Genomic DNA, 129,373 nt, shown 5'->3' with positions numbered 1-129,373 from the left:
GAGAGTCCAGCTGCCTGTAGTACTCCACAGGTTACTGGTAGCTCTCTGCTTCGGTTTGACCCGATACCTGTGATATGCTTTCTATTTTGAAGGTAGTTTGTAAACCACCTGTGAAGAGGCACGTCTATTCCAACACGCCTCAGCTTTTCTAACGAGGTTTGATGTGTGAGTGTTCAAATGCTTTAGTTAGATCAATAAAGACTACCACGGCAATTTTGTTTTTGTCTAAGGCGGTATTAATTACGTCTGTAAAGTCTTCCAAGAGAGAGAGAGATGTTGTTCCCTTATTTTTCTGAAAACCATATTGTGTTTTGGGGATAATATGAAAGGTCTCTGTGTATGCTGTGAGTTTCTTCAGTATGATCCGCTCCATAATTTGATTGATAATTGGTAATGCTGCTATGGGTCTGTAATTGCTGATTAAATTTCTTTTTTCATGTTTGTATATGGGTTTGATTATGGCGGTCTTGAGCATACTTGGTATCTGTCCTATTTTAAATATTTTATTTATTAGTTTTAGTAGGATAGGAGTTAAACTAGCTGCATGTTGCTTTATATCTTTAGGTCTTATACACGTACCATCAATTCCTGGGCCTTTATTTGGTTTGATGTATTGCTGAGAACATTTCTGTTCTACTTCTTTTATGGTTAGGAACCATAATGTCTGTTTTGATTGTGGTCCAAGTGGAGGGTCACGTTTTGTGATTGGGAGAATATTTCTGTTCAGTTCTTGGATGGAGTCTGCAAAGTATTGGTTAAAGTCATTTGCAAGTTGTTGGGTAGGTTTTGCGTCTTTCATTAAGCTGTGTTTTATGGTTTCGAAGGCGGTGGTGTTGGGAACACAATCTAGCATCTCATTGATCAGATGCCACGTTTGTTTCATGTTGTTTTGTGTAGAGGTTAGTTTGTGTCTGTAGTAGCTTCTTTTTGCATTTCTGATTTGCGTTGTAAGGCGATTCCTTGTTATATTATATTCAGTTTTTAAAGCTGTGTTATTTGGATATCGCTTTAATTCTTTCCATAAAGCGTCCTTTCTGTGTATTTCTAAGATTAAGTTTTGTGTTATCCAAAGATTTTGTGTTGTTTTTGAACGAATTCTGACTTTCTTTGTAGCTTTCTTATATATTTCCTCCAGTGTGAGTTTGATGTTGTTGTATGAGATATCTTCTGAATCTGATGCCAGGTGTTCGCAGTCTGTTTTTCTTATTTCGTGGTTGGCTATTTCTTCGTCTATAATTGTTTTCTGTCGCTTTTCTTCTGTGGGACATTGCGTGGATATTGTCTTGGCTGCAGGTTTAGAGCGGTGAAGTAATGGTCTGCTACTTTGCACTTTATGACTGATGCAGTGTAACTGTTTGGTGGTGCTCGGACGTTTGTATGATCTAGACAGGAGGCAGTGATAGTATTTCCGAATATTTCTTCTCTAGTACATGATGTTATTGTTGGTATTAGATTATACATGGATAGCGTGTGTGGGTATTGTACAGTGTTGTTCTGGTTTTCGTTTGCAATATTTATGTTTATGTCACCAATTATCATTAGGTATTCGGTTGAGCATATTTCTTGGCATGAAAGCCAGCAATTGAGTTCGTGCAAGAAGTTTATCATGTTTAGGTTTGGTGGCCTGTAAATAGCATTTAGTATTATGGGATGTGTCTATTGGTGGTATTAGTGATTTCGAGGCAAAGCGTTTCAGCATGCTCAAACTGATAGGCCGTTTCTTTCGCTATTAATTTTTGTTTGATAAATATTAATATTCCACCCCCTCTTTTTGTTTGGCAGCATGATCTGTGTTGTTGGAAGCCTGGAATTTGGAATGCAGTCGCTTTGTCATTAGTTATGGATACTTCTGTTAGAATCAATATATCAGTAATATCAGTTTATTGTTACAGCTAAGCCTGTAACAATAACCAATGTTTTCGGATGCTTCTGATGTTAATATGCAAGATTGAGAGACCTCTCGCTTGTACTGTGTGTTGTTTCCATGCATTAAGCGATTCGAAAGTACAATTACTGATGTATTCTGGTATAATTACGTCTATCTGATGGTTCACATTCATGTTTGTTGTTTGAGATCTTCTTATTGAACTAAGGTGGAGCCTTTTGTTTCACTCTGGCAACCTATCTATATCTTCCGAGCTTTTCATTTGTATAGACTTTGAAGTCTGTGACTTTCTCAAGAATATTTTGCCGTCTTTCATCCATAAAAATTGACACTTTCTTTCTGTTTTTTCTTTTTTTTTGCTTGGTTCAAAAGATTTTGATTGAAAGGTGTTAAATACTCAGATAGAAAGATTGGCGTATTATCTTGCGATGCTTTTAAATCCTTGAGTACTGGTTTTTTTCAGTCTGCTGGCTTTTATGATTGTCTCTTGTAGCCGTGCTTGTCAGACGGATTATTACTGGTACAGGTCGTGGCAAGCGTTGTTTTTTGTTCTTCCCGGGAATCTGATTTATGGTCTGAATATGATTATGCTGTAAGGGGATGTCAATTGCATGGCCTAACTTTAAAACTACGTCTCAAAAGATTTTCTGTGGATTCAGTTTCTGGAAGACCGTTTATGACAAGGTCTTCTTTATGTTGTTGTTGGTTTAAAACTTCGTATTGTAGTTTCAGGGAATTAAATTCTTGACGGAGTTCCGATGTGTATTTTATCAATTTGTGCTGCCTGTCAGTTAGTGCGTTAATGCTGGTTTTAATGTCTTTTACCGTTTGTAAGACTTCTTCGACTTTTGAATTATTATTAACAAACTCTTCATATTCGCTAAATTTTTGTTATTTGTTTATTCTGTTTATCAAATAGTTCTTGGACAAGATCTACAAGCTGGCTTTAATATTTTCTAAACCTTTTTATAGTAATAAATTTACGGAACTCAAATTAAAAGACTCACCGGTATTTTTTTGTCTGTTCAGATCATCGTCCGATTCTGCCTCCGGCGTAACCAGTTGCGTCGTTTCTTTGTTCTCTCTGCGGTATAGGAATTTCCATTCCTCTCGCTTGGCATTGGATTTGCATTGCCATGTTGCTTTTGAGGTTCCAGAACATGTAACGTGAAGATTCCTAAGGCATTTTGCAGGTTATATGACTTCCGTCGGACGATAATTCCTTCAGGCACTTGTTGCACTTCATGGCTCACCTTTCTTCCCTTGGACAACTGTAAAGATGGCGAAGTCCTTTGTTCTATGCTCGTTAGTTACCACGATGAACTCTGCTCAATTTTCAGCACACTCAAAATTTGGGTTTCACTTGGCCGATTTCGATGAATTATATATCACTGTCTTCAGCGTGACAAGAAGAGTTACTTTGTGACACTTTTAAATTAACAACAGGAGTTTGAACCACATTAAAGTATAAAATGGAATGCCAGGGCTCTACCTTGGAAACAAAAATCCATAGCACGAAGTGCTTTGGATTTTTGTTTCCAAGTTTTTGTTGTTTCTTTTAGGACTACACCCCTGGACATGGGCCAGCTATCTCTGAATGGCTGCCGATGGAGATCGAACTGCTCACTCAGTCTCAGCTAGATAGAGTTTAAAGGCCTCGCCTACTCCCCATAAGATAATAAAAGGGGATTAGCTTTTATTAGATTTATTTATTTATAGGGTTTAAGATCATAAGATGGCAGTAGTTAACTTTTATACTTTTTCCCCAATCGATGTAAAATCGTCGACCCATAGGTTGAGCTTTATCGACTAAGGATAGTGACAGAGTTCTCTCAGATATTTGAATAAAGCTTTGGAATGCAAATTTTGAATAAAATATATAGGAATACTGTATAGCCCTGGAATACTGTATAGCCCTGGAATACTCTATAGCCCTATGAAAATGGCATTTGCTTCCTGGCGCTAGCTGCCTGAAAAAGGACCATTATAGTTTCGATTCTAGTCACTGAACAGATCCTGAAGCCTTCTATGCAAAATGGAAGTAAACAGTGTTCTTGTAGCCAATGCAAAGTCAGATTGTCGCTGAATCGGGGAGGCACTCCTGTTTTGGTGAACAGATAATCGGAGATATCGATCATCCACTGCAGTTGCACCACATAGCCTTCCTTCACTATATCTCCGTGATGCTGTTTGTATCTATTGGAATTGGTTCCATAGTATGTAAACTGTGAAACAACGTAATGCAACCATTTGATTATCTCCACTGACTTTGGCCGGTCACTATTTATAGATTGACTCGACACCTGAATTCATCTGATAAATGATGCCTTGCAGCCATATCCAAGAATTTCGTTATCTTTTTCTCACTCGAAATATGAAATGGGAACCTCCAAAACGCCCACTTTTATTCCGTGACAGATTTGCATATACTGCTTACAGTACTACTCATTTGCATATAACCAGAATAAGATAACCAGACTTAGTATGATTTTTGCATAATGCACCTGACCCTCATGTTTTATCCCTTTTATCTCTTAGTTATCGAGATGTTTCTCTTATATCCTTAAGTTAGGGAAACCAGTGGATTTTCATGAATTGTCTGAACAGTAGGAGTTTCAGGGCGTTACGGCAGATGTCTGGTTGGCGTTTCCTGCCTTCTCCAATTTATGTTCATAAAAAGGTAATTATTTCGGGAAATATTGCATTTAAGAAATACATGTTTTTAAATTAAAAAAGTTTATTTCTCAATTTAGCCTATCGAAAGTATTAACTGATTCCGAGAAATTCATTGTTGAGGTGATGTCTTTTTTTTCTTTTTTTTTTTTTAAGAACACATAATAACAAGCGAATTTACTTTATCTTCTATAAGAATCGATCTTTTAGCATTTTTCAGTCGATTGGTAACTATAAAACGTCTTTCTTCTTTACTGTTTCTAATTTGTTTGCAAACGTATGATTCATAATTATTTTTAAATAGCAGACCTGAGAAAAAACCTTTTCCTCCCTGAGAAAAACGCGTAGGTTCGATTTTAGTGTTCTTTTTTTCGAGTCCTTTCTTCGAACAGTTCTCCAGTTAGCTAATGATATGCTCAGACAAATAGGGTTTTGTTTTTCTCCTGGAAATTTTTTAATCTTTTTATGGCCTTGATAGGACCACACCTTGATTATTTTGTGCAGATTTGGTCCCCCGGGATTCCAAGGGGATAAAGAAGCTGTGGAAAGGAGAAACAGGAGAAAGAGGGGTGATATGATAGAGATCTATAAACCTTTGAATGGATGTTATAGGATATCGTCAGATGAAATTTTTCGTTTTATATGGAAGGTGCGGAGAGAACACGGGATCATCCATGAAAGTTAAGTTTGTTCTCATTCAAGAAAGGGGTAAGAGCTAGGTTTTTCTCTCACAGAGCGGTGAGTGAGTGGAATAGTTTGCTTTTAGGAGTACGAGTGCATGTAGTGTGAATCGATTTAAGAGAAGGTATCGCAGCGGGTTTGGGTAATTTATAGCCTTCCTCGATGAGTCATTGACTCACTGTAAGTCTCAGATTATAATAATAATAATAATAATAATAATAATAATAATAATAATAATAATAATAATAATAATAATTGGGAAAATGAAAAATAAAAATTGGAAAACGAAACAGCAAAAATTTTCTGGGACTTTGGAATACAAACTGATCGGCATTTGGAACACAATAGATCTGACATCGCAGATATCGAACATCGACAGGTTTGGATTATTCATATAACAGCACCCAGTGATAGTAACATTAACAACAAAGAACTGGAAAAAATTACTAAATATCGAGATCTGTCAATCGAAGTTGGCTGGCTGTAGTTTAAACACACCAAAGTCATCCCAATAGTTATCGGTGCACTTGGTGCAACTTCAAAGAAGCTATCCAAATATTTACTGCAATTAAACAGCAACGAAGTCACCCCATATGACCTACAAAAAACAGCATTACTTGGAACAGTCCATAATTTATGACGCTACCTGACCGACTATTCTTAGATTCTTGGATAGAATCTGTTAATAATAATAATAATCTCGTAGTACAAAAAAATCGATCCTAAAAGTCACAGTGTTTTAGTCATTAGCTATGGAGACTTCTGTTAGAATCAATATATCAGTAATATCAGTGTAATTCCTCAGATAAGCCTGTAACAATAACCAATGTTTTCGGATGCTTCTGATGTTAATATGCAACATTGAGAGACCTCTCGTTTGTACTGTGTGTTGTTTCCATGCACCAAGCGATTGGAAAGTACAATTACTGATGTATTCTGGTGTAATTACATCTATCTGATGGTTCACATTCATTTTTGTTGTGTTGAGATCTTCGATAAGAAGATCTCAACATATACAACAGCTCAGAATATATACCTCTTTGGGTTTAGGGTAACGAGATGATGCTACATGTGTGCTATGATATCTCCCTGAAAAGCTTTGATTGATTGAGAGAATAAAAATGTTACAAGATTCTTTATCATTTTTTAAAGTTAGTGTGAATTTGGAGCCTTTTATGCTCTTTCCTTTATTAATTAAAAATTGTTGTGACTCCTATTATCATTCCAGATGCTACCGGTTTTAGGAGGTTATTTAGGTTAAGGCTAAAGGAACTACTTTATGAAGGTAACCCAGAGGATTGCTGCAATACTGAGAAGGATGCTGACCTGCAGAGATAAAAGAGTTATCGTTCCATTGTATAAGACCCTGATCAGACCACACTCAAACTGTTGTTCTTAAATTTGGACCCCAGCATTTGAAGGGGATAAATTAACTGTGGAAAGGCGGATAAAAAAGGTGGTTTTAGGACTGTACAATGTTAGTTATGAGGATCAGTTGAGGGAATGTGGACTGCAGAGTTTGATAGATAGAAGAAGGTACAATGTACAATGTTACACCGCCTACTCTCATGTTCCCTTTGGGAATAAAGTTAGTGTCTAGTTGAGGCGCTTATATTCTTTCCTTTATTATTATTATTATTATTTTCGACATCTCCATGGAATCCAGAGACTCATCGCAGAAGAACCAAGTCAACCATAATACACACAAATTGTACCATACCTCTCCTTGAATCCATTCACCATCAGGAAACTCACAACCAATTCTGGCAATCCAATCCACTACCTCACCACTCTCTCCAAGCAAAAAAAAAAAAAAAAGTTGGTCTGCACACCCCTACTAACCACACTCTTACACAAATTCGATGGAATGCAACAGTTCTCTATTTGTCATGTATTGATTGTACAATGTCCCCTCTTTTCCGTCTATCAATTAAACTTTGTAACCCACAAACCTTCCACATTATCCTCGTAGGAAGTATTTCACAGACCTGTCACCATCCTGATTATTTATCTATGAATCTTTTCGACCACCTCCTGGTTCGCAAGAAACCTAGGTGACCAAATCTGTGCACAGTGGTCAAGATGTGGCAGAATTATAGCCTTATAAAGAGGAATGATAATTTCCTTATCTTTACTTTTCAGTTTTTCAACATGCAAGTAATTCGTTGAGCTATTTTACCAACTTCTTCAATATGTCCACTGAACTTTAACTCTTTGTCCACCATTATCCACAAGTCACTAGTATCATCAATTTCCTGCAAACCAATACCATCTATATGATACACCATATGCAACCTTTACAACCCGAAGTTCATAATCTTATATTTTGCAACATTAAATTGACAGTCCTTTGACCACATTTTGATTATCCTTTTGACCACAACGCCAATTTATTTAAATCATTTTGCAGGATATCTACATCGCCTTTATCAACTATTGCTCTCCTCAGTTTTGCATCATCAGCAATCAAATGAATATTCCTTCTTAAATATTTCCCTGTCATTGATATACAAATTATAGAGTTGTGGCCCTAGTACCGAACCTTGAGGTACTCCACTAGTCACCATCATTCTCCTAGACATCACTCCACCATATACCACTCTGTGATGTTTGTCTGTCAGCCATCCCCCTATCCATCCTACTAGCCTCATATCCATTCCCATCCTCTCCAGTTATTGTAAGTTTTTTATGTGGTATTCTGTCAAATGCCTTGGTCAAGTCAAGAAGTATCATATCGTAGCCATTACTTTTATCCATTCTGCTGTCACTTTGTTATAAAATGTGAATAAGTTACTACGACAGGACCTACCCTATATACAAAATCATGCTGCTCACTGTGGTGTATCGCATCCCTATTCACCCACTGCTGTATTTTACCTTTTGCCCACTGTTGTATTTTACCTTTCACCAACTTCTCCAATACTTTAGCAATTACTCCGGTTTATATTAATTGGTCTGGAGTTTACTATCTCTGCCTTAGCCTTTGTGTCATGGTATTATCTTACCCTCTTTCCCCTCTCTTGCAACCCTGCCAGATATGACACTTAGATTGAACAACTTTGTACACGGGATGACATGCCATCCAGTTTCACTGCTGTGTGCACATTTATATTATTTAATATGCTGAACGCCTTCTGTTCATCTATCTCAATGTTGATGTGCATCTCTGTAACATCAGCAACTGTAAAATGGATGATGCATCTTTGCAAAATGATCACTCAGAAACTCAACTTTTTTTTTGGTTCAGTCACCTTCCCACCATGAGTATCGTTTAAAGTCTTTCTACCATAGTCGTTTCCCATCTTACTTGCTACATACAGCAAAAACTCTTTTGGTTTACTTTGGCCTGTTTCGGCTAATTCTATCTCATAATGTGATTTGGCCTTCCTCACGAGACTAGTCACCCTTCTCGCTTGACTTTGTACCACTCATGAGAATGCTGATCACTTATTACTCTATATTTCCTTTACGATGTTCTATTTTTATGCAGCTCTTGCTTTATATCCCAACTCATCCACTTAATTCCAACTTGGTTTATCCTCCTGACCTTGGGTTATGCATTTTTATCCTGCTACTCTCAAGCAATCTCTGACCACTTGTCACGCACTACTGACATTCCTTGTAGTTTCTCAAACTGTGACACTGTTCCAAGATTACTACTGAGTCTCTTATAACCACCAGCCTTATAGTTGAACATAAACCCCTTCTTGACAGAGAACTCCACATATTTGGCAACTTCTCAGAACACTACTTCATGGTCACTCTCCCCATTTGGATGTCATTATCCCCTTGGTTATGGATGCATATTCTAATGCTATTATCATATATAAAACCCTCATACCTTTTGTCCCTTCTATAACATGTTGTTTCGTGTAATTATCCGTTAGCAAATGTATAAATCCCACTTCCATCTTGCTATGCCCCCTTTCCTCTCTCCAATTGATATCTGCAAAGTTAAAGTCTCCCATACTAATTATTTGGCATACACTCATTGTGCTGATTGATGATATGTTGCATTTACATCTTTCTGTAGCCTCCCCGGTCTTTAACAGCACCCAGCAACATGATTTGTCCTATTCGCTTCTATTTCTCACTAGACAGCCTCAAATGAACCATCTTCCTCAGACCTAATATTCTCTTTAACTTCTAATGTTTTGGTTGTAATTCTGCAGCTAATATCAACAATACCCACCTCTTGCCCTGTCTCTTTTATCCTTCTTGAAAATAGAATATGCTTTGCATTCTCTCCCTGTAACTATATCGTTTTCCAGGTCTCAGTGGTGGCTATGATTTTTGGCCAAGTTGAGGCCAAGTTACAAATGCCCTAAACTCATCACCTTTATTTCCTGATTCTTCTTGCATTCGTGTACAGGCATAATATATCTTGTACAGGCGTCCCTTTGTAACATAGTTACCCTTGTGTAATGTTTTACCAACCCATTTTAAATGGAAACCTGTGAAATTGCGTTCGGCCTTGCATAATCATCACAGTACTCATGCTCATTTATCACAGGGGGGTCAGACCCATGCCAGGTTTTATTCTCCCTGATATCACTATTTTCCTTGGTTTTGTACTACCACACTATCACTAAAGAACACTTTCACCAAACATTTAACTCCAAAACCATTCAAATGCTCTCCGTCAGGCATACACAAGTCCTTTCGTCTATCAATCTACTCCATGCTTCAATAAACTGCTCACCATTCCTCCTGCACAATATCCCCATTGATTCATTCGTAATCATGGCCCTTCTTCTCAGTTCTGTCCTATTATACCTATTCAGGAGAATTTTCAATCTGTACTTTTTTGCTATTAATTTTCGCTTTCACTAACAACTCTTTCATATCTTCTCTCATTGCATATTTTTCACCTTTCAAATAATTTGCGCCAGCTATTACAGTCAGCTCGTTCGCTTCATTCGTCTGCATATTTACAGCATCACTGCCGTCCTTTATCTATGCACCAGGAAAACATACTTTGGTCACTTTCCCATTAAGTACCCCTATTATCATCGAATCCCCCATATAATACTATGTATTTTCTCCAAGTCTCTCGCACTTTTATGCCTTTTATATTTATTCTTTCTTTCATGCTCCGTCCTTCCTTACCACTTGCCAGTCGTTTCTCCAGTCGCTAGAACTAATGTTTTGTCCTGTTAAGGAGTCCACGTAGCCTCACCTTTTTCTATCTATCAAACTCTGCAGTCCGCATTCCCTCAACTGACCCTCATAACTAACATTGTACAGTCCTAAAACCATCTTTTTTTTATCAGCCTTTCCACAGTTAATTTATCCCCTTCAAATGCTGGGATCCAAATTTAAGAACAACAGCTTGAGTGTGGTCTGATCAGGGTCTTATACAATGGAACGATAACTCTTTTATCTTTGCAGGTCAGCATCCTTCTCAGTATTGCAGCAATCCTCTGGGTTACCTTCATCACCTTTGCAATATGCTCCCTGAATTTCAGTTTTCTATCAATCATCGCCCCTAGATCTCTTGTTTCTCCTACTTCCTCCAGTGCAGCTCCTCCAATCGAGATGAAGCCACCCATCGATGTATCCCAAACTTCAAGACTTTAGATTTTGCTGCATTAAACCGACATCCCCATTCATTTTCCATTCTGTCTAGTTTATTCAAATCCACTTGCAGGGCTACCACAGCTGCACTACTGCTAATAATCCTTCCCACTTTTACATCATTTGCAAACAACTGAGTATCTCCCTGCAATCCATTGATAATGTTGTTGATATAAAGGTTAAACAATACAGGTCCCAGTACTGAGCCCTATGGAACCCCATTTGTAACCTTCTGCCTCCTTGATATTTGCCCCCCCCCATACTAGGGATCCCAGACGTCCCGTAAAATACGTGATAGTCCCGTTTTTGGCTAATGCGTCCCGTTTCATTTTTCAGAATGAAACGGGACGCATTCTTTCTTCAAAAAAGTATTGCAAGGGTGAGTAAGACTGATTGATTAATAAGAATATTGTCAGGTGAGAAGAGCATTACTGCATTAACAATCTATTTTGTATCTATAATAGTAAGTAAAAACCACTTGAAGGCAACTTAAAGTGGCTTAATGAAAATATGCAGCCTAACAATTGGATTTACTATTGTTTACTTATACTTAGTATAGTGTGTGCATAGTAAACCTTACCACGCACATAATTGGAAAGTTAGAATCATTTTGTAAGACTGGCATATATGATGAACGCATACTAAACTTTCGCCCTCAGTCATAAGTGTCCCGTATTTTTTTTCAATGTATCAGGGATCCCTACCACATACACAACTCTATGATACCTATCAGACAGCCAACCCTGAATCCAGTTGACAAACCAGACATTTAAACCCATGTGCTGCAACTTAAATATCAGCTTATCTATTAATTATAAATTGTAATGACTCCTATCATAATTTCGTCATATGATAATGATCATATGGATGGACTTCTTTATTTAATATTTTATCGTTATATTATTATCATTTATCATGTTGCTATTTGATTCTGGTTTATCGACATTTGTTGTCGATTTTTGAAAAAATATCGTTACCACTGGAGGGTATTGCAGACGACAACAATAGCGCGTGCGTAGTGTTTGTGGTTGGCTGATGCAAGATGGTTGGTGTCTTGGATGTCATGTCAGTATGTGATTGTCAATATTGTACCATTCAAGTTTGTTATGAGTATTGAAGTAAGTAATCGTACCCTAGATTAGATATGTGTCTTGTGTTGACTTGTAATATTTTGAATTTTCTGAAGCACTGATTTTTCTAGGTTGTTTATTAATTGTGCTGTGTTTTTGAAAACATTTTCTGATGTTTTATTTAGATCTTATTGTGATTATAATAGCTTAATCGTAGCTATTTAAATATTTCTTTTTATAACATTTTTTGTATGCAATTAAAAACAGTATCGAAGTTACAGTTTTATATATATCGATATGTCTTTTTGAAAATTGAACATTCTGTTGAATAACTGCTTCATTTAAACCGATAAAAACATCGATAGATTAAACATTTCATCTGCAGGGATATATTAATAATCCCTTGTCAGTGAAACAGGTTTCGATTTAGCATGGATTAACTGTGTGGAGAATTTCGTCTCGATTTTACTGGCCTTAAAAACATGTATTTTATGTACTTATTGATTTATCACCCAATACGATATGCATTAAAGAGAAGATGATTTGTTTGGAAACTGATTTTTTACGAGTATATGTAGTTTGACAATTTTATAATAATATGGGATGCTATACTAGATAAAACCAGTAATAAATGAATTATAAAAACATTGTTCTTTTTTTTATAAAATCTTAGATATCAATATATATATATATATATATATATATATATATATATATATAGGTAAAGTAAAATTGGAATCAAATCGTATACAGTAAGAGAAAAATGTATTTATATACATTTTTCTCCTACTCTACTTAAGTTTCTTATCCTGAAAGGTCTAGTAAAAAAAAAAAAAGTTTGTTTTCAAATTATCCACATATTGAAGTCCAGAATTTGCTGATGGCATACATCATGCCATTGCATCAGTTCTTTTCCAGTTCAAAAGAACATGGTGTTGGGGAAGGCATACAATTAATCAAAAAATTCTTTTGATTGTACTATTGTTTTCTCAATCACAGTGCAATGTGCAAAACTGATCTTGTCAATCAAGCAGGAAACTACAGCACCATTTTACTGTGACATCTTTCCTTAATGCTAACTGTCACTGGCTTTAAAGGAAAAAAAAAATTGATGAGCACAGTTCCCAAAGTACAAGTGATGCTTTTAGCTTTTCATTTTCCATTTGGGTGCCTCAGTGCAAAACGAAGGCATCTTTTTGCGCCATTCCATAAAATCAACATTCTTGTGCTCTTTATTTGTCTCTCAAGGTCCTGACACAATATAGTGAGACAGCTCTAACAACCTAGTAGGAGGGTGCAGGTGACTGGTATGTAACTGAAGTAAACATGACAGTGAGGAGGATTATCGAAATATATCGGCACATGCTCTTGTCACTGATATAGACACGGTCTACATAACTTTGATATAACTATATAACTGATAAGTTTTGTTTATGCACTCTGCTAGAAGGCAAAGCTTGAAAACTTGAAGTCTGCTGAATTATCTCCTCCTCTATAATATGTGAATCAGCCCGTTCTTCACCCGTGACATCTAAATCTTTCACCCTCAGAGACTTAGCTGCTTTCAGCCTTATAGGAAGCTGGTCCTGTGAAATCTTCACCTCTTCGCTGTACATGAAGTTTACAGTTGTTTTGAGATCAGTGTATTTCATTTAATTAAGGATAACAGTAGAATGTTTTAAATCAAAGATGCTAAGAAATTATATTTCATTGTTTTTAATGTTACATATTTTCTTGAATTTAGGATGGCAAAATAGTTCTTGCCTAGGGACAACAAATACCCTGATAATGGTCCTGCTCACACTGGACAGCGAAATTCCTCTACCATCTAAATATTATTATCATCATTATTATGTGACACCTCCAGGGAGTCAAAAAGACTCATTGAGGGAGAGTGTGCCAACAGCATCGAACGATTGAACTCCTTCCAACTACTAACCGCACTCAAACTTGCTTAACTTTTTGCTGAGTCATTAGTAGCAGAGGCGCTACCAATTGACCGACATCACTTATGATGTTGTATATTGGTGCACAGATGTAAGAATTAGAGGAATATACACATGGCTTATGGCAAAATCAAATTAAAAATGAAGATTCAAGAATGTGTAAGCAGAGGTAAACCAAGATGGTCACTTAAACAGAATGGGAAATGAAAGATTGGCAGAACATGTGTTTGAAACAAAACTGATATGAAAAGAACTAGAAGAAGACCAGATACAGGGCTGTACTTACACTTTTCCCAAGGTGGATGAGGCCTGAAGAGCTAAAGTGTTCCAGGGCCCTTAAATTGGCCCTAATGTTTTGGGGCCACCAGCTAGATCCTTATGCACCTGTGCATAAGTACGTGGATGGTGAAACAGCCTTGCTCGGATGTAGATGAGTTGGTGTAGTTAAGAGTGCTTTGACAAATCGAAATGTATTGAAATGGAAATATTGATGAAATTAGAGACATGAAATAGACTAATTTGGAACATAGTTATTGAGCAGAAACTAGTAATGAAATATTGTATTCTTTGATTGTCATATCTGTTTTACTCCCATGATTTGGGGTATACATTAGGAAATGATCATGTTTATAACATTGTTTTTTGATGTTATGAAGTATCTGAAAATGGTGTTTATTATTATTTTCCATGCCTCCAAGGAGTCAGAAAGCTATTGCAAGAGGCCCTATATTATCATTTTGTTGTCAGTAGTTGGTATATGTTAAAAATCAGTTTCATCTGATGTGAAAAGGAGATAACAGTACCATCGCTTTATTCAGAACTATAAGTCCAGCTAGCTAAGTTAGATATTTTATGTTATATATATAGTTCTGTCAGTTACTGGGTCTTGTAAAATATTGTTTCTAAGTAATACTCATTTTTTCACAGACTTATATTGAATTTTAACTATGGTAATATAAATTGGAATGATTAAGTGTTATATAGTAATAAAGGAACTGAATTTCTAAAAATCTCGAGGGACAAATATCTTAGACGGTAAGTGATGGAGGGGATATAAAGAAACAAGCAGTTCACATTTGGTTAGTTATCATGATGAGATACCATTCTTGTCTGTGTCTACACCTATTCATTCACTAGTGAAGACTACACAGTGAGAGGGGCCATGTAGTCTTGACTTTTTATGAATAGGAATTCGGAAGTATCAAGGAGAAAGAAATGTATGTGAAATTATATGGTAGGTGATTATAAAATCAACCAACTTATTGTAATATGGATGTAAGAATTTGAAGGAAGTTTGGAATTCTCTGTCAGTGAATGAGTTTGATCCAGTAGAAACCTAAATTGAGCCACATGGGACATATTCTCGTGTACATTATTACATATAATTATAAAATGTTTTAACTCTGCAACTTGATGGAATTCTGATGATCATAACAGCATAATATGAAATTGGAAACAAAATATCAATTTACAGAAAGGCTACTCTCCTATACACACCATCAGTATGCTGGATACATTTTTACTATGATTGAAGATAAAACTAAACTTTGTTTTGAAAAGTTTGTGGGTAGGATAAACAAACGGAAACGTAAATACTGCAAACTACTGACCGCTTGTTATTAGTTAACAGGACTGTACTTATGCACAGGCGCACGAGGCTCTAGCTCGGACCCCCTCCCTCCCCCGAAAAATTAGGGCCAGTGTAAAGACCCCAAACAATGAGATTTAAAACTGAAGAATTAAAATTGAACATAAAAAATGATGATTTCTGTTAAATTTCCTATAGCACTAATATCTACTCAATACAATAAAATAAGCTGAAATTGGAAACGGATGTAGGCTGTAACGTTTTTGTCAAGTTATTTGAAACGTTTTGAAACTCAGGGGCTACCCTGAGTGTCAAGTCATCGGAATTCAAGGAGAACCGACCTACCAGTCCGGAACACGGGGGGTTGGGCGCCGTGGGGTGGGGAGCCTCCCTTTTGAACGCTCAAGCTACCCTGAGTTTCGAGTCTTCAAAATTCGAGTCATCAGAATTCAAGGAGAACCGGCCTACCAGTCCAGAACACCGGGGGGAGGCGTCAGGAGGTGGGGCCCCCTAGTATATATATATGTGTGTATATGTATATATATAATTCAGAAAAAGGATGTCGTCGATATCTAAATAGATCATATGCTCTCATCTTTTTTTTTTTTTTTTTTTTTTTTAAAAACAAAAATGCAAATACTATTGATTTTCATATTTTATATATTTTTTGTGTTCATGGCCTGTTTGTGATCATGCCGCAAACAGGTAACGTTCATTTTCCGTTCTTAAAAGAATGAAAAATTATTTACGAAACTCTTTGCATCAGAAAAAATGTCAAATTTATCACTATTATTTATTGAAAATGATGTGAATAATTTGAATTCTGATGATATTATTGATACATTTGCAAAAGAGAAGTCTAGGATTTCAAATAAATGTAATAAAAGTTTTTTGTATATATTGATTGTTTTTGTCTTTATTCATTTGGTGGGGAGGGGGACTCCGGAGCACTCTAGTGCCTCGGACTCCGCCCGCCTAGGGAACAGTGTAATACGGCCCTGTTAGTCAACCGTTTTATTATTATTTTTTAATTACTAAATAATATTAGAAAATATATATGAGATTTACTGTTATTAAACAATACTGCACCTTGCGGGAAAAAAAGTTTTTGACTTTCGAGTTTGGCGGAAATGTTGACGATGTGGAACGAAAGTTTTTAAGACATTAAAATGCTATTATGTGCTTGCTTATCATTGTGACTTGGTTTACTGATTAAAAACAAAAACAAAAAAAAACGGAATGACGTTGATCATGTTTTACCCCACTAACTCTATTTTCGAGCGCCGACAGGTGCCATTTACCGCACATGCTTGGTTGCTTAGGAGTAAAACCCGTAGTAGTGACTTTATTTACTTGTGTTCGGAAGCGAAGCAACATTTCATTGTGACGTCATTACATGCCTGAGGCATCAGCTGTGTTGCTATGGTTCTAGTTCGCTAAGTGAAATCGCTGGGTAGTAACAGGTTGAACTAGTTTATCTTGCTGTTTCCATTATTTGTTTATTTATATTTGCAAAAATATTCCACTTCAGCTGCAGTGGAATATGTTTGGACATAGTTTAATTTTATGAGGTTTCGTTAACAGCTAATTTTAAAGATAATTTCTTATATAGTCCATATTATCATGCCTACCCCATAAATTGTGACTATACTTGAAACTTATCACTAACGTTATGGATCACAGAAAATCCCTAACCTGTGCATTTTGATATTTAAAAGTTGATATTATCTGTTTTTAATTTCATTCATTTTTAATATATATACTCACACTTTAAGAAGACATCTGTTTTCTCCAAGGAGGGGAAAAAGTATACCTATAGATTTTGATTTTGTTTATATATATAAACATGTCTATTAGAAAACTATTTTTAATATAAAATGTAAATGACTCACAGTTGCAGTGTTGTACATTGTTTTAGAGTTAGATTTCACAACCATCAAGTTTAATTTATGAGGCTTGTAAGAATAGAATTTTAGGAAGAAAGGTATTAAAAATCTCTCATAATGTTGTAATCCATGATCTGTTCACGGTGATGTTTTGCAAACAGTCATAAAAAGCTGGATTTCATAATAAAATTATTTTATAGAGACTCCATTTATTATCACAATAGTTTGACCCTGAAGCTTTTTTTGGTGTATGTACTGTAGACATACTTTTTTTTCATTAACATGGTCCATTTGATATGGCAAATTTTAATAGGGATAGTTGTGATCCTAAATACTAAATTTTATTAAATTCTAATCAAGCCAGGGAGGAATTATTATTGTTACATATATTTGTTGAAAGTTGAAGTTTTGATTTTCAGTATTCTCCCCCCCCCCATCAGAAATTATCATTATATCTGCAACAGATTTGGTTTTTAGGATAGAATACATCAAAATTACATTGTGTTTGCAATAGGACTCTTTTCTATTTATGTACCTGGACATATAAGTTCATTTTGTGTAATTTGGTCATTACATATAGTCTGATATTGAACAAACGACAAATTTTAAAAGATCCCGAATACCAGATTTCATTAGACCTCTATCCAGCCAGTTTGAAATTGTTAATTCAAATAATTTTGCTAGTAAAAATTATCTTTTTGAAATCAAAATTGAACCACATTGGTATCTTTTGATCACTGTTATAATCATCATCAAATTCCTGACCCTTGGGGAGGGTGTACAGGATATGATAATACTACATGAAAAAGTTACATTATTACAAAATTCTTATCAACAATTTCCCTCCAAATTAATTTGTCTTACAGGACTCCAATATTATCAGCTCTTATATATCTATTTTCTGAAGCACTTCTTACCGTACAACCCATCTAGAGTTTGTTCTTCCTCTAGGTGTTTTTTCTTGCTGGCCAAAAAAAAAAAAAACTTGTTTTGCTAACCTTTCCTCTCCCATTCTGTTTAAGTGACCATATCACCCAAGATTAACTCTGTCACACATTCCAGAATGCTGTCTTCTGATGTACCTTCTAAATCTCCAATTTTTTGTGAGAATTATGTAATTTCAATAAAAGTCCATCTAATCCGTCTTAAAATAATTTGCATACAAATGGATAAATCCAGTATAACAGGTGTTTAAATATTTTAGGAAGCTAGGGCTATGTTTATAAACCTAAAAATAGCCTCACAAAGAAGAAAATATCACGGAGTTCATTATCTGAAGTTGATTAATATTCAAAACTGCTCATCTATAAAACTGAGTTTCAAAATAATTGTCTGTGAAAGAATTATGGATTTTTAAATAATTTCAGTTACTTGCTACATTACACTAAGTTGAAGCCTTCAGGTTTATTGTTATTGTATCAGCACTGCCATGGAATCTGAAGGCTCATAGCAGTAGACCCAAAATATTCACACAATATCTATCATACCGCTCCTTGAACTCTTTAACAGACATAATGCTTACAACTGACTTTAGCAACCCATTTCATTCATTCACCACTCTTCAAGTGAAAAATCTAGCTCTCACACCTCTATTAATAAATTGCACTTTTACTCAGTTTCCAGGGGTGAGCTCTTGTTCTGCCCCCTTTAGTAAGATGCTGAAACACTACCCCTGCATCAATCCCATAAAGTAACTTAATTGTTTCTATCATATCACCTCTTTTTCACTTATCAACCACTTTCTGCAACCCACAAACCCTCAATCTATCCTCATAGGGAGCATTTCACAGACCATTCACCATCTTGGTCACTTGCTTCTGAATCCTCTATAACACTTTTTCATCTTCAAGAAACCCAGAAGACTAGACCTCAGCACAGTAATCCATATGAGGATGTATCAAGGCCTTATAAAGAGGAATAACAACTTCGTTATCTCTACCTGTTAGTGTGTTCTTCAATATCCAAGAAATCTTATGAGCTACCTTAGCAACCTTAGCACTATGCCTTCTAAACTTCAACTCTCTGTCTTTTACCATTCCCAAATCCTTAACTTCATCTGTTTCTTTGAGTATACTGGTATGCATCAGTATGGTATGCAGTTTGTAATCAATTTATTCCAAAATGCATAACTTTGCATTTCTCCACATTAAACTGATAGCCATCAACATGCAAGCTCTCTACCCAATTTTGCTACATCTGCAAACTGGTATTTATTTCCTTTCAGATTATTTCCTATACTATTTATCTACAAATTAAAAAGTAGTGTGTAGCTCAGTAGAAGTGGCATTTGCACTCTATGGTGCTTGCCCACATGACGAAAGACTTTGGTTCGAATATAGTCTCTGACTAGAGGAACATTTTCTAAGCCTTTTCTCGACCGTTTCCCAAGTTAGTTGATCTCTGGAATGGGCAGGCGGATTTTTTTTTCTCCAGGAAACTCGGGTTTTTCATCCCATAAACTCAAGCAAATCGGCTGTCGAACCAACACTATTTTGAGACATTAAAAATATTGTGTTAGGGACTACGAGATGGCAGCATGTTTTAAAAAAAAAAAATCAGCTAATGCCTTCTTCACTGCATACCAATTAATTAGTGATAGCCTTGGGCCGGCTATCTCTGATTGACTACCCAGTGGAGATTGAACTGCTCACTCAGTCTCCAAAAATTATATAGAGCTAAAAATGGCCTTTCCTACTCCCTATGCAGGAAGAAAAAGGCATTAGCTGATTTTTTTTTTTTAAAACAGTAGTGATCATAGCACAGATCCTTGTGGCATACCATTAGTCACCTTTCTTCCCTGTGGATTCTGCTCCTGCATATAACCAGTCTCATCCATATTTTATCTGCTTCTGTACTTCACCACCATCAGCACTCATTTCATTTATTAATTGCTGATACTTGGTTCAGAAACCATCTATGACAACTTAACTATACACATGGAAAAGACCTGGAAAATCGCAAGGAATCCAATCATTTTTATTATGATTAATAATAATTTTCCTTATAAAAGAGTTAATCATTCTTTTGCCTTATTCATTTCTTCTTGTAGCTCAAAATTTCACACCTTTTTGCATTTTACAACGCCTGTTTTATCATTCATATCACCCATCATTATTAGAAACTCATCTGGTTTTATTTGTTTTAATGCTTCCTGTATCTTTTCAAATCACTTTTCAATTTCATCATCTAGATAATCTAAGACAGGGGCATGCATTTGCAGTATGAATAAATTGGTTTGTATTTTGGCTTAATTATAATAATTCTGTCTGAGAAGGTTCCTTCTCAGACAGAAACCTTTTAAAGATTTTGAAATGTAATTGTTCATTAATATTCCATCTATCATTTTCACTATAAACTAAAGTAGGTACCTGTCTTTATCTCTTCAGATCCTCTCCATCTAACCTCACCCGTTTTGAAGATGTTAATGTTCATTTCTTGTTTAATATCTTGAAAATGAGGAAAACTAGACTATGTCTAGTAATATGAAATGTTGGTATAAGAAGTTTCGTTTTCTTCGTCAAAGTTATCAGGGGTTTGGTTCTGAAAAGTTTATTCCAGTATCAGTATTCTTGCGACTTCTGCAGTTAATCCTAGCTTCTTTCCTGTAATTTGAAGCAGATAACATAGAGAGACTTTCTGATCTGTAACTCACTTTTCCTTTTACTGTATGATTTACTTGTCAGGATTCCAGATTGTTCCATATATTATGACTAATATCTTTTTGACTTCTTTAGGCCTAAGGAAATCCTCATCCCTAGCTACATTGCTTTTACTGTCATATTATTCTTCTGAGAAACTTATCGACCACTTCCCCTTGAGTAGTCTTTCCAGTTTTAGATTTAGCCACTTTTAGAGATCCTTATGAGCAGTCTCGACAAATGTGTTCACCCACTCGTATGTGATTAGATTTTGCCAGATGATGAGTAAACTATAGACCGGACAAAATAAAATATTTTTTAATGAATAAAAATAACTTTCTAGACAAAATCTTTTCAACTTTAATAATAAACAGATACCGTTCATCAGTTGATGAAACTCCTATTGACTTAGTGGGATATATCATTAAAAAAATGAACTTGTGCAAGTATATTTTTTGTGTGGTGAGTAGTATTTTGCATAATTTGTCAGGTCTCTGCTGAACTTCACCCCGCAGGACAATCCTGTACTTGCTTTTCCCATCTCAACAATGTGGATATACTAAATTGGTCATGGGGACCTTTCTGAATTCATTGCAACAAAGATATTCCAAATACAGACAAGCATAAAACCATGTAGTAAAATTGTTTATCTTAAAGCTTTTTACCACTTAATGTAATGTGTGCACGTATGCCTTCTAGTGAAAAAATTTGCATATCATTACATTATGTTGTAGGATAAATGCAGTAATCAACCTTTATTATTTGCAGCATTTTGATTTGCCAGTTAGCATTAAAAGTCATACATTTTTATGTAACTTATAGATGCTAAGGAAGATGGTAATCCTTGACCTACTGTCTTAAATAGTAATACTCTTTAAGTTTATCAAAAATATATATAAAAAAATACATGAAAAAATTATGTCATTGCAGTTTTCTTCTGTTATAGAATACTGACACTGTCAGGTGTAATAATAGTGATATCTTAGGCTGTTTAAAAATAAATCTTTCTTGCCATTGGCATTGAGCCAATGTTACAAGCTGCTCAGGTACTTGGTAGCCTTGAAATTTTAACTAAGTTAAGCACGTCTGCTTGTAACAGTTCTCTCACGTTAAAAAGAAAATTATACTAATATAAGATTAAGAAAGGCAAGTTAAATATAGTACATCTTTATCCAGGTATAATATATTTTACTCAATAAACTTTTGGATAAACTTTACAAATCATTTTTAACTCATGTCACTTGTGTTTTATGGACAGTATAAAAATGAAAGTAAAATATATCTGGATAAAATTTTGAAATTATTTTTAATTCATGTCACTTGTGTCCATAAGACACTAACGATAGCCATATTTCTGAAATAAAATAAAAATGATACTTACTGATATGGATTTGAAATCTTACTTCTAATTTTATATTTTTGTGCATGTTGTACACCCACCTCTTCTATATGTAGAAAAGCATTTCTCTGTTTTCTTCTTTGTTATGCAACACAACCATGATATATCTATATTTTGATAATAATAGCAGGTTCTACAGTACACAGGTAATATACATAATGTACATTACTTGTTATACAATCTTCTGAATTTGCTGCAATTTTTTTATAATCCTATCCATGAAAGGTTGGAAATTGATTTAATAATCATAGATGGGCTGAGGAACGGACAACCCCAAATAACTCTAGTAAGCAAGGTGGCAGTACGTGTCAGGTGACAAAATTCATCCATCACCTAAAGACTTATTCATTGGGATTCAACTCAAACCTGCTAGCTGCATAGTGGAGAGGCTGTCCACTCAGAGGGATGGGGGGAAAGGCCACTTAAGGTTCGTATTTAAGGTTCGTACTACATATCAGTTATCTTGTAATTAGTCCATATCAGGTGACTAGCAGAGATGAATGTATATCGAAAAATGCCAAAAGAATTTGTTAGGATGAAGAAAGAGAATGAGAGTATTAATTTGTGATGACAATAGAACATTTGAAGAAATGAAGTAATTCTTCAAGCAGTGATGAAACAATGAAAACAATGATATTAAATGCACTTTGGAAGAATTTGGACAAGAGCTGGTGCTGGCCTGGTTGGCCAAGTAGTTAATGTATCCACTCTCCAACCAACAGGCTATGGATTCAGATCCTGCCATGGGCATGAATGTTTGTGATTATCTGTGGAAGATAAATTTCATTGCCTGGTGTGAGATTACTACCTTACTGAAGTGGGTTGAAAAAGTTCCATGTTTGGTTTAACAGGGTTTATGAATTATGTAAAAACAAATAAATAAAAATACAAAAAAATATAAAATTGATAAAAACAGACAAAAAAATCCTTAGCTCCCTCATGGTAAACAGTACTAATGTACTGTAGATTTACAACCTTTTGTGAGCAGGAGCTACAAAAATGATGAGAGAAATGAAGTATGTAGAGGATGAAATTGGCCATTTGAAGAATCACTATTTGATTGATATGAGTGAGTGACACAGAGAGTATTGATATGAAAATGAAAAGGAGATGTCAGAGGACTTGCAAAGTAGCTTTGTATGGAAATTTGATTCTCAGAGGTATAGTGGATAAAAAGAGAAATAAAATGTTTTCCTGGCGATACAAGATAAAATTTATAGCTTGTGTGGAAGGAATGAAGTCATCAGATCATTCCCATCAAACACAAATGTGGAAAGTGAAAACAAAAAAGAATTGAAATGAATTTGAGAAAAATTTTGCAGCAGGTGAAGGATAATAGTGATGGTAAGTTGAAAAGGAGAGTAGTAGTGATGAGTGGTTATATTTCTTAAGAATTTTGGAAATCGGTTCTGAGATGCCAGATATGTATGGGATAGGGACTAGACGTATTGTTTCCTTGTTATTTGAACTAGGATTATAGGAATCAAAAAGACGTTGTGTGGTCCTTTCTGAGAAGCTGTTGGATTTCATATGTCATTTGATCATTTGATGGTTAAGAGTTCTTACTGTTATTGTTCAGTGTAGAACATATAGTGAGAGCACATCGCACTAAAGTATTGATAATTCCAGTCTTTGAGTGTGGTGAGCTGATTGATGTTGAATGTACTGCTGAGTAGAATATTTAAGAAGTATAATTTGTTATCTTTTTCTCTTTCCATAGTAAATTTATTTCATGGATGTAGAAGATTATTTATATTAGATAAAACGGTATGTAATGTGTCTTCATTATAGGGCCGGATAGCAAAAAACATTGTCTATATAGCGAACTCAACTGATAGCTGAGGGTATATGGATGAGAACAGGATGTCTTGTAAATGTTTTAAATAGAAGTTGCTGAGAGAGAGAACCAATTTCCAGAATTCTTAAGTAATACAATTTAGTGGCTACATTTATTCCTGTCAACAAATTATCATCATGGTTTCCATCTACTAAGATGGAAATTCTCCCATCTAGCTCTTCCTGGCATCTACCAAGTTCCATGTGACTGTCACTGTTCTTACTTCAGAAAACCTGGACATTCAGTGGAAAAGAGAATACAAGAATGCCAATCTTACATCAGCAATAGGAAATATGAGAAATCTTGCCTGACACAGCCTGGAAAAAGCACCAAAGCCTTACTTCACCATCTAAACTTAAATCAGAATAACTGCCTCTTACTAAGATATGGGAAAGTCTTATTCTAATCACTAATCATTGAAGGGTTTTTTTTTTTTTTAATATTCACTTATTTCATTGTGTTTTCATGTGAATTGAAGAAGTTCCATGTGACTGTCACTGTTCTTACTTCAGAAAACCTGGACATTCAGTGGAAAAGAGAATACAAGAATGCCAATCTTACATCAGCAATAGGAAATATGAGAAATCTTGCCTGACACAGCCTGGAAAAAGCACCAAAGCCTTACTTCACCATCTAAACTTAAATCAGAATAACTGCCTCTTACTAAGATATGGGAAAGTCTTATTCTAATCACTAATCATTGAAGGTTTTTTTTTTTTTTTAATATTCACTTATTTCATTGTGTTTTCATGTGAATTGAAGAAACCACATTTCACAAGTATCTCCTAAAGAACACTACCTTGGATTGTTTTCACATTATTGGAGAATGGCAAAGTCAGTGTTTTTAAGACATGGTTATATAGAATATCTCATTCTTGGATCATTTGATCGCTACAAGGTTTGTCAAGTGTAATGAAAATGAGTTGACTGTCATTAGCAAAAATAGGGTCTGAGATTAGTGAGAGTAGTTCATTGAGGAAAACTAAATGTGGGATTCTTTGTTGTTGTGGAAAAAATCATCTGAAGAGAGGAAACTATCCATGACATATAATGAACATCTAAGCAGGAAGCTGGCTACTGATTTGCAAAGAATGGAAATCAGACCATAAGATGATAGTTTGGTAAATAAGCCTTGATGCCAGGCATGATCAAAATTCCTTGAAATGACACTGCATTATTAAACAACTACATCTGGTAGTTGTTTAATATAGACAAATTTACTTTGATATGCAGATTTCACATGTTTACAATGTAATTTGATCATTATAAGCAGTGTTCTCTCTCTCCCCTCCCCCCCACACAATTTCCTGTGTTTTCTAGTGGGGCTTTGAACTGACAATCCTTGTCACCCTTCATCAGCATCATTTTGCATAACTTGCAATATCATATAAAATCAGCTGAATATAGGCTTTCAGAGTACTCATATTGTCTTATACGAGGGTGGTCTGAAAAGTTCTCGCCCTAACAATGAAAAAATTAATTTATAATTTCAAAATTATTTTTGTTTTTCAACATAATCTCCCTTAAGACTAATACATTTATTCCAGCACCATTATCCCATCCCTGTAGTGGTTCTCAGTAAGATCTGCAAAATACCCCTCTACAGCTGCAATCACCCCTTGATTCAAAGAAAAGTGCTGACCAGTGAGGAAGAGTTTTAGTTTTGGGCAGAGAGAGAAGTCAGAGGGAGCCAGATCTGGGAAATAGAGAGGATGTTACAACAATTCATAGTGCAGAATGATATAATCACGTAATCACAAGAAAGATATTTATTTAACCAAATATTTCGGTCTGGAAATAGCAGACCATCGTCGGTGGTATTACAAGAACAGTTTAAAAAATATACAAGCTAGAATACTAACAATAGATCGTTGAAATTAGAACATGCCGCGTGATGTTATATCACTAAGTATGAAACGAAATATTTTGAAGTAGAAACATGATTGAATTTGCTATTAAAAAAAAAAAAAAAAAAAAATTAATGAGTAATCTTGATTAGGCTTTCCCAGATTTTTGATATAGATATGCAGTCATTACGATTCAGGTTGGGATGATGGAGCAAGGCCTCCACGCTTTCCTTGAACAAACGTTCGAACCTGTAACGGGATCTATGTAAGAGGCGCGTCTTGGACCAAAGGATGCTGTGGTCAGTTTCAATCCCGTGTTGAGCCAAACCAGACTTTTCAGGTTTATTGTGAAGAATGGATGATTGATGTTCTTGGATTCTTTTTTCAAGAGAACGTCCAGTCTGTCCAAAGTAAGAGAGATCACAGTTGCAAGGAATTTGATAAACTCCAGGAAGAGATAAAGTTGAGCGTTTGTCTTTAGGAGAAGGAAAATGAGAAGACAATTTGTTAATAGGAGAATACGTAGCTGTTAAATCATATTTCTTCAAAATTCTTGCGATAGGCTCTGAAATACCGGAGATATAAGGAATAGGTACTCGACGTATTGAATCTTTGTTGTTTTGTGGAGGATTATAAGATGTAAGAAGACGTTGAATACTTTTTTCAGAAAAGCCATTGAGTTTCATGTGTTGCTGGATAGTAGAAAGTTCTTTCTGTAGATAATCAAAAGTAGAACAATTAGTTTTGGCTCTTTTGATGAGACATTTTATAATTCCTGTTTTATGACATGGATGATGGGCTGATTCTTTCAGAATATAACGACCTGTGAATGTTGGTTTCCTGTATACTGTAGTTGTAAGAATATTTGAAGATGATCGGATGAGGAGAACGTCTAAAAAAGATAACTGGTTGTTTTCTTCTAATTCCATAGTAAACTTTATGCGATGATGTAAGGAATTAATACTGTTTAAAAAGGAAGATAAAGTGTTTTTACTGTGAGGCCAAATAGCAAATATGTCATCTATATATCTTACCCAACAAGATGGTAGAGGGAAACTAGATGTGAAGAGGACTTTTTCTAAATGTTCTAAATAAAAGTTGGCTAAAGCTGGAGAAAGAGGACTTCCCATGGCTGTTCCTTCTACTTGGCTATAAAATTTGTTTTGACATATGAAATAACCAGAATGTATAACGAAATCGAATAGTTTTATAATATCTTGAGGAAAGATGTCAGCAAGTAGTTTTAAAGTTTCCTTAAGAGGTACATTGGTGTATAAAGATTCTATATCAAAACTAACCATAAGATCTGTAGGTTGTAATGAGACATCTTTTAATTTTTCTAAGAAATCTGAGGAGTTTTTTAAAAAAGAACTCGAGTTGCCAATGTAAGATTTCAGTAATTTAGCTAGATATTTGGCTATATAATGACTGCATATCTATATCAAAAATCTGGGAAAGCCTAATCAAGATTACTCATTAATTTTTTTTTTTTTTTTTTTTTTTTTTTTTTAATAGCAAATTCAATCATGTTTCTACTTCAAAATATTTCGTTTCATACTTAGTGATATAACATCACGCGGCATGTTCTAATTTCAACGATCTATTGTTAGTATTCTAGCTTGTATATTTTTTAAACTGTTCTTGTAATACCACCGACGATGGTCTGCTATTTCCAGACCGAAATATTTGGTTAAATAAATATCTTTCTTGTGATTACGTGATTATATCATTCAGTCTTATGTCGCAAGTATCCTTAAAACAACAAATTCATAGTGCAGATCCGTTAATTTTTCCATTGCCAAAACACCTTTGTGGGGCAGGTGCATTGTCCTGATGAAAGATGATTTTTTCTTCTGCAAACCGGGTCTTTTCTCATGAATTTTTTCATTTAGTCTGGTTAAAACATCGGAATAATATTCCCTGGTTATTGCTTTACCCTTTTCAAGATAATGAATAAACAAAATGCCTTTAGCATCCCAAAACACTGATGCCATGACCTTTTCTGCTGATGGAACCGACTTTGTCTTCTTTGGTGCTGAACAACCGGCTTCTGTCCACTGTTTGGATTCTGGTGTGTAATGATGAATCCAAGTCTCATCCATAGTAAATCGACACACAAAATCAGTTTTATTCTTGTTAAAACTCTCCAAGCGCTGTTTAGAGATTTTTCATTCTAGTGCAGTTTTGATCTGTTGTGAGCAAGTGCAGCACCCATCTTGTGCAAAGCTTTTTTATTTGTAATTCTTCATGCAAAATATATCCTACATGTTCTTTTGAAATGCCTATAGTCTCAGCAATTTCACGCACTTTGACTCGCCAATCATTCAATACCATATCGTGCACTTGATCAATGATTTCTAGTGTTGTTACAATTTTTGGATGTCCTTCATGTGGATCATCTTCAAGGCTGGTACAGCCACATTCAAACTCGGCAGCCCATTTCTTAATTGTCGAAAATGAAGGAGAAGAGTGCCCATAAACTTTTATGAACTTTGAATGAATTTCTTTTGGTGTTAAACTTTCTTTTACAAAGCCTTTTATAAACCATGCGATATCAATTTTATCCATTTCAAGGGATACAGACAACACTTTTGCTTCAGACAGCTGTATAAAACAAACTACTTGATAGAATGACTTGCAATTTCACATGGATGCTTATGATGGATGTACCAACTTTAAAAAAAAAAAAAAAATCTTGCTGATAGTGTTGCCATCTATCGCAACACTATGGTCGGGGGCTGAGAAATTTTCAGACCACCCTCCTCGTATGTTAGGAGGGATTTGATGAGAATGCAAGGTAAGGATTTGTACTGTCCTTTTGGCGGCCTGGTTGACCGAGTGGTTAGCGTATTTGCTCTCCAGCCAAAAGCTGCGGATTTGAATCCCATCATAGGCATGGATGTTTGTTTGTGAAAATATTAGTGGTTGTGGTTGGTGTAGATGATGAAGGTAGTTGCGTTTGGTGGAGTGGTGGAGATGGAGAGTTTTAGAGTAGGTACCCTCCCTCGATGAGTCTTTGGACTTCCTGGAAGTGTTATGTAATAATAATAACCGATTTCTTAAGTAACTTTCCCCATTACTGGTAATTTTAAATAGGCATGTAATAATCTAGAATTATCGTGTATATCTTCTGCCAACAACACCAGCTGCCTTTAACTACAGCACCAAGAGCATGGTCAAAACATTAGAGTACTTATTTGAAATGTTGTGTTTCTGTTTGATCATACATTGTGTGCCTTTGTATGACCATTTTTTTTTTAAATCTATCTTTAAAATTTCCCCAGTAACTGTAAGCAAAATATCGGTGATAAAATGTTTTCTTACATGTTGTGTTATGATAGGCCGTTTAACTTTCACAGTATTATGTATAAACAACATGTGAGCCTAAATACATGTATTAGGTGGACATTCAGTTGGTGATATGCAGAATGTATATTGCACAATTACAGTATAAATTTGTCTTAACAAAATTAGACTTTGGATTAATTAAAGTTTATATTAATGCATTTTTACTTATTTTATTTTTGAAAATTTTCTGTTATAGCTGAGATGGAATCTTTTGTTGGCCTCTTTGATCCTGACACCCAGGATGAGGGACTGTCATTATCATCATCGTCCCTCTCACCTCTTCCAGAATGTCTTCCACCAGAAGCTGCTGAAGGCAATGTGGAATACAAGTTAAAACTTGTTAATCCATCAAAAAGCCGATTTGAACATCTGGTTACTCAAATGAAATGGCGACTTCGTGAGGGTAAGAATTATAAGGATATTTTGAATTGAAATTGCTTAAATAAATATTTCTTGGTCATGAACCATTATTCGATTGTAACATAATTTGAACAGTAATGGTTAAGAATCATTATGGCGTTATCTTGCTAGAACACACCTGTCCTATTTGAGAAGGCAGTCCCATGAAAGGATATACCTCAAGAGAAGGATATGTCCACATTGTATAGATACTTTGTAGCATTCATAGTATGGCTATTAGTATCAAGATGTTTCCTAGAAATCTCTGGGCACCTTGATACTCATAGACTGTACTATGAATGCTACAAAGTACTTATTCCATTATCACTGATTGGGTACAACCTTTCATTGTGAACTGCCTTCACAGATGGTACAAGTGTGTTCTAGCAAGGTAATGGTGTTTGCTGGCATCTTTCGAGAATGGTTTGGTAAACATGACAGCAATTTCTAGGTATTACCATGGTTGCCAAATTTGATGGATTGAAATCTCATTGAACATCTCTGAGTTCATGTGGATTGAGAGATCTAGTATTTGAATTCTCTACTTTGAACTGCTAGCAGATCTGCCAGAAGCAATCCTGAAAACTTGGTAAAGATACCTCCTGCAGTGTTTAAAGTTTTTATAGAGTGTAATTTAATTTAAATAACCACCATTGCAGGGCTTTTCCTCGAACAGAATTTATAATTTTAAATATAATATCCAAAACATCTTTTGTGTTTAATCTTTTACTACCCAGTGTTTGTTGGTGAATAATACAGTGGTACGTTAAAAAATCTGGATATTGGTCATCGTTTTTACATAATTAAATGAAGCCTGATTTATTACCTATCATTGCAGGAGCACCATCAGCAGTAATAGACACAAGTTTAAAAAGCGGAAGTTTGTGTTGTTTCACAAATTCATCAAATGCCGAAAAATGTCTTCTCCCCTAGTCCTTCCCAATATTGGTATAATTTTCAAAAGCTCTTCTTTACTTGAATAATCTTGAAATACCATGCGAATAAATACCATTAACTGAGCAATATCAGTGTAGTCGTTTGATTCATCAAATTGTAATGAAAACGCAACACACTGTGAATGTCTGACATTAACCTGGCCTGGAAACTTTTCTCCGGCAATTGGAACTCTTCCTTTCACAAATTTGAAACCTTGTCTGTGGCCTAGAAGTAGTTTCTCTCTAATGAAGTCTCCAACCGAGAAGCTCCTTTCTGGAAGCGGGAAACTCCTCTCTCAAGCAACGTGGATCCGGGCAGTCTCTCTGACGGTGACTCTGGACCGGGCGGCCTCCTCTCTGACTGACAGGAGGGGTCCCGGTTCCATTATCTGGAACCGGGACCCCTCCTGCTTGCTTCGGTCCCTTTTTATTAGGCCTCCTTTGAGACCTCGCATGAAGTTTGGCAACCGCCAAAGAATCGGTATGAGTCTTTCATCTTAAGTTTTTCAAGTTCGGCACGTCTTTTGTTTTCCTCCGTTTTCTTTTGATTGTAAGTTGCCTGCCATCGGAAAGTTGTTTGAACTTTTTCTGACTGACTTCGGAGATGTTTACACTAAAGCCTGCATGCCTTTCTCTCTCATACAAGTTTCAGTAATAATCTTTCTAATGCCGCCATGTACAGCTTTGGCGACAAAAAACATTGCCTTTGTTTTTAACACTCTAACATATTCTTATTAAAGCAGTATATACAGTTAGCTTCAAAAGAGTTATTTACAAAAAACATCTAATACAAACTATTCCGAGACAAACAAAGTTTATTTTTTTACAATATTCACATGGAACTTAACCTAAGTAAAAAATCGATGTAATGTGCTTTGGATATTTAATATTTAAGCTACAATCGAGTTTGCTTATAATCGTATTCACTCGGCTCGCCGTTTGACTTCCACTGATCCAAATTAATGGATCAGTGGAAGTTCCATTTACCTGGACTTATCAGTGGTCCATTTACTTGGACTTATCAATGGATCAGTGATAAGTCCAGGTAAATGGACCTTTGATCCGTTTACCTGGACTTATAAGAAAATTACTGATTTGACAATTTTAACGAAAAATAAATAAACAATAGCAATACACTTCAAGCGAATTAAAAATAATACAAAATAATGATAAATAAAATATTATGTTTTCAGTTTTAATTAAATTGTAAGTAAGGAGGAATATACAAGAGATCTACCAAAAATCGCTCCGTGATCGACCAGTTGAACACCCCCACTATAGGTACTCCTACTTTTCCCTGATTGTTGTTACCTAGATATAACATTTTGTATTTAGTGTTCAATAATATATTTGCTCCTACTTTTTCCTGATTGTTGTTACCTGGATATAACATTTTGTATTTATTGCTCAGAAAGATCTGACCAATTTTTATTTTTTGTTTAAGTCATCCCTATTATGTTGATCTGGTATTTATCTAATTCCTCAGCTAGCTCAATTTCTTTGCCGTTCAGACTTCTTATGTTGATAGTACCAATCTTAAGCTCTGGTGAAGTTGAATTGTGTTTCGGAATTTGTTCCAGTTGCTGACTTTTTGCTGTTTGCCCTGGTTCCCTGGTGAAAACAATGGGGACCTTGTTTAACTGGGTGATGCCCCAGCCCAGCATGAAATTCTGTCATGTTGTACCATCATTTTATATTTTGGTTTAAGCCAGTAAGAATACAATCTGGTCGGCTAAATCCCAAATTGCCAGCCCATCCTCGTTCGTTCAGTATCCAGGTAGATACCTAACAGGGTGCACCACAAGAAGGTGAGGATTGGACATTAGGTCAGAAGCCTTGTTCAGTTCTGTGGAGGTCTCCTCTCAGTTATACAGCTTTGAACCTTAAGCTTAAGTATCCCTAGTTGGTTTCATTAGGATTACAAAGAGCAAGCAAAGAAGGTGACTCACTTAGTAACGGTGCATTATGAGCAGCAGTTGACAAATTATGCTAAAAGAAATCCTAGGGAGTTTTTTTGATATGTGGCCAGTAGAAGGAAGAATGATTATGAGAGGATGATGTTGGTCAGTGATAATGGGAGAATTAGTAGAGGTGTTAAATGAGGTTCATTGAAGTATTCCATCCTTGTGATCGTAACATAATGCAGAACTTGAGATCAGTGGGAATGGGGAGGAACCACTGATAGTGAGTAAGTAGGAGGTATATGAGAAATTGAGTAAACTTGACATCAACAATGCCATGGGACTTGATAGTATATCACTGCATGCCTTGAAGAAATGTTCCAGGGAGTTAACAACAGCTTTAATGTACATTTTTAACACTAGTCTTAGCCCAGGTCCCAAAGGAATGGAAAGATGGCAAAATTGTTCCACTTCATAAAGGAGGTGATAAGAATAAGGCTTCAAATTATATGCCAATCTGCTTGTCTGGAGTTGTGTTGGAGAAGCTAGTGAGGACAAGGATTCAGAACTGGGTTGACAGCAGTAGAATTCTATTTAATGGACAGCATGGGTTTGCTAAAGGAAGATTGTGTTTTAGCAATCTGCTTACTTATTATAACAAGGTGACCAATACATTGGACAAGGTGGATACATGTACAGTAATATATTTAGATTTTGCAAAGCCTTTCAATAGATTACTGTATGACAAACTAGTAGTTAAATTGGAACAGATGGGGTTGGATTGGAGATTTGCTGTCTGATAGGTATCAATAGGTTGTGTATGTGGGAGTGATATCCCAGAAGAGGAAAATCAATAGTGGTGTGCCTCAGGGGTCTGTTTTGCAGCCATTGTTTAATCTGTATGTAAATGACATTGGAGAGTGCTGAAATGGCGAAATGGTGATATACAGTTGTTTGCAGATGATGCAAAGTAATGGGGGAGAGTAATGAGAAGTAGAGCAGATGTTGTAACTTTGCAAGAGAACCTAAATAGACTGTCTCAATGGGCAAATGTGTGGGAATATCAGCTTAATGTTGTGAGGTGTAAGGTTTTAAAATTTGGGAAGCAAAGATGGGATGCAGAGTATAGGATTGTTGGGGATTTGGAAGAGGTGGAGAAGATGAAGGATTTGGCGATTGTTGTGGATAGAGACTTGAAATTTCATGGAAATTTTGCTAAAATTGTGAGGACAACACAGTAGATTATGGGAATGATGTGGAGAACACTCACATGTAGAAGTAAGTCTGTTTTGATTCCGTTGTACAAGAGCAGGCTGCATATGGATCACTGTGCACAGATTTGGTTGTTGGAGAGGATCCAGAGACAATTGACTAAGTTTCTGGTCTCTGGAATGTGGAATATGAGGACAGATTGAGATAATGCAAATTACAGAGCCTAGTGGATAGAAATAAGAGAGAAGATATGATCAAGATGTATAAGTTGATAAGGGGTAATTATCAGATTGGCATAGATGAGATTTTTCATAGAATATCTGGAGATGGGAGAATGAGAGGCCATCCCTGGAAGTATAAGGTGGGGGTGAGGAGTAGATTTTTTGTATGGAGAGTAGTGTGTGATTGGAATGCATTGCCTGAGAGTATGATGAGTGCAGGGACAGTGGATGCATTTAAGTCAAGGTACAATGAGCTGTGCATGTGAAAGTGGGACCTCCCATGATGAGTCTCTTGACTCCATGGATGTCTATTAATAATAACACTTACCTCATATTGGTAAAACTGGGCACACAATTCCAATCCATTAAAAAAAAAAAAAAAAAAAAAAGAACATAAACAACAGACAAAATTTACCAATTTTGGTAACTCAGGCCTCTGAGATCATGCTCCTAATACCCTACACTAAATTGATTGGAAAGGTACTTGTTGAGATTTTGATCAACCATCCTCATCCAATCAATAATGGTGGTCTAAAAATCCCAATATTGATGGCCCACATTCAGTCCACATAACTTCTTTTCAAGTTCACCAGCAAACCTTCGCTTTAGGACTAAGTAATTTAATTTTTTCATAATTAAGTTGTGGAAATTTTTCACATATGTATTAGAAACAGTCACCTTGTAAATCTAAAGCTTTAACATACTGCTTCATAAGACCTAGTTTGATATGTAGAGGTGGAAAAATGATTTTTTCTCTGTCGATTAAAGGTTGATTTATAACATTCTGTTCTCCAACATTTAAGGATATTCTAAGAGGCCAATGTTTCTGACTCCGTGTTGGTTTCTAGCTCGACTATCCCAGAAGCATAGAAAACACAGAAACTTTGTATATCCTCTTTGAAAGCCAAATAAAAAGTTCACCATTTTAAGATCCACACAGATGATCCAGTTATGGTCTGTATATTTTAATAACTTCAGAACCTTTTTAATGTCCTCATATGTTTCCTTTAAGTGGACTGAATAGCCAATAGGAAGAGTGTGTCTTCCTATTGGCTATTCAAGTGTGTCTTACTACACATTTCCATTGTGTAGTAAGACACACTTGAGACTTCTGCTTGAACTGTCGATAAATAAACGCCACTCATTTGGATGATATTGTACGACACTCATTTCAGTTAGTAAACCTGACACATTGTTACAGTAAACAAACTCACACTCGTGTTTAAAATATTGTACAAGATTACTTTCCCTGCTACGATAAAAAGCTATCTTCGTATCTTGCTCCAGTAAGTTTTTTCATTTAATCTTGAAGCTAACAATTCCGATGATTCCTTTGATAGGCTCAAATCTCTTACTAAGTCATTCAATTCCGCTTGAGTAAAATGTTGCGGTCCAGAACTTGAAATTAAATTTTCATTGTCTAAATCAACATCCGGGTCTTGCTCCTCAAGAACATCTGGCATATCCCGATCATGCTCGTTCTCAAGTAAAGGAAGTCCTTTATAAATTGGCACGGCTATTTGGAATGAGCAACTGGCCGAATTGCTGAGTCGACATTTGGATACATAATGTTTTTCTTATTCTTCTTATTATAACCAGAAGTCTGAACTAAACAAAAATAGCAATCATCTACGCGATTTTTCGGTTCACGCCAAATCATTGGAATGCCAAAAGCTAATTTTTGGCGTTTTCCCTTGCTCCACTGTCGTAAATTTTCTACACATGCCTTACTTTATTTGGAGCCCATGAATTGTCCTGATCTGCAAGTTTTACGTCAAAGTATGCAAAGTACACTTTCTTAACGAAATCAGTGATATTTGTCCTTTGACTGGGAACAGTAAAGCTGCTACAAATGTAGCAGAAGGAATCTACACTATTGACACATTTTCGAGTAGTAGACATGATGTATTTTCTTCACTGCCGACTAACATGCAATTAACAAGACAAAAAAAACCAGAGACTTTCTTGAAACGTTATAAGTGCTCATCATACTTTCACGATCAATTAACAATTGACTGATTTCAATCGTTCTTTGTCCGCTATGACGCATATAGCATTCATTTGTTTTAGGCAGTTGTCATCGCCTACTTTTCATCACCTAAATATATTAGGTCGGTTATCAGCCTCTCTCACATTCAAAGCGCCAGTACGTACCATTGCAGGTTCTTACGCATTTATTCGTTTACTAAAAAGCGAGAGCGGTGAGCGCTCCGATTCTGATCTGCACACCGCTTTGAATAATAGGCTATATCTTCGGGAATTTTTCGAATTTCTTGATAAAAAGTTAGGAACAGATTTTTAAAAGTACATACTTTCAGAAAATAATATTAAAAAATTTATTTTTTTGATCCTCTAAATAGTACTGCCTCCTTAAAACTATCAAAAACTTACAAATTAGCAAAAAGAAAATGCCACAGAGGAAAATCCTGACGTGATAGAGAAAAATGGGTTTGATATTTGAAATCAGCACACCCAAATTAGTAAAAAACAAGTGTCAGATCATAATCAGCAGAAAAAAAAATTTTTTTTGTTGGCCAGTGTTATCAGTTGGAAGATGTGGTGTTAAGTTGTGTAGAAAGACTAATCTGTCTTTTTCCTTAAAACAGAATCTTGGTTGTTCACAGTTGATGTGAAGGAGAAGTGTGTCTAGGCCATGAGGCCAATTGAGAATATATAACAACATATAGTCAGATAGAAAGCTTAAGTGGAAATATGGCAAGAGCCTGCTTTTCAGAACTCTCCATGTAAAAGTTGACATAGAAGGGAGATAAAAGGAGAGAATCCATTCCTATATCCTCTGTCTGTTTTGTATATTTTGTTTCTCCAAAAGAAGTAACTTGGGATAACAAAATAGGAGAGGTCTGTGGTGGCAGAGGAAAAATCATTTTTCAAAACTGTTGAGATGGTGTTATTCATGGGGGATTCATGGGGGTTAAAAAAAAAGTATTGTCAAAGCTAACCATAATATCAGAAACATTTAATATTAAATTTTTCGTAGAAGCTTTAAAATAGATGAAATTTGTAATATAAGAAGAGGTGCCAGTGAGGGGAGTAAGAGATTTTGCTGATTTTTGTAATTGGAGGTGAAATCAGTGGTATTTACTAAAACAAACACTGAAACAAAAGTGTTTTATTAACATCAGTCTTATATCTTCTATAAAATGCATGAAAAGTATGGTCTAGCACCTCATAAAGCTGATATTGACAGAATCTTCTAGTGAAAGAGGTTAATGAAGTGCTAAAACATAACCCAAACTTAAACCATAATGACTGCCTTTCTTCACCTAAAACTTGGGAAAGTCTTATTATTTTGAGTAAGAATATGTATTATGCACTACTCAGCAACCTCTTTAAACTCTATGAACAATTAATTTTGAATAGGCTACAACCCCTAATCGAACCCCATCTTATTGCTGAGCAGGCTGGCTTTAGACCAGGCAAATCTTGCACATCACAAATTCTCAACCTCACTCAATATATAGAAAATGGTTATGAGCAAAAACTAGCCACAGGAGTAGTCTTTGTAGACCTAACTGCAGCATATGATACCGTAAACCATCTCACACTCAGAAATAAAATATACAGAATAACTAGAGACTATCGCCTTGTCCTCCTGATCCAATCACTCTTGGAAAACAGACGCTTTTATGTGGACCTTGGGGGTAGGAAGAGCCGCTGGCCAACCAAAAAAATGGCCTCCCCCAGGGAAGTGTGTTATCACCATTACTTTTCAACATCTACATCAATGATCTCCTCATCCTTTCAGGAACTAGAAATTTTATCTATGCTGATGACCTTGCCATAGCTACTCAGTCAAAAAATTTCAAGTCCGTTGAACCTACTCGTTGCCTTAAATAGTCTAACCACATACTATACCAGCAATCAACTAAAACCAAACCCCCTTGAAAACTCAGACTGGCCTTTTCCACCTTAACAACAAGGAAGCCAACAGGAAGCCACAGATTTCTTGGGAAGGCTCTAATATAGAACATTCCTGGAAACCAATCTACCTCGGTGTGACTCTTGATCGCACCCTCTCATATAAAACCCACATAGAAAAAATAAAGGCAAAAGTGAATACAAGAAACAACATACTAAGAAAGCTCACTTCCTCCAAATGGGATGCAGACCCTACACACTGAGATCTTTTGCCTTGGCCCTTTGCTATTCTTCTGCTGAATATGCCTGCCCAGTATGGTCCAGATCCTGCCATGCTGAATAACTTGACCCAGCATTGAATGAAAGCTGCTGCTTAATTACAGGATGCCTGAAACCATCACCACTGAAAGACCTGTATACTTTGGCTGGTATTGCACCCCCTTCAATTCGAAGATCTGCATTCTCAGTTGATGAAAGAAGCAGACAAAAGAATGATGAACACCACTCACTGTTCGGCCAGACCTCAGTGCCCCAAAGACTAAGATCCCGACATAGCTTCCTGACAACTGTTGAACTACCTGAAAACCTCCCAGAGACAAGACTTCAACAATGGCTTGCACTATATCCTGAAAATAATACTGATATTCCAACAGCCGAACATCTTCCACGTGGTGCCCACTTGGACTGGAATACTTGGAAAAGCCTAAACACCGGACGACAGGACGCTGCAAACAAAACCTCATCAAATGGGGCTACCTCACTGGCCCAGACAATTGTGAGTGTGGGACAACCCAGTCCATGGAACACCTTCTTTCTTGTCCCTTTCTTCCATTGCCTTGTGCAAAAGAGGACCTTGTATCCTGCACAGAAAGAGCAGTTGATTGTGCAAGATACTGGAGAAACATCTGACCACGTTTATTGTATATAAGTTATGTATAGTTTCCTTTTTTTCATATTTAATTATTATTCCATGTATAATTCTCCTACCGAATCTAAGCTAATCTCATTGTAATGTATCCTAATTTGTTGTAAATCATGTTGTACCACTTACTTACTACTGTACTACTTGTGTTTGGATACGAAATAAAAAGAATATGTATTCACAGTAAAGAAATTCAGTTAAAAGTAAAAATTAGATGCAAATATCAGTGCAATAAAAAAAAATCAAAATCCTCTTGCACTTTAGTCTACCCAAAGCAAGTTGAAAGAATTCTTTTAACCATGTTTGGAAATCAACAGCTGCCAGTCTCTGCCATTCCTTGTCACTAGTAGATCAAGTTGTAAGACCCGTGACAAAGATTTCACTACTCTGGAAACTGTCTAAAAAATAATCTAGAAAGTTCTTCCAGTTGGCTAATAGAATAAAACTTACCATGCTCTTTTGCAAATTTATTCATGGAAATTACTTTGATGAATGCCTGTCAAGCTATGTGGAAATGGGATTTGCTTCCATAGTACAAGGCTGCTCAAAATTCAATTTTAGTTGCAGACTAGAGGAACTTTTTCTTGCCTTTCTTCATCTTAGTTGATTTTTGCATAGGCAGGTGTTTTGTTTCTCTTTTTTTTTTTTTTTTTTCTCTCTCTCTTTCTTTCCCCTTCCCCTAGAAACTGAGGCTGTTAATTCTCTCTCTCAAAAAAAAAAAAAATGAACACCAGAATTCACACTGTTAGAAACAGTTATATGAGTGTTAGGGTTTACAGCCATGAGATTGCAACAATTGTCTACCATTTTCTCTCTAAATTTATATAGAAATTTTAATATATATACACATATTAAAAAATATTTTACTATTAGGATCATATATATAGGATCCTAATAGTAAAATAAGTTTTTATTCATGGTACACATAAAAAGTACTATTCTCCATGTGCTTACATCATTGTTTCTGTATTTTAGTTGTCATTCATTAACACTAATGATTTATTAAAGTTAAACTGAAATCAATACATCTGTATATACATACATACATACAAGTTCTCAAGTAACAAACAATCATGGGGGGGGGGTTTGTCCTGAACACCCACTGCTCCTTCATGCCACTTAATGCCAGTTCATCTCATTCAGACCTACCTCTTCTCCTAACACCTTCTGAATCACGCAACATAATCTTGTTGACCAACCAAATGTCCAACATTCTGACAACATAGCTGAACCAACACCCTTTCCTTACATAAAATAGTGCTAAGAGGTGGCTGACCACTCTTTTAGTGTATCCCATCTTTATTAACAAAGTCAAACTATCTTACTTCCAAACTACTATTTAAACACCTCTCATCAAAAGCATTAAGTCTTCGATTATCACTCTTACATGATGGCCATGTCCCAGTTCCATAACACAGATTTTGAGTTTTGTTTTCATTGATATTCTGCTTTCCAAACTTCACATAATTTTTGAACACTCCTGAAGCCAGCCATCCCTTATCTTCTATCTACTTCATTCCCCTCTCCACCAGTATCAGTTATACCAGTGGTTCTCAAACTTTTTACCTCTAAGCCCCACCTGAACAAGAGAAAACACTGTCCCCCCCAGTTTTATTTATCAAAATAGAAGTTATACTAAGTTTGACGATTTATTCAGTTTATTTTGTGTTTTCTACATACTATTTAACAGTTTTTTGACACAAAATAATTAAAGTATCACAATATTAGGCCTGCAATAAAAATTAGTTTTAACTTGCAATTAACCAAAATATGTATTGAAAGGAAACAATATTTAACTAACAAGTATTTAATTTTTCTCTGTAAAAATAATCAAACATTTAAATGTCAATCTAATGTGATGGATGGGCCTGCTTTTGAGAACAAAGTTTATCAAAACATGGTGTAATATCAGAAATGGTCACTCTAAGTTCACAACTGTGCTCTAAGCAGCACAATTGCACTGAAACAAGTGCCAATGAGATGTCATTAAGTCGCTGATTTCAGCTGCACGTGTATAGTGCTGCCTGGAAGAGGATACGGCCACTGCTGAACTGTCAACACTGCTTCTGGCACACACGTTTTATAAGTGTGAGTGAAGAAAATAATTATTAGTTATTTTGAAATTCATTATAATTAAAACCTGTATCATCAAAAGTTTTTCTTTCTGTATTTTTATTTGTTGTTATTTTTAAAACTGATTTAGGGCAGATTTAATTTTTATCTGTAGGAAAGTATGCAGCACCCCCCTTTCAAGCTATTCATGCCCCCCCCCTGGGGGTAGCACCCCACAGTTTGAGAACCACTGCGTTATACAATTACCAAGATGATTGAAGTGGATATTTGCTCTACGGCACATCCTTTAAGAAAGAAAGAGGACTCATTTATTACTTGTTTTCATTATTTTTGTTTACTCAATATTATTAGTAATCAAACCGAGTTGATTCCCAGCATAATCCAGACCAGATCAGATATTCTGAGATTCTTACTCATATTTTACTCCAATCGTTATTTTAAGCCATTTGCTATATGCTCTATCAACTTTAACACAAGCTTTGCTGTTATCATATAAAGCAGTCATAATCAAAGTCTGAATCAAAAGTATTTTTGAAGTCAACGAAATGCATGATCAGTTTCTGAAATTCTAAACATGCTAAAATATCTAGTCTATGTAGCTTCTTCTCTTTCTGAATCCTCTTTGCTCATCTCTAAGTTGCTTGTTAACCAAGTTCTTTATCCTGTTGAGTATAATAATGTAGAGGACCTTACCTGGAATAGAGAATAAGCCGATTCCCCTGTGATTCTCTCTCTCTCTCTCACACACACACACACACACACACATTGTACAATCTCATTTCTTAAAAATGGGCACTATTATACTTCTAGTGAAGGCTCAGAGAATTTTACTACTTTGATAGAAAATGTTCAGAATCTCAGTCAGCCAAGTCACTATACTCTCCCTACCTCTGTTTACCATTTCTTCAGTAATCTCATCATATCCCTATTTATGAAGTTTTTAATTCATTAATTCATTTTAATATATACATATGTATATACATCTGTATTTATTTCACTTTAACTTTCATAAAGTCCATTCAGCTTACATAACTGGCATGGGATTGATATCAAATTGGTAAGTGGAACTAGTCTGTTCACCAAGGATAATTGGATCACAAGACTGAGTATTGTTTAAAAGATCAAAATGTTCTGCCCACCTTGCCATGATGGTATCTTGCCCTTCATTTGTGTTTTTATCTTTTAATGACTTACTCCATTTTCCTTCTTTCTACATATCTTATTAATAACTTTATATAGTCATTTCTCTAGCTGCATCCTTTGCTTTTTCTTCCATATTGTTAAACCAGGAGTTTTTATCTGTTGTTAAGTGTACTTTTACTTGTTTAATTTTCCCTATATCTTAGTCTATTCTGATGTTTCAGTTTCTTCCTACACTTTCTTCTTTCAGCAATTAATTGCATTGCCTCACTGCTCAAATAATTCTGTTTTAGCTTCTTTCTAATCCCTAAAACAGATTGACTGTTTCATGCATAGCCTTTCTAAAGCTATTTCGCATTGCAGTCTTGTAGGCTGACTCTTTCATAATGCCAGAGCCTCATCCTGGTATATTCTAGCAGTGTCAGCACTTCTCAGTGTTTCAGTGTTTAAAAGAGACAAGTAGGCCTTGAACATATTTTTGAAGCCTCAATTGCAGTATGTTCTTTACAAGATAGTAGTCAGATCCTGTTTCTCCACCAAGATTGAAGTTTTTCAAACAAACAAACAGAAGAACAATGACTGGGTTCTCTACCAAGGCAATGTGCCTGTCCACTCATCACTCATTGTTCGACATTTCCTGGCTTCCGTAAACACACCAGTCATTCCCTACCCCCATTTGTCTGACCTCACCCCTCTATATGTCCTAGTATTTTGCAGAGAACTTGCCCATTTACTATTGATTAGGACATAGTCATATTCTTGTGGATACCATCAGGTGAGACCCAATGTATAATATTTGTAAATATCCTTATGCTTGAAATATGAAGTGCTACGCAATTTGAATAGCACACATTAACCAGTGATAGTAATGGCCTTCTGCTACTATGTGCCAACAGCTGGCAAGCTGAGGCTGCATTCTTGCTTTTTGTGCACTTTTGTAACATCATGATTTAGTGGTTCAGCAATTTTCTTCTCCAACTGAAATGGGAGATTTTAAGAGTAAAGAATATGCATGCAATTCTTCTTCAGTCTCAAAAAAAAAAAAAATGCTGCAGAAACCCTGAATGAAGTTTGGTGGCCACTGCAGATGAAAAATGCACATAAAGTCAATGTTGATTGTTTTTATTTGACATCCAAGGCATTGTTCACGAGGAATTCCATCTCCAATTTAACTGTCAATGGCAAGTGTTACTGTGAGAGTTTTGAAGCAGCTAAGGGAGAGCATTCAGCTCAAACGTCCCGGCAAATGGAAGAACAATGACTGGGTTCTCTACCAAGGCAATGTGTCTGTCTGCTGATTTTGTTTAACTGCAGTTAATTAAAAGAAAACCCAACAGGCTGTGCTCAATCACTTCCCACCTCATGAACTGCTAAGAACCGTGTGTCTGTTTAATACGTATTAATGAAATTATTTTTATTCAAATATTTTACTTTAATTAAAGTCAATTATTTTAGTTTATCTGTGAGTCAGTAATTTTGCCTAATGTACTCCTTTTTTTTATACTCTTGAAGTGCAACTTCATTTAATTGGGCCAAATTATGCTATTCCCTATGTGGCCTAATTAACAAGAATCCACTGTACATAAATATCCCCTCCCCCAAATAAAACAAGTTAAAATTGTTACACTTAAAAAATACATTGCACACACATACATTTCTGTTTATTTATTTTATGACATAGAAGCGTTTTTTAAATTTCTTTAACACACAGTCCCCTTTATTTGTAAAAAAAAAAAAAAAAAAATCTTCCACCCATATGCTTTTCAGAAAGCAATTTTGACCTGTAGTTTTCTTAGCATATATTTTATTTTAGTAAAACTAAGATGTTCTTGCTCTTACAGTTTTTGGCATAATGATTAAACAATGAAAACAACATAATAACCAGAGTAATAATGGAAATTGGGAGGTGGTGGAGAGGATTCTGAGACAAGTGACCATGCTGATGATGGGTCTGTGGAATGCTCTCAATGAGGATGGATTGAAGGTGTGTGGATTGCAGATTTTAGTTGAACAGTGAATGAGAAGGGATGTGATAGAAATGTATAAGTTACTAAAGGATTCTATAAGATTGCCACAAAACAAATGTTTCAATGCATAAAAAGTAGGGGAGAACAAGGGATCACCCCTGGAGATTGTGTAAAAGTGTAGCAGACTAGGTTCTTTGCTTGGAGAATGGTGAATGAGTGGAATGGATTGCCAGAGGTAGTTGTGAGTGCCCCCAGTGGTGAATAATAAGTTTAAGTGGAGGTATGATAGGTATTTGTGAATAATGATTAGTGTGGGTCTCCTGCAATGAATCTTTTGCGATTCTCATATAATAATAATAAAAAACTTTAATACGGTATCAGGTATCTACCTGGATACTAAATGAATGAGAATTGACCAGCTGTTTGGGATTTAGCTGACCAAATTGTATTCTTGACTTAATCCTCAATGTAAAATTATGGTAACATGACAGAATTTCATGCCAGTTTAGGTTTTGCCTGGTTAAAGCCTCCCCCCCCCCCCCCCCGTTTTTTCTGTTAGGGAACCAGGACGAACAGCACAAAGTCAGCTACTAGAACACATCCCAACTTAGCATCAGCAGAGTTCAAGATTGGTGCTATCAACATAAGAAACATTAATGAAAAAGAAATGGAAACTAGCAGAGGAATTGAATAAGTACCAGATCAACATAATAGGCTGGACTGAAACAAAGAAGACAAAAATAGGTGAGATTGTTCTGAGTAACAAATACAAAATGTTATATTCAGGCAATAACAATCAGGGAAAAGAGGGAATAGCTATAAACACTAAATACAAGGATAATCTTCTTGAATGGCAGGCAGTATCAAGTAGAATGATGTGGGCAAATATCAGAATGGGGAACTGGACAGTGAGACTTATTTGTGCTTATGATTCTACAGAAGGTTCTACTAAGGAAAAAATGGAGGAATTTTTTGAGGCATTAGTGAAGGCAGCTGGCACAATGAAAGAGGAAAAGTTCGTCCTTGTTGGAAATCTAAATAGCAAAGTAGGAAATCATTACCAGGCATATAGAAATGTTTTGGGAAAATTTTTAGAAAAGGAAATAATAATAATGGCAAGCCTGCTGGAATTCTGTTCAGGACATACGAATGGGGGGGGGGGGGGGGAGTTCTGGTAAACACCTAGAACAAAACATTACAATTTGATGAAACATGGTGTTTAAAGGGTTTTAAGATATGTTCTTTCTTGTGGTTATATCAGTTGCTTTAATATCATTTTTGTTCTAGGTGTTTATCAGAACTTTCTAGACCCATCTCATAGATAAAATATTGTTAACACCTTGTTCAATCATAAAAATGTATATAAATTCACATGGAGAGAAGATGCAAGGAAAAGTCTCATTTACTATGTTATAGTTGATAACAGTGTTTTCCCACTGGTTCAGGACACAAGAGTATACAGAGGATTTGAAATAGGAAGTTATCACCATTTAGTGTTGAGCAGGACAAAATCGAACCATATTGAAAAGAAGAGTGTGTAAGAAAGTTTTACAATGAATGACGGTTTGAGGTGAACTGTAGACTAAATACATAAACATGAAATAATGAGAGTTTGAAAACAAGAACTAAACCTTGGACATTTAGTGGCAAATCCTGTAGAAAACATTGATTGATTCAGCCAGAGAGGCATGTGGTGAGGTCTATAAGGATAGAAAAATCAGAACTTCATGAATTGTAATTAAAGAAGTTAAAGAGGCAGTAAAGGAAAAGAAGAAAGCATTTTGAAGCTTCCTGGAAAGTAAATCAGCTTGTGTTCTTAGATAATGCAGAGAAAAATGTAAGAAAGCAAAGTACTATGTAAAACTAGCTAAACAAAAGTCATGGGAAGACTTTGATAATAACATAGAAAATGAATATCGGGAAGGTGGCAAAATATTCTGGAGGCTATTGAAAAAAAGCTTGGAAATGGAGGAAAGAATACTATAAAAGAAATCAGAGATGATAAACATGACATGAAAACTGAAAATAAAGATATTCTAGATGTCTAGAGTAATTACTTTGAATGACTACTGAATGAATAAGTAGCATCAGCACAGTGGTAGAAAACTCTCAACAGGAATACAGTCAGGTATACATATCCATACTTGAAGTAGAGAAAGTCATCAAAAACCTGAAATGTGGAAAGGCAGCTGGAGTAGATGAAATTCAACCAGAAATGGTCAAATATGGAGGTAACAAAGTTTTACAGTTGCCTCATTGCACAGTTCAGAAGGTTGGTCTGAAGGTTGAATTCTGGATATGGATTATGTATGGGTACTATGACAGCTCTGCTCCAATATTTCATATTGGAGCAGAGCTCTCATAATACCCATCTATGAAAAGGGAAATAGCACTGAATGTGAAAATTACAGAGATATTTCTCTACTTGAATGTTCCTGATAAGATTTATGCAAGTATACTTTAGAAATGACTAAGAAAAATTGTGGAAGTGAAGCCTGGCGAAGAACGAGCTGGATTCAGACCAAATAGAGGTTTTCAGGATTAGATTTTCACTTTAAAGACAAATTGTTGAGAAATCTTGGGAATATAACAAGGATTGGTATTTAAGTTTTTGTAGATCTGGAAATTTTAAGGATATTGACAGAAAAAAGTTAAAATACTTTGATCACTTCGAAAGGATGAAAAGAGGACTTCTCAGAACAGTAATAGAAGGTAAAGTTCATGGAAAAAGAGGAAGGGTAGACCATCAATGAGATGGATGGTGTATGTGTGAAATGACTGATCTTCAGAGAGTTGAAGCCTCCATAAAAGCTTACAACAGGACCACACTGCGAGGACTGGTGTGGCACATCGCCGAGCATCAGAGTGACCATACGGCATCAGTGGATGTCCATTGATCATATGATGATGAGATCTGGGCAAGGCATATAAGCAGGGTGCAAAGAGGAATATCGAGTGAGCTCTTAAGTCAGCAGTTATAATTGAAGTAAGTACAGGAAGATGGTTTGATATTAAATCAGGTGTGCAACTTCACATTATGAAGGAAAGTGGTATTAAATCTGATATCAAAAATTTAGGCACAATTTTTAATGAAGATAGTAAATTAGATGTGTAAACAGACAACAGAATTTGTAAACTAGTATGGTGTGAGCCGAATAAATTTATATGGAACAAGAAAGGAATTAGTCAAAACTCTAAATTAGCTGTACATGAGGTAGTGTTCAAACTAATTTTAACTTGTGGATCAGAGAGCTGGTTTAGAAATAAAATACTTGATCAAAGACTGGAAACCTCATAAGAGTTTGAAAAAGGTTAGTGTGGTGAACAGATGGCATCAATGGCAGTATCACATTAAAAATTAGGATATTAGTAAAGAACTTGCCATTGTTAGCAATCAAGAATATGTTGGTAGTAATCTCAGGTGGTTATGGTCACTTGAATAGAATGGAAGAGGAAAGATTAGCAAAACAAAACATCTATATATCTTCTTTGCCAGATTGGCAAAGAAGATATATAGATGGTTTGATACAGAAAGCTAAGATCTATTAATGTTGGGGTCTTGACAGATACTACTCTACTGATCTCAACCTCACTCCAAACAGCTTAAAAATCTTCACATGTACTACTGTTTTTCACTTTCACTCTTGAAGGACACAATTTCTCTGCTACTATTAACAATACTCCCCCTGCTCTCTTCATCTTTCTATGCTTTCAGAGAATTCTATATCTTACCATTTCAAGTCCTGACAACATATTTATCCTCAAACATTTCTATGGCTGCATTTGGGAACAGCCTTCCTTCATATATGATTCCGAAGGAACACAATGCACAGGCCGTCAAATTCAATGTGAATAACTTCCTCATTTCCCAATTCCCTTCACATACATTGTACTAATGTATTATAGGTTGACCAACGAACCTTTCCTGTATCGGCCGAACATAAAGAAATACAAAGTGCACTATATTACTTCATACCGAATGATTAGCATGACAAGACAACCTAATGTTGATTAGAAGTTAGTAATGGTGTAACTTTTTCTTGTAATACTATCATGATTATCCTGTACATCCCCTGAGGGTACCTATCAGGAATTTGATGATGAACTTCAGTGAAGAGCACAAATACTTCATACTAAAATTAACTGTATATTGTCAGCGTGTGGAATCAGCAAGAGATTCCAAGAACAGTAATACAAAGTAAATACAACAATCAGTTTATCAATTAAAAATGGTTGCACATGCCAGAGTAATTATATTTTAAAATAAATAATACATATTTTTGATATTTACAAAAGATGAGAATCTTCCAAACTTTTGACAGAGGGAGAGAATCATTTTGATTCATGTTAGGCTCATGTAAAAGGCTTCACAACTTTCTTTAAAATGATTTTTGTACTTAAAACTGCTTCTATGGAAATAGAGCTGAATTTAGTTTTTGTTGATACCATGATAATGTGCATGTTATGTTTACAGTATATTATATATAACCAATCTTTGAATTTTCTGATTTAAATGAACTTTTAACATCTCAATTGTAGGACAAGGAGAAGCCATTTATGAAATTGGTGTAGAGGATGGAGGAATGCTGGTCGGACTTAGTCCAGATGAGATGCATGCATCTCTGCACACATTATATTTGATGGCAGAGAAATTAGGGGCTACATTGACTGTATTAAGAGAAAGAACTGTACCAGGAGATCTTGGAGAGGAACCTAGAAAAGCAGCTGAGGTATTTGAGTTTTTTTTATTATGTTTATTTGTTTCTAGTTTTGAAACTGTGATAGTTTTTCCATTATAATGCCAAATTGCATATAATGCTTAATGTGCACAAAACCTCTTACTGCAATTGTGTTGAGCAGTGTGTTAGGGAGGGGAGGTAAGCTTTAAGCAGGTAGCTGTGGATGTTTACAATGATTCACCACATTAATTTGATTCATATGTATCTGTGTATGTTGTTTATACTTTGGATGAAAAATTAAGGCATATTTTAACATCTCTCTTATTTTTAAGGATATAGGTGATCCACCGAATGTTCGTTACTTGTATTCCATTCCTATAACTGTTTGTAACACTGAAGATGTACTATTAGTTTTAGTATGAAATATCTGTACCTTATTAATTAAAAGTTATTATTGTGGTCTTACGTGTTCTTTTAATAATTAACATCTCTCTCTCTCTCTTATAAGAAAAACATTTGTTTAATAGTTTGTTTGAGATGAAATGACATCATATATACTAGTTTTACATTTTATCAGTGTAACATCTTCATTATAAAAAACCTGGCATCATTTAATTTTTCAAAGTCACATTTTGCTTGTCCTGTTGATAATATCAAGCTTTATTTAAAATACCTTTAAATGTTCCATGTCATAAAATTGTAATATTCATACAAAAATTCTTAGAACTTACCTCTTAGTAATTTATGTGCACCAGAGAATCTAGTTAATTAAAGAATAAATTCATCCTGCCTTTCGGGGGGGGGGTATATATTTTGTAGTTTTTAATTATTTATTAGGTATTCTTTATCAGTTGATAGCAGTGACAATGCCTTTATGAGCATGAAATATATGTTCATCACAATGTGTCATTCATCTTTTAAACGATGTAAATGCAATTTGATATAATAGATTCTTACTGAAGTATGACTAAAAAAATTCAGTTTTGGTCCATATTTTGCTGGCCTTGGTTGGTCAAGTGGATGGCATATCCACTCTCAAATCTGCTGTATGAGCTTGAATTCCATTCCAAGCACAGAATATGTCATTAGGTTGTAGATAAATTTCATCATCTAGCATGAGAGACCACACCCTTTTTAGAGACTTAAAGTGGTTTGGGAATTCCATGTTTTGTCTCTAGATCTGGGTTTTCAGAGTCCGCTCATAGTACTCGTGTGTGGAAAGGCTTATGTGTTTGCTGTATATGTTAATTTATTTTTAACGGTATTGGTGAGAACACAGACTTATAAGAAAATAATTACTATTTATTAACTTATTTGTTGATATTTCACTGGTATTACATCCAGCATCTTTAGAGCACAAAAACAGTTTGTCACAATACACGAAACAACAATTTAGTATAACAATGGGACTAGTTTAAACAATTGCAATGGATAACACAAAAACTAAAGTCCTAATTAGGCAGCATCCATGTTGGGAGAAAAAAAAAAAGCAGAGAGAGAGAGAGAGAGAGAGAGAAAGCAGGTATTAATTAGGTCTTAAGATGACTGTCTCCCAAATTTTCAATTAATTTATACAGCCATACTTGTTGAGGAGGTTTGGAGTATATTTTAAGGCTTCTGTTATTCCATGAACAATCTCTCTGACTAACAATTTCTTTGTAGCACTTTTGTTTTTTTCCAATTGATCCTGCGTGCAGGGATATCTAAGGCATGGTCTGCTAGACCCGACTTGCTATAACTACAATGCCAGATGTATTTTTTATGTTCACTGAGGCAGATGTCCACAGTTCTTTCTATTTGTCCATAGTAAGCTCGATCGCAGGGTACTTCATGGATTCCTGGATGTGATAAAGAAGTTGAAACTGAAAAGCATCAAAATTGACCTAAGAACTAATGAAAATACAGCTTCAGCATCAGAGTTGTTTGGGTATTGCACTACTTTAAAGATGATGAACTGTTGCCCTTGAGCCTGCATGTTTGCTCTCTTCACTTCATGCCTGGTAAGGTAATTAAAAACATTTAATGTTTTTAATTCTATACCCTGTACTATAGCAGGTTGCATTCAAGATGCCAGCTAGGAGGAAGTCTGATATTAGAATGTGCTGGATTACAAATGCCAGATAGTTAAGTTTTTACTTTCAGTGAGATTTATAATTTCATTTGAGCCTGTGAAAAGCATGCTAAAAAAATTTTCTATTATCATTTTAGTCATTCTCAGTGGATAACATTTCTCTTTCTCTCTCTCTCTCTTTTTTTTTTTAAAGAAAAGAGGGGTAATACATTTTTATGATCGACAGAAAGTATTGTACATTTATGGTTTATTTTATTTTAGTAATTACTCTTATTTTCCTTTGAATAGGTGTTGGTACGAAAGGTTCCGGATGATCAACAGACCATTGAGCTACGAATGGCTGTTCTGGGCAACATGGATGTTGGAAAAAGTACACTTTTAGGAGTCTTAACACAAGGAGAACCTGATAATGGCAGGGGTAGCGCACGGCTTAATTTGTTTCGTCACCTTCATGAAATTCAGAGTGGTCGTACTTCTAGTATCAGTCGAGAAATTTTAGGTTTTGATTCCCATGGTATGCCTGTTACCTATAATACTTGTCGCACAGCTGAAGAAATTTGTGAAATGGCCTCAAAACTGATAACATTCATTGATTTAGCAGGACACCAAAAGTATCTGCGCACAACTGTATTTGGTCTTACTGGTAAGTGATAATTTCTTTGCAGAATTTTTTCCATTTTGAATAACTTTTGCTACTCCTGTTTTTGAGAGAAAGAAAGAAAATGTATATACAATGCGTGCATGCATAAAAACTACTAATAGCATAATTTTTTCAGAAAGTAATATAAGTATATATATATAATAAAATCTTAAACTTTCTCCACCCAAGTAATAAATTCCCGGACTCACCAAAATAACTTTAATCATCTGTTAAATTATAATGCAATTAAAAGGGTAACACTGGCATTTTTTTTTTTTTTTTTTTTTTTGCAATGGCCTGGATTTGAATTCTGTATAGGATGTGAGAAACATTTATGAAGAAAATCTCTTTCAGGTGATTTTCAGGTAATTAACATTCATTCTTCTTAGCTGCTGCAGATAACAGTTGTTAACTTGTAGTGCTGGTGATATCAGAGGAATTTGTATCAGTAGTTATTGTTTCTGCCAAGAGCATAGTTATAGAGCCAACTTTCACTATATCAAACCATTATAGTAAATTTGCTCTTTGTAACTAATACTGAGTCCATGCCATACCAACAGTATGATCTACTGTAATGAACTATTTCTTTGGTACCCTCTGTTTTTGCTATAATGAGCGTGGACTTTCAGGATGAGCAGTAACTCTTTACGTGTGATCTGTAACTCTTTAGACAGATCAGCTAGATCTGTCTAAAGAGTTACAGATCACACCCTCTGTTTTTTAAGAATGCCTACCTTTTTTCCCATAGTTTTTCAACAAAAAAAGACATCAGAAAAATTACTAAAGAACATGGGCACTAAAGTCTCCTGTTCCTGATCACATTCTTCATTTGTTCTCAAACATTGTGCTCCAGAGTTAACCACCTGTCCTGTGTCATCTCTACTGTCTATTATACATAACTGTTACTTATCTCAACATGTAGAAGCAATCACATATCCAGCCTATTCCAAAAAAGGAAGATAGAAGTCTATTGACCAATTGCCATCACTTCATTAATATCCAAAATAATGGAGAAAGTCATCAATAGCTAACTTCTCCACTACCCACAGACCCACCAATTAATCAGCAACCACTAGTATGTATTTCTTCTTTCTCATGTGCATAAATGATCTATTCTCATTCATCAGTAATCTTATTCATAGTTTTGTAGACAATAGTACTATCTATTCATCCTGCTCATTTGACAAACCAGGCAGTGCACAGGTATCCCAAGTATCAAGATCATATACAACTAGTGGCTCAAACATTGATCTGTGTACTATCATTCAACAGAATCAAAATGCTCTGGTCATGTGCAATGCCAGCAAAACACACTCTTGCCTCTTCTTTTGCAAAAGAAATCTTAGCTCACATTTCCTTACCCCTCATTAATTCACAAATCACCAGAAAAAATCAGATCTCTCTCTGCTTGGACTAACATTCCTCCTCTACTCTTTCCCCTGGTCCAAATACATTACATCAATAGCTTCCTTGGCATCTACAAAAACTAGGAATTATCTTTTGCTCAACATGCTATTAAATACTCTATGAATGCTTAACTATATAAAAATCCCAAATCTACCCATGCTTAGAATACTGCTTACATGATTGGGATGGAGCACCCTAAAACTTCTCTAAAAATTCTTGACATTGTCCAGAGGAAGGCAGTTTGACTCATAGACAATCCATCTCTTACAGATTCACTTCAACCTCTCTCTCTCATAGATGCAGTGTTTCAGCTCTGTGTCCATTCTACAGGTTCTTCAGTAATCATTGTTCCACTGAACTGGCAACCACCATTCCTCAATTTTCTGTTGCACCTGTTAATACAAGAGTAGCAGCTGTTACTCAGCACCCCTTTATCATGCAACTGCAAACACACTGAACCTCCTTTTCTTCTTCCTCTTTTATTCCATTTGCCTCTGTCCTTTGTTACAGCCTACTAAAAGAAATACTTCTTTCATTTCCAAACAACTACAACTTGCAACTCTTCAAAAAAAAATGTCAGTAGACTTCTGAGTCCTCACCTACACCCCAAACATGGCACTGATGTGCTTATAGGTCCTTTGACCTCATATGTATGTGATCAATATTAAAAATAAATAAATAAAATGAAGATTTATCAGTATCGTTTTGGAAAATTTCATTATTGTATTAAATTTTTGATACTAATTTTTGGCATATTGCTAATAGTAATAGTAAAAAAATTTAATTAAAAGAATGTTAGATCTGCACCACCTTAATTTAAAAATCAATGAGCATTAAAGGGGAGGGGATAATGCTCATTGATTCTAGAAAAATCCTGAATATGCTGATTACAGGCTATTCAGTTATATATTAGTTAGCATGCACATTTGAATAGCAATTAATATGCAGAAAAAAAGTCGCTGCATTTGGATCCAGAATATTGAAAGAGAAATACCATAAGTAATAGAAAAAAGAAATATACATTCTATTTCATAAAAAAAATTGTTGAGAATTTTTTCCTAAACAAAATATTGCTTTAAAAGTGATTAGATATATGCCTAACTGAATTTACAGGAAGTTATTATATTATTATTGGCCTTTTCCACTAGAATAAAATCCATCTAGGATGGCAATGACATGAACTTATAGCATACACTAAATTCATATTTAGCATTCAAAAACGATTAGACATGGTTAACTCAATTTACAAGAAGTTATTATACAGCACTCTCTCGATTAATGCATTTTCAATTAGTACATCATTTTTTTTCCTATACCCAAATGCAATTAATGCGCCTCGAAAATTCAGTTAGTGCATCTATATATATCTTAAAAAATAAACAGATTTTAAAAATTTTCTATCTATACATTTTTTATGGCTACTGTTTTAAAAAATCACTCATCAGGATGAAATAATTTAGTTACCAATTTAAAACATTTTACAAAGTTATTTTTTAATGTCATACTACACTATTTCCTAAGCTATGTTCCAAATTTACCTCCAAAATTTTTGTTGTCTGCTAATTACATAACATTTGGCTGATCATATCTCATGCCTCCTTTGCAGTTGTTTTCCTAATTTTTTATTTTAAAATATTTTTCCAACCTTTAATCATGAGTAAAAGAATAGTTAGCAAAAAAGTGGAAGTGTGAAAAAGATTCGAAAAGTAATCTCATTGGAAGAAAAACTTGATATAATAAAGAAAAATGAACAAGTCCAAAGCAGAGATAGGACAAGAACACAAAATGGGTGAATCAACTATAAGAACAATTTTATGCAAAGCTGCTCAAAATGATTGAATTAGAGAAACTTCTTTCTACATGGGTCGAAGATCGTAACCAATAACGGATCCTGCTATGCACTGACCTTATTAAATCAAAAGCATTGAGTCTCTTTGCAACCTTGAAAGAAAGGGCTATCAATGAGGGAAAAGAAGAATTCCATGCTGGATGGTTTGAGCATTTCAAAAAGAGAAATACAAGCTAAATACAAGCTATTTCTAAATACAAACTAAATACAAGCGAAGTTCAGCTAAGGAAGTGGCTGCAAATTATCCAGATTTTTTTGAAGAAAATTGTGGAAGAAGGGGCCGTTGTGACCAACAAATATTTAATATTGATGAAACCAGCCTTTTTTTGGAAGTGAATGCCTTCCAAGACTTTTCTGGCCAAATCAGAGAAATCTCAGTCTGGTTATAAAGTTGCAAAGTTGAATGAAATTACTGCTAGCAATATGCGAGCCCTTTGAAAGCACATTCTTCCACATTGTGCTAATGATTTTAGAGGCTTTTCAAATGAAATGGATATGTTGAGGAAATTGCCAACGTTGGTGTGAATTAGGTTTTGATGAGATTGACAATGATAACGTCCAAGAGTTAATTAAATCTCATTCTGAGGAATTGAGTGATTCAAACCTGCTAAATTTAGATGTACAGCAGAAGATCCTGTAGAATATGAAGAAAATTTAACCACTGACAGTCAGCCAAAAGAGATTTCACAGAAACAATTTGAAAATTTTCCATACAATCAAAATTTGTAAACAATGCTTAGAGGCTGACCCTGATGAAGAGAGAAGCAGTAAGATGCAGAAGAGTAGAAGTGGCAATAGGGCTATACCATCAGTTGTATGAAAAACAGAAACAGAATGCCTGCCAAACTACATTAATTCTATGTTAAGAAGAAGAATAATAAATTTATATTTTGAATATGCTTTATTGTCTTTCAGCTTCATGGTTTTCTTTAACTATGCCCTGAGACATACCTATAAAAAAATTAAGGGTTTAGCTAAGGAATGAATTGTATTTTTTCCCATAGGTTATTATATTTGATTGGTCATTTTCGATTAATACATCTGTTTTAAAGAACACATTAGGTGCATTAACTGAGGGATTGCTGTATTATTATTATTGATCTTCACCATTAGAATAAAGTTCATCTAGTATGGAAGGGACATGAACTTATAGCATATGCTAAATTCATATTTAGCATTCAAATTTTTTTCTTCTAGTTGTTCCAAGTAGAAGTTAGCAAGGATAGGAGAAATCGGGCCTATCGCAACACTTTTAGGTTGATAAAGCCTTACATTTCAGCAGAAATTTCCAGAATTCGTGATGAACTGTGATGATATTTTTGCTATTTGAAATTAATCACATCAATAACTTGAAATCTTCTTACAAAAATCAGTAACCTTTGTCACAAAATCAAATTCACTATGGAAACTGAATTAAAGGGAATTACATGGTTCCTTGTCATAATTTGTCTTTTGCACTCTCTTCAGGTTGATATTCATCACACTTGTGCTTGCCATCCCTCACAGAAGTATAGTATTAAGTGCCTTCTTTCAAGAGCTCGTGTCATCTGTTCTTCATCTGAACTACTTTAAAAAAAAATTCTACGATCAAAGAAACTGCTATCTTCAATGTTATATATATCAAAAACAGTAAAGAAGATTATATACTATATGCCATTTTTCTCTGACCTCTGAAGACATCTCTTGTATCTTAAAGAAGTTAAACATCTCTACCACATTTAAGTCTATTAATTCAATGAGGTCTATGATACCATCTGCTGCCCAGAGTGTATTCAGTCCCATGCAACTTCCAATTATTCTATTTTGGACCAATAGGCTGACCTCTTCCTATATGCATCTCTGAACATCAAACCCAAATTGCCTCTAAAATGCAACAAATCTCATCTAGCAGAACATGAGATTACTAGCCAAGTCACAGGATCCTTTGGAATGACACTAAATTAGTGCATAGATGTTCCCATAAATATAAATGTTTCTTTAAAAGAAAGTGCAGAAGTCATTCTACATTGCCCTGATCCCAACCCTTTTATGCCAAAACTATATACATATATTTTTAATACATTTATTCTCACTCACATGCCTTATTTGATCCTAATAGTATTGTTTTTTATCTGGCTTTCTCATAACTGCATAAAAGCAAAGATTTCATTCTCCATGCACCTTCATTGTTGTTTGATTTCAAACTGTAATACACTGAAGATGGTTCATGATGTGTGTACCAAAATATCTTTACTTTAATCAGTCTTAGTTAATTATATATTCCACTGTGATTTCATGTAATTCTGTGATAATGAATAATGCAGTTATCCTTTCATCAGCATAAAACATAACAAGAGTACTGACATATGGTCAGCAGTGCTAAGTTAAATAACCAGTATACATTAATATTTTATTAGCCATCCTTTAGCTATAACAACTAATTCACACCTATACAACCCAAAGGGTATTGCACATATTTTTAACTCTTAACAGTAGAAAATAAATTTTGTCTGTTGTTCTCATCTCTTTCTTCACCATATCTTTATCATGTCTTCTAGTAGGTTTAGCCAAGTACATTGAGCTTCTCCTATCTTTTCCTTTAGTGTTACACAGTGATCAGCATTCATTTTAGACAAACTATGGACTTTTCAACCTTGCTAGAAATAATAATTTTAATTTCCCAATGTTTTGCCCTTCATATTAAGGTCATCATCTGGAGTATACACGTATATATGCAGAGATAAGCTATTTACATTTTACATAGTATGCTAAAAAGACATTGATTTCATCAACGGTTATTCTACTGGCCTGACATCTAGTGAAAAAATAGATTAAATTGAATTAAAATAAATGAAATAAAATAACTACATCAAAGCTATATTCTATTTAAGACAGTATCAGGGAAAAATTTTTTCCTATAGATAGTTTTATTACAGCAAAAATGATGTCTCCTAATTTAACATGAGAATCTTTATATTAGATTTAAGATTATGGATTACTTATAGCCCTATTTATAAGTAATTCTTAGGGAGAAAGGTTATGTGTGTAGAATATGTGCCTTCCATATTCTTGGGATTTTTAGACTATCATTATTGTTAAGATATATGGCAAAATACCTCATCATCATCATGTATAGGATAGGATAGTGTATAAGATAGTACTACATGAAAAATTTACATCATTACTAACTTTCTATCTACAATTTTCCTCCAAATCAGTCTGTTACTTGCCAAGACTAAAATATTATCAGATCTTATATTTCTGTTGTCTAAGGCACTTTGTACAGTATTAATCCACCTATATCTTGGTCTTCCTCTGGATCGTTTTCCTGCCAACCTGGCAGAGAATACTTGTTTTGCTAATCTTTCTTCACCCATTCTGTTTAGGTGACCATACCACCTGAGATTAGCTCTGCTAATGTATTCCTGGATGCTGACAATGTCAAGTTCTTTCCTAATTTCCTCATTTTTAATATGATATTGCCATTGATGCCATCTGTTCACGCCTCTAATCTTTCTCAGGACTCTCATATCTGCAGTCTCTAGTCTTTGGTCAAGTGTTTTACTTCTGACCCAGCTCTCAGATCCATAAGTTAAAATCGGTTTGAACACTGTCTTGTATATAGCTAATTTAGTGTTCCGACTAATTTCTCTCTTATTCCATTGACTTCCTAACATACCAGCTTTGTTGATTCTGTTGTCTATTTCCATATTTAATTTACCATCTTCACTAAAAATCATGCCGAAGTAGCTGAAATGTTTTACTTGTTCCACAGGTTCTCCGTTCACAATGCAGTTGACATTTTCAACGATTCTGCCGCTTTTCATTGTTTTTGTCTTTTTATTGCTGACCTTCATACCATATCTATCACAACAGTTATTCAATTTAGTCAGGGATTCATGCAGACTTGTAGCAGATTTATTTAGGAGTATAACATCGTCGGCATAAAGCAAAGAGCTGATATTAACATCTCCAATTTTGATAACATGTTTAATTCCACTTTCCTTCATAATGTGATCCATATAGATAATGAATAACAGAGGGGATAATGTAAATACTTGTCTCACACCAGATTTAACATTAAACCATCTTCTTGTACTTCCTTCAATTCTAACTGCTGACTTACAATTCAAATAAAGACTAAGTATTGCTTGATATAATGCCCCATTGACACCATATAACTGTAGCATTTTCAATAGCTTCTCTTTTGGTACCTTATCATATGCCTTTTCCAGATTGACAAAACTTAAGTATAGATCTTTGTTATATTCCCATGCTTTCTCAACTATTTGTCGTAAAGTGAAGATCTGATCCTGACAGCCTCTATTTGGCCTGAATCCAGCTTGTTCTTCACCAAGCTTTTCTTCCACAATTCTTTTCAACCGTTTCAGGCCTTTGATGGCTTTTTCTACTTCAAGTATGGATATGTATTCCTGACTGTATACCTGTTGAGTGTTTTTTACCACTGTGCTATCACGGCTTCTTTTATTTAGAAATTTTTCAGAGTAATTACTCCATACTTCAAGGATATCTTTTTCTCCTGTTTTCATGTCACCTTTATCATCTCTAACTCCTTTTACGACCTCCAGAATATTTTGCCACCTTCTTGATATTTATTTTCTATGTTTTTGTCAAAGTCCTCCCATGACTTTTGTTTAGCTAGTTTTACAAAGTTTTTTAACTTTCTTACATTTGTCTCTGTATTCTCTAAGAGCACGAGCTGACTTATTTGCCAGGAACTTTTGATATGCCTTCTTCTTTTCCTTCACTGCCTCTTTAACTTCTTGTGTCCACCAGGGAGTTCTGATTTTTCTATCCTTGCAGACAACCTCACCACATGCCTCTCTGGCTGAATCGATGATGTTTTCTTCAAGACTTGCCACTGAATTTTCAAGGTTTGGTTGCTGTTCTCAAACTCTTTCATTTTTTTCTTCGATAATTTTTGTGTATTTTAGTCTGCAGTTCACATCTGAGAGTTGCTCAACTTTTATTCGCTTTAAAACTTTCTTACATGTTATTCTTTTCAATATGAAATTCAATTTTATCCTGCTCAAGACTAAATAGTGATCACTTCCAATTTCAAATCCTCTGTACACTCTGGTGTCCTGCACCAGGGAGAAAACATCACTATCAACAATAACATAGTCAATGAGACTTTTTCTTATTCCTTGCCTCTTCTCTCCATGTGAATTTGTGCACATTTTTATGTTGGAACATTGTGTTAATAATAACCAGTCCATGTCCTGAGCCGAAATCCAACTGATATTTGCCATTATTATTAGCTTATTAGCTTTGCTCTTTTCTTCAAATTTTCCCAAAATATTTTTCTATGTCTCACAATCATTTCCCACTCTGCTATTTAGATCCCCAACAAGGACCAACTTTTCCTTTTTCATTGTGTCAGTTGCTTTCTCTAAAGCATGAAAAAATTCTTACACCCTACCTTAGTAGAACCTTCTGTGGGATCATAGGCACATATAAGTCTCATTGTCCAGTTTCCTGTTCTCATATTTGCCCACATCACTCTACTTGAGACTGACTGCCATTCAAGAAGATTAGCCTCGTATTTTGTGTTGAATACTATGGCTACTCCTCCTTTTCCTTGATTGTCATTTCCTGAATATAACATTTTGTATTTATTGCTCAGAAAGATCTCACCAGTTTTGGTCTTTTTTGTTTCAGTCACCCCTATTATGTCGATCTGGTACTTATCTAATTCCTCAGCTAGCTCCATTTCTTTGCCATTCAGGCTTCTTATGTTGATGCTACCAATCTTTAACTCTGGTGATATTGATTTGGGGTGTGTTTTCAGATTTGTTCCAGTAGCTGACTTTTCGCTGTTCGCCCTGGTTCCCTGGCGAAAAGAACGGGGGCCTTTTTTAACCGGGTGACACCCCAGCTGGCATGAAATTTTGTCATGTTGTACCATCATTTTTTATTTTGGTTTAAGCCAATAGGAATACAATTTGGTTGGCTAAATCCCAAATTGGCAGCCCATCCTCTTTCATTCAGTATCCAGGTAGATACCCAACAGGGTGCACCACGAGAAGGTGAGGATTGGACATTAGGTCAGAAGCCCTGGTCGGTTCTCATTCTTTTAAAGACTATGTGAAGGTCTCCTCTCAGTTATATAGCTTTGACTCATAAGCACCCCTTTCTACCTACAAATAGAAAGCACAGCCATGGACTCCCCCCCCCCCCCATTGCTAACTTTTACATGGAATATTTTGAACAGTGTGCTCTAGATTCCTCTCCTTTAAAACCCAAAGTCTGGCTTAAACGATGTTTTCACTATCTGGCCCCATGGGTCGCCAGACATTAGACACGTTCCTGAGCCACCTAAACAAACAACACAAATGCATACAATTCACATTTGAGATTGAAAAACAGAACACACTTCTGTTTCTAGATATACTTGTCACATGTCTTCCTTCTTGCAATCCTTCCTTCACTGTTTACCTGAAACCTATACATGCACACAAACTCCTACCACTACCCAACACAAAAAGTATGTGTCATTAACACACTAAAAAACAGGGCTTTGAAGATTTGCTCCAATGAACAAGCACTTAAAGATGAATTAAAAGTTATCAGCAATACCTTCCTAAAAAATGGTTATAGCTAAAATACTAACAACAAAATTCTTCACAAGACCTCACTTAAAAACAAAAATAAACTAGACTACAATAAAACTGTAACCATTTTATACATTGAAGGGATATCAGATAAAATAAACAGAATACTACAGAAATACAACCTTAAAGCCACTTTTAAACCTCCTGCAAAATTAAAAAACTTACTCAACTCATCCAAGAATCCACTTCCTCTGCTGGCCCACCCTGTAGTATACTATATTCGCTGCAATAATCTGCTCTATATAGAAGAAACAGGATGGACAATTCCTATCAGAAAAGGAACATAAATGGCAGATTAAATTTAATAACTATGGTGAAGAATTGTCTGATCATGCCCTGAATACTTTACATAGAAATTGACTGGAAAGGCACCTGTTGTTTACATCACACCAAAATGGTATGAACATAAGTTTAAGGAGGCCTGTGAAATTCTTGTAAACCACCCTAATCTTAACAATAATGATGGTCTAAATTGACAAGAATTCCAAGAATATGGAAAGTACATATTCTACCCACATAACCTTTCTAACTAAGAGTTCATTATAAATACGACTATAGGTAATCAGGATCTTAAATCTAATATACCAATTCTCATGTTAAATTAGGACATCATTTTTGCTGTAATAAAACTATCTATAAGAAAAAATTTTCCCCTGATGCTGTCTTAAATAAAATATAGCTTTGATGTAGTTATTTTATTTTAATTCAATTTAATCTAATTTTTTAATAAATGTCAGGCCAGTAGAATAACCGTTGATCAAATCAATGTCTCTTTAGCATGCTGTGTGAAATGTAATATAGCTTGTCTCTGTATATATATATATATGTGTGTGTGTATACTCCAGATGATGACCTTAATATGAAGGTCAAAACATTGGGAAATTAAAATTATTTCTAACACAGTTGTAGAGTCCATAATTTGTCTAAAATGAAAGCTTTTCCCATCTATTTTATATATGCTCTGAACCATTTTATAAACTTCAATTGAATCTCCTTGCTATTATTTGAATGTTCTTATTAACATATGACATGTTTGTCTGTTGTCAGAGTACTTCATGACCAGTAGTAGTTGCGTGGAATGCTAAACCTGATTTGTTCCCTTCTTTTTTTTGCATGAGAGATCCGCATGTTCAACCATGCAGATCTCTCCTGACCTTTCCGTCTGGCCTACGTAACAGATACCACAAGAAAGTGAATCTGATAAACTCCTAGTTTTTTCATGGGATGATGCAGAGGTTGTGGGATCTAGGAATCTTGATATTTTTTGCAAAGGAAGAAAAGCCACTTTTATGTTGTACTTGTGGAGCAATGTAGCCAATTTGTCCTTGATGTATGGCAGCATGATTGCATTCTTGAAATCTTGTTTTGATAAGGGAGTTGCAGGAGCTGTGTTAAGGATTTTTTTGATTGTTTTGGGTTCGAAACCATTAAGTGTGAGGTTCTGTGTCAGGTAGTGTAATTCTTCATTTTGCTTCATCTGTGTGCTAGATATATTGTATGCTCTGTCTCTCAAGGTTTTAATTATGCCTATTTTTTTGCTATGGATGGTGGTGTGAGGCAGCATTAAGAAATCTTCCTGTTGTGGTCGGTTTTCCATATATGGAAAATGATAACCTTTTTTCTTCTTCGTTTACTTCTATAAAGATTTCAAGGAAATGTAATTTTTTATGTTCTAGTTCTATAGTGAATTTTATATTTGGATGCAAATTGTTTAGATACTCTTTAAAAACAGTCAATTCAACTACTATTCCCATTCCTGGCAACAGACAAACGTGTCATATGTTGATAAGAAGTGTTTCACAAGAAAATTTAAAGAAGCTGCAAAAATGCTTAGAATCCCTACACAATGCAATAAAAATCAAGGCTTGATTTTACAACGTCTAGTCTGTCTTTATCAAAAATTTAACTGCCTCGAACCTTGGATGTAACACGCGTGAGCCACAGAACGTGACAACAACTAGCATTGTTCCAACAAGCATACAGTAACAAACGTATCATTTTGTATTCAGGTTCTCAATTAACGAACAGTTATGAAGTTAAAAAAGACATCTAATTGACTATTTAATTCGGTTGTTGTGTTCAACTTTTATACACCATTACCCCTGATGATGTAAGTCTTACGAAGAATGAAACTTGTTGGGTTTTTACTCTCTTATTTTTTATTGTTTAATAAACATGTGGTCTCAATACCGAAAACTATCTCCAGAACTGCTTACCCACAGAAACCTTCACTTACATATGTATATAATGTGTCTGGAAACTCAAACTAGTTCTATGAGACCAAAGAACTAGTTTGAGATTGGCTTTATTGATTGCTTGGTTTGCAGTGTTCTGTGTAGAAATTGGTTAAAGGGGAGCAGAGCCTATGGGCTGTTCCATCTAGTTTGTAAATCATTACTTTCCACAGGAAATAACAGAATGTACTGTAAATTTGAATAATTCAAATGTCTTTCAGAAGGGAGATATAACTTTAAAAAATCAAGGGTCTCAGTTAATGGTACATCGGTGAATAATGATGTAATATTGTAACTAATCATTATGTCTGAACTTTTGAAAATATGGTCTCTTAATATGCTTTTTAGGTAAACTAAAAAAGATGAAAGAATTACCTGTGTGTGTGTGTGTGGGGGGGTTTGATTTAGCCAAATATTTATCAAGTTTTTATGTAGGACTGTTTATACTATCCACAGTTTGGCATGGGAGCGTATCTGGTTTATGAATTTTTGGTGCTCCATATATTCTGGGTGGCTTTACATGAAAAGCTTTGAGTTTGTTCACTGTTTCTTTAGGCCAGGAAGTGACTTTCTTCAATAATTTATGAACATTATTCTTTTGTGAGATAGTAGGGTCATAGTCTGCTTTGGTTATCACAATATTATTATTATTGTATAGCTCTTTTAAAGCACTGATTTCTTTTTTGTGTCATTGCTTTTGCAATGCTTGGATTTCATTAAGATGTTAGCTGGTTAAAGGGGTAGAAGAGCTCTACATCTAAATGTTATTGACTATAACTGGAAGTAGGTTGTATATTCTATGTTCAATGGACACCATTATTTCCACTTTTGGAACTTGCCCATGTGTAACAGTAAAGTAATTACCTTGATTTAATGCTGGCAGTCCCTTACAGCCTACCTCAGTTATAGCCAACAACATTCGTTTAGATATAGCTAACATCTTAATGAAATCCAAATCTCCCAAAGCAATATGTCACAAAAAGAAATCAGAAAATAAACTAACGATGAACTACTAACACATAATCCTTTCTGCCTGTCCTATCCAGAATTAGACCTCTTATGTTGATATAAATATTTTTCAGTCACTCAAGGAATCACTCCCTGAAGTTTGGCAACTTCCTACTGGAATACTTATACATAAGCCATTTCACATAAATGAGGGTCTGTATAAAATGGTAGATTAAATTGTGTATTGTAGACCAAAATTGAATTTGATCGATAAATTTAGAGTGGATCACATACCAGCTTTGATAAGGATTTGTCAAGTATTTATTTAAAAAGATAAAATATGGTGTGCACGTGCACATACATGGATATGCTTTAAGCAGCTGTTTTACTCAGTTTTCTGATTTAATATTTGACCTAAACAGTTCTTTTCGTTTATTATATACTTGTAATTTTTTATTTTATTTTATTATTATTTTTTTTTTAGGCCATTCTCCTCATTTTGCAATGCTAGTCGTTAGTGCAGTATGTGGTGTAGCAGGCACAACTAAAGAGCATCTTGGTCTTGCAATGGCTTTGGATGTGCCTTTTGTTGTTATAGTGAATAAAGTGGATTTGGCCAGTCCAGCATGTCTTCAGCGTACTCTACTGCAATTGCAAAGCTTACTGAAAGGACCAGGCTGTAAAAAGGTACTTCAGTTATTTTTTTTTAAAAATTGTTTAAGATAATATTATAAATTTTATACACAGATCTTTTTCATATATTTTATTATTTTCCAAAATACAGTTGACTCTTGCTGTAGAATAGATTCAGCCAATACTTCACAAGCATACAGTGCAATATTATATGAAAGTTATGAAAGTAAAGCATAATGAAAATTTGCAGTACTTTGTTTGCTTTTAGTCCATTTAAGATGGCAGTTTGTCTAAATGTCCAGGTGTACAGTATGTATTATAAATATGTTTGAAGGCGGTGATGGCTCTTATTATTGAAGCATGTATGTGTGTGTCACTGTAGTATTAGTGGAGTAGGATGTTCATTTGTCGAATTCTCTTTAAGTATTATTTATGTTTTAGTGTTTCTTATTAAACTGAATTATTGTACAGACAAGTTAGTACAATTGTTTAGGTCTTGATGTACTTTGGAAAGTAGAATGTCATGTGTGGATGATATATTCACTTTGTATTGTCCATTTGCAAATTGTCATTTATGTATGTGTTGAGAATGGCAGGTGATGATATTACATCTTTGAGGGCCTACTTATTGTATTCATGTATGCTATCTGTGACTTGCCTATTTTTCTTTACTTGGGTTGTCTGGCAGATACAGTCAACTCTCACTGTTGTAAACACCGTTATATCATGCTGCCTGCTCTAACAAATTACTTAAAATAATAGTTTTGTAAAAAAAAAGTAAAAACAGTTGCATAGGCACATAGCAATACTATGGTAAAGGAAATTCACTAAGCAAACTATCCATGATAATAAACAATTCCTATTGTCATTGGAAGTTTGTTGTAGAGAAGTTGACTGTAATTCTAAACCAAAGTAGGTATGCAGTATTCTTCTTATTCCAATAGATTATAATTTGTGCAGTATTGTTTCTTGATCAAGTGTTTTGAAAGCTTTGGTTAAATCAAGAGGAATAAGGATAGTAAATGTGTTTTATCGAAAGCTTTGTATATTCTCAGTAGTGTCTTCTAGTGGCATGGTTGTGTTTTTTATATCATTGTGTACACCAGGTGTTTTCAAGAATTTTTCTTCCTTTATGTTTTTATTTGTGATACTGTTTCTTTTGCCATATTTAGATCAGTGTAAATGGTGTTGAAAGTCTCATACATTTCAAAAGTATAAGACTTCATCATCATCATCAATTTCCTGGTATGTACCCTCAAGGATGTTTAGGCAACTATGACAGTGCTACATGATTAAGTTGACATTATTATTAACCTCCTATCCACAGTTTTCCTCCAAATTAGTCTCTTACTTCGAACCACTCCAATATTGTCGTATCTAACATTTTGTGCTTCTTAGACACTTCTGAATGCATCTGTCTACCTAAACCTTAGCCTTCCTCTCAGTCTCGTTCCTGCGGTCTTGGCATCAAACACCTGTTTTGCTAATCTTTCCTAACCCATTCTGTTTAATTGGCCAATACTATATTAGATTAGCTCTGCTTACACATTCCTGAATGCTAATAATGTTAAGTTCCTTTCTAATATCTTCATTTCTAATATGATTCTGCCATTGATGCCATCTGTTCACTCTCCTAATTTTTCTCGGAACCCTCATATCTATATCTAGTCATTGATCAAGTGTTTTCTTTGTAACCCAACTCTGAGATCTATAACTTAAAATTGGTTTGAGCACTGTCTTGTATACTGCTAGTTTGGTGTTCTGACTAATTTCTTTCTTATTCAATATACATTTATTCAACTGGTTACCCACCATACCAGCTTTGCTCATTTTGTTTATTTACAGATTTAACTTGGCATCTTTACTAAAAACTGCCTAAATAGCTGAAATATTTTACTTGTTCTATAGGCTTTACATTCAAAATGCAGTTGAAGTATTCAATGTTTCTGTCTATTTTCATAATTTTGGTCTTTCTACTGCTGGTTTTCATGCCAAATTCAATACAGCTGTTATTCAATTTAGTTAGAGAGTCCTGGAGACTTGCACTAGATGTTTTTCAGAGTACAGCATCATCTGTATAAAGCAAAGAGCTAAGTTTGACATATCCAATTCTAATATTAGCCCCAATGCCATTTTCTTTCATAATGTGATCCATATGAATGAAGACTAAGGGTGGAGATAATATTCATCGTTGTCTTCTGATTTTACATAAAACATCTTCCTTTATTTCCTTGAATTCTAACTGCTGACTTACAACTTAAATTTAGACTATATATTGTTCTATATAATATTCCATTTATCCCATATAATTGTAATGTTTTGAAAAGCTTGTCTTTGGGTATCTTGTTATATACCTTTTCTAGATCTACAGTATATAGATCTAGCATAGATTTGGCAAGAATCTAAATCTTAAGTATAGATTCTTGCCAAATTCCCATGATTTTTCAACTGTATGTCATAAAGTGAAAATCTGATCTTAACAACCTCTATTTGGCCCTGAACCCCAGCTTGTTCTTCCAAGTTTCTCTTCCACAATCTTTTTAAACCTCTTTTGAAGTATGATTATGAGTACAAGACTTAATTATTCAAAATGTGTTATAAAAGATTTGTAAATTTGATTTTATCTCTTCCTCCACTAGTCTTTCATTTTAGTTTTGTGAACGTTTTTCAGTTCTGTTTTGAACATGGGTGGGAAATATATAGTTTGCTGTTAACTTTAGTGTTCAGTTTTATGTTGTGAATCATGAAAATTATCTTTTTTGAGTAGTGTGATGTTTATGAAGGTCCACTAGTGTTTTGTTAGTTTATCTCCACTGGCGATTCAAGTGTTGCAGGGATGTTTACCTTTCGCTTTAGTAATTTATCAAGAGTTGACCATATTTTTGTCACATAACACTGTATTCTTCAGATTTCTGAAGATGATTATTATCATTATTATTATTATTAACATGTGACCTCCATGGAGTCAAAGCTCATTGTGGGAGGTACACACTATCACATAAAATTGATTCAACTGTGCCTCAAACTGAACTGATTCAATGTGTCTCTATTCACAACACATTCAGGCAATGTATTATACTCACTAACTATCCTCCATGTAAAGAGCGTAATCCTCGCTCCTCTGCTCACACCTTCCTTATACAGTTTTCAGTGATGGCTTCTTGTTTTGCCCCCCCCCCCACCTTTCATTCTATAAAAAATCTCTTCCATGTCAATCTGATAAAAATCCCTGACTTATATGTCTCAATCATATTCTCCCTCCTCCTCCTATTCACAAGGCTTTGCAATTTATATTCTCTCAGTCTATCCTCATACTCCACATTCCTAAGACCACTGACCACCTTTGTGAATCTTCTCTGGATCCTTTCTGAGATATTCTTGTCATCATGAAAACCTGGTGACCAAATTTGTGCACAATAATCCATATGAGGCCTGATCAAGGCTTTATGCAGTGGCATCATAATCTCTTTATTTCTGCATGTCAGGGTTCTCTGCATCATTGCCATTATCTGATGTGATGTCTTCACAACTTGTGCACTGTGGTCTCTGAATTTCGGATCCTTGTTCACCACTACTCTCAGATCTCTCATCTCCTCTACCTCCTTCCTCACTAAGTGTATACTTTACATCCCATCATTGCTTACCAAGTTTCAAAACATTACACTTTGCAGCATTGAACTGACAATTCTGCTTACCTTCTCATTCATGCAGTCTATTCAAGTCCTCCTGTAAGGCCATAACATCTGCTTGACCCTGCATTGCTCTCCCCAATTTTGCTTCATCTGGAAACAGCTTCGTATCGTTAGTTTAACTGATCCCAATATCATTAATATGCAAATTGAACAACAATGTTCACAAAATCTACCCCTGCAGCACATCACTAGTGACCTTCCTCTTTTGGGATACTGCACTTCCATATACAACTTTCTGATTCCTATCTAACAGCCAGTCACTGATCCAACTCAGATGTCTGTTATCTAATCCCATCCGTTTCAGTTTAGTTAACAGCTTGTCATGTGGCAGTCTATCAAAAGCTTTTGCAAAATCTGAGTATACCACTTGTAAGTATACATGTAAGTATACCATTTGTATGTGCGTCTCCCTCGTTAAAGACATTTGTCATTGTGTTATAGTACATAAGTAAGTTAGTAAAACATGATCTCTCCCTTTATCAAGTCCATGCTGATAATCACAGAGAATATTGTCAACCCATTTCTGTATCCTACTTTTCACTAATCTCTCTAGTACCGTCACCACAACTCCACAGCCTTATTACCATTTTTATGCAGTGGAACAATTTTACCTTCTTTCCACTCCCTTAAAACCTGTACTATTGTAAGACTTATTAAACAGGCATGCCCATGCTACTTCCAATTCCCTGGAACATTCCCTTAACACATGTGGTGATATGCCATCAAATCCTATTGCCTTATTGACATCATGGTTATTTATTTCCTCAAATACCTCCTGTTCACTCTGAATTAAGCCATCCTCTCCTATGTCCTTTGCACTTAAGTTTCTCATGATTTGACCTTGATGAGGATGAAACACCTTATAAATTGATCACGGAATACTTCAACAAAGTGTTTTGCAGCAGTTACCATTTTATCATTTTCATTTATTGACATCATTTTACCATGATCATTCTTCTTTCTATTTGCCATATATCTAAGCTCTCTAGGGTTTTTCTTCACCTTATTTTGCCAATTTCTGCTCATGCTGCATTTTTATTGTCCTTACTAAGTGAGTCACTGTCCTGGCTTGTTCTATATTCTCTTCATGTAACTGATTATTACCATTATTCATGTTGTACTGCCTGCAAAGCGCCTTCTTCCAGATTTCATGCATAAGTCCCTCATTCAGACATTTTACATCGATCTTATTCAGCCTTTTGACCTTCAGAATATGTTCAGACATTGATGCTGTTATGTATTTCTTTGTCGGTTCCCAAGCAGCATTTATTTCCTTACTACTCAACTCCTCATTTTATGATCTATAGCTCCAAGGTATCTCTTAAGCTTGTCATAATCACCAGCCTTGTACTTCCATATATATCATTACCTCATGGAAGTCTGCATATGGCTAGCCACAACCCAGGTGATCACTTCATGATCATTCTCACCAACTGGAGGAAAGTGCAGAACCCCACTCATAATTACATCCTCTGAAATGATCAGATTTCAACCTCTCAATCTTTATGTTCCCTCCTTTACATGCTGCCTGAGATAGTTGTCTCTCAAGAAATTCATTTTCGTAATTCCCAAATGCTATCTCTCGATTCCAATCTATACTGCCATAATTAAAATTGTTCATAATAATCACTCTTCCTTTGTTCACTAACCCAAGTTGTTTATACATTTCTTTATCACCATCTTTCACATTCCCTGGCCTATAACAACATCCAACTAAATATATTTTCCTGTCAACCTCCATCTCGCATCACACTGCCTCAAAACCATTGTCACTATTTCCCCTTTTCATGTCTATCTTATGTGGACATAATTCCCATGCTATCATCAGCAGCACTCCCCCCCTCTCTTCTTGACATTTTTATCCTCACAAAAAACACTGTACTTTCTATTTTTAACCCTGCTATTCCCATTAGTATCATCTTCATTCAACCATGCTTTACTTATTCCAACAATTTTGGGTTGAATAAACTCAATCAATAAACAATTTTATTTCACTTATTTTTGATATTCCTGGCATTTGTAAATAAATACACCACACCTACCCTTTCCCAATCACTTTTAGCACCTCTTATCACATATATCCACTCAGTCCCAACTTCCCCACTCACATCCCAATCTATTCCATTTCTATGCTGATCATCCCCATATATTCATTCACTACTTCTTCCAACATCCACTCTCAATATGCCATGTCTCCCTGTCCACTCAGCCTTCCCCACCCATTTCCCTGTTCCTCTTGCATTCCCATTCTCTTTTCATCTCTCACACTACTACTGTTTCCATTGTCAGGCACTTCTCTTCAATACCACTCTCCTGATCTTTCACTTCATCCCTTACTTCTGATCTCTTTGCTTGCATTACACACATTCCACTTCTATCTAACAGTAGTTTCTTCAGTGCACTCATACCATGTGCACTGAACATGTACATGTACATAAGCAACATGAAAAATTGCTATAATGGATTATGTGAGGACAACTGGATGTACTGGCCTGTAAAAGTGGGTTGCCACCTTAAAGTGACATCGGAGCAGATAGCATGAGTTCTTTATAGATTTAAAACTCGTTTTGAAAACTCTCTTCCCTTTCTACCTATCCAAAAGGACAAATTATGTCTTGTATCCTTATCTGGTGTTTATCGAGTGCCTTGCTCTTGTCAGCTACTTTATTTTGGACAAATGCACAAATCTGCTGAGATAAGAATTTGATAACATAAAGTTATATTAAATACTGAGAAACAGGTTTTATATTGCATGCTACTCATAGAGTTTGCTGGAAGCAAACTAAGATACTTCAAGTGAGTTCAAAATTTGATCATCTCATCTTGAAATCATTTACAACTGCATTTCACTATCCTGATCTGAATTATTCAGACCATATATCCAAAGTGTGAGAAGTGATCACCATCAATTGTCACCGAAAGTTAAAAATTTTTTTTATAACACACATAATGACACATAATTCTTGTATTATTGTTCGTTAATATAAATTGTTATAGCAAATGATAAGATCATTATGACTGCAATGGTTCATTTCATTTCTTATGAGAAGAAAACACATTATTAGAGTACTTTCTTGTCATAAGAATTCAAATGAAAAGCTGGTCCATTAAAAAACATCTAATTATTATGTTTGTACCAATGATAACTTGTTGCAGAATCATGCATTATTGCTAATGCAGAGATATGTATAGCTATTACATGGTGCAAAACTTATAAAACTCTTAACTGGGTTAGAAATAAGAATATGTGATATTTGTGTCAAGATTAATTGTGTATAGGAGATTCTATTGCTCCATCTGCTGGCTTGGTTGGCCAAGTGGTTAGCATATCTTCTCACCAACCAACAGGCTGTTGATTTGAATCCCACGGTGACCTGGATGTTTGTGATTATTTTTAGGTTAAAAATGAATTTTTAACATTAAAACAAATCTGAAAACAAACCCCAACTCAACATCACCAGAGTTAAAGATCGGTACTATCAATGTAAGAAGCCTGAATGGCAAAGAAATGGAGCTAGCTGAGGAATTAGATAAGTACCAGATCGACATAATAGGGGTGACTGAAACAAAAAAGACCAAAACTGGTGAGATCTTTCTGAGCAATAAATACAAAATGTTATATTCAGGAAATGACAATCAAGGAAAAGGAGGAGTAGCCATAGTATTCAACACAAAATACGAGGCTAATCTTCTTGAATGGCAGTCAGTCTCAAGTAGAGTAATGTGGGCAAATATGAGAATGGGGAACTAGACAATGAGACTTATTTGTGCCTATGGTCCCACAGAAGGTTCTACTAAGGTAGAAGTGGAGGAATTTTTTGAGGCTTTAGAAAAAGCAACTGACACAATGAAAAAGGAAAAGTTGGTCCTTGTTGGGGATCTAAATAGCTGAGTAGGAAATGATTGTGAGACATACAAAAATATTTTGGGAAAATTTGGAGAAAAGAGCAAAACTAATAATAATGGGAAATATCTGTTGGATTTCTGCTCAGGACATGGACTGGTTATTACTAACACCATGTTCCAACATAAAAATGCGCACAAATTCACATGGAGAGAAGAGGCAAGGAATAAGAAAAAGTCTCATTGACTATGTTATTGTTGATAGTGATGTTTTCTCCCTGGTGCAGGACACCAGAGTATACAGAGGATTTGAAATTGGAAGTGATCACTATTTAGTCTTGAGCAGGATAAAATTGAATTTCATATTGAAAAGAATGACATGTAAGAAAGTTTTCAAGCGAATAAAAGTTGAGCAACTCTCAGATGTGAACTGTAGACTAAAATACACAAAGATTATTGAAGAAAAAATGAAACAATTTGAGAACAGGAATCAAACCTTGGAGATTCAGTGGCAAACTCTGAAGAAAACATTGATTGATTCTGCTAGAGAGGCATGTGGTGAAGTTGTTTGCAAGGATAAAAAAATCAGAACTCCCTGGTGGACACAGGAAGTTAAAGAGGCAGTGAAGGAAAAGAAGAAAGCATATCAAAAGTTCCTGTCAAATAAGTCAGCTTGCTCTTAGAGAATATAGAGACAAATGCAAGAATGCTAAACACTGTAAAACTAGCTAAACAAAAGTCATGGGAGGACTTTGGCAAGAATATAGAAAATAAATATCAAGAAGGTGGCAATATATTCTGGAGATTGTTGAAGAAGCTTAGGAATGGAGGAAAGAGTCCTGTAAAAGGAGTTAGAGATGGTAAAGGCGGCATGAAAATGGAAGAAAAAGATATCCTTGAAGTATCGAGTAATTACTTTGAAAAACTGCTAAATGGAAACAAGCAGTGATGACAGCACAGTGGTAAAAAACACTGACCAGGCATGCAGGCAGGAATACGTATCCATACTTGAAGTAGAAAAAGCCATCAAAGGCTTGAAATGTGGAAAGGCAGGAGTAGATGATATTTGACCAGAAATGCTGAAGTATGGTGGTATAAGAGTCTTACAGTGGCTGCACTGCATAGTTCAGAAAGCCTGGACAGAGGGACGGATTCCCAATGATTGGAGTAGAGCTCTCATAGTACCAATATATAAAAAGGGAAATAAAACTGAATGTGAAAATTACAGAGGTATTTCCCTACTGAGTGTTCCTGGCAAGATCTATGCAAGTATACTTGAGAAATGGTTGAGAAGAATTGTGGAAGAAAAGCTTGGTGAAGAACAAGCTGGATTCAGGCCAAATAGAGGCTGTGAGAATCAAATCTTCATTATGACAAATAGTCAAGAAAGCATAGGAATATAACAAAGATCTGTATTTAAGTTTTATCAATTTGGAAAAGGCATATGACAAGGTCAATTTGGAAAAGGCATATGACAAGCGCTGCAGTTATATGGTGTCAATGGGGCATTATATCAAGCAATACTTAGTCTTTATTTGAGTTGTAAGTCAGCAGTTAGAATTGAAGGAAGTACAGGAAGATGGTTTAATGTTAAATCTGGTGTGAGACAAGGATGTACGTTATCCCCCTCTGTTATTCATTATCTATATGAAGGAAAGTGGTATTAAACATGATATTAAAATTGGAAATGTTAATGTCAGCTTTATGCGGATGATGTTATACTTCTAAATAAATCCGCTACAAGTCTGCAAGATTCTCTGACTAAATTGAATAGCTGTTGTAATAGATATGGTATGAAGGTCAGCAATGAAAAAACAAAGACAATGAAAATAGGCAGAATCATTGAAAATGTCAACTGTGTTGTGAATGGAGAATGGAACAAGTAAAACATTTCAGCTACTTAGGCACGATTTTTACTGAAATCGTGCCTAATGGTAAATTAAATATAGAAATAGACAACAGAATCAGCAAAGCTGGTATGGTGGGAAGTCAATTGAATTAATTCTTATGGAATAAGAGAGAAATTGGTCGGAACAATAAATTAGCTGTATACAAGACAGTGTTCAAACCAGTTTTAACTTATGAATCTGAGAGCTGGGTCAGAAGTAAAACACTTGACCAAAGACTAGAGACCACAGTTATGAGAGTCCTGAGAAAGATTAGCGGCATGAACAGATGGCATCAATGGCAATATCATATTAAAAACAAGGATATTAGGAAAGAACTTGACATTGTCAGCATCCAGGAATGCGTTAGCAGAGCTAATCTCAGGTGGTATGGTCACTTAAACAGAATGGGCGAGGAAAGATTAGCAAAACAAGTGTTCTCTGCCAGGTTGGCAGCAAAATGACCCAGAGGAAGACCAAGATATAGGTGGATTGATGCGGTACAAAATTCCTTAGATGATAGAAATATAAGATCTGATAATGTTGGAGTCTTGACAAGTAACAGACTGATTTGGGGGAAAATTGTAGATAGGAAGTTAGTAATGATGTAAATTTTTCATGTAGTACTATCATATCCTGTACACCCCTTGAGGGTACATGGCAGGAATTTGATGATGATGATAAAAATGAATTTAATCACCAGGTGTGAGACTACCACTCCACTTGCTGAAGGCTTGAAGTGGCTTAAAAATGTTCTGTGTTTACTCTCTAGAGCAGAGTTTCTGCACTGTAAAAAAAAAAAAAAAAAAAAAAAAAAAAAAAAAATATATATATATATATATATATATATATATATATATATAAAATCCAGGTTGCGTAAGGATCAAAGCTAACTGATATCACCATTCTTTTTGTTAGGGAACCAGAGCAAATAGTGAAAGTCAGTTACTGGAACAAACTGTGTCATCTGAATTGAAGATGCACACAATATCAACTTAAGGAGTATTAATAATGTTACTGAGACAAAAAAGATTAAAACAGGTAAAATCTTGGTAAATAATAAATACGGGATGTTAATTTCAGGCAGTAGTGATCAGGGAAAGGGAGGCATAGAAATAGCATTCAACATTAAACCCGAAGATAAACTTCTTGATATTGACAATCACTTATTCAAGCAGAATTATATAGACTCAAAGATTGGAATCAGAGAGTTTCGTGCCAAATATAGTAAACTATAAAAGTATCGGTGGTTACTAGCGTGAGCTAATGCAAGTAGTCCTAGTACGTAGTACAATCTCAGGCAACTCGTTGCAAAGGTGGGGAAAGTTCTGAACGCTAATCTTGGTATTTTCCATAATGTAAAAACACATTTCCTAGGAAATGTATGCTGTTATTACATTATGGTGGGAGGTTACTACCCATAACAGCATACATTTCCTAGGAAATGTGTTTTTACATTATGGAAAATACCAAGATTAGCGATCAGAACTTTCCCCACCTTTGCAACGAGTTGCCTGAGATTGTACTACGTACTAGGGCTACTTGCATTAGCTCACGCTAGTAACCGCCGATACTTTTATAGTTTACTATATTCGGCATGAAACTCTCTGATTCCAATCTTTGAGTTTCTTATTCAGTTTTAAAACAATGTGGGATTTAATATTCCCTTAATTTGAATAATGTTTATATTGCCGAAATGAAGCCTATTGGCTCTTTGTATTTAAGTTATATAGACTGATTTTAGAATGAGGAATTGGACAACAATGAAACATTTATGCTAATGTCCAACAGAAATTCTACTAAGGAAGAAGTGAAAGAATTTTGTTTGAATCATTAGGAAGGCAGCTGACATAAATAAAATGGAAAAGCTGGTTCTCGTTGGAGATTTAAAGAAAGTAGGAAATGAATCCTAGGCATATAGAAATATTTTCAGAAAAATTTGAAAAAAGGCAAAAATTAATAATAATAGTAAGTGCCTGCTGGATTTTTGTTCAAGACATGAACAATCAGCATAAATATATCCACAAATTCACATGAAGAGAAGACACAAGAAAAAAAAAAAAAGGTCTTATTGACTACATGAACATTGATACTGATATCTTCACACTGGTTCAAGATACAAAGAGTATACAGGGAATTTGAAATTAGCATGATCATCACTTTGTTTTAAACAAATTCAAGATTAATATCATATTGAAAAGAAAAATATGTAAGAAAGTTTTAAAAATGATTAAAATTTGACAGCCTTTACATGTGAACTATACATTCAACTATACAAATATTATACAAGAAATAATGAAATAGTTTGAGAACAAGAACCAAACCTTGGAGATTTAGTGTCAAACTCTGAAGAAAACATTCAGTGAATCAGCAGGAATGCACATGGTTGAAGGATAGAAAAATCAGAAACTCCCTCTCCCCATGGTGGATCAACTTAAAGAGGCAATCCTGATAAAGAAGAAGAAAGCACATAAAAAATTCCTAGAAAGTAATTTGTCAGATGCCTAAAAGAATACTGAACAAAATGCAAGAGAACTTACATAAAGTAGTTAAACAAAAGTCACAGAAAGATTTTGTTAAGAATATAGTAGGTAACTATTAAGAAGTAATAGTTACCTACTATTACTCCAGATATTTGTATCCAAAGTAATTACTCCAGATATCTGGAGTAATTACTTTGAAACAAGTAGTGGTGGCAGAACAGTGGCAGGTCATTTCAACTATGGATTTAGGGATGAGCTCAATTTTCAAAGTTCATTCCACATGACACAGGTGGAAACAATCCTATAATTGAATGTTTATACTGTCTGATTTGTGACAGTCAGTGAAAAGAAGCATCATATGATTAATTTTGAAACCAAACAACAGCCGTAATAGTAAACATCCTCATTGCAGTAACCATTGAAAGTATACCAGCTGCAGCACAGCAAAACCGAAGTGATTTAGTTGCTTCTCTAGTGGAAGTTTTCCCAACAGCAGCAGAATAAAAAATTCTCACAAATGAGGATATTAGGTAAGTGGAACTGAACACCATCTCACTATCACTGTATACTTAGCCCAATGTATTGCAGTTACTGACCAAGCAAACTGTCCCAATGAAATCATCTGACTCATACAAGTTTCTGTGTGATTTTTTTTTGTTTTCCAATTTTGGAGAACCTTGAAAAAAAAAAAAAAAAAAAAAAAAAAAAAAAAAAAAAAAAAAAAGATTTAATGATTTTAATATAGTTAAATGGGATGTGTGTGTGTGGGGGGGGGGGGCTTTTAACATTGCAGAAAGTTGCATTTGAATAGCAACATGCACACTTGTTTCAGCATTCCTGGCACTGCTGGAACAAGTGCATACATCAGAGAGGGAGGCTCTGTAAAATAGCTTAACCCAAGACAAGTAAGTGTGACATTTTGGTTTCTTACCTATGATGCTTTTTGATAATATTTCATATATCTTTATTCTACTTTAATGAAAATAATTAAATATATTTATTAGATTAGTTACATACATTTCTAGGTTCCTCTGGAAGTACTGAGTGAGGATGATGCAATTACTGCAGCAAGCACTCTAATGTCAGACAGTATTGCACCTATTTTTTGCATATCTTGTGTAACTGCTCAGGGGTTAGATCTGCTTTATACCTTCTTGAATGTATTACCACCAGGAATTAGTCACAAGGAAAGAGAAAAACTTGTCCAGCTTCCAGCAGAATTCCAGGTAAACTCTCTTAAGAAATCCTATGTAAAATTTATATACATATTGATTTTTAATATGAATTCCTAGGTAGTAGATGACTTTCATTGTCCAACGAAACATTGTCATCCTACTTTTTGGAAGTGTATGAAGTTGATTTGCCATGTTTCATCTCCAGAGTAGGATCTCCAGTTTCTGTTCCCCTTCCTCCCACACACAATATAGTGTGGATATATAGTTGAGCATGCGTTGCTGGACATGCTCAACACACTGGAATTAATAACTAGGGAGCAACAGCCTCCTCCTCCATTTGAGGGTACAGCAGCAAAGTAAACATCCAATGAAAAGAGGGTTTCCAAAAAAAAAAAAAAAACTGTACATGAAAAAGATGAAACTTATAAAAGGATTTTTTTTACCTACATTTATAAGCTAAATATGTTATTTCTGTGTGTTGTAGATTGTTTCCATTCTCACACTTTCCTTATCTCTCTGAAAAAGAGTGTAAACATCTTTGTAATTTAGCATATGTCAAAGGTTGGTATAGTTGGATGCATGGATGATATCTCTTCTATAGTGTAAGTAGATGTCAGTCAGGGTTAAAGTCTGTTTTTGATCATCTTCAATTCTCTGCTGAGATCGAGAATGGTACCTTCTAATTGGGTATTTAAAAGGGTTTTTTCCCCATAGGGAGAAAAAAAAAGAAAGAAAGAAAAAACCTGCCATTGCAAAAGATTAACTTAAGAACCAGCTGAAAAAGGCATAGAAAAGATTCTTTTAGTCAGCGACTAGAATCAAATCTATAACAGCTAGGTAACCAAGATGATATATGTAATTATGCATATAAGGATAGATTGATGGAATGTGGTTTTCAAAGTTTAAGTAATATACAGAAGAGAAGAGGGAGATGTGATAGAAACATAAGAGTTGGTAAGAGACTCTTGCAGTATAGATACGAGTGAGAATTTACAACTCATGGCAGATGAAGAACTTGGAATAATCTCTGGAAGCTGAGTTAGGTTGTAGTTAGGAAGCATGGCATGTGTGGTGTGGACTGGTAGTGGATATTGTAAATATCTCTTTGATGAATGTGTTAAAGAAAGTTATGATTTAATACTCTTCTTTCCCTAACATTATTCACGATGATTCATTATGAATAATGATGAATCATCATTCATGAAAATATAAGTTAACTATAATTGGATCTTGTTTACTGGATGATTGGAGGGGATATTTATGCATAAACAATTATATCTTAACTGAAGATCTATATGTTACTGCACATGAAGAATTCCTTTCTAAACTGTCACAAATAATGTTCCATTTACTGTACAAGTGTTCTTCTTTAACAGAAACTGTCAGGTCAGGCAGATCATATCTCTCCATTTCTTTCTATCCTCCCAAATTCTTCCTTCATGAAAACTGTAGCAATTCTACTTTCTTTTTTCTGGGTCTCTTATCTGGTCTCTCCACCATTCCCGTGGTTTTCCTCTTGCTCTCAAATTTTATATCAGACATTCTTTTTGGTATTCTTTCTAAATTCATTCTCATTAGATGTCCAAACCACTTCAAATGAGAGTTCATAAGCATTTCTTCAACAAATTTATGTCTTCTTTTTTTCATTGTACAATTACAAATAAGAAATTATGATTCAGTACTGATTTTAATGAATAAATCCATTTTGAGAGATTAAACATTATTATTATTATTATTGCACCTCCATGGAGTCAGTAGACTCATCGTGGGAGGTTCAGTCAACTGACAACATATTTATCATACCAAATCTTAAATCTTTAACACTCTTGCATTAAACAACACATTCTGGTAATGTGTTCCATTCACTGATAATTGTCCATGCAAAAAATCTACTCCTCACACCTCTTCACCACACTTTTACATAACTTCCAGGGATGGCCTCTGGTTTTTCCCCTCTCGCCTTCTACTCTTTTTATAATCTCCTCTGGATTAATCTGATAAAATCCTCTCACAAACTTAAATGTCTCTATCATATCACCTCTTTTCCTCCTATCCACTAAACTCTGCATTCCATATTTTTTTAACCTCTCTTCATAGCCAGCAGTCCAGAGTACTCACTTGCCTCTGGACCCTCTCCAATGTCTCCACATCACACTAAACACCAGGTGACTAGATTTCAGCACAGTAGTGCAAGTGTGGTCTGACCAGTGCTTTATTCAGTGGCACAACCACTTCCTTATCCCTACATGTTAGAGTACTTCTTACAATAGCAGCAACACTACAATGTGCAGCCTTTGAAACTCTAGACCTTTATGCTCCTCTAAACTTCAGTCTATGTCAACCATCACTCCTAAATCTCTAATCTCCTGCAGTACAGCACCGTCGATATAGTACACAGCCTTATATTTCTGCACTCCAAAATGCAACACTTCACTTATTGATATTAAAGCTACATCCCCATTCCTTTGTCCAAGTCAAAAGTCTGTTCGGATCTTCCTGAAGTGAATTGACATCAGCAGTGCTACTTATAATTCTTCCAAACTAATCAGCAAATAACTGAAGATCCCAGCCAATCCACATGATACTTCATTTACAAACAAGTTAAATAGCGGGGGGGGGGGGGGGCAAGAATAGAATCCTGGGCACTTCACTGGTCATCCTTCTTTTTTGAGAACTGCTCCATCATACACAACTTGCTGGTATCATTCAGAGAGCTAATCTTCAATTCATCTAAACCAATCTATTCCCATCCTCTGCAGCTTGTACACCAACTTATCATGTGATAATCTATCAAACGCTTTTGCAAAGTCCAAGGATATCACTATTTGATTCTCCTTTATCTAACACAGACCCATTACTTTATCATAAAATGCAAGTAAATTGCTAAAACAGGATGTACCCTTTACAAATCTATGCTGACCATCATAAAGAATGCTATGTCCATCAATCCAATCCTGTATTTTATTCCTGTGCAATCTCTCCAATACCTTTATAGATTGTATTTTTTAGAATTTTTGCCAACTTTACAGGCATTTCCTAGATATATGGGATGGTGGTGGATTTGCTGTGGTCTATGTTTCAGAGGTAGGAGGGTATATGTAGGTTTGGGATGTTAATCTTTTCTTGATTTGGTGAGGAATGATTGTAGCCATTGGCCAAGAAGGTATTGTATGTAGTTAAGTTCAGTAATGAGGACATTATGATCAAAACAAATCATGTGTACCCTGTGGACCAAGTTTATTATGACATACTATTGTATGGCATTATAAATCTGTGTAAACAGGGATTGCCAGCATACTGAGAAAGCACTTAACTAAGTGCTTGGCTAATATTAGTAGCTTGGTAAATCATTACAATGGTATGTACACATTGCGGACACAATGTGTACATACCATTGTGTCCACAATTGGACACAATGATATGTTTTGTTTTGTGGATTTACGGCAGCCCATATATTGGGGGTGGGGCACAAAATTGCATGGTATCTTGTTAATTTTTGCAAATCAGGTAATGACATTTTTGAGGAGCTTGTGAAGAGTTTGTTCTTTATGCTAATAGGATCATAGTGTAAAAGGCAGTAGGTGGATTGATCCTTAAGCAGGGTGCTCAGTTGTGTGTGTATAATCATGTTGAAATTACTATATGAAAGGACCACAGTTGAATTACCTTTATCTGATTTCATAATTGTTATTATTATTCCAAGATCCATATGGAGTCAAAGACTCATTGCAGGAATCTCATTATTCTTTAATTATTCATCATGTATAGTAATATTTCAATTTTCTTACCAAAGAGGTTACTTTTTTAGCATTTTTTGGTTGTGTTAGAACATTGACATCAAGCCCAATATTGTTAGCAATATGAATGGGAGGTTGTAGTTCCTTCACTCAATCTGGATCATAAATTCAGTTTATAGGTATAATTATGAGTCAATTTCATAGTTAAGCTGTTACTGAGAGTGGCTGCCAAGGTTTTCAGTTGCCAAGTTTTGGAAAAAGCTTTTTTCTTATACCAGATTGACATGTTTGTGGATGTTCTAGCTCGTTATTTTTTGTAACTACTTGACTGCTTAAGCATTAGAAGCATATAATAGGATCATCCAGAAGTCAGCATTCTGAACACTAGACCGTTCATTTATTTACTGGTATTATTATTATTATTGTTGTTGTTATTTATTTATTATACTTTATTTTTTGTTAAACAATTAGAATTTTCCTTTTAGTTAATTGCACAAAGAAGACATATTAACATATTCATTCCAGGTTGGGAGGAAACTTCTTGGAATGTTGACCTTCCAACAAGACACGGGTGAGTTTTATTATTCATCCTGTTTGCATATCAGTAGACATGCTAAAAATTGTGATAGGTTCTTCGACTGAAACTAAAACTGCATAGATGTGGTTGTGGAGGAGGAGGTTTGTTTCAGGATATATCAGAAACCAATAATTATGGAGAATCCTATATTTGGTTGGCATATTTAAATTACTAAAATGTGTAATCACATGAATCAACATTAATGAGATGTGAACCATGTGAGTGACTGGCATATATAAAATTGAGAAAGAGCAGGTGTGGACAGAAATACTTTAATTAGAGACAAATAATTATTAATAATTTACAGTTGCACGTGTGTACAATAAGTTAGTTGGGTGTGGCAAACTACATGTCAACCTATGTTCTCTAGACATGCATGTTTGCATTTATGATGGACATAATTAAAAAACTTGACAGTTTAAGAGCTCTGCTTTGCCAAATATAAATAACTATAATATGTTGGTAACTATAAATAAGTTACCAATGTATTATATAAATATAATACATTGGTAACTTACTAGGCTATAAGGGAGGGGCTTATTCATTGAACTAATAATCAGTCAGATGATTCATTTAGCCATAGCATGAATATGTGTGCATTAATGGAGTGCTAGATAAACAAATCTTTTACAGATTTTTGTGCTTGTTATGAGTATTTTTTCTTTAAAAATAAAGAAAGTTCTTCTACGTAAAGAAGAATTTTCTTTACGTAGAAGATTAATATTATTATTATTACGGGCAACTCCAAGGAGTTGATAGTATATAAATATATACAAAAAATAATTTCCATTTCCATGTAGACATTTTATTTTAAAAACTCAGAATTATTACATTATATTATGCATTGTAAATGATGTCATGCCTATGCCAATATTTTTTTGAAGAACATCAGATGCAGTCTTTTTCTTATAAAACATAGGATTCATTTTTATATGCAGGAATATAGATTTTTTGCTTCACTTATTTTTTCAGAAGACAGGAATGAAAATGTCTCTGCATAGTGAAAAACATTTCCTCCCCAACATCATACTGCAGATGCAAGGAAAACAATTGACTTTATTGTATCCCCAAATACAGTAGAGACAATTAGTCTGTGTACTATATTTAGCAACAATTACTGTAATTAAAGACAACTGGAATGTGAAAATGCATAATAAAAAGCACCTCTCTTCCCACTAACACTATACTGCATACAATAAATTTAGTTTAATCCTTTATCCAAGTGTAAGCAAACAAAGCTTGCACCTGAAAATATCTTCAGGACTGAGGTAAGGTAGTGCAACTCCGAGCAAAGGTGGACCAAGCTCTCATCACTCCTTATCTCAGTATCTCCCATAATGCAAAGCACATCTCCTTGCAGACATGTATAATGCTATGCATTAAGGGAAGGGCCAGACTGGTTTCGACCTTTATTCAGGTCTCGTCAGTGGGAGGCAACTCCTATAGGTAAATACACTGGTTCTCAAACTGGGTGCCATGGCACCCTAGGGTGCCGCAAGTATGCCACAATGGTGCCACGAAATTTTGAATCGTTTATTTGAAAAAAAAAAGCAAAATATTCAATTGCCACAAATAACTAAATCAGAAACAAAAAAATTATATATTTTGATTTTAATGGATGAAGAGTATATAAAATTATCATTTTTTGTATCACTCTTATATTATATCCTGGGATTTCATTAGATCACCGCGTGTCGTAGTGACTAAATATGTGACGGCACATATACTAGGGTTAGTTTTCCTGCTGTCTGTTTTAGTATTTCTCTGTTCAGTGTGACAAGTAATATACATGATCATTTCCCCTAAACAAAAATCACGAGTCTTTTGTCATCAGTGATATTAAAGTCGTTAAATTCAGTGAGTAGAGGTTTTTCTTATTGTTATATATTCCGACTATAACGAGAGATATCGTAAACAAATGTTTTTCCTTTTTCCATCCGGAAAAAAAATTATTTACTTGAAATAAATTTTAAAATAAAATACTAAAGTTACATATGCCCTTCAAAATCATGAATAATTTTTTCCTTAAAAAAAAGAAGTGAAGATTCTGACGATCAAGAAATGTCTACTTGTAGCAAAGCTAATGAACCAATTCGCACTAATAAATTATCAAAAACTGATACTTGCATTAATGAAGATTTGACTATTTTTAACGTTCAGCAACAAAAAAGCACTAATGAAACAACAGAAACAGAATAAGTTCATGTTAAAAGGGAACAATGAACAAGAATGTAAAAACTCGTTTATATCAAGAGAGCTATCTAAAAATGTGATTTACGTGGTGTGGTGATAAATTAATTCCCAGACCTAAGTGTATTTTATGTGGTTTGGTTCTATCAAATGAGGCGGTTCCTAGCAAATTATTGCGACATTTCTCCACAAAACATATCAACTTGTCGAATAAAAATCCTGAATATTTCAAAGAGTTAATAAGATTACAAGAAAAACAAAGTAAAAGTTTTGTAAGAAAGTTTACAATTTCCGACCGAGTTCAAGAAGTGAGTTATTTAGTCACTGAAATAATTGCGAAGGAAATGAAGCCTCATACTATCGGCGAAACCTTGATTCGTCCGGCCTGTTCAGCAATTGTGAGAACAATTTTTGGTACTGAGGCCGAAGAAGAAATAAAGAAGATTCCATTATCAAATGATACTATGAGTAGACGTATTAATGATCTGTCAGTCGATATTGAAAAGTTAGTTATAACCAAAATAATCAAATCAAAATTTTTCAGTTTGCAGTCAGATGAGTCAACTGATATCGGTGATAAAGCACACTTACATGTTTTTACTCGATTCATTGAAAATGATAAAATTATCGAAGAATTTCTATGCTACAAGGAATTCGAAAAAACTACGACGGGAAAAGATGTTTTTGATATAATTAACACATATTTTAATACAAATGGTCTATCTTAGAAAACTTGTGTGGGTATATGTACAGATGGTTTGCACCTTCTATGGTTGGAATTACAAAAGGGATTATTTCCTTTGGAAAAGAAAATGAGAACATTATAACGACTCATTGCTTCATTCATCATGAATCATTGGTGGCAAAGACAATAGGCTTGGAATTAAAAAGTGTATTAGAAGAAGTCATTCAGATGGTTAATTATATCAAGGCCAGACCATTAAAATCTAGAATATTTGCAGGACGTGAAGAGATGCAATCTCATTACAAGAATCTTCTTCTTCATACCAAAGTAAGATGGCTTTCAAAAGGTTCCGTATTAGATCATTTTTTTGAACTTAAAGAAGAAATATTAATGTTTTTCCAAAATGAAGACAAACCAGAATTCTATGAATTATTACAAGATGATTTTTGGTGTTCCAAACTAGCCTATTTAACAGACATATTCGATCATCTGAACAAGCTGAACTCCAACATGCAAGGAAGAAATGAGAATATTTTGACATCTACAAATAAAATTAAAGCTTTTAAAGATAAAATAAAAATGTAGAAGTTAAAATTAAGCACCAACAATGTAAAAATGTTCCTTAAAGTTGCCTCCAGAAAATGTAAGAACACTGATCTGTAAAAGCTTATTTACAGTCATTTAACATCGTTAGAAGAAAAAATTGACCATTATTTTCCAGACATTTCAGTCAATTTATAGATTGGATTCGAAATCCATTTGTAGAGTCAACATCAGCAATGAGTGAGTTAAGTCTTATAGAAGCCGAAGAATTAATTGATATAAGTAATGATCGTACATTGAGATTGAAGCATTCAGAAATGTGTCTGAATTCATTTTGGATAACAACTATGAAGGAGTACACCAATATAGGATTCAAAGCACTTAACATCTTATTGCAATTTTCTACATCTTATTTGTGTGAACTGGGTTTTTCTGCACTCATAAATATTAAAACAAAGAAGAGAGAAAGAAAGGCCCTTGAAAATGAGATGAGAATATGTCTCAAAAACAAGGCCTAATATCAAAGAAATATGCAAACAACACCTGGCACATATTTCACATTAAGTTCATATTTTATTATCTGAACCTTTATAATAGCTTTTGTTTTGTATGTTTTTTGGGTTGTTTGAAAATAAACCAATTTAGTTTAAATAAAATCTATTTTCTTTTAAACACTCTTTCCTTCATATCTTTAGTATCTGTAATATCAATTTATTTATGGGTTATATATGCAAGTCTTTCAGAATCAATTAATCGGCACTTTACTCTCTATAAAAAGCAAATAATACTAGGGGTGCCGTGAAATTTATTTATTGATTTTAGTGTGCTGCCAGACAAAAAAGTTTGAGAACCACTGGGTAAATATGACCTCTCCTATTGCTTCTGCCTTAGTATCTCCATGTTTGGGTCTGCCTCCTATTGACGAGACCTCAATAAAGGTTGAAACCGGTCTGGATAGTGACCCTTCCCTTAATGCATAGCTGTATACATCTCCACAAGGAGATGTGCTTTGCATTATGGGAGATACTGAGACAAGGAGTGATGAGAGAGCTTGGTCCACCTTTGCTCGGAGTTGCCTGGCATTGTAGTACCTTACCTCAGTCCTGAAGATATTTTCAGGTGCAAACTTTGTTTGCTTACACTTGGATAAAGGATTAAACTAAATTTATTATACTGCATACAGGCAATCAAAACAAAATTTTATTGTATCATCAAACACATTAACTAAATATATTGTCCAAACAGCTTATTTCCAATTTTCAGTTGAAAATAATAATAACAAAAGACATGGTCACACTTGTTCATAATGCATTTCATTAGGTGCAGAAACCAACCGATGTATGTTAAGCAAATTTTCAAAAGCAACTAAAGATTTATATATATATATATACATAGCTTGAAATCAGAATTTCATTTGAGAATTTCTTTATCATTAAGACAGTTCACAAATACTAATTTGCAAACCAAATAAAATAATATACAATCAAGCAAGTTCCCACTCGTAGCAAAACATGCAGTACACTACCTATTGTGAATGTGTTAATCAATACACAACATAAAAATAAATTAATAAAGAACATATCCTTCAGCCACAAGGTCTGAATTTAAGTCACTATTCCCCCCCCCCCCCCCGGCTGCTGCCACCACCACCGGTTTCCACCCATTCATTTTTTAACTTATTACCTTTAATATTCCTTATAATATGCAAATTAAAGATTTCACCTGACAATTATGCATACACATATTTAATTCAATAGAGTTTATTGAAAATCAACTTCCTTCATTTCTTGGAGCAGAGAACAAATTTGATTGAACAGTTTAAGAAGAAGAGCTGTAGACATAGGTTTCTGTGGTTAAGCAGTTTTGTAGGTAGTTTCGGTATTGAGACCACATATTAATATAAAGAGTTTATTAAAAATAGACAATTAAAAAAACCGACAAGTTTCTCAATACCGAAAACTACCTACAGTTTAAGAAGAGATTCTACTTGCCTCTTTTAATTTATACTATTCCAAATTTTAGAAATATAATCCTTATATGCAGAATCACTTAAAGGTCAGACCTAGATAAGTGGAAGGATACCCCCACCTTAAGGAATATGGAGAGCCAGTTGGGGTTTCTGACCTAATGTCCAATCCTCACTATGTAGTGCATCTCATTAGTTTGTATCTACTGAAAAAACCAGAATGGAATGCCAATTTGAGACAAATTATATTATGTATTGGCTTAAACACAACGAAATGTCAGATGAGGTGCCATCTCGTTAAACAACAAGATTCCAACTGTTCATCAGGATACCAGGGCAAACAGTGAAATGTCAGCTGCTGGAACAAACTCAGAAGATAGGCATCAACATAAGAAATATCAATGGAAAAGAAATCAAACTGGCTGAAGAACTGGAAGTACCATATGGATATGTCCATGTTGTACTTACACCGGTTATTACTGGTGTAACTGAGATGAAGACTAAAACAAGTGAGGTCCAGCTAAATAATAAATATAGAATGTTATTTTCAAGGGTAGGTAATATTTGACGAAAAATGCTCAAGTATGGAGGTATGAAAGTCTTACAGGGGCTGCACTGCATAGTTCAGAAGGCCTGGACAGGGGGATGAATTCGATGATTGAAGTAGAGCTCTCATAGTACCATATATAAAAAGGGAAATAAAACTGAATGTGAGAATTACAGAGGTATTTTCCTATTGAGTGTTCCTGGTAAGATTTATGTAAGTATATTTGAGAAACAGTTGAGAAGGATTGTGGAAGGGAAGTTTAGTAAAGAACAATGCTGGATTCAGACCATATAGAGGCTGTCAGAATCAGATTTTTACTTTATGACAAATAGTTGAGAAATAATTGTGGGAATATAACAAAGATATGTATTTAAGTTTTGTAGACCTGCAAAAGGCAAATGACAAGGTGCCAAAAGAAAAGCTATTCAAAGTACTACAGTTATGGCATCAATGGAACATTATATCAAGCAATACTTAGTCTTTATTTTAGTTGTAAGTCAGCAGTTAGAACTGAAGGAAGTACAGGAAGATGGTTTTATGTTAAATCTCTTGTCAGATAAGGATGTGCATTATTTCCTGTTATTTATTATCTATATAGATCACATTTTGAAGGAAAGTGGTATTAAACCTGATATCAAAATTGGAGATGTTAATCTCAGCTCTTTACTTTATGCAGATGATGTTATACTTTTAAATAAATCCAGTACAAGTCTGCAAGATTCCCTGACCAAATTGAATAACTGTTGTAATAGAACAAGTAAAAAAAAAAAAAATTCAGCTGCTTGGACATGATTTTTATTAAAAAATATAAATTAAATATGGAAATAGACAACAGAATCAACAAAGCTAGTATGGTAGGAAGTCAACTGAATAAATTTGTATGGAATAAGAGAGAAATTAGTCAAAATACTAAATTAGCTATACATAAGACAGTGTTCACACCAAGAGCTGGGTTAGAAAAAAAGTGCTTGACCAAAGACTCGAGACCACAGATATGAAAGTCCTAAGAAAGATTAAAGGCATGAAGATTGCATCAGTGGCAACATCATATTAAAATCAGGGATATTAGGAAAAAACTTAACATTGTTAGCATCCAGGGATGTGTTAGCAGAGCTAATCTCAGAAAGATTAGCAAAACAAATGTTCTCTGCCATGTTGGCAGAAAAAAGATCCAGAGGAAGACCAAGATATAGGTGGATTGATATAATAAAAAGTGTCTTAGAAGATAGAGATATAAGACCTGATAATGTTGGAATCTTGATAGGTAAGAGATTGATTTGGAGGAAAATTGTAGATAGGAAGTTAGTAATGATAAGTTTTTCATGTAGTACTATCATATCCTGTAGACCCCTTGAGGATGCATATCAGCAATTTGATGATGATGTTATTTTCAAGCAATAGCGATCAGTGAAAGGAAGGCATAGAAATTGTATTCACCACTAAACACAAAGATAAAAACTTGATATTGGCAGATAATTATTGAGCCGAGTTATTCCCTGAAGAAGAAAATAATGACTTTTACAAAAAGCTTCAAAGAATGGATAAAATTAAAAAAAAAATATATATATATATATATATATAGCATAATATAATTTTAACTGGAGATATGAATTCCAGAATAGAAATGGAAAAAAATTAGTAATAATATTAAACAAATGTGGAGAATCAACAATAAATAAAAATTGGAAAGTGAAAGGTAATATACACATAAATATACATAGTGGTGTGCATCAGCACGAAAATCAGTAATAGATTACTTTATAGTAAATGAAAAAGTGGGAAACCTCTTCCTAGATGTTAATATTTAGAGCAGATTAGAAATAGATATGGATCATTATTTAGTGCAGAACAAAATTAAGGTTTCTACAAAATTCAGTACAAAAAAATAAATTAGAGAAACAAAATTTATTACTAAATGATTTAAGTATAAGAAATTTATACCAACAGAGGATTAATGACTAGAAAAAATACAAGAAATTGAAGGTATTGGGAGAGAAAGGAATAATATGAAAGAAATGATTACATTGGCAGCATATGAAAGCCTAGGGACACATAAAAAATTACATATATGAGACACTGGAATAAAAAAAAGAAATTCGAAATTAAAAAGCTAGCCTTTTAAAAATGGTTAAGTAGTAAAATACAAGAAAACAAAATTGAATACATAAAAAATAGCAAGCAATAGCTAAAAGAGAAACCAGAAAGAGAGACAGAGAAAGCTAGGAAAAATTTGTATCATACCTAGAAAACAATATATACAAAATAAGACCCAGTGCCTATAAAATACTAAATAATGTGAATGGCAATATGAAAGAAACTGCAAATATAAATTGCAAAGTAGATTTAAAAGAATTGTTAGCTTGCTTTCCAGATCTTTGGATAAATAATACTAACATAATAAAATTATACTAAAAACTTGCAACATGATTTAGATGATATAATAACAATGAAAGAATTAAAGGGCCTAAGTAAAATAAATGATAAATTAGCAGGAGAAGATGGGATGAACTCCAAACCGTATAAATTTTTTGGAAAAAAAAATTTCATCAGAGATTATTAAAATTTTTAAGTAAAATATATAAATGCAGACAAATATCAATAGAATGGCATACAGGTCAAATCAGGAATACAGGTATAGTAATACTTATATTTAAAAAAGTGAATAAAAGAAAATCTAATTATAGAGGTATTAATTATTGAATACATGGTACAAAATATATAGTAGACATGTATCATGCAAAAATGTTATTAGAATGCCAAAATGGATCTTCAGTGGATGCAGCTTTTTGTTTAAAACTACTTATAGAGAAAAGAAGAGAATTTAATTTAGAAACTCACCTTGTTTGATATATTAAAAAGAATAAATAAACTAAATATTTTATTACAGGCAATATTGATTACATACAAAGATAATGAAAAAATCTCTGAAAAACAACCTATAAACCCAGGTGTAAGAGATTGATGTCCTCTGTCTCCAACACTTTTTAATATTTATGTTAATAAAATACTAATGCAGTGGAACATTTTAAATAACCTAGGTATAGAAATTTCCAAGAATAATAAAATAAATGTTATTATTTACAGATGTTAGTAATTTCAGGTATGGAAGACAATTTACGAAACAGCAATATATAATAAATTAAATGCTATAGTAGAACCGTTTGGAATGAAAGTATCTATAGATAAAACTAATTGGCATTTTGTGCACGGACTCTAGTTAGAAGTAAAATAGCTATTAATAATAAAATAATAGAACAGATAAATACTTTTAATTATCTTAGATCTGAAATATCATATGAAAGAGAAAAAATATCAAATTAAAAACTTCAAAAATTTTGCAAGTAATTGGCCTGATCTGAATATTGTACAAAAAAGAAACACATTTAAAAATATACAATACTTTAACAGTATGCAGAAAATTTACAAAATTGTTTACGAAAACAGTTTACCAAAAGGCATTTCATCAAATAAACAATTCATCAAACAACAATTAATCAAAAAAACAATTCATTCAATTCAATCAATTCATTAAACTACAAATCATCAAATGAACACTTCATTGAATAATAATTATAACGCATAAGGCATCTGTTTATCAGAAATAACTTCAGTTTTTATCAGATTAACTGCGATGCTGTTGAAGCTTACCTATCAGCAGATTTAAGTATAAGAAAAAGTGAGGAGTTCAACTTGTTTTGTCTATACACAAATATGAGACACATTCAAAACAAAGTAGTTAAGTTTGTTCCTTTGGTGAATACATTGTGGCCTAAAATTGTTAGCATTAGTGAAACTTGGCTCTCAGAACAGAAGGAGTAACTGAAATCAAGGATATAGTATTTTTAGGATGACAGAAGAGATAGGAGAGAAGGGGGAAGTGCTACTAATGATATCAAATGATGAATGGTAATAACATATCATGTATCCACGAGTTTGAGGCTATATCTGGTATGAAGTGGAGATAAACAGGAAGAAGTATATAGTGGGATGTTACTATAGACGTAGCAGTTTTGCTGGAGATGAAGAATTGCATTGCAAAATACCCTGATGGTATTTTAAACAAGTAATTATTATGTATGAATTAATAATTATTAATTGGGTAGCAGAGAAATCTCATAATAAGAACTAAAAAGAATTTACTGAGCTGTTGTAAGACAACTTTCTCAAGCAGTATGTGAAAGAAGGAACTCAAGGTCAAAGAGTGTTAGATTTGATCATAGCATCAGAACGTGTCTCAGTTGGTGACAGTGATCCAAGCAGTCAACTATATGGATGTCCCAGTCAATCAGTCAGGTTTACTTCATTTGACTCCACATCCTAAATCGAGCCTTGGCCTCCTGGATTCATTGCCTTTATGCTTGTCTGTCCAAAACTTTCCTTCTCCAGTTTTGACATTGTAATCTGATGTTACTATCTTGACTAATAGTGTCTATCTATCTTGTTCTAGGTTTTCCTTTCGGTCTTTTAACAAAAATTTTACTATTTATTGTCTTTTTAAGAATACTGTCATTTTCCATAAAAACATGCATGCAAAAAACATGTCCTGCCCACTGCAACTTTTTGAACTTGATTATGCTAGATATTGTGGATTATATCTGATCATCCAGAGATTATTGTCATTCACTCGTTCAAATATTTTCTAAGGATTTTCCTTTGAAAAGCTGAAATCAAATTCTCAACTTCCAGGTTTCACATCCATAGGTAGCAATTGGGTGAATTATTGATTTATGTAATCATTACTTTAGTCTTCTAATGAATATCTTTTGAACCCAGTACACATGAGAAAGAATAGAAAGCCTGATTACCTCGTTTTATTCAATTCTGCACTTCGATCATCTCATTTGGTTCCCTAGTGATCATTACTCCTAAATATTTAAATCATTTCACGTTTTCTGTTTCAAGGTTCCCAATTTTTGTACTTCAATCAGTTAATTAATCTGCCTGGTATTAATCATCATTTTGTTTTTTTGTTGATTAATTTTTAGCCTTGTGTGCTGATTTTTCTAGTTCCAAGTACATTTCTTTTGCTTTCTGTTTGGTTTCTTAACATGATGTTAATGTCATCTACATATGCTACAATCTGAAATATGCTCTCCATCTGTTTTTTACTTTTCTTTATTTGTAAACATGTTTCCTTGTCTATCTCTGCATATATTTATCCAGGCTTATATCCTCCTTTAGTTTGCTTAATTGTATTATAAGCTGTCTAAGATTGCCCTTGTTCTTTCTTCGACACATTTTATCTACTTCTCAGTTCTTTATATTTTCCTTCTTTAATTCTATTTGGTCTTGACAGTAAACTCTTTGTATACTTTATTTCTTTTTATTACTCTTTGTATACTTTATTTCTTTTTATTACTCCTTGAGCACATTCTTCATTAAACCAGTCTTTTTTCTTTTGTTTATTTTCCTATCTCAGAGTTTCTTCTGCGGTATTCAGAATCCATTGTTTAATGTGTGTTCCAGTTTCTTTCTGTATCCTATTCTATATCTATTTAGAGGCTATATCTTGGCCTCTATTTTTTCCTTAATTTTGTTCTGGAAGTTGGTTGTAACTTCAATTTCTTTAAGTTTCTGTAATGCAGATTTTTTGCTGAACTACATATCTGGAAATTATGATAAACTCAGAAGACTACTATCTTTGGTTCCATGGTAGTTACCGAATGGAAAGGCATGGGAAGCTTTGAAAAGATGTTTAACTGATGTGGTATCTGAATGCATCCCTAGGCTTCAAAGAACAACTAGGATGGGAATGAAATGGATGAGCAGTATTAATAAGGAAGAGATCCATAAGAAGATGTGGAAGGAATATCCTGAGAATAAGAATGAGAGGAGTTATGAAATATATAAAGTGTAGGCTAGAAAAGTTATGAGTATTGTATGGAAAGCTAAGTTGAAGTATAAAAAGAAATGGCTGTGCAGGCTAAAGGCAACCTGAAAGAATTTTTATCATTATGTGCTGCAAGTAAAAGAAAGAAATGTGGAAGAATAACTTTATTGAATGCAGACAGTACCTTGTATCAGAAGCAGATGCAATAATTCAAATAATGAGGGCTCACTTTGCCAAGATCTACAACTTGGTGGATGTAACATAGTGCACAGTGTTACCATTACATTAGATGAAAAGATAGAGGTGCACATGAGAAGGAGATCTAGAGCTGTTGCATAACTTGGATAAGAATTTAGCAGTAGGGACAGATGGGATATCAGCATGTATGCTAAAGGAATGTTCAGCTGAACTGGCTAGCCCCTTGATGTGCTTGTATAATTTCAGTCTTATCTCTGGAAAAATCTCACAACGGAAAGAAGCATGACAGTCCCATTGCATAAGAGTGGTGCAAAGACTGATGTGCTTAATTATCAAGCTATCAGCATATCTGGAGTGATTGTAAAGATTTTAAAGAAGCTAGTAAGAGGTCGTATACAGAAATGGACACACAAACATGCTACTTGGCAAGGAACAAGAGTGTACTAAAAGGTATCTGAGCAATTTGCTCATATTTTATAATAAAGTTACGAAGAGTTGGATGAAGGGAATACACTATGATATTGTTTGACATTGCTAAGGTATTTGAATCTGTCAGATTTAAAACAACGCCTGATAGGAGGTCTTTAATTGTTTGCTGCTGATGATGATGATCCAAAAATAGGCAGGTAAATCAGAGATGCTACTGAATACACAGCATTTAGGATGATTTTAATAGGCTGGAAATGTAGTTACACATTAATATGCATGTATACTTTGTATTTTACATAATATGAGAAAAAATTATGTAAAAAATAATATTTACTCGACACCAAACACTGAACTTATTCTGTTCACTTACTTTAGGCCTCATACTGTTATTTTTAAAGAAATGCATCCATGAGAGGTTGGTCACCCTAGTACCATGGATAGGTAACATTTTCTGCTTTCATTGCTCAGACTGTAGTTCATGGTACATTAACAAAATTTTTTGTCTAGAGATAAGTCACAATCTACACAATGAAGTAGCATGTAGACTTATAGAATAATATTATAAAATAAAACAAAATAATTATTACATGTCTCAATGATCATCTTGGGTAATGTTAGATATTGTTACTGAATACTTTTAAACAATATTTCACAAGAAAATTACTCCGATGAATTATTAAAGGAATTCAATGAAAAATTATCGGTGATTTTTTTTTTTTTTAATTCTTTTGCAACGAATTGTCATATGATGAATTGGTCTTTGATTAATTCTTTATTTAATGAAAAGATTTTTCAATGAGTTGCTGTTCATTAAATTGTGGTTTGATGACTATTTTCAATGAATTTTCATGAAACTGCATTAGCAGTACCTACATTCTTATGTGGCATCAGAATCTGAACAATAAATCAGCAAAATAAACAAATAATAAATACAAGTGAAATGTGATTCATGAGCATAACTGCAAAATACACATTATTAGACAAGAAAAGAAATGAAGATATTTTAAAAGAACTAAAAAAATAAAATCTTGATAGTGATGTTTTCTTCTAGTGCAGGACACTAGAGTGTACAGAGGATTTGAAATTGGAAGTGATCATCATTTAGTCTTGAGAAGGATAAAATTGAATTTCATATTTTAAAGAAGAACATGTAAGAAAGTTTTAAAGCAAATAAAAGTTGAGCAACTCTCAGATGTGAACTGTAGACTAAAATACACAAAGATTATTGAAGAAAAAATGAAACAATTTGAGAACAGGAATCAAACCTTGGAGATTCCAACATTATCAGGTCTTATATCTCTATCTTCTAAGACACTTTTTATTATATCAATCCACCTATATCTTGGTCTTCCTCTGGGTCGTTTTCCTGCCAACCTGGCAGAGAACACTTGTTTTGCTAATCTTTCCTCTCCCATTCTATTTAAGTGACCATACCATCTGAGATTAGCTCTGCTAACGCATTCCTGGATGCTGACAATGTCAAGTTCTTTCCTAATATCCTCATTTTTAATATGATATTGCCATTGATGCCATCTGTTCACGCCTCTAATCTTTCTCAGGACTCTCATATCTGCGGTCTCTAGTCTTTGGTCAAGTGTTTTACTTCTGACCCAGCTCTCAGATCCATAAGTTAAAATTGGTTTGAACACAGTCTTGTATACAGCTAATTTAGTTTTCCGACTAATTTCTTTCTTATTCCATATGAATTTATTCAATTGACTTCCCACGATACCAGCTTTGCTGATTCTGTTGTCTATTTCTATATTTAGTTTACCATCTTCAGTAAAAATTGTGCCTAAGTAGCTGAAATGTTTTACTTGTTCCACCGGTTCTCCATTCACAACACAGTTGACATTTTCAATGATTCTGCCTATTTTCATTGTCTTTGTCTTTTTATTGCTGACCTTCATACCATATCTATTACAACAGCTATTCAATTTAGTCAGAGAATCTTGCAGACTTGTAGCTGATTTATTTAGAAGTATAACATCATCCGCATAAAGCAAAGAGCTGACATTAACATCTCCAATTTTGATATCAGGTTTAATACCACATTCCTTCATAATGTGATCCATATAGATAATGAATAACAGAGGGGATAATGTACATCCTTGTCTCACACCAGATTTAACATTAAACCATCTTCTTGTACTTCCTTCAATTCTAACTGCTGACTCACAACTCAAATAAAGACTAAGTATTGCTTGATATAATGCCCCATTGACACCATATAACTGCAGCGTATTGAATAGCTTCTCTCTTGGCACCTTGTCATATGCCTTTTCCAAATCGACAAAACTTAAATACAGATCTTTGTTATATTCCCATGCTTTCTCGACTATTTGTCGTAAAGTGAAGATCTGATCCTGACAGCCTCTATTTGGCCTGAATCCAGCTTGTTCTTCACCAAGCTTTTCTTCCACAATTCTTCTCAACCGTTTCTCAAGTATACTTGCATAGATCTTGCCAGGAACACTCAGTAGGGAAATACCTCTGTAATTCTCACATTCAGTTTTATTTCCCTTTTTATATATGGGTACTATGAGAGCTCTACTCCAATCATCGGGAATTCGTCCCTCTGTCCAGGCTTTCTGAACTATGCAGTGCAGCCACTGTAAGACTCTTATACCACCATACTTCAGCATTTCTGGTCGAATGTCATCTACTCCTGCTGCCTTTCCACATTTCAAGCCTTTGATGGCTTTTTCTACTTCAAGTATGGATATGTATTCCTGACTGCATGCCTGGTCAGTGTTTTTTTATCACTGTGCTGTCATCGCTGCTTGTTTCATTTAGCAGTTTTTCAAAGTAATTACTCCATACTTCAAGGATATCTTTTTCTCCTGTTTTCATGTCACCTTTATTATCTCTAACTCCTTTTACAGCACTCTTTCCTCCATTCCTAAGTTTCTTCAACAACCTCCAGAATATTTTGCTACCTTCTAGATATTTATTTTCTGTATTCTTGCCAAAGTCCTCCCATGACTTTTGTTTAGCTAGTTTTACACACTGTTTAGCTTTCTTACATTTGTCTCTGTATTCTGTAAGAGTAAAAGCTGACTTATTTGCCAGGAACTTTTGATATGCTTTCTTCTTTTCCTTCACTGCCTCTTTAACTTCCTGTGTCCACCAGGGAGTTCTGATTTTTTTATCCTTGCACACAACCTCACCACATGCCTCTCTGGCAGAATCAATCAATGTTTCCTTCAGAGTTTGCCACTGAATCTCCAAGGCTTGATTCCTGTTCTCAAACTCTTTCATTTTCTTTTCAATAATATTTCTGTATTTTAGTCTACAGTTCACATCTGAGAGCTGCTCAACTTTTATTCGCTTTAAAACTTTCTTACATGTTATTCTTTTCAATATGAAATTCAATTTTATCCTGCTCAAGACTAAATAGTGATCACTTCCAATTTCAAATCCTCTGTACACTCTGGTGTCCTGCACCAGGGAGAAAACATCACTATCAACAATAACATAGTCAATGAGACTTTTCTTATTCCTAGCCTCTTCTCTCCATGTGAATTTGTGCACATTTTTATGTTGGAACATGGTGTTAGTAATAACCAGTCCATGTCCTGAGCAGAAATCCAACAGATATTTGCCATTATTATTAGCTTTGCTCTTTTCTCCAAATTTTCCCAAAATATTTTTGTATGTCTCACAATCATTTCCTACTCTACTATTTAGATCCCCAACAAGGACCAACTTTTCCTTTTTCATTGTGTCAGTTGCTTTTTCTAAAGCCTCAAAAAATTCCTCCACTTCTACCTTAGTAGAACCTTCTGTGGGACCATAGGCACAAATCAAAACTGACAATTATATCAGTGTGTTGGAGTGTGAGGTTTTTTTTTTATATTGGCTTTAAACTAGGCTAAGTTTTTTTTATATGTGAAGATGTGTTGCCAGTGTATTCTGTGAGCACTTTGGCTAATTTGTATGTGGGTGAATCAGTGCCATCCACAATGGGACATAATTTAAGACAGATAGTTGAGAAATCATAGAAATATAAGAAGAAAGATTTTTATTTGTGGAATAAACAAAAGAAAATCTTTTTTTTTTTTTTTTTTAAAAAAAATTCCAATGGATGATGTAAATAGACATTATACAGAGCAGGATATAGCTTCTGTTTAAGTTGTAAGTTAGCTATGGAATTGAAGGAAGTACTGGAAGGAAAAAACACTAAAGAGACAAACTGGCCAGAGAACACATACAATTGGCAGATATAGTAAACTGTAAAGATAGAGTTAATTGCTCTATCCTTGGAAAAATCATATGCTGAAATTTTATTAATATTAATATTATAAATTTTAATATAGTCACTATCACAGCCACCACCATCATCATCATGATGAACTTGATCACTGTAACAAACTATTGAACAAGCTCATTCAGAGTTCTGAATGAAATTTTTCAGTTTTCTTTGCTATAGTAAAGGAAATTTACTATAGCAAACCTTCCCATATAACACTTCTTTTGGTCCCTATAAGTTTGTTATTAGTGGAAATTGATTATACATTATAATAGATATTTATGTATGTGAGCCTCCATTGTCCAGTCATTATTTATAGTGTTCTTAGGTTGGTAAAGACCCAGGTTTGAATCCCATCCAAGATACAAACAGAACTTTTATGAGGACTTTGCAAGTGAAGGTGAGTAGACTATTCTCATATGGAGATGTCAAATTTTTCCTCATGGAAATGTTTTTTTTTTCCCCAAAAAAGACATGAATCAGCCAGAGAATACATGCAAATAACAAACATAGTAGACTAGCAGATTAAATTAAGCATTTTATAGAATGTTTGATCTTATCAGCATAGTCTGTTTTGAAGTTTCATAATTAAGATCAATCAGATTTCTATGAAGTTAAGTTACTTGACTGTGGTAAACCATTGAACTTAAATTTGAGGAAAATATGAGATTGATCTGAAATATGTACAGTTGGTGCAGGTATGGTGACCTTCAGACACCTGCATTATAATGACTACTTCAATGTATTAAAAAAAAAAAATATAGTAAGTCACCTTTCCATATGTCAAGAGTGTTTGCAGTCTTAGCTTCTTTTATACATCTAAAGCAATGTTCACCAGTAAGAATAGAAAACACTGGAGTGTCTGATACCTTTGTTTACTATAAATAAAACCTAACAGAATGAAACATAAATACAAGAATCATGCTTGAAATTTTGGACTTATTCTTTGTGCATCAGCACAAGTAACACTAGTGTCATGAAAATAATATATGAAATATTTTGAAAATGTTTGTGACATTTTATGTTTTATCATATATAGTTACAAAAACATCTATTACTATATACCAGGAGTGCCAACTATGTGTTGTTTTGGAGCCAAAATAATTCTGTTAAGACTTAAGAAGAGCCACAACCTTTGACCGATGTGATTGTTTGGGAGTAAGTAAGTGTGCACATGGCGAGGTTGTAACAAGCTTGTAAGAACTGCTTTGACTAATTACATACATAATTTTAAGAAACTTACTAAGAAAAATGGATACAAGGAAGGCCTCTACTAGCAAATAAATAAATAACTAAAATTATTGTGTTTCGACTTTAAAATTATTCTAATTGTTCAAAGTAAATTTCATTTAATGTTTTCAAATTAAACTTTTTTATTGCAGTAATTTTTATTAACCCTGTTTCTCTCCTCTCTGTTTTTTTTCCCCCTCTTTTTTGTTGTCCCTTCTCTTTTTATTTTTTCCTAGAAGATCGTGAAGAGCCACGTTGTGGCCACCTCTGCTATATGCATTTGGTTTTTATTAAATTTTGTAAAACTTAAAAAATTCCCATTTTTTTGTTGTATCTTTATCGAAGAACTTTTTTGCAAATTCACCAACTAGACAAATAAAGGCAATAGATATTCTGATGCATTATTATTATTATGTGACATCTCCAGGGAGTCCAGAGACTCATCGAGGGAAAGTGTACCGACATCATGGAACGAAGAACCTTTCCAACTACTAACCATTCTCAAACTTGCTTAACTTTTTTTGTGAGCCATTAGTAGCAGAGGCTCTACCAATCGACCAACCTTTGTTAGCGTTATGTCTGGATGTGCAGTATGTTTAATAACATTATAACTCGGGAAGCTGCATACATTATATATATTAAAACATTTCATTGTATATAAGATTAGCAGATTTGTCACTGATTATCAATTGTGTAGTGGTGGTGGGGATCCACAGGATCTCAACCACCTTCTTTAAAAGAATAATATGCAACTGTTTGGCAAAAGAACAATATATAAAAAAAAAAATTGTCATTGTATATATATTAAATTTTTGTTACTAGTCAGTAGTATATTGAGAGATACAATCTGTCAAAAAAAAAGAAGTCCTGACCTGAAAAAAAGTTCTCATAGGCACACTGCTATTCTAATAGCAGTGTGCCTAGGACTGTTATAACAAACAATTATAACAAACTGTTATAATTGTTATAACAAACAATTCCCATAGCCTTTGCAATTTCTCTGCAGCATGAGTTGACTGTAAAAATAAATAAATTTAAGCTTGTCCTTTTTTCTAAATGAACTCCATGAGAAAAATCATGCATACTCTGGATGAGCCGAGGCATAATGAAGCATGGAAGCATAACACAACTTATCTTATGGCTTGTGTATTTTTCTGTTAGGGTTGAAAGAATTACTGAAAATTTAAGGTCATTTTATCGTTTCACTAACAGATAGCAAAACAGAAATAATAATACAACTTAAGCTTAACTTTTGTGTATCCCTTCAGTGATATGCTTATGTGCCTATCTAATAGGAAGAAAATGATTTATCATTTTCACTTATACTCTGTTATCTGGCAAATTATTAATTTTGTCTCCACTGACCACTGAAACTGTCAGTCATATTTCTTGATTGTGAGCTGCAGGTGCATGTGCTCAGTGGCCAATTTTTTTGGAAAAAAATGTTTTCAGAGAGGCAAAACTTGCTATTTCCTTGTTTGAAAAAAAAAAAAAAGCCTAATGCATTTCTTATTCTTCCATCCAGACAGGGTCTCTTTTCTAGTCTGATACATGGCAAGTCACTTGCATAAATAGTGACTGATTAAGGCCATTTAAATAAGAATAGGTATGAAACAAACATGCTATTTTAGTTAGCATGTTTTATATAAAAGTAACAAGAATTTTTTCCACAAGAGACTTTTGTCTTTTACTCTTGAAAAACAAACCATCTCTCTAGTGAACATATGCAGTTAACAATATATTCACAAAAACACAAGGTAAAAGTATTATTTATTAAACATACTGCCATATATTTCAGTCTGAACAGCCATTCATTAGTAGCTTAAAAACAGTTTTTACAAGATAGAATTCAAATAATTGATTTATTTGAAATAGAATAAGCCACATTATGCTAAATCGCCAATAGCGTTATGCTTTCACTGAAGAAAAGATTAATCATAAAAGTGTAAAATAAATTGCATACATACATACTAAACGCATCTTCAGACGTGGTATCTAGTTGGTTTCTTAAGACCTTATTATGTCTTTATAAAATATTATTAGTAATCTTAAATTAGTAAAAAAAAAAAAAACACTTTAATCATGTGTTATTTTAATCAAACTTTCCGATATCTTTGATAAGGATAGGCAGTCATTCTGATTCATTAAAGTTTTTTTTTTTTTTTTACTAATTAAGGCCAATAGTGATTTTATAAAAACACACGGTCTTAAGAAACCAACTAGATATCACATCTATCTGATGATCTGTTGAGTATGATATTATATATATATCTATCTATCTATATCTATATATATATCTATCTATATCTATATATATATATATATATATATATATATATATATCTTAATTCTCATGGAAAGGCTTAGACTTTGGTTATGCATTTTTTACTAAATAATTTAAGGAAATTACATCGTCAGCTAGGATGTACATTAAAATAAATTTTAATATACTTCAATATTTCGGCAACGTCACGTTGCCATTTTCAAGAAACTTAAGAACAAGACACGTGCATGCAGGCACAATAAACAGTAAGTGAGGAAGAAGTAGGAAGCTATTATTTCTCCTAAAGTCCTGATGTAGGTTTCCCAAATTTGAGGCAGTCTCATGCAGCCAAATTTGTTGAGGTTCGGATTGTTTCTTAGGGCTGAAGCTGATTCTGCGAAAAGCCTTTCATATTTGTATTTACTATGGTGTATTATCGTGGCTGTCTTCCACTGTATTCTATAGCAGGTATCCAGCGCATGGTAAGCAAGACCAGAGTGGCTGTATTGGTGAAACCGGATATAGTCCTTGTGTTCTGAAATTCTGATACTTGCTGTCCTGCCTATTTGGCCAAAGTAGGACAGCTTACAGCTGCAAGGGACCTGGTATACACCAGGTAGGTCTAGGAGGGGGGGAGGAGGAGGAGGAGGAGGAGGTTGGTCTTTAGTAGAGCAGATAAGGGATGCCAATTTTTTATATGGTCTGTAACAAGAAGTTAAGTCATGTTTTTTTAGGATTTTTGTAATTTTTTCCGAGGTGCCTTGGATATAGGGTATGGTGATGGATTTAGAGTAATCCTTGTTCTGAGGGGGGGAGGGGGTTGTGGTTTACTGGTTTCAATATTTTTTGGATTTTTTTTTTGGGAGGGGGGGTAGCCATTGGCTGAGAAAGTGTTAAGAATGTGATGTGGTTTAGTTCTGTGGTTAGGGCATTGTCATTTGAACAGATAAGTTTAGCCCTGTTGTGTAGTGTCTTAATGACTCCATATTGTTGCGAGGAGGGGTGGTGGGATTGTTGGTGAATGTATCTGCCTGTATGGGTGGGTTTTCTATAGACTGAGAAAACCAAGGTTCCATCAGGCTGGCGGTGACTACTGTGTCTAAGAAAGGAAGGCAGTTGTTTTTTTTCTTTTCCAGGGTGAATTCGATTCTGGGGTGTTGGTTGTTTAAGTGTGTTAGGAAGGAGAGGAGTGCATCGGAGCCATGTGGCCAAATAGTGAACACATCATCAACATAGCAAAGCCAAATGGTTGATTTTTGTGGGGCAGAGTTTAAGGCTTTCTCTTCAAATCTCCATATAAAAGTTGGCCAAGGATGGAGAGAGTGGAGAACCCATGGCTGTCCCCTCTATTTGTTTGTAGAATTTTCCTTGCCAAACAAACTAGCCTGAGTTCATTGTGAACTGAAATAGGGCTGTGATATCGGGAGGAAATTTAGCTTAGATTAGCTCTAAGGATTCTTTGAGTGGGACATTTGTGAATAAGGAGGAGACATCAAAACTGATCATTATGTCAGTGTGTTTGAGTGTAAGGTTTTCTATGCTGGCTTTTTTCTAAGCTGTCCTACTTTGGCCAAACAGGCCGGACAGCAAATATTAGAATTTCAGAACACAAGGACTACATCCAGTTTCACCAATACAGCCACTCTGGTCTTGCTGACCATGCACTGGATACCTGCCATAGAATACGGTGGAAGAAAGCCACGATAATACACCGTAGTAAATACAAATATGAAAGACTTTTCATGGAATCAGCTTCAGCCCTAAGAAACAATCCAAACTTCAACAAATTTGGCTGCATGATATATGCATGAGACTGCCTCAAATTTGGGAAACCTACATCAGAAGACCTTCAGCCCAATCGCCCAAGAATACCAACATTGCCCGCTAGAGGGCACCATCAGGACTTTAGGAGAAATAATAGCTTCCTACTTCTTCCTGACTTACTGTTTGTTGTGCCTGCATGCACGTGTCTTGTTCTTAAGTTTCTTGAAAATGGCTATGTGACGTTGCCGAAATATTGAAGTACATTAAAATTTATTTTAATGTATATCCTAGTTGATGTTGTAATTTCCTTAAATTATTTAGTAAAAAATATGTATATACATGCAATTTATTTTACACTTTTATGATTAACCATTTCTTCAGTGAAAGCATAACACTATTTGCTATTTAACATCATTCGGCTCGTTCTATTTCAAAGAAATCAATTGTTTGCCTACCTTGTAAAAACTGTTTTTTAAGCCATTGACAATAATCTGTTAATTTCAGACTGAAATATATGGCAGTATATTTAATAAGTAATAGTTTTATCTTTTGTTTTCGTATATATTGTATGGAACTATGGCACAAGTTTCTCTTAAAACTAGAATATGCAGTTAACATAACTCACTCACTTTGCCTTTATTGTAATTCAAACCAACCAGCCAACAACCAGTTCCATTCCTGCCACCCACCACTAAACAAGCAGACCTACTAGAGAACACATACAATTGGCAAATTAAGATAGATTAAAAATTTCTAATGAAAATTAGATTTAGGAAATCTAGGGTACTTGACTGCTGTGGGAAAGTTGCCTAATATGCAAATGAAGATGATTATATATATATATATATATATATATACACACACACACACACACACACACACACACACACACAAAGGAGGATTCATTGTTTTATATGGGTTAAAACAATGACAGTTCCCTTTTTCTTTCTTTCTTTTTTTTTTTTTTTTTTTTTTGATATGGAAGATATATATACTTAGATTAAGTTATTGTTTGAATTTCACATGCTGTATACTTATTTTGTTTATTTTATATTTTTGAATATACAGGTTGATGAAGTATTTCATGTATCAGATGTTGGAGTAGTAGTTGGAGGTCTTTTAACACGAGGTGTTATTCAGGAAGGTGATCAGCTTTTGATAGGCCCAACTGACAATGGAACTTTCTATCCCGTTAGAGTAACATCATTGCATCGTCACAAAGTTGCATGTCGAGTAGTACGTGCATGCGAGAGTGCCACTTTGGCATTAGCTGGAGCTGACTGTGCACCACTCCGGCGGGGTATGGTATTGGTAACACCAGATTTTAAGCCACCAGTCTGTATGTATTTTCAGGCCCGCATTCATGTGCTTTTTCATTCTACTATGATCTGCCCTGGTTTTCAAGCTACAGTTCATATTGGTAATGTGAGGCAGACAGCAACAGTTATTGGAATTATGGGCAAGGAAGGAGTTGGGACAAATGAAACAGCATCAGTAATGTTCAAGTTTATGAAACATCCTGAATGTGTCCATCCTGGCTCAAGACTATTGTTTCGTGAAGGACAAACAAAGGGAATAGGACAAGTAATTCAGATCTTTTTAGTAGAAGACGGGCGTCCACTTCGGCAAACAAGAGGACAGTAAAGGAGCACAGATGCAATGTACTTATATGAAGCTGTTCAGCTGTGATGTTTGCAAAATTAAACATTTATCCACTTAATTTAGTTTTTGGCACTGAAAATTCTTTATTGTACAGTTTAATTTTATGAAATATGCCTTTTACATAAACTGTTTACATCTTTGTTGTATCAAAAAATTTTATACTGTTCAGTCACTTAATTAGCCTCTTGGCAGCTGTGTTAACTGTGAGTGGTTTTTTCCTGCTCACTTAATTTTATTCTTTACAAGAATTATGTACATAATAGGTTTGTGCCTGTTGTCATGTGTGAAGGCATGTTGCACTGTGTAAAGTTATTGTAAGTAAATCATTTGTATAGTAGTTTTTGACTGTACAGTTCTAAGTTAATAAAATTTTATTTGTGATATATATTATTTTTTTAATTTTACAAAATGTCTTAATTATATCTTTCTGCCATTGTAGACATGTTTAATAGTTATTTGCACATACTTGAAAAAAAAAAGAAGTAAAACATGGAAGGAAAAACACTGTGTACAGCGGAAATTATCATGGATCTATACATTGAGTAATGCTAAAAATATTTAATTCAGTATTACACATACCAAATAAACACACACACACGCTGCAATAAAAAATAATAAAAACATGTGTTTAATGTGGAAGTTGCTAACTTGAAAGACCTATTATTTCTCAACAGATTCTGTTCGCAAAGGTAATTTGTTCATCTGTAATAGATCTAGCAAGTTTCTCCAGTGGTTTGGATTAGTGTAGTATATTAAATGAAATTGTTGTTTTCATTCATATTTTATCCTGTTGTAAGCAAATTAAAGTTTGCGTGTGAAATATCTTCACAACTAGCTTAATGAGAGCAATTGACTTCAATCCAAGTTTCTCTCTAGATATACTGTAATGCAGGATTATATAAGTTAATTCTTATATAATCCTGCATATATACTTGGTTGGCCAAGTGGATAACTTTGCTGTTCTCTCTAGACTGTGGATTTAAAATCCTACTGTGGTATAGATTATGCATAAAAAGTTTTATATGGAAGGTGATTTTTGTTATGTATTTGGATAAAACTGCTCCACCCTGCTTTTTGGAGTCCTGAAGTAGCTTGAAAAGTACTGTGTTTATTCTCTAGAAAATAAAAATCCAAAAATTGACTCCCTCTCTCTCACACACACACTACTAAATGCATGATAGATTTAAAACCTTTTGTGGGTAGGATTCACATTAACAAAAAAAAACAGGGGAAAAAATACTTATATCTCTTATCGTCATCAAATTCCTGATATGTATCTAACACAAACCTGGTAGCTAAATCAAATTGTTTAGCTACCAGAATTACAGATAATTCTCCTCACATTTGAATATTATCCTGAACTTTTCTGATCCAGTTCTCTTCTATATAATTAGTTTACTTGTCTCGTACCCTGAAAGGATGTACAGGCATTATCATAGTACTGCTTTGTGCTCCATTTATTTTCAAACTACTATTACATGTTTTGATAGTGAAAACAGAAAAAAGCAGTTACTTCATGATTGAGAATTTAATTTTTTTATTACTGTTTAATTCAGGATAAATGTTCCAAAAACCAAACAAAAACCTTTCTGTGAAACAATCCTCATGTGATGCAGTTTTTTGATTATATATTTGAATTTAGCACCTTGAAATATATTAGAATGACCTAAATTAATTTTGGTCACAAAAGTAAGTTTCCATTTGTTGTCTGGTGTAACCATTTTTATCTTTTTGTTAATTATCTATAAAGCTTGATTTTCTGAATGCCCATGCAGAAGGAAAACCATTCTCTGCAGAGAATGGCTTCCCTTTTGGAAATCCAGAAATTTGTGTCAGAAGAACACAATTAACAGCCGTAATACACTGTTTTTTTGCTTTGCTGTCAGCTCACACAAAAAGTTTTTTTTGAGCCATCTTTTTTTGAGGATCCAGAGGCGAGTGACTAAGATTATAGTGGGGCTATGGAATGAACCATATGAGAACAGGTTGAAGATTTGTGGGTTGCAGAAATTAGTTGATAGGCTGAAAAGGGGAGATATGATTGAGACATTTTCTAAAGAGTTTCTATAGGATTAATTCAGAGGATATTTTTGAGATCAGGACTGGTGGTGGGAGAACTAGGGGACACTTATGGAAGCTGGGCAAGAGTGTGGTTAGCAGGGATGTTAGAGCTGGGTTCTTTACTTTTCGAGTGGTAAATGAGTGGAATAAGCTGCCAGAGTGTTGTGGGTGCTATGACGGTGAGCGAGTTCAAGGCAAGGTATGATAGATACTGTGAGAATGTCGTATAGTTGTGTCAACATGATGTTTAGGGCCTCCCTCGATGAGTCTAAGGACTCCCTGGAGTCGCCTGTAATAATATATATATATATATATATATATATATATATATATATATATATATATATATATAAATAAAAAGTTATAAATTATCGTTGACCTGCTTGCTTTTTAAAAGTTCATATTGAAAATATAAGAAAAATCTTATGAACTTGCATACAGTACATATATTGGAAATACTGTTATTCTATTACACAGATCCACTCCCCCATATGTATGTATATATGTAAACATAAATTACTTATAAATGATCATTGTTTCAAAGATAATTACCAGTAATATGTCTAGTTTTTTTTTTTTTATTATTAATATTATTACATGACACCTCCATGGAATCCCAGGATTTTCAGTTCCGTATTTTAAAGTACGGATTTAGACAATGCAGAATTTCTAAAATTAATAACAGTATTTTATCAAAATCGCTAATTCATATAAAGCAGTACAACCAATAATGAAGAACACGGGAAGTCTTTTTCTTTACGAATTCACGAAAAATGAATGCTTATGAACGTTATACAGCCACTTCTATTTACTGATAAATGAGGGGATCTGTGTAATGGAATAACAGTATTCTTATATTTCAATATGAACTTTTAAAAAGCAAGCAGGTCAATGATAATTTATAACTTATTTATGTTTACATATATATATATATATATATATAGAGAGAGAGAGAGAGATACACATATATATATATATATATATACATACAATTTGGAGCAGAACAACCTTCCATTTCGCCATAAAGTCGAAAAAATCAAGAGCTCGAACGATTGCGACTGTGGGCAACCCTACTAGATCCAAAATAATGGCAAGTAAGCGTACCTTCTATTTAGAGCAGTGGTCGATATCGACCCCTGGGGGTCGATAGAAAAATATAAGACATCATTGTACGGATAATATTTAATTCGATTAACTTGGATTATCTCCATCCTGAATGACAACGCAATTAAGAGTGAATCGTGGGAACAGTGACATGAATAGGACCTATAAGATGGAGCAAGGTCCTGAAAATAGTTACGGAGGCCAATCAAGTAGGCTAAAATGACGTATTTACCAATGAACGGATGGGTGGTTTCCACCTGGCTGGCGTGGCGGTAGCGAGATTGCAACACGTGCGCGGTTGCTTATTTACTTATACTTACACGTATTCGATCCCAGTCTCATTTTTGCGCATCGACATACAAGTGAGTGTTAATGTTCTAAAATTCATCAACATACATATTACGTAATAGTAAAATAAAGGGAGTCGATAAAAAGTCAAGAAGCTCTTGAAGGGATCAAAAAAGTTTGGCGATCCCTGATTTAGAGCCTTTAGACAACGTGAAGGGAGTTGAAATGGCTATGCGCTCGCATGAAATCACAGTGCTGCAGCTAGGACCTGGAAGCTCCTACAACCAAGCAAGCCAAGGTAGCTTTGACTAGACGAGCAAGCATCGACCTTCGATACACAACGCAAAGCTCATATTGCCGCGCAAGCTTAAGACGTCTTCTGTCTACAAAAATAAGAGGCTAAATGGAATGCTTATAAATGCATGCATTTATTAACAAATAAATATTACTTCTTTCTCAATTAATGAGCTTGCGCAGCAAGCATGGAGAATTCGCCCCTGTTTCAGGATCTGGTTTTCCCCACAGATTGTCTTTGGACCACAGTTATGCTTCTTAGACAAGCGATGTGGGTTATTTTTCCATTGATTAAACATCCGAGATATCTCACTTTTTGAGAAACCAGTCAGCTCTGCTGTTTTTAAAATCTTGGCTCCAGCTAGATGTGTACCACAATAAACCCGTTATCAAACTCCGAAAGTGCTACCTTTGTTTTTCCTATTTTGATCAACACTTAACGATTACTGACCAACAGCATTCTTAAATAGTTGCCTAGAACACGTGGTGACGCACGTGACCAAGTATTTTGCATATGCTCTGCGTAAGTGACGTTTACATATATATCTGCATAAAGGTTTCTAATTCAGTGGCCCGTATGTGTACAGTTTCAGTAGGAACAACTAATATTTAGTATTAAGACTGAAAGAATATTGTCTGCTCCCTTTCTCTAGAGCAGTGGTTCTTAACTGGTGTTCCCCGAGAAGTTCTGGAATTTGTCAGCACAAATTAATTTAACGATGGTTTAGTTAATGTTTAATTAATTATTAATCAATAATTATCCATTATTGATTAATAATAAAAAATCAGCTAAATTACCAATTAATTATTAATTTATACATTACAAAATAACCAAGGTGTTCCGTCAAATTTTCAGGATTTGCGAAGTGTTCCGTAGTCGAAAAAAGTTTGAGAAACACTGCTCTAGAGCAGGATTTCTCAAACTTTTTTCGACTACGGAACACTTCGCAAATCCTGAAAATTTGACGGAACACCTTGGTTGTTTTGTAATGTATTAATTAATAATTAATTGATAATTTAGCTAATTTTATTGTTAATTAATAACTGATAATTATTAAGTATTGATAATTATTAATTAATTAAACATCGATTAAATCATCATTAAATTAATTTGTGCTGATTTTCATTGATATATCCCATTCTGATCACCAAAAATTTATATTATTATTATAAGTACTTACGAGTGAATGCAGACTTTTTCTCCTGTGTGCTGGTTTTGTAGGGTAGGTAAATATAAATAAAATAAATGAGTAAACCTAAGCGTTAATAAAAAACAATCATTTATTGTCAAATGTTAATTAGTAAAAACAAAACACGTAAAAATAGTAAAACACGTATATTGCAAATTAAGTTCTTAATGACTCCGATGTTTTTGGGTCTTTGAATTACAAATTCTTTTGAAAATAGGTACAATATTAGAAAGTTGAATTCTCATATTTGGTGTAGCGTCGAGTCTGTTCTTCCTGGACTTTGATTTGGTTGCAGCATAATATGAAAATCGTGCCTCGCATAAATATGTCGTAAAAGGAAGTAAAACAAGAATAGCTAGTTTTGACAAGCTGGGGTACTCTTCTGTTAAATTTGTCCAGAAATCAATTATTGGCAGTTCCTTGTATTTTTGTTTTAAATCAGAGTCACTAATTAAGTCAATTAGATTTTCATAATCACTTGCACTGAAGCCTGCTGCCTTAGCTGGCACTGTAAATGGATTCAGAACCCAGGAATTGTCCTCACTGGATTTTGGAAAATATTGCAAAAGGGTTGATTGCAAGTCATGCAAGTGTTCTAAAATTACGTTAGATACTTCTTCATTTACTTTTGAATTTATTTCAGTCAAAAATTCATGCAAGGTGGGAAAACAATCAAAATTATTCTGTTCAACTGTAGAAATCCAGAATTGCAACTTCCTATCAAAAGATGCAATTTTATCTCTTGTATTAAAAATTGTAATATTTTTTCTTTGTGATGATAAGTTAATTTCATTGCACTTTGTAAAAATATTTGCCAGATACGCAAGAATCATCAACCGTGAAGAATTTCCCAATAATTCATAAAATTTTGTCCTAAATTATATGACATCAAGAAGACCATTAACTCACTACGAAGTTCAAAAAGCCTCAATAATGCTTTTCCTCTGGATAGCCATCTCACTTCAGTATGTAATAAAAGTGCGTTATGTGCACTACCCATATCATCGCACAAAATTTTAAATAATCTGGATTGAAGTGGTCGAGATTTTACATAGTAGATCATTTTTACGGCTTCATCCAAAATAGTTTTTAAATGTGTAGGAATTCTTTTTTGTTACTAGTGCTTGTCTATGCAAAACACAATGACTTTTGGTGGCTCTTGTAGCTACTTGCAGGATACGTGTTACAACTCTCTTCATCTTTCCTACCATTGCTTGAGCACCATCTGTACACATATCAATACACTTCTCCCAACCGATTTCCTGTTTTGTAATATAATTATTAATACAGTTGAATATATCTTCTCCAGTAGTTTTTCTTGTAGATATTGGCACATGAATAAATCTTCTTCAATACTTTTATCAAATATGAAACGAACAAACACTAGTAATACAGCGAGTCCTGTGAAATCTGTAGATTCATCCATTTGCAATGAATATTCACTGCAAAGTCTAAGTCGATGAATTAGCTCTTTTTTTATGTCAGCAGAAAGATCTTTGATGCTGCTTGAAACAGTATCATTTGATAATTGTACTGCATCTATTTTTTTAGCAACCTGCTCGTTTAACATGCATGATACAATGTCTTTCACACAAGGCTTAATGAGCGTCTCACCAATTGTATGAGCTTCACCATGAAGTGCAATGCGGTAACTCATGCGAAAAGACTCTGTTGCATTTTCAGTTGTAGCAATTGTAGCTATTTGAAGTTTAGATTTTTCTAGCGAGTCACGTTTTCTCTTAAAAAAATGTATATATTTTCCTTTGTAATCAGTGTGTTTCGTTTCGAAGTGCCTAGGAAGTTTAGCTGGAGCCAAAGAAATGTTTACTAGTATTTTATTACATAAAACATCAGGAGCATGTGTATTGTCAATACACGTAAATCCACAATTTAAATAACTTTCATGGTACTTCCGTTTTGGTCTGTTCTTAGATGACTCTTGTTCTTTAATATTAGCTTTTGAAGAAACCGCCGTTTGCAATTCCATATCTTCTCCAATCATCATACGAGTAGATGTATCAGCAGAAGTACTTGCTCCTCCTTGTGTTAAAGTTCCTGTCTTTAAACAAGAATCCATGGGTATTTTTTCAATAATATTCAAATTCCAATATTTGTCAGAGTTATAATAAAAACAAATAGAATTGTGTTGTAAAAGTAACTTTAGTATGAAAAACAATAAGATTATAAATAAGAAATGTCGAATAATATAAAAGTAAATGAATTATGCAAAATAGTAAAAAAAGACTGCAACATACAAAAGTAAATATGAATTGTAACAATACTTGTAAGAAAAGTACTAAACCGTATCAAATAATGTAAAAGCAATTGTAATAAGAATGATTTGATAAAATGTTCACTAACAAAAATTAAACAGTTCAAAATATATCAGATATTAATTATAAAATTAGTTAAAAGAGTAAGAAGAATTATTTTTATAAAAGCCGCCTTGCCTACTCCCTATATACGGGAATAAAAAGGCGTTAGCTGATTTTTTTTTTTCCGAGGGCCCGGTCCCAACAAATTTACTCGTAAATACCTTTCCAAAATTTTTTAAAATTCATACATTAACATAAGTATTAATAATTAATTATGGCATAATCATAAAGAGTATTAGTACCCTTATGTATAGGGTGTGGCATGCTGACAAATATAAATTACATTTAAATTAGTTATTAATCACTGGACTAATGAAATCTTGTAGCATGTCGTAGTTTCTTCAGGCAAACATCATTAAATTAATTTGTGCTGATTTTCATTGACATATCCCATTCTGATCACCAAATATATTTATAATATTATAAGTGCTTACGAGTGAATGCAGACTTTTTCTCCTGTGTGCTGGTAGTTTTCCACTCCTTTTGTACATCCTGGAGATCTTTGTAGGGTTGAGGTAGATGACTCACTATCTGTTCCCTCACAAACACCTTCAATAAGAGATTTCTTAATACCAAATTAAACAAAGTGCCTTGTCTCTTATTCATATTAGAATTTAAATCCGTATCCCTATTACTTTTAAAAAAATCACGGCACTCCGGTTTCAGAACAAGCACTTACACACTGCAATACGAACTTGCGAAGAAAGTATTCAGTATTAATAGATTTGAGTCTTCAATTTCAGTGGAAAATTTTTCTTTATACTTCCTTGCTGATTGGTCACTGACATTTGCAACAACACAGATGTTATTTCGTTCAGTTTTGAGAACACGTCGCCCATTGTTGTAATCGGCTTGCAGGCAATTTTTATGATCGGTCATAAACGGCGGTATTCTCTTTCCCGATTGTTGAAAGATTTCAATGTGTAAAAATTAACGATAATTCATGAATATTTCCATGTTTAAAAATATGCTGCTTGGTCACTGAATTTGTTACATAGATGTCATTGCCTTCAGTTTTGAGAACAGAGGATATGACACCAATTGTTGTAATGGGCTTACAGGCAATTTTTATGACCTGTCAAAACAGCGGCATTCCCTTTCCCAAATGTTGAAAGGTTTCGATGTGTGAAAATTAACGATACACAGATGTTATTCTGGGTCTGAGCTGTTCGACATATTCACAAATATTATTCTCCTCAGAATATTTTTACTATAAAATATTTATTCATGAAAAATGCTTAGAAAACTAAAATGACAAATTCCAGAACTTCTCGCGGAACACTAGTGTTCCGTGGAACACAGTTTGAGAAATCCTGCTCTAGAGAATGAAAAAAAAAAATGCAATTTTTGTTGTCGTTTCTTTAAATACAGCTGTTATTAAAGTGTATTATGGGGAAATAATAATTGTGTAACAGGCAGAATTACTGCCAATAACAATACTTATTTTCTCCTGAAAATGAAAAAGAGTATATAGTTTTTGTTGTCGTTTCTTTAAGTATAACTATTATTAAAGTGTATTATGGTGAAATAATCATTGCGTGACACTCAGAATTACTGCCTATAACAAAATCATATGATTTGTAAACTAACACTTATTGAATAGAGTTTTTCACTCACGGATATGAATGGCTTACAAAGTTAAGTGAATTTGCTCTGGGAGCTCATACTGATGAGTGCTAAAATTTCATTGTTCAGAGTACATTAGAAAGCGTAATATTATTTCCCACTCGAGGGATTAAAGTTTCCAGCTACTGCTCAGAGGAATTCAGGAATGTATACAGACAGGCTACCTGAGCAACAAAACATAGAACCCTGGCATAAACAGTTAGTGAGAAGTTGTTCTATATTGCGGAAGAAGCGAAGTAATTAATGAGTAGAAGCAAATATATCTGAAGCAGTAACGGAGATTTTAAACGTATTCCCATAAATCCATTCGTTGGCCCAGTCCACAGTAATGTTTTCCGCAGTCTACTGTGCATGAAGAATTGTAGTCAAATTTAAAAGATTTGAATTATTGGCAAAACCTGAGTGCGACAGCAGTCCCAAATTGAATTTTTGTTTCCATGAATGGGAAATCCCTCCTGAACGAGCAGTTTGCAGACGGAATTGGAAATCGGTCCCATTATACGGTCTTCTTTCTTCTTGTGGAGGCACATAAAGGAGTGGTACTAAACGTAGACGAAGCCAGAGCTGGACTACTGGAAATAATCGTTGAGTGGGATTTCATCACACCGGATAAGCTTCACAGCTGCAGGCTAAGATCAAGTTTTAATATTTTAGAATCACCAAGGGCACACACATGCATTGTTCTACTGAATCGGTAGTAATTCTGCTCGCCACGCTATTATTGAAAATCTGGTCAAATTGTATTTTTCATTTTTTAATACAAGAGGATAAGAGTAATATTTTTTCCTTGCTTATTCAAAAGAAAATTTTGAATTTTCTTTTGAACTGTTAAAGGAGGTCTTTTTTTTCTTTCTTTCATATTCTCTCTCTCTCTCTCTCTCTAGTACTTTTGTCCTCTTATGGTTGGAATATTATTCTCATTTTTCTTCATCATCATCATCATCAATTCCTGAGTACGTTTAAGGGATATACAGATACATAATAGTACTACGTAATTTTTACGTCGTTTACTATCTTCCAATCAACAGTTTTCTTCCAAATTAATCAGTTATTTTTTAAGCCTCCAATATTGTTCAGATACTCAAATATTCGAAATATGCGTTCTCGTAAGGCACGATTAACCAATTAATCTAAGTTTAAGTTTTCCTTTTTTTTTTTTCCCCTTTTTCAGATTGAACATGCTATTCAGTCACCAAAAGCTAGATAGAGCTAAAACCTCCTCGTCTACTCAACGCGGTAGAATTTATTTTTTATTAACACCTTTTGCTTGCTTACTTTTCTTCTCCTCTTCTCTTTAAGCGACCATCTTAGATTCACTCATCTCACACATTGTCGAATGATAATTCTGCCATTGATGTGATGTTCACACCTCTAATTTTGTTTAGAACTCTCATATCTGCGATCTTTGGTGTTTGATCAATTTTTATTTCTAAACCTGATTCTTTTTAAAAGTATATATACAGGTGGTCCCTGGGTTACGAACGAGATACGTTCCTGAGAACGTCTTTAGGTCGGACTTGTATGTAACTCGGTTCCCTGATGAACAGCATATATACGCTAATAATAACAATACAGTATAATACTGTAATAATAATAATAATAATAATAATAATAATAATAATAATAATAATAATAATACCCCTGTTTGTAATAATAAGTTACAGAAACCATTGTGCTCTTTCTTTTAATTCAAACAAAGAGAACTTAAACAGAAGGTAAGCTATTGGAGATGGCGCTGGAGAATCAGGATTTGAATCAGGATCAGATTCTGGTGCTAGAGAGGATGAACCTGGTGCTGGAGAATTAAATTTGATTCTGATGCTAGAGGAGGGAGGGGAGCTTACTACTGAAGTCGGTTTCTTGAAAAAAGCTATCGGATTGTTTGCACAGCCCCTTTCTTTTTTTTTTTTTTTTTCATCATAAATGACCTTGTAGCAGCTGATGTTCTCTAACTGCACGGCAAGCCTTTATAAACCACTCAATGTTAGGATCTTGCTCCTCAAGCTTAGCAAATCCTTCTTCAATGAGATGAAAGGCTTCAGCTAATTCTTTTGTCATTAAACTTTCGTGGCTCTGGATCTTCTGATTCTTCGTGTTCTTGTGTTTCTATCAGCTGCTTCTCTATCTCTTTTAAGGTTTTCATTGGTTAATTCATGTGAATGGGACTCTAGTAAAGTCAATGACATCATTTTCATTGATGTCCAATTGCAGTGAATTCCCACTATCCACCACAGCTTTTCTGGCTTCAGCGATGTCTTCTTCTGTGAACCCACGAAAATCATCACAGAATTCAGGGCACAGTTTGTTCCACATCCCCTTTCATTGTTGATTGCTTCACTTCCAAAAATCAGCAATGTTTTTGATGCATCCTTTTTAATTGATCCGATACTCGAGCGACTGAAGCCTAATGCTTTCCCAATGAATGATGGCGTCTAGCCTCTCTCCGAATGCTTAATTATTTCTACTTCCGTTTCTATTGTTATCACTTTTCTCTTCCTGCAGGCTCATCTGGACTTGCAGTGGACTTTCGCTTTGAAGGCATGGTCATAAGGGTAATCACAGACTCACAAAATCGAATAAAAAAGTTAAGACGAAAGTGATGCTGTACGTAAGCAACCGTATAAACAATGAGACTAGCCGCTAGCCTAAAGATGCTGCGCCTAACGAACCGCTTACGCCTTGCGGATTTGTTTACATGCGCGGAAGAAACGTTCCTGAATTATTAATTTAATTATTTAATTATTAATTATCCTTATGGAGAGCCTTGGGAACCCGTTCGTAAGTACGGAACGCCGTGAGTCGGGTCGTCCGTAACCCGGAGGGGGGGACCGCCTGTGTGTGTGTGTGTATATATATATATATATATATATATATATATATATGTTAATGTAGCATTTACTTTATTCTCTTCATTTGTTTACGCTTGTAAAGAAAGTGATATGTTTATAAGCGTAAACATATCACTAATCAGCCATAACACAGGCAATAAGATCTTTCCTATTTCTTGTGTGATTTTTTTCTCCATGTGAACATAGTAGCAGTGGCACACCCAGAGGGGAGGGGCCAAGGGCCCCTTTGGGTGCGCCATCGTTACCGCAGCGCCCTGGCCCCCTAAAGAAAAAGGAAAAAACACTAGAAAATTTCCTAAAATCTTTTCCTAATTAAAATTCATTTTTTAAATTTATGTTGTGTCGTGTCTTCTATTTCTATACTACTTATGAATTAGCGATCATTGCAGATGCTCAGTCATAGGTCGTATGCGATGCGTAGTGTGTATTCTCAAATCGTCTACTCAACTCCCCCCCCCCCCGCCAAGATTAAACCCTGAGCGCGCTACTGGTTAGTGATTAGTAGTGACCTAGTTTATGACTCAAAAAGAAATTAACAAGCAACTAACATTATTATTAGCTCTCTCTTTTTTTCGAAAATTTCACAAAGCATTTCTGTATCTCTGGAATTCATTTCTTTTTCTGCTCTTTAGATTTCTACTTAAAATCAGTTTTCTTGTTGGATATCTAAACATCAAATCTCTAACAAGAAAACTGGTTGTTGGATATCATCTTCCCTCCCCATTGATTTGAGATATTCTTCTACATTTTCCTTATTTGACGTTCTTTGAGACCATATCCACACACAATTCTCATTATTCAATGTCACATTTTGATATTTGTCCACATCATTTGCTTCCCATTCAAGGTTAATCTTTTGTATTTAATGTCGAATGTTGTAGCTACTTCTTCCTTTCCTGATTACTATTGTCAGAATATAAAACTATATTATTCTGCTAGTTCCATTTCTTTTCCGCTTGATATGAGATGTTATATATATATATATATATATATATTGATCCTAGCCATGAAAAGTTGTACACCTATCATATATTAGCATTGTGGGATGGCTAAGGATTAGATGCTGAGAAATTAGATAATCTAGAAAACAAACACTGAATTTTTTTTTAAAAAAAGTCGCTTTAAGTCTCAATTAAACAGGTTAGCAGTCTCTCACGAGGTAATGAAATTCACCCCCCCCCGAATTTCGCAAACATCGTTACCGCAGTGAGATTTGAACTCATTACTATAAGTGGAGGTGCGGAGAAGCTATTCACTCGGTCAGTGAGGTTGGCAGTTTAATTTATTTTACTTGTATTTTAATACCAAAAAGCAAAGATTGTCTTATTTTTGTGACACAGAAGTTTCAAGAAAGCATATCTATGTATTAGTTCTGAGCAATCCTAAATTAGCACAAATTTTCTTTGTTATACACTGAGAAAATGGAAATACATTATACAGACTGAGGAGAGTATTTTGCTTTTTACTTCAGTAGCCGTTCTAGATTTGTTTTTATCATCTCCAGCGACCGAAGACTCTTTTTCATTAAAAGTAAGCAGATTTTTAGCTGATTTCCATGTCATACGTATATAGCGAGCTGCTAAATTTATTCACCATTATATGCGTGTTTTAACAACAAATTTGAAATATGTGATTTTTCCTCCCTTCGTAGATGTTTCTAGGGCCCAAATCTTCTAATTTGTCTTTGTGTAGAATTAAATGAATTTTACGCAAAGATAACATTTCTTCATAATACAATTTTAAGATTTCATTACAGGCATATTAGTGAAATTTGCTGCGGACTTCCACCTTATCATTCACTGAATCCTTCTACGCTGCGGTGAGTGATTGGTAACCTTTCTAAGAGGACAGTTGTGTTGACAGTGAGCGATAGAAGTAACTTTTTAGAGGGTTGTGTTGTTTTACGTATTTATCCTAAAAGCATTGATCGTACACGGAACTTTCTGAGACCTATTTTTAATTTTTATTTACATTAATCAAACTCTTTGTAGAAAAATCCTTTATCTATATGCATAGCAATTCCCCAGCCATGGGGCGCACTTCGTAGGAGGTTTGTGTTATAATAAGGACCAAACCTGTCTTGGCATAGCCAAACTGCGATCTCATCCCACCAGTAGAATGAAACGGAGTAGCTTGGTCTGCTCTAACTGAACTATCTGTTACTTTAAGAGAAGGGTGATACAAAATTCCCAGCAATACGCTAAAATATTTGCATGCACGAATCCCACAGAACCACACTTGTCTAGTAAGAGCAGTGCATCGTATTACATTTTTCTTTATTTTCCTAACGTGTTTCTTTCTCTCTGTCTCTTAATGACTTTTTAAAGAACATTCTGAGAAGCATTTCTCAATCTAAGTGGTCAGGAAATGAATAACGACAATCTTTTTTGCTTTTTTCCCTATAACGTGGGGGGGGGGGCTGAAAAGTTCTGATAAACACTAGAACATGGTTCTACCTCAATTCCTTCATGGTGATTATCACAACTTTTCAGTAAATCCTCGTATGTCAGGCTCGGTATCCATTTCTTGTTTACAACGCCGACTTGTATTACCGTCTGAAATATTATTAATTTAATGGTTGCATTTTTCTGGAGGAAAAAAAAAACACGTTTATTTGTCTGTGACAAAAGTTGCCAACTACCATTTTGGTAGTTGGCAAAATGGTAGAATAACTTTTTCTCGACTTTAAAAAAGCCGAGAAAAAGTTATTCTACTCGATGACAAAAATGGAATGTAATGGTCTTTCTTCTGGCAGTCTACTGTTATGAAAACGTTACCATGGAGTTATAAGGGAAATCTTTTTATTGTGAAAATAAAAATGGGTAATGTTTTAATCATAATGGACTGCATCTCAGATATGCTATTAATTAATTGCAGCTCATCGAAATATTATAATATTTGCAAAAATACTAGAATTTGTATGTTGCAAACATATTTGTTTGGCGATGTTCATAATATGCATTCTCACGCACGCACAATTAATATAGTATATTATGAAACGTTTATGTGAATAAACGCTTAATATAAACATTCCTTCAGTAAGAGATTAAAAAAAGATAAAAAAATATTCAATTCTGAAACCTTTATAAGTTTTCTATCAAGTCGTTAATTGCCAATATGGATTTTCCTATATCTGTTCAATGGGCGATGCCATTTATTGGAAAATGCGATGGAAAAGTTTGGAGGGAAAAAAAAAGTTGGTATATGTTCTGATTGTTTTGTTCTTGTTTGGCACACCGAGAACTATCATCATAGGTCTTCCGAAAAACTAAGTGCATGTATGCACTCAATTTATTAAGCATTTACGAAACTGAACATCCAAGAAATGGAGTGTCTAGTTTTCTCTCTGTTCACTCAATGGTGAAAATGGTGGGCTTTTTACCTCCACCGGTGCAGGAGTACCTTAAGGATCTGTTCTTTTTTCCCCACTCTTTTACTGCTATTTACCCCCGACTGCATTCGCAAATTTGGAGTGCAATAGCACATGTAAATTCTACTTTCAGAAGTCATCCAATAATTAAACAAGTAAGACCTAAAGATTGACTTCAATCACTCTTCTTATTACTCCTCTGTATTAGTGAAACTTGAGCTAGAACTTCTCCGAATTTGATATTCGCATACCCTGTGTAAGCCATTGAAATTTGGACAATGGATCAGTTGGTTATAGGTCTCTATTTTTTTTCTTCTTTTTCTGCATCTAATCGTCTCTAGTAGAAGCGGGAAAAAATAGATTTGAATGTTTTAAAATTCGTAAGTTCTATTAAAAGAAAGCTTGTTTTAAGCGTTATCGCAATGCTGATTAAATTAATTATTGATTCTAAGATCTACCTAAAGGCAATTTAGATCCTACTTATAGATCAACTCATCTCTGCAAAGAAGCAGGACTATGTAAACAGCATACAGATTAAAGAACTAGACAATGATTAAAAAATTCTTTCTTCCAGGATTTCTATGATTTAGTCACAAAACTATTACAGGACTTAGCTAAAAGAGCACATTCAAAATGTAATCAGAAAATTCCAGAATTTGAACTGTTTGAACAAAAGTATTACGCTGATTCTCATTGTTATTCTGTGTAGAGAAATTATAGAAAAATTAATAAGTGGGTCATAAATTTGGCTTACCAACAAACGAATTGTCCAAGAGGTTTCTCTTCTAATTTATCTTTTATTCCTCGTCGTATCATAACTAGTATTTATGATAGAAGTGGAAAAGAAATGAACAAATTACGCAAGAATGAATCCAATAAATTAAGTATATATTCTCAGAAATACCTTATCTTAAGATAATTTGTTCGAAAATTTTGCATACCTTTATAGATCTTATGTAAAAAATAATACTGATTTTAAAGAGAAAAATAAAAATATCATGGTTTCCTACATTCAGAAAAACTTGTTTCCTTTAATGAAGTATCCTTATTCGCCAAGATACTCAATTCTACGATTGTTCATCAATCTGGTTTAACTATCAATTCTGGATATTTCACTTTGGAAACATACCATCGAGCCCACTCCCAACTGTTTTAGAGCGATTATCCTTAAGAATGAATTAAGCTACACAAAAAGTGCCACGATTGCTAACAGATATAACCAAGCAAGCATTCAACCAATCAATAAATATCAATCAACAAAACGTCCATCAAAGAACGAAAAAAAAAATCATTTACACTTCAAAAGGAAATCAGAATGGATAGAGTGCATCACAAATTCCAATCAGTTCTACTCGACAGCAGTGTACAAATCCGATCTCCTATGTGAAAAGCACTGCCGGAATTTGAGTATTAGCCATAAAACTGACCTCTTAAATCCAGGAAGTCAAGTCGATGTATGAAGATCGATAATTGAGTTAGCGCTAAACGAATCACTTAAAAGGTGTAATTACTTCATTTCAGTTCATTCATATAGGTGGTAGCTTCTGCAAAGAGCAAATTTTATATTCTTATTATTATACTGTGCATTAATTGATGTGTTAAAACTCTTGGCAATTGGAAAAAAAAATATTAGACGCATTTGAAAGATAACCATGCAAGCGCGTATTGGGATTGGGATTTTTTTCTCCTTTTCTTTTTATTTTTGGTTCTTTTTGTCTGTATACATATAGCAATACCGCACTGATTTGGCATATTCTGGTAAAATACGGGATATATAAGAATCATAACCAACAGCAGTATATTTCGATTTTAACTACAATAAGACAATCGAAACCCATGAGAAGAAAGTTTGAGAGGAATAACGATTCGATCTTTCAATGATAGCAAAATGTCTGCCTTTCTGAAGCGCTAAGGACGAGCACAGAGACGCTAACATAAGATTTGGCTACGAGGAAATTCTTCCCTGTAGAGTGATTAATTATAATGCCCAGACTACCATTCACAGGCTTAATGAGAATGTTATCAGAGCTAAAGTAGGTTCAGCTTTATATTAATTGGTAACTCATCGTATTCAGAATTTCTTCGCGAGGAAATTCATGGTGAGAAAAACTCACAGCCGGAAATTCTTCTAGGGAAAATTTCATTGTGGGAAAAAATCTTCGAGAGAAAATTGAAATAATATTGCAGTGATACGCATATATGAAAAACAAATACAAACCAAGAAATGTTTAAAAAATATAGTTTCTTTCTGTATTTTTGTATTATTTAATTAGATTTTAGTTAGCTTTTTTATAATATTTTTATTCTTTATAAAGTGAAATTAATATTTTGTATTTTATTGATCGGCGAGTTCCCTAATGTGTGTTTATTTTTGAAAATGTTATTATTTTTTCTTTCTTAGTTAGATACTACAGGCTCTTTACACGGGGATCTTAATTTTTTTACAAACATGTGATAGGGTGGTTAGGGAATAAGGGCACCATATTCCTTATTGTTTATTTTTGTATAATAACATTTCACCATCTTTCTGTGCACTTAAGACACTCTCATCCAGATGTGATATTATTATTATTATTATTATTTCATTTTTTTTTACTGAACTAATTCAAGATGAATTAGTTCAAATATTAGTCTTCATCTTATTTCCCAACACTAGTATTTTATCAAATGAAGAAAATTTCAAATTGATATTTCACAGTATTTGTCTTCTTGGCTTATATAAAAAAAAAAAAAAAAAAAAAAAAAAAAAAAAAAAAAAAAAAGTCAGAAATATGAATAGTTGACCGACTTGGTTGGTCGAGTACTTAAACGTACTTGCTCTCCAACCACATAATTAATGCTGACAAGATAATTATATATATATATATTTCACTTTGGGAGCACGCATCTATACATTTTTTAATCAACAAATATCAAATACAGAAGAACCTCACTTAACGCGATTAACCAATCTATCAATCAATGCGCGCTAAGCGAAATCGCGTTAAGCGAATGCAATATACAATACGAATAATTATATTTCATCCATCAGGATAAATTTGGGAAAAAATTACAGTATAAGCTATATTAGAGAATAAAATCATCAAAGTTAATAAAATCAATTGCTTGAAATTTTATTTAATATCTAAACATTTGATTGAGCTGCTTTTTTTACCAAAAACTTAAGTAAAGATGCTTGAATCGTGCTCGACTTTTTCACTTTGTCATGCAATTTGCAATAGTTAGTGACCGCTTTATCAAGATTTCGGCGGACTTCGAAGCTTCGTTCCATATCAGGATCAGCATCAAACAAAATTTCCATAGCATGCTCAATGTGATTGAAAACTACTCAAGTTCTATTGCAGTTAGCTTCTTAGTCGTAACATTATCTTCTTGTTCGCACTCCTTATCTTCTTCTTCATATGCACGCTGTTCTTCTAGTTGAAGGAGATCATTCTCACTTAACTGTTCTGAATGGGAATCGAGCAAGTTTCTCACATCTTCATTATCCAGTTCATTAAATCCAAGTTTTTTCCCCCAATTGTGCTGATTTCTTCAATAATGTTAGATCTTGGATTTTCCGCACGATAAACTAACATAGACTTGAGTTTAAAGTCGCCTTCTGCATTGCCTCCTAATAAAAGCGTAAGACGATCTTCAGATACTTTGTATCCTGGTTATTGGCATATGCTTCCAAAAGAGACCAGTTTAATCCACGTTGAATATTTGCCAATCGTCATAATCACCCTCCTGAATTATCCTTTGTAATTTTTCAGGAAACTTGGCCACAGAATCTTTATCAGCACTAGTAGATTCCCCAGTTATTCTTACGTTATGCAGTCCAGCTCGATTTTTAAAACGGTCAAACCATCCTAAACTCGCAGTAAAGCTTTCACACCTCTTGAGATTTGGTTTCTTTCAATGAGGTAAAAATATTGAGAACTTTTGCTTGAATATTCCCTGTACTAAGAGGTATTCTTTTTTGGTTATAATCCTCAATCCAGAGTGATAGAAGCTCCATCTTGATCATTAAATGGCTTCTATTTTGGGTGATCTGCATGTCTAAAGAAGCAGTAGCAACTTTTCCTTGTTCTTTGTATTCTTTGCTTTTATTTAATATAGTACAAACTGTAGACTCGCTGTATTTGCTAGTAATACAATCATTGTATTACTAGCGCCACTTTCATGTCTCTTAATGACTTCCAGCTTTTCCACTCACTGCCGATTGGCGACAAAAAATTTCGCGTAAAGTAAAATTTCGCATAACGTAAAAAATCACGTTAATTCATTAATCACGCTTTTAAAGCGGGAAATAGTATCATTTCACTCAATTGCGTTCACTGATTATCGCGCAAATCGAATTCATGTTAAGCGAGGTTTTCCTGTATGAATTTTAAATTTCATCGTTTCATAAAATACTTGTACTGGGAAATAAAGTGAAGATTTGTATTTCAGCAGCAGATAGGAATTTTACCTTAAGCTGATTTACATAATGAAAGGATTAATGCAATTTTTTCTCATTTTCTTTAATATAATTACTCAGAGGTATACACATAAAGTCTTAAACTAGCCCTATAAAACAGTAATATCCTTCAAAATCTCTTTATTATGCAGAAAAACTGGAGTCGGTTCCAAAATACACAAGTGTCCTATAACTGAAAGCACCTCATCTTGAATTAGTTCGGTAAAAAAAAAAATAAATAAAATAAAATAATAATAATAATATGCAATCTTGATGAGTGTCTTAAAGTGCACAGAAAATGAAAGATTACAAAAATAACCATTGTCAAATTTTTGGTGCCTTTACTTCCTTAATCACCCTATCACAGTTTTATCGAAAAATAATACCCTGTCTACAGAGTCTGTAGTATCTAAGTAAGAAAAAAAAAAAGAAAAAGATTAACATCTTAGGAAATAAACAGACATTACGGAACTCACCGATCAGTAAGATACAAAATATTAATTTCAATTTAAATTTTCAATCAATAAAAATATGAAATAGCTAATTAAAATCTAATCATATAATATACAAAGAAACCATATGTTCTAAATTTTTGTTTTGCATTTGTTTTTCATATATATAATTATCATAATATAATTTCAATTTTTTCGCGAAGAATTTTCTGGAGAAAAACTGTGCGGACATGAGAAATTCCGAAGTTCATGGTTAATAATCATAATGTTAATCATGCTGTTTTCATCGTTAATTTTTAACATTGTTTTAATTCTGTTAGGTGTTAGCTTAAATTATTATTTTATTTCTGTATAATATGGCATCAGCTGTCAGTTTATCCAATAACACTGAAACACATACCTAAGGAATCCCGATCTTTATATTATCCCTCTCCTTATTTACAATAAAGATTAGAGAGGAACACATATCTCATCTTGGAAAATTATTACTAGTCTCGCAATTTGTATAACTCTTCTTGAGTTGACATTATCATCCAGCCTTCTCACACATCTAGAAAAACAGAAAAGTCAAACTGGTACAAGATCAATGTACACTAGTGGCCAAAATTGTGGAAACCTTTTGGAAAAAGTATTTCTGAGGTTTGATGGCTCATAACATCACTTTTTTTGTGTAATACCATAAAATTATACATCAATGGAAAGACAATTGAATCAAGAATTAATGCAACAAAGTTTGTTCAATTATTTGTATTCTATGAAAAGTTATAGCCAAATAACCAGAAAAAAGAAGCACAACTTGCTTAGGTTGATATGAAGTAGCTGTCCTTCATTTGAATGTAGCCAATGAGCATCAGTGTTTAGAGAGCCAATCAGGTATCATCTTGTTTTGGGAATGAGCCAATAAGGTCACAGTAGGATTCAGCTATTGATGTCACGTATTGGAGCTGAGAGGAGGACTTTTGTCAGTGTGTTATTTGATTGCTATCAAGTTGATTGGTTTTTTTTTTTGTTTGTTTGTTTGTGTTCTTTCATTTAGTGAGCTGGTAAAACGTAATAAAATTAAAGAAATGGCGCAACGAGTTGACTGGTCACCCAGAAAGCGATGTAAAATAATACTATTAAGTGAACAAGGCTACAGTTATGAAGAAATTAGAAGAAAAAGTGGTGGAAAGGTGGCATTTCTAAATTTTTGAAGAGGTATAAGGAGACTCAGTCACTAAAAAAGCAGACTGGTAAAGGCAGGAAAAGGTGCACAACAGCAAGTGATGATAGAAGAATTGAGGGACTGTGCCTACGTGACAGAAGAAAATCATCTGGGTGTATACAAGATGAAATGGCGCAATGCAATGTGAAGTTGAGTGCAAGGACTGTTCGGCGCAGACTGCAGGAATTTTGGTCTAAATGCTAAGACTTCCACGAAATAAGCCATTTTTATCTCTCAAACAAAGGTTGAAAAGATTACACTGGGCTAAAACCCATGTTAACCGGACAGCGGGACAGTGTTATTTGTAGTGATGAGACCAAAATCTCCCTTTTTGGTAGTGATGGCATAAAATACATAAGGAGAAGATTTGCATCCGGATTGCATAATGCCTACCGTGAAATACCCACTTAGCGTTATGATCTGGGGTTGTATGACATCAAAAGGTGGGGGCAGAATATGCGTGATTAATGGGAATATAAATGCTCAAAAATACATAAATGAAATACTCGAGTCCAAACTGAAGCCTTCCGCACGTGATCTTTTCCAAGATAATGAAGCATTTATATATATTTCAACAGGATTCAGCTCCATGTAATGTTGCTGCTGTGTGCAAAAAGTGGTTTCAGGATAATCATATTCCACTGCTGGAATGGCCTGGGAATAGCCCAGACCTTAACCCAATCGAAAATCTATGGAGCCGACTAAAGAAACTTGTTAGTCAGAAGTAACCCACCAATAAAACCCAATTAATAGAAGCAATAATTCAATCTTGGCTTCACGTTATAACAGCTGCAGAACTAAAAAACTTGGTTCACTCCGAAGGCGTTGTAAGGCCGTAATTAACGCTAAAGGTTACTCAACTAAGTAGTAACTCACATTGTGAAAATTTTTGTATATCTCGTTTTTTCAATGTGTTTCATTTTCTTCTTTATAACTGCTGTTCTAATAAAACATCTTTCATAAAAATTATTGCATTACATTCTTGATTAAATTATCTTTCCATTGATATATAATTTTATGGTATTACTCAAAAAAAAAAGTGGTGTTATGAGCAATCGAACCTCAGAAATACACTTTTTCCAAAAGCTTTCCACAATTTTGTCCATTAGTGTACAAATATTGATAGACATAATAAGCTCGCTTTGTGGCCTAACTCGACGTAATTTTGAAGAATAACGACAGGCTTTCCTGACATAAACTAAAATTATATTTCAAGTAAACTCTACCTATTTAGCCGCCTCAGCAATCAGGCTTTTCTTCCATTTCAGAAATTCTATTTACAGCTCACCTTTTATCATATTCAAATTCTAAACCTGCTCTATAGTGTTTTTCATTAGGCGCTGTTATCGTTCAAAAAATGTATTGAGATAAGTTGCCTGCTTCAGTATCTATCATTCGTATCACTTATAATGAAATTTAAGAACTTTTCTTTTTCTGTATTCAATTTTTTTGTAGTTGTGAATAGCATTCCTATCGAAGTTTTTTGGAAAATAGAATTCTTTGTAGTAATTAATTTTAATTAATAAAACTAAATTTTTGCAGGCCAATGTTTCGGTAGCTCAAGTTAACATCATCTAAGCAATAAAATATATACGCTCAGCGAAGCCTCATGCGTAATCATGGCTGCTTCCTTAAACAACATTATAGGACCACATTGACAATGACTCATGCAAACCCATAGCAAAGATAAGGGATCTTGCTGGTTCTTAATTAGTGTTTAGATAACCAGAAACTTTGCCCAATGTTTTGTGGTCACTTCTAATTTCGTGGCATTTAAAAGAAAAAGGTAAAGTAGTATAAATCTTTGGTTCTTCATACCTTACACTTTAGTGTGAGGTATGAAGATGGTGTACATATAATCTGGTTTGAGGGAAGGATCTTTTTAACATTTTTTCATGACTTTGGTAACTTTTCTTGTTATGAAAATTGTTTTATTCTAAAATTGTTAAGAGAGCCATTGTTGAGATTTTTTAGACATGTATAACCATGCAGTTTATTCATAAAATAAATTTACTACTGCCATTTATTTCTCAAAGGGATTGGGGAAAACCGTTCAGTACTAAGTTTT

The 129,373-nt window shown here is 34.3% G+C and overlaps 1 protein-coding gene across 3 annotated transcripts; it reads left to right on the top strand.

Moving 5' to 3' along the window:
• Positions 1-11,846: 11,846 nt before the first annotated feature.
• Positions 11,847-106,436, top strand: LOC150106480 (GTP-binding protein 2). Of its 3 annotated transcripts, none has more exons than XM_090392466.1 (7): positions 11,847-11,934; positions 29,572-29,778; positions 48,564-48,754; positions 51,063-51,417; positions 64,951-65,153; positions 78,029-78,229; positions 105,458-106,436. In XM_090392466.1, exons 2-7 carry the CDS (start codon positions 29,577-29,579, stop codon positions 106,031-106,033), a joined length of 1,728 nt encoding a protein of 575 aa, XP_090248592.1. In that variant the 5' UTR covers positions 11,847-11,934; positions 29,572-29,576; the 3' UTR covers positions 106,034-106,436. The 3 variants fall into 3 exon arrangements, with proteins under 3 accessions (XP_090248592.1, XP_090248594.1, XP_090248593.1); XM_090392468.1 differs by lacking the exon at positions 11,847-11,934 and adding an exon at positions 16,765-16,883; XM_090392467.1 differs by lacking the exon at positions 11,847-11,934 and adding an exon at positions 16,955-17,227.
• The last annotated feature ends 22,937 nt before the right edge of the window (positions 106,437-129,373 follow it).

Source organism: Typopeltis vanoorti, chromosome 5 (genome assembly GCF_054136105.1).
Source record: "Typopeltis vanoorti isolate ZY-2024b chromosome 5, IOZ_Tvanoo_1.0, whole genome shotgun sequence".
Lineage (NCBI taxonomy): Eukaryota > Metazoa > Arthropoda > Arachnida > Uropygi > Thelyphonidae > Typopeltis > Typopeltis vanoorti.
Note: the sequence above shows the minus strand (reverse complement) of the source record. Positions and strands in the feature narration are given on the sequence as shown.

Bases quoted from the DNA above. Each gene is read 5' to 3' on its own strand.
- LOC150106480 (XM_090392466.1), top strand. From the start codon at position 29,577: ATGGAATCTTTTGTTGGCCTCTTTGATCCTGACACCCAGGATGAGGGA. The intron at 29,779-48,563 runs GTAAGAATTATA...TCTCAATTGTAG, and splicing joins GAAATGGCGACTTCGTGAGG to GACAAGGAGAAGCCATTTAT. The intron at 78,230-105,457 runs GTAAACTCTCTT...TTGAATATACAG, and splicing joins AGCTTCCAGCAGAATTCCAG to GTTGATGAAGTATTTCATGT.